The sequence below is a fragment of the Cryptomeria japonica genome, chromosome 10 (genome assembly GCF_030272615.1).
Source record: "Cryptomeria japonica chromosome 10, Sugi_1.0, whole genome shotgun sequence".
Lineage (NCBI taxonomy): Eukaryota > Viridiplantae > Streptophyta > Pinopsida > Cupressales > Cupressaceae > Cryptomeria > Cryptomeria japonica.
The window spans coordinates 359,025,136-359,169,314 of record NC_081414.1 but is presented as its reverse complement, the minus strand read 5'-3'; the positions used below and the strand labels follow the sequence as shown (position 1 = coordinate 359,169,314).

Genomic DNA, 144,179 nt, shown 5'->3' with positions numbered 1-144,179 from the left:
AGAACATCTCTTAGCTATGTAGTCTACAAAGGAAAATCCAAGCCATCCTTCAGTTTGTGGCGCAATTGGCTAATCGTACCCTTCCTTTTACGTGATTATTGAAGAAAGATACCCACTTCAAATGGAATGTGGAATGTCAAAAGGCATTTGATTCCATCAAGGATTACCTATCTAATCCTCCTAATCCTCCTATCCTAATGACGGCTATGTCTGATAGACCTTTCTTCCTATATATTTCAGCCTCATCTCATGCTTTAGTGGTATTATTAGCCCAACGTGATGATGAAGGTTGAGAAAGAGTAGTCTATTACAACAGCCGCATGTTGATAGATTATGAAACCCGATATTCTGTTGTGGAAAAATAGTGCTTACCTCTTGTCTTTACAACTCAAAAGCTAAGACACTATATCCTCCATGCAGAAATGCAGGTCATTGCTAAAGATGATATCCTTAACCACCCCTTTGTAAAGTTTGATCTCTCAAGAAGGTTGGCCAAGTGGGTGATGCTACTCTCTGAGTTTGACCTGCACTTCATAACTCAAAAGTCAATCAAAGGGAAGGTCATTGCTGATCAGTTGGTTGATGCTCCCTCAACCAAGTTTTATCCTACCTTAGACCTCTTCCCCGATGAGGATGTTTTGATCATTGAACAAGACTCCGTATGGGATGTATTTTGACAAATCGAGGTGTCAAACTGGCTTAGGTGTAGGTATGGTTTTTATCTCACTCGAAGGAAAGCCAATTCCTCTTTCTTTTTGTTTAGAATTTCATTGTACCAATAACATCGCCGAGTACAAGGCCCTAATTGTAGGACGCGGTGTTGGGATTACCATGGGAGTAAAGAACATCCACATCCATGGAGATTCTGAACTTATTGTAAACCAAGTGGTAGGTGCCTATTGTGTTGAGAAGTTTAAGTTGTCTTAGTATAAGGATTTAGTATTGACTATACTGAAGCAATTCGCTACTTACATGATTGATAGCATCTCATGGAGGGAAAATCGTCATGCAAATGCAATGGCAAGCACTGACTCCCTTGTAGGCCCCGATTTTGATCAGGACGAATACCGATTTATGGTACAAGTCCTCTACTCCATCTGTATCTAACCAAACTCAATTCGATAACCTCATGTGTGCTCATATCGATTTGAGAGAATGGTTCGCACACATTTTTAATTATTTAAAAACCAGAATTTTTCTTGATGACACTTGCAAAAGTTTGCGTGTGTGGATTCGAAAGCTGGCCAACCGTTTTAATCTCCTATCTAATGTTCTTTATAGGAGATCATACAATGGTCTTCTTTTGTGATGTTTAACAAATAGAGATCCCTCTTGCCCTTCAGGAAGCCCATTTAAGCTCTGGAGGTAGGCATTTTGGAGGAAAGTCTCTAGTACACAAATTGATCCACATGGGGTATTATTGGAAAATGATGTAACAAGATTCTTTTGCTTTTGTCAAAAAGTGTCCTCAATGTCAACAACATAGCAACTTGATTCAAGCCCTTGCACAAGAGCTTCGCAATCAAATCTCTCCATGGCCTTTCCAGACTTGGGGATTGGAAATCATCAGAAAGATATCTCCCCCTTTGTCGAAAGGTCATATCTTCATTATCACCGCTATAGATACTTCATGAAGTGGGTCGAGGTAGTCTGGTTAAGATCGACCACCACTGATGTGATTTGTGGCTTCATCATGGATAACATCATTTCTCGATTTGGCTTGCCTGCTACCCTTATTTCTAACTATGGTACGCCTTTTAAGAACAAGGAGGTTAAGCAGTTTCTTGAAAAATTTCACATTCAACACCATTTTTCTGCACCTTAATACCAACAATCTAACAGTCAAGCAAAAGCATCTAACAAAACCATTGAACAAATCTTACGCAAGACCGTCACTAAACATGGTAAAGATTGGCATTTGCAATTAATTTATGCATTATGGGCCTTTCACACAAGTGTTCACATGGCTATCAAAATGGTGCTCTACAACCTCATGTATGGTGTCAATGCTATTATGCCTCTTGAATTGGAGATTCCCTCTTTGTGGGTCTCCTTAAAGGGGGTTATCGATGATTATTCCTATCACACTCATAGCTTAAATAAACTTGAATTGTTGGATGAGCATCGCTTAATGGCCCTTCAACATCTTCAAGCTTATCAAAATTCTTTATCCAAAAAGTATAACCAAAGTGTGTTGTCTTGGACCTTTAAGAAAGGTGACCTTGTTCTTTATGAGAACCAGAAAAATGTTAATGAGTCTCCTGACCAAAAAGGGAAATTTAGCCTGAATTGGTTAGTCCATACATCATCACTTTTGTTTATGGTTCTGGTGCCTATAGTCTATCCTCCATGGATGGTACTCCTCTTAAAGAGCCAATCAATGCCGCACACCTACGTAGATACTATGCATAGAAGATGTGTAGTATGTGTTTTGTGCCTGATGCGTCGATGCCTATGGGGTGAGGGACCGCATCCTAATACATATCCTTCATCGACACAACATCCATTTTTGTGTGTTATGAAGTGACTATGTATTGTTACATCCACGTGTGTGTGTGTGCATGTACGTGTGTCATCTATATAGATCATCATAAGATTTAATCTTGCATATAAACATATATAAATTAAATCATGATAAGCATCTAAATCTAAATCATCCATCACATAAGCATGTAACATAACAACATCATCCATCAATGGAAACACAAAATAGAACCACAATATTGAATCTCATATGTGTGTGTGTGTGTGTGTGTCATATCAATGTACAAGTATCGCATCACTATAAAAATATGTGATGTTGTCATATGTGTCTTTGATATACATGAATACATCCGTGTATATATACCAAAAAATTCTCTACATGAAATGCATCAAAAATATGTTATGACTGATCTCACGGCCATGTCCCTGAGGTCGCTAGCACTAGAGGATCCTGATCATGGCATGGAGGCTGTCTAACTGAGGTCGATTGAAATCTCACGGTAGTAGTACTCTACGATCGCAAGCTCCTCATCTCTCCCCATAGATCTTCCACATTATTTCGCTATGTCATCATCTCCTCCCGCGCCGCCATCTCTCGCTGGCGTGATGCCTCGAGGTCTACCATCCGCTGGCGCACTCGAGGGTGGTCTAAGTGACCTACGATGCCCTGTTGTGCAGCATCCACCTGTCATTGGAGGTCATCGACCTAGCTCCATAGAGTGTCATGTGCACTCTCGACACTCTTAGCTCACATCCTCGCTTAGTCTCTCTCTTCGAGCACATTGCAGACCTCTTGTAGGGCCTGATCCTGTTGCCTCATCACAATAGTTAGTTGTGTTGCATCCTACACCAATTCCACTCGACCCTCCTTGTACATCATATGTATCTGTGCTACAGGCTCGAATAGTTGCATGTGTCTCACTGTTACTTGGAGGGGCCGGTAAGCGTCCAGTACAGGACCATCGGATCTACACATCAGGGACGATCACTGCAAGCACCTGGAAGATAAAGCTCAACCACTCCACTATGCCCTCTGCAAGCACAAAAAAATTCACATCAATATCTATCGTATCCAAAAATCCATACATCTATACATATGTAAAGAAAATACTAAAATGCATCAACTGAAATCACAAGTGCATACCAAGATCGCCCCTCTGCCAATTTGGATTCTACGGAGGCACCCTGCTGGAGGTTCCCTCCGCAGTCGTTGTTGCTGCTACTCGTCATGCTTGTGGCATGACTGGTGGTGCAGCTAGTGATGGCAGAAGATCCCTCATAGTCGGTGCATCTCGGTTTGGACTCGGTCTCCTCACCCATCGTCTATGTTGTGGCCTCTCGCTCTCATCGCTCAAGGAGGATTGGTCGTCGCTATCTCCCCCTAGAGCTCTGATGTCTCCTCCCTATGCATCTGGTGCAAAGATTGGTGTCAGACCTACCCTACCTCACCACCTTGTGACATCGGTGTGACTCTGACATCGTCTATATCCAGCTGTGGTACGATGTCATCATTGTCACTGCCTTGCAGACTGTCCTACACATCTCCAAGGGTGGGGCAGGGCCAGTCCTGTGGTCACAATGCACTCCTGGCTGATCGTGCATATGTAGGAGTTGCAAGTGGAATAATTTGTACCTTCCCGAACTGACGCATGCATCGCTGCCAGTGGTACAACATCACAATATGGTCCTAGCGACCGAGTAGAAAGTAGTCTCTCTACATCTGAGGCAGTTATGTGCGGTCTATGGTCCAGACCCCCATGTCTTTATAGGGTTGCCAGATCACATTATTGATCCCGAGCTGGTCAAATATGACCCTCCAGTATGTAAGGTCTCCTGTTCACCATCCTCTATGTCATAGTGGATATGCATGTGCCCGTGCCATGTCCAAGGGCATCAGTACTGGAAATCCTACTGGTCAATTGCAAGTAATGTGCTTGAAGGCCCAGACCTGTAGGAGTGTGCACGTTGTGAGGCTGTGGTACTCATGGTGCATGTATCAAGATAGCTCATAATATAAATGGGCTAGCATACTGCGACCCCATGCATAAACCATTTGTCTCTCCTCCATCTCTCATATCAATGGCACAGAACCTATTGTTAGCTCTAAGCCACGACCGTTTGTCAACACTCATGACCATGATACGTTGTACTAGGGGAATCAACACTCATCCTTGGCCCAACGCTCGAAGGTACATGTGTCTTGTGGCATCTACCCTCTGCCCCAGGGCCCACTCTTGATGTCTACCCAGCTCTGCAGCAGAAAGAATCATTGGTGACACTCACTCCCCCCGGATAGGAAGTCATAGGATGTGATGGACATCGATCATTGTCACCACCATCTCTCCTATGGGTAACTGAAAGGACATTGTGTCTACATCCCACCTCTCCATCAATAGCCATAGCATGGGGGCATCGAACTAGAACTTAGACAACATGTAAGTCCACTAGAATTTGACCCTACGAAGGAGTCATCTATCGGCGACTAGTAGCTCATCTGCCCAACCGCACAGTTTTTGCAATAGATGCCCCGACATGTGCTCCCGCATCTCGGGCAGTGTGTGCATGTAAACAATTTTCCATTAGTTTCACTTCCACTTTAAAAATAGACGACTGCGCGCCCAGAAGACGACATCGCATATTCTAGACGTCAGCGCCCTTTTGGGACATTAGCGCATCGCCTAAACTAACATGATCATCTAAGACACAGGTGTGCATACTAAATGATAGTGCGCCCCTAGGATGCCTGCGCAGTTGTCTGACTAAAATGCTCTAAAAAAGTGCTAAAATTGCAAAGCAAGGGATGTTTCAAATTGTACCTGGTCGGGATCGCTACCCTGCTCGACCGCGGTTTGCAAATCCTCGATCCTACTCACCCTAAGATCTCGTCTGCATGGCATTTTCACTCAGATTATGCAAATCTCAGCTTGAACGCCCGCAGTGAATAGTAACAATGCCCTTCTTGGGGCCCACTTTTGAGTATATAGCCTATTTTTTGCTCGAAATGGCTTTTCCTTATTTTTGGACAGTTTTTGGCTCGTTATCCTTCCTGTTTTTCCCCACCTTGCTGGGATAAAAATACAAGGGGGCATATACGTACTCACCTTCATCTAATTTTTCTCTTCTATTTGTACTAATGCTCCTTAAGCATTCTTCTCGCTAAAGTAGCTTCCTCCATTTTTTGTGCTGACAACTTTTCTAATCTTGCAATATGGAATTCGTCATACCAAACTGGATTTCCTCATGGATACTTGGTGGCATTTCTTGTGATCATTGACTCAACCTTTGCGGCTTCTACAGTATCCTTTTTGGCTAAGTATTTATTGCATCTATTGTACTTATTGCACTGCATGAGTCTGATGAACATATCTTTCCAAACTTATTTAGTGTGACTGATCCCTATAGTCGATTAGTCCACTAAAGTGCAGGCAAAATGTAGTGTCCTAAATTGCGGCCGATGCATTTATGATGAATCCATGATCAAAAGTATGTTATTTTAGCATCACGGGCTTGAAGGACGAAGTGCCTTGAAATGCCTTAAAAACCCCTTTGGGCCTACTTTTTAATGGATGTCAACACGACACGGGGACGTCCATGTGCCACGCTAACATCCCAAAAATCTAGCGACATCTTGAATCTAGCAGAGAGTGAGACGTTGGCCAACGTGTGTCCTTTGGCTCGTGTTTCGCTATAACAACTCTTCATGCCCCTTTTGGGTTTAAGAACCCTTCCTTGCTCATTTGGAAGGGTTCCCAACTTAGGTTCTTGGTTCTTGGCTCTTGGCTTTCATTGTGCTCTCAATATTTTGCATCTCTCTTTATTCTCTTGGACATACGTTCTGCCAATATCAAGTTACAACCATCTTATGGTGACTTCTTTCCAACAAAGCAATCAATTGAGCTTCGTCATGGTCACGATTCCAAATATGAGGGGTTTGGCTCCATGCTCATTCTCTCTCTCTTTTACCAATTTCTTTTACATGCAATGAGTCCTTTGCATTGTTAAATACTCATTTCCAACATTCTAATATTTCAATACTTTCCAATATTTATTGTATGCAATAGGAGTTAGCTTCTTTTAAACGAAACTTGGTTTCCATTGACATTTACTTTCCAATATACCAAGTTCAAATTTATTTTTCCAATCTATCTATCTAGATGTCCATGGCAGTGGAAACACCCAAACGAGTGTCTGACTGAGGTAGGCACCTATACAACCCCAACAATTTTCCTCGTTAGTGTGTGCAAGTGACGAGCAGGTTCCGCACGCAGGAGACCATTTGCAAGTTCTTTTCTAGATTTTCCCTGTCCACGGGTCGTATGAACTCCAGCGCACAACATTGGTGTCTGAGCCTCGTGTTGGCGTCCAAAACCTGAGATCTCCCCAGTTGGTAGGTATAATCTGCTTTTAACATTGCACCATTTTGTAAATTCAATTTTGTATATTCATTGTTTCTACACTACAATTCTGTTATTTATCTCTTGTGTAGTATAGTTAGTTTAATTGTTTATTATCCCCTGGCTCATCTTAGTGCCTATTGAAAGAGGTAGTGACAAATAGATTTGCCTTCTAATATTTATCATCTTGGAGGGGGAAAATCTCCTCCCCTACACTTTGGAACCCCAAAGTCCCAAAGTCTTGCGTTTTCTTCTTGGAGCCCTTGGATCCCGAACTTTCAGGATCTCGGGGTCTCTCTTCTTTTTGTTTGTTCCTTCTTCATAGTTTCAAGACTCTGAAGTTCTGAGGTCTTTCTCTTTTTGACCTCTTGAACCTTGAAATCCCGGAACCCTCGAGCGTTCCTGGGTTTCCCTATTGGTTGGTTTCTTTGCAGTGCACTTTGTGTCCCTTCTTTTTCCTTGTTCGGGTGAGTTCTCCTCTTCCCAACTTTGTGTTTGTCTTTCTTTTCTTTGTTTTCTTTTCTTTGTTTTCTTTTCATTTCATCTATTTTTTATGTTTGGTAGCTTAGGGTTTTTATGCAAATAAGACGATTTCTAAATCGGCAATTAGGGTTTTCATTTTCTTCGTTTCAAAATTTCAAGTTCCCGAAGTCTCAAAACTTCCCTTTTGGCTTGCTTCGAACACTGGAACCCCAGAATTCCAAAGTCATGGTCTTTCTCACCAAGTCCACCTCGAGATTCCAGGATCCCAGAACCCCAAAATTGGTCTCTTTGACAAGAGTTTCAAGCTTCAGGGTCCGAGAACTCTAGGATCCCAAAACCATGCGTAGGGGTTTCTTTTGACCTTGAAACCCCAGAACCTTGGGATTTCAAAGTCCATTCCTTTCTAATCAACCTGCTAAGGTACTGATTACGCATAATCTCTTGTGAAAATTGAAGAACTTATAGAAATATCATGCATCCCAAGGAAGAAAGTCAGGAATGAGATCAAGCTCAAAAGGAATCACATCATCCACTTCAATAAACTACTACATACGAAACTACCACGGTTATGAGGAGAACAGGCGGAAAAAGAAGAAGTTAACTCCCAGCTCATCCCTGTTACCACAAAGAGTGAAACCATAATATTGCTAATAACTACAGTTTTGAGGGAAGGCTTGGAGTACGCTTGTCATGCACAAGAAACACCACTAGGCAAACACACTCATTTGGAAGGTGGAGGCACAATCACTTCTAAAGAATTCTAAAGAAGACTCAAGGTTCACATGCAACAAGTGATAGTTAAGTGGAGTTGAAAAGCAGCGACTTGCATGTCGACTACAACTCCCACCATTTTGTAATTGATTCTTAGGCATAGTTTACTCCTAGAGTATAGGAGACAAGACACTATAAATGTAATGAATCGGGCCATTTCAAGGGTCTGAAAATTGAAGATTGGAGGTCATAGTTAGAATTAGAAGTATGTTAGGAGATGGAAATTTCCTGGAAATTGGTTGAAGGTCATTCTATATCTTTTTCATTGCATTTTCATGTTAGCATAGCTAGAAGCAACTTGATGTAATAAAATCAAACATTCAGTGTGACAAATATGTTGAATAATTGTCCTCATCTGAAGGCAAATATATGAACTTTCATTTAATTTCCTATTTACTTCAATTATTTTCTTACATGTGATGAATGTTTATTACTCTTTTGTCTGATTCAACTTCATGAATCTAGAGAGATCTACTTTGCATTGCTTCAATCTGCACATGTATATGGTGATTGATGTTAATGTCAATGTGATTTAGTCTTCCTTTCCATTGAATCTATCTTCGTTGATATGTTAAATTGTTGATGTGCTTGTTGATGTATGAATGCTCCAATTTCCTCCAGATTTAGTCGATATTATCATATGGAACAAATGTTGAATGTTTATCATCTCCTTGCATTCCCTTTCTCTTTTGTTCTTTCTTTCTTGTTGGTTAGTTTATTTTTAGTTTAGTTTCCTAACTTTTGCAAATAAATCAAAAAATTTCAGAACCAGCAAGCCCCTTCACAAGTATAATTACATCAACCACTGACTTACCCAACACCGTCATGACCCGACTACAGAGACCTTGGAGTCGTCAGTCTCTCGAGATTGATTACTTTTCAAGAGAGGTGGTATGTGCATTCATGTTCTACCTACCTATTGGTGAGTGTGTCAAAACACCCATCAACATATTACCTGTGGATATATCCAATATGTATTACCTTTGACAAAAATGCATTCCTTTAGAATCTGGCTAGAACATGCCAAACCTAGAAAGTCAACATAAAAACATGAACTTAGGAGTTTTCCTTGCTTTTCTAGACTTTGCCTCAGTGGCTAATGACTTTTTTTAATCTAAAATTGATGAAACAAAAAGGGTTTTTCATGGAGATTATAAGTTTTCCACCAATATAAATTATGATTTATTTTGACTTTAATAAATAAAATTTATTTCAATTTCTATTTGAATTACAACTAAAATCCTGATTGATAGGATAATTGAAAAACATATATAACTTTCAAACAATATCACAAATTTTGAATCTAACATGTGTCACATTCTATGCTTCACTACTATAGAATTAAAAAAAAAATCATAAAGTTTTGACCAAGCTATGGTGGTCAGACATATGATTTTTTGGCAAAAAAATTTAGTTTCGATAAAGGAGGGAGAGGATTTTGTGATGAAGAGGGCTTTGCAGCAAGGTCATAGTTTCTAAGTAAAGCAAATAAGATAAGAAGAGAACAAAAATAAAAATAGACAGAGGTAAAAAAGAAAAATTGCAAAACACTAAAGGAAATACTAAGTATGAACACAAAATTAAGCAAAAACTAACACTAAAAGATTAGAAATAAAAAGATAACAACATAATATATATTAAATAAAAATAAGAAGAAAACCACATAGCATAACTATAAAATAACCAATCAAAATATCAATCCAAATATTGAATGCATATATTTAATATATAACTATAATATATGAGAGACTACAACTATAATATGACATGAAAATAAATAAAGGGAACAAAATCAAAATGAGATAAGAAAAGGAAAGAAGAAAATTAAAAATGTGAACAACCAAAGAGAAATATGTATTTCTAAAGAAACAAATAGAATAAATTACACAAAAGAAAAGAAAAAAGGAAAACTAGCTAATTAGAAATGGATTAATAATAAATTATTTAAAAACAATTAAAATGTGTGTTTGTGTACACGACAAAAAAATGATAAAGCAAAAAAGAAAACAAAAAGCGATAGGAAAAAAGGGGGAACAAAAAGAGGAGCAAGGAAAGAAAACGAGAGGCACACCATGAAGAAAAAAAGAAATGAACAAGAAAGGAAATAAAAGGGACAAAAAAAAATAAGACTAGGGGAAAAGGAAAACCACCTGATTGTTAGGGGAGAAAGATAATGAGGGAGAGAAAGGGATGGGAACCCAAGGGTTAAGATTCCCTGAACCAAGGCACTAGAGTTGGAAGAGGAGAACAAGGAGGTTTAGGGGAGAGGGATAACTAAATAAGAGCAGAGGTCAAGGAAGAGATTGATGAAGGTTTCTTATGCTAGAAAGTAAAGGTTGCCAAGACATACGCAAACTCCGCCCTTCATCACAATTTAGGTTAGAGGGGTGGTTTTTGATATTTCATTGCCATGATCACTCACTGCCAATAGATCCATGCCTTCATCCAATAAGAACAATAATAATTCACACATAACTATCATAGCCTAGCAATCCCATTATCATAGCTAAGGCAAAAAGAATAACACCTCCAATAGAAGTAACTATTACAAGTTAGATTCGATGTAATGACCTTCAACAATGAAAACAACCACCAAACAAAGAACGAAACAATCTCCAAATACGTGTCTAAGTCTTAACTATCATGGCTGCTCAAGAAAGATAAAAACATGCCCTAAATGATGGAGATTTGACATATGTAGGAAGAGCAATGAATGCAACTAACTCAAATGCCTAGGGAAAATGTGAAATGCATACACAATAAAAAACACTATCATGTACAAGTACAAAAATGTAGACCCAACAACATACAAATTCAATGTGCATGGGAAAGATAACACATGTTTGTAATGTTAGAATAGATAAATTGATGTGATAAGGTCTATCAACACAAAATAGCCACCTCATGTAGGGCCACCGCCACCTACAACCACCTCACACCACTTACACCTGCTCCTCATTGATTCAAAATTAATTCTTCACTTATTGTTGATCACATTCTTTCCTTTGGGCAAGTCCATCAACCTCCAAGTTTTTTTTATATCGAAGAGTCATATTCATTCTACATAGCTTGTTCCCATTCATGATTTCCCTTAGCTTTTTTGTATGCTTGAGGATAATCAGTCTTCATTATAATGCTCATTAGAGCATAATAAAGGTGTTGACTTTTTGATAAATATCCTAGACTACCGATCTTTGGAGGATGACTAGATTCTTTAGCCTTTCCTTAGAACTTATGTTAGTTTCAAAGGCATCAAAAGATTATCCCCACCTGTGAATAGGATAGGATTGTATCATATCTTCAAAAACTTCATTAAAATTTGTATTTGTACTTGTGGACTCGTCCTCCACAATAGGATCATAAATTATGTATTCTTTCCTTCTATCATCATAGGCCATAAAGATGAACTTAACACTCTTCTTATCAAATTTATTTTCTCTAATCTCATCAGGCATGTGAGCAAATGCTTCAAATTCAAATACTCTAATTTACTTAACATTTGATTTATTTCCACTCCATGCTTCCTCATATGATTTTCTACAAGCGAATTATAGGAGATCTATTCAAGACATGAGATGTAGTATTGACAACCTCGACCTAAAGAAACAAATGAAGACCCTTGAATTGTACCATGGACCATGCCATTTCCACTACGATCATATTCTTCCTTTCAACAACACCATTTCTATTAAAACAAAGATATTATACTATAGAATAATAGAATAGCAGAAATAAAAGTAGAGAAAATAAGAACTCAATGTGTATTATTCATCAACAAAACTACATATAAATAGATAGACAAAACTCTATTATCTTCCTATCAATCTAGAAAAGACTTTAACAACACATATGAGTTATTGACAACAAACTATAACAATAAACAACGAAGTGAAGTTTTATTGACAACTATGATGGTGAACTAGGACTCTTTACAACTGTATGAACTTTGTTATTGACTTATTCAAACACTCCCCCTTAAGAAATAACAAAATTTGATGGGCTCCTAACATATTTTTACCTAGTACAAACTTATTTACAACATAAAACAAAACAATACATTATATAATAAGCTATTCTTTAAAAATATTTCATATAGTAGTAAGACTTCTTCAAGTTGCTCTCAACTACTGGTAAAGTCATGCAACTATCACCCAAGTTCCTAACATCACTAGACACCATTTGCAAATGAAATGTCTCATCAACCTCATAAAGGTATGATGTTGAACTTCCAATAAAACTAATCTCCCCTGGACTATTGGACACCAATCCTCACATGTATGTCTAATAACCTCAATGATGTATAGCTTCTCCAATCCATTAGCACCTCATACTATTGAGCATCTATTTAGCCTCTACTACACCCTTTCCTATCCTCAAAGCATAGGCCTCTTCAAAATAGAACAAGTTCTTCATCTTTAATGAAGTCATCATCACCGTCTAGTGGAACTTCAACATTCTCACTCTTATCTGACATTCTCTTTTAAAGTGTGAATAGGTTGGATGCCCAAATACCAGATCACAATCTTTCTTCTCTATAGTAAACAACGGTCAAAGCTACAAGCTATAGATTTGATAATCGTACAAGCAACATAGAGAGTTTCATGGCTTCCCAGTTCCACTTTTAATATAGGCTACAAATTGACACATTGCAAAATATATGTAACAATTACAATTGCTCAAACCTCACAACAAATGCTACCCCCTTTGTGAATACCCACCACAATGTAACACACCCAACATTCAAACTTTTCAAACAAAAAGACAATGGAGGAGCATGTTAGGCTCTAGTACCATATTAAAACAGCGATATTATACTACAGAAAAATAGAACAATAGAAATAAAAGCAGAAAAAATAAGAACTCAATTTGTATTACTCATCAACAAAATTACATATAAATATATAGATAGATAAAACTCTATTAGTCTTCCTATCAATCTGGAAATGACTTTGACAACACATACCAGTTATTAACAACAAACTATACAATAAGCAACTAATTGAAGTTTATTGATAGTTAACTATGATGGTGAACTAGGACTTTACAGTTGTACAAAATTTGTTATTGACTTATTCCAACACTCCCATTCAGGAATAACAAGATTTGAAGGACTACTAACATATTTTTACCTAGTGCAAACTTATTTACAACATAAAACAAAATAGTACATTATATAGAAGCTATTCTTTGAAAATATTCCATAGACCAATACGACTTCTTCAAGTTGCTCCCAATTGCTAGTATAGTCATGCAGCTATCATCCAAGTTCCTAACATCATTGAGCACCATTTGTGCATCAAATGTATCATCACCCCTGTAAAGGTACAATGTTGAACTTCTAGATTTTCAAATCTCCCCTAAACTATTGGGCACCAATCCTCACATGCATATCTCATAACCTCAATGAGGTATAGTTTCTCCGATCTGTTAGCACCTCAAACTATTAAGCATCTATCTAGCCTCTATTGCATCCTTTCCTATCTTCAAAGCATTCACCTCTTCAAAATAGAACAAGTTATTCATCTTTAATGAAGTCATCATCAATCTCACTCTTATCTAACATTCTCTTTTAGACTATGGATATGTTGAGTGCCCAAATATCATATCGCAATCTTATAGGTTACAAATTTGATGATTGTACAAGCAACACAGAGTTTTTCATGGCTTCCCACTTCCACTTTTAGTGCACGCTACAAATCAAACATTAAAAAATATATGGAACAATTACAATTGCTCAAACCTCACAATAGATGCTACCTCCTTTGTGAATACCCACCACAATGTAACATACCCAACATTCAAACTTTTCAAACAAAAAAACAATGGAGGAGCATGTTAGACTCTGATACCATATTAAAACAGTGATATTATACTACAGAAAAATAGAACATAAATAAAAGAAAAGAAAATAAGAACTCAATGTGTATTATTTATCAACAAAATTACATATCAATAGATAGATAAAGCTCTATTAGTCTTCCTATCAATTTGGAAAAGACTTTGGAAATACATACAATTTTTGATAACAAACTATAATAGTAAACAACTAACTAAAATTTTATTGACGATTAACTATGATGGTGAACCAAGACTCTTTACAATTGTACAATTCCAACAATTTTGCAGAGTGTATTTCATTTCTCTATTGATCCCATGATATTCACAAAAGGATTTGAACTTCTTGTTGACATATTCTCCACCATTATCTATTCTTATTTGCTTGATCTTATTCCCACTTTGATTTTCTACAAATGATTTAAACTTTTCATATTTGCTAAACACTTCATCTTTTTGCTCAAGGAAGTAGACCCAAACTTTCCTTGAAAAATCGTCAATGAATGTTAAGATGTACCAAGTTCCTCCCTTTGATTGAGGATTCATGGGTCCACATAAATCACTATGGACAAGTTCAAGAAATTCACTTGCCCTCCTGTAGACCTTTCAAACTTGCCTCTAAATTATTTACCAAACATCAACCATATTCATCTTTGCAAGCAGAGAAAAACTTTGATAATTTAAGTGACCAAATCTTTAATACCATAACTCACTTGTACTTTATACACCTCGTGATTTTATGCTTAAGACTATTTTGATTAATGGAAAGGATCTTTGAAGAAATGTTTTTCACCAATTATTCAACTATGAAATTGAACAATATTAAAAAAATGTCATCAATGTTATTAAGTGATTCTTCAAGACAACCATACAAATATGGTTTTGGTATGTCCTAAGGTTCGTGTATTATCCCATATTTGGACCAGGTTAGTGTTGTGACCATTTCACACATCGCCCCATTAAAATGGGGACCCCCTCTTTTTTGCTCGGTTTTGCCTGTTTCTCTCTCTGCTTTTAGGGTTTTGGGTTAGTGAGTCAGTCGTTTGGATTAAGGTCAAGCCTTAGGGTTTCCGTTTTGATCATTTTAAGCCAGAGTCCAGTCCAATTTTGAGAGATTGTTGAGCTTCCTCTCGTAGGATGCAATTTTGAAATGGGGTAAGTTCGTCGGAGGTCAAAAGAGTTTGTCTAGGTTCAATCAGTTTTTTTGGGTGCAAGTCTCAATTTTGCCTAAGTGTCGATGATGGAATTATGGAATTTTGTCTGATTGAATGATTTTGACCAAATTTTGAAAATTTTGATTATTGATTCCAGGCATTGGAAATGTCTTATTGTTGCCTTGTCAAGTGGTTAAAACTCTAAAAACTTGATATTTTGGCCTGTGGAAGCAAAATCGCTCCTGTCCCTCAGCCAGGGACCAGGGCAAAAATGATATTTTAGGCATCCTAGTTATTAATTTGTTTCATTTGTCTTGTGCAGGGTCACCAGGAGATGCGTTTGAACGCGAATTGAAACCTTTGAAGATTTTGAGATTTGAAAATGGCGAATTTTTTGGAGTTTTAGGACAAATCGCTCCTATCCCTCAGTCAGGGACCAGGGCGAAATGTCTTGTCTGAACCATTCTGACTTCATTTTGATCAAGTTAAAGTGTTAAGGACATGATGAAAGGTGAAATCAACAAGATGGAGCGTCCAGACTTAGTCATTTGCAACGAAAATTGAACATTTGCCCTCAGGGACAAAAATCGCTCCTGTCCCTCACTGAAGGACCAGAGCTTGAAATCCAAAATTGCCTTGTCCTTGAAAGATTTGAATGATTTCGCGATTTGAGGAAAACAAAAGAAGTACATCTTATCAGTTGAATATAACTTGAAAGTACCATAATGAGGAAAATTGGCCCTAGAAGCAAAATCGCTCCTGTCCCTCTCCCAGGGACCAGGGCAAATTTTAGTGATAGCTCCCGTCCCTCTCCAAGGGACCAGAGCGATTTTCCTTATAAGACAAGTTTTGGGCGAAGATCAAGTGAGTGTTAATTTTGAGGCAAGCAAAGGAGGCGTAACGAATCCATTGAAGATAATTTGAAGATTGCAAGACGCCACGTGAAGCTCATATTGTCCTAGACGCTCCTGTCCCTCTCCAAGGGACCAGAGCGATTTCTTCCTTAGATAAATTTCTCGCCAAGTTGAGACGAATTCCATGTCAAAGGTGAATGAAAGGAAGCATGACAAGTCCGTTGAAGATAGTTTTAAGCATTGGCAAAAAGTGATTGAGCCTACAAGTACAAGTTCGCTCCTGTCCCTCAGCCAGGGACCAGGGCGAAATCAAGGTTATTTAATATTCCCTCCAAGTTTAAATCACTCCAGACTAAGGTACAAGGGGGCAATGATGTTTGGAACGCCTCAAAGAGAAATGAAGTTGCAAAGACCGCAAAATGTGATGAAACTACCCAAGTTCGCTCCTGTCCCTCTCTAAGGGACCAGGGCGAAATAGTCAAATATGCTTAAACTTTGAAGGCCACTTTCGTTTCATACGTTCAAGAAGGAATAAAGGACATCATTTCATGCCTTGAAGACAATTTGATATCAATAGGATGAAGGATTTGCACCATAGACAAAAGTTCGCTCCTGTCCTTCAGTCAAGGACCTGGGCGATTTTCATTAAACTAGTCATTTCCTTCAAAAAACGATAGCAAGGCAAGGTCGCACAAGGTCGAAGATGTCTTTGAGAAGATGATAAGCAAGGAACCAAACATCAAAAGGTGACCAACTTGAGGAAAGAAGCAAGTTCACTCCTGTCCTTCAGTCAAGGACCAGGGCGATATTCATAAAATCAATCATTCTTTCCAAAGATCACATCAAAGCAAAGTTACACAAGGTTGAAAATGTCATTTGAAATGTGATGAACAAGGAATTAAGGTTAAAAGATGACAAATTTGAGCTAGAATGTCAAGATCACTCCTGTCCCTCACCAAGGAACCAGGGCGATATTCACTCAAAATATTAAATTTGCTTTGTAAAGGACAAGTGAGTATGCGTGGAATGAAAGAATAAAGTTGTTACTTGCCTTGTGATATAAATTAGTGATTAAGGAGGCAAAGACCAAGGAGTAAATGCAAGATCGCTCCTGTCCCTCAGTCAAGGACCAGGGCGATAATGATCTTAAAAGGCATTCATCTATAAAATTGAATAGATCAAGCTCGAGATTCCCAATGTAGATGCCAGTTTCAACGCAGAGGGAGTGATTTTAAACGTAAAGGATGAGAAATTCAAGAGCAAAATGCTAGATCGCTCCTGTCCCTCTCCCAGGGACCAGAGCGATATGGTTTGTACCCTTACTTCTCTCATGTTTTGGCGCCAATGAAGTTTGAATTATATTAAATGCTAAAATTCAATAAAATTTGAAATATCCAATTAAAATTAGCATTTAAAAAATTGCGCAAAACATTTAATTAATTATTTTTGCCTCTTAAAAAATTGAAATAATTAATTACAAGGCATTTAATTAATTAATTATTAATTTAAATAAAGAAAGAGCGCTTGGGTTTATTTTAAATGTTTTGCAAAGTCGGCCTCCTCTTTTTATTTAAAATTTGTTTTTATTTTGCCTTATTTCCAAAGTCGGCCTATGTGCAATTAGAGGGTGAGCGCCTATATAATGAAGATGTGATATCTCATTTCAAACCATCATTTTACCATCCTTTCATTTGCGATTTGGAAGACAAGGAGAAGTGCGAAATTCCATCCAAGGAGAGTGCGCATTTGGTTTGAAGTGAAGCGAATTTGCCATCATCACGTTGAAGATCCCTAAGGTTGGCGAAGTTACTAAGGAAGGTGTTCGCTTGAGGAAGATCACGTTGAAATCTTCAAAACTCCAATTTTTGTCTTGACAAATCGCCTTATTTTGCATTTTTAGAGTTAGCTCGCAAGAGAGGTATGGCGAAGATCCCTTGTCTCAATTTTGAATTTTGATCGTCATGGGTTTAAATTTTGAATTTTGAAAATTTGAATTTCCAGTAGCTCAATCGAATTTAGGAAATGATAACTCAAGATTTATCATGAAGTTTCCTAAATTCAATCTCTAATCTAATCTATGTTATGCATTGCAAAATCTATTACTTATTATGAAATGTTGTGTAGGTGTTACGATGGCGACCCCGAAGGCGGGAGCATCCACCAGTCGTCCAGCTCTTATGAAAGAAGATCAAAAGAGCAAAGAACTGGAGACCAAGATCGTGTCTAAATGGAGCAACATTGGAGATACCAATTTGGGCAACTTCAGTACGAAGAAGTTTCGAGAGGCCCCTTATATTGGCAAGCCATCACCTGTCGCTAGGAGGATAATTGAAAGCGGCATCATTAAGGCGGTCGGCTTCCCTCCAGCAGTCCAGTCCCATGAGTTGATGATCGAGTGTGCTCGCCATTATGATCCTCAGTCCAGAACGATTGTGTCCAAGGAAAGAGACACTTTTGCTTATCTTTCAGAGGAGGCTATAAGTGAAGCTCTTCACTTACCAGAACATAAAGATATGATTTATAAAAGCTTAGAAGGAGCCAAGTCCATGTACGAAGATGATCCAGATGCTTGCCTAAGCATCATCAACAAGAATTGGTTACTTAAGAGTCGTCCTCGCCTGAGCAAGATCCCGAACACACCACATAGGATCGATTTCCAGGAGGAGTACAGAGATTTGATAACAATGCTCAACCGAGTCACAGGAGCCCCTCAAGCCTTCTATTTTGAGAAGTGGATGTTCTACTTCATCCAAGTGATAGTTCAGGGAAAAGGAACAATTCATTGGGCTAGGATGATTAGCCATTGCTTGGACGTACAGTTAAGGAGACTGAAGGCTACCAAATCATTCCACATGAGTTCGTACGTCATATATGCCTTGATCAGGAGCTTTGAATATGCAGGACTACCTCACAGAGGAGTGATTGGAAGAGGACTCGGTGAGGTCAGAGTTTGTGATTCCTATGTCCACTTGCATCATCCACCAGGAAGTAACTACAAGTTAGTTAATGATACCTTCACGATGAACATCACCATGACGTTGCAAGGCGGGATTCACAATAGGCTATCACAGGATGCACAAGAGCTAGTAAAGAGGTACGGTGCTTGGTTTATCCAATTTCTGAAATTTACTTATATTAGAGTTCATGGATGTCCTTCACCTCCATACATGTTGCCGAGATATCCGACAGACAGAATAGTGTTACTTGAAGTAACTAGACAGTTGGCAGCTTATGCGAAGGCATTCAGACACAGACATGGAAATGGAGTTCCTGTACCTATCATATTAGGAAATTCAGTTGAGGTATGTCCTAATGCTCTAGCCATGGATGACGCAGAGAAGGAGATAGCTTTGTATTCATTTTCATTCTTTGCCTTGAGAGAGAGCTTTGATCCACATGGATATATAGAAGAGACAGTCGGTAGGAAATATAAGCATGAGTTTCAAATAGAAGATTTTATGATGAATCTCTTAGATAATCTTGAAGTGAAAAGGAAAATGCATTCCAGATTACCTTTGGACTTCATCAGGAAATGCAAAATTTACAGAGTGGCCGACCAAGCTCATGACAGTGGCAGACATCTTCAATCATCTTATGATCGAGAAAGCAAATCAGTGAGGCTAGATTGGAATGAACCCGAGGTTGTGGATCTAGATGCCTTGATGGCTCCAGTCTTGTCTTGTACTCGCAGATGGGTTGATGTGCAGCATCAAAAGTTGAGAGAGCAGGGCATAACTATGACTTTCACCTTGGAGGAGAGACCAGTTGAAGGTGGGGCAAGTGTAAGCGAAGGTAATCCTAATCCCAGAAATACAAGTGAAGGCAACCTTCGAAGCGCAAGTGAAGGCAATCTCCATCCTAGAGGCTCGAAGAAGAAAGAAAGACCTGAGAAAAGGGAATCCTCCAAGAAGAAGCAAGAGGCCAACCGAGATCGTTCATCCGGCACATCTTCTCGACAGGAGAAGAGGACATTTGAGATAGAGGAATCCATGGAATCAATGGTACAGAATGATAAAGAAGGACAGGCACCTCGAAGGTCACCAGGTGGATCTCTCCAAGATAATGAGTTGCATGAAGATAGGGAAGATAACGAAGTGACATCTCCTCCCAGAAAAGAAGAATTGCTTAAGGAGATTCAGGTTAAAGAAACAAGATCTTCCATCCCAGATTGGTTAAAGGAAAGATTAACGAAGGTAATTGTGGTCGAGGATGAGGACAATGTGATTGATTTGGAGAGTCTCGTTGGACATTCCCAGGAAGTGACAGAGAAGAGGAAGGCTACTAAGATGTCCAAGATGATTAGATGAGACTGGATCCAGGAAATTGCAAATAGCTACACCGGCCGTGGACAAGTATGAAGGTGAGATCCTTGCAGAGGAATATGATGTAGAGACATTTGAGCTTGGTCCACTCACAGCCGAGCAGACACTAGATGATGCCACTGATTCATTTGAGGCATTGAAAGATAAGCTTAGGGAAGAAATGGAGAAAAATAGAAAGCTTGAGAGAGAGGTCAGTGCATGGAGAACATACTTCAGCCATCTCAATCAACCTTTGGGACGTCAGGATCCAGCAAGATCACCCGTACAGGCACTTCCCCTTCAATCAATTGGTGAGGCAGAGAGAGTCAGGAGTTTGGTCCAGCTTATGAGCTCATGGATTGACAAATCTCATACAGTCACCATGGAATTTGCAACAAGGATGATGCAGACCATTCACCGAGCTATTCAAGTTCTTGAGATTATCCACAACTTGATGATAACGGTAGCCGCTTTTGCTCATACTAAAGATGTTATCATTCCTGTCTTGCAAGTAATCAGACAAACATCAAGGAAGGTCCTGGCACAGGAAAAGATAATGGATGGAGGACCTCATAGTTTGCTTCAGTGGTCAACCTTACTCCAAATGAAGGAAGTTCTCTTCGAGGACATCAGTACTAGGTGCAATCATGTTGAGGAGGTTATCCACCCGATCCAAGACAGAGTATTTGAGGTGCTACGTACTATTCTTGGCAGGAGGATCGAAGTTGAGACAGATGTGGATTTACAGGAATTGGAGGATAAAGTCAAAGTTATCTTTTGCAAGGATGCTAATGTTATCACAGATGAGCAATGGGACCGGATGTTTGCTACCATGCTCTTGATTGAGAGTACTAAGGAACTTGAACCTGGTTGGGACGCTGCTCTTCTCGAAGCATTTGATCAGGTCATCCACTTAGAAGAACGAATGAAGAATCTTCCCGAGATTCCCATTGCTGAGATCGAAGGAATCGTATCTAGATTCATTACATATGCTAAAAAGGAGCATTGGAAAGGGAATAAGATTCTAGATGAGAGGTTGCTATAGATGACATGGCACCTTAATTATCATTGGTTTGTCTCCTAGATTTTTGTGCCAAATTTAATATTTGGCTATGCATTTAATGTTGTGCAATAAAAGGGGAACTTTTGTAATAAAACCCTAATTAGGGTTTAGGTGTCATAATCTTGGCCATTGATCTTCTTTCGATCTGGACCGTTCATTGTAATTGAGGATGCTATATATACCCTCATTTCTTTTCATTTTAAAAACTAGAACTAAAAAAAAATTAGAGATTAAGGAGAAATTAGAGAGATTAGAAGCAAGTTGTTTTTGTAGCAAGATTGAGCTTTGAGGGAGGAATTGCAAACAATTGTTGTACATGATGGCTTTGAGATCAATAAAATATTGAAGTTATGGTGTTTTATTGCAATTCTCGTGGTTATCTTTATGGTTGTTCATTTTCTTGAATCATTCTCAATCAAAGTAGTGTGTTAATTCGAAGGACAAGTGTTGGACTTGATCTTTGGTAGGATTCGCTTTCCAAACCACTAACTTCTTGCTGATTGTAGGAACGCCTTGCGTGGTCGACTGGAGATATTTGAATCGCTTAAAACTTCAATCGTTGTTGTATCTTGAATATGTACCTTCGTGGTGGTGTCCTTGATACTTGATGTATTGAAAAATCATTTGTTACCTTAGAAAATCGCATCAATTTCAATTGAGTTGTTAATTTATGGCAATATTGAAGTTGGTAGAATCTTGCCAAGTCTCGTCTACATGGAGTCATTCTTAGGGTTAGACTAGATTAGATCTCTTGCAAACCCTGCCCTTTGATATTTTTTGAGAGCTTGTTTAGTTTAGAAAATTCTTCGGAAACGTAAGGCCCCTTGATGACACAACAATCACAACTGGTGCTTATCCACATGTAGAGACCCTACTTACAAGAACATTGGAGTCACCCTAACTGATCCTTCTTGCGATATCTTCAGCAGTTAGAGACTTTATTCAAGAGAGGATAAGATGCCTTTGGGTATTTTATTCTGTGTATGATTGTGTACAAAATACACGTCAACAAGTAGCAAAGTCATACCTATTTAAAAACCCAAACATAATTAAAACATTTAAAAAGAAAACTCTCTTATAAATTCCATTAAAAAAGCACGCATATTAACTATAAACATCTAGTGCAAGAGCCATGTAGTAAAATGAGGAGTGGCACACTCACCCAACATATTGCATTTGGCGCTAATGAATCAGTTGTTCAACTCGATAATATTGTTGAATAATATAATGATTTATTCACGTGGAATTTAGTTATGTCCACATAATATTTTCTTCATTCGAGAAAAAAAACCTTGCCCATATCATGTCATATAATACTCATTTTGATATTTTTGATAGGCCACTAAGTTGTGTTTTTTTATTCTCCTATTTATTTAATGGATAATGAACTGTAATTTTTATTAATTTGTTTATATTTTAATTGTTTGCGTATGTACACACCAAAGCCATAATGTACTTAAGCACCCAAATGATGGTTGATGATCCCCCATACCCATACCAATACCATTGCCCTCATATCTTAGCATGCCCTTAAAACAAGGGCACAAATTAACTCTTGTCCAACGAACATTACATGAAGCATTTCAAAATTTCTTGTGTTTCTTGTTATATATTCAAATATCAATAGCATGTGTATTGATGAACATCAATGTTCTATTTATGTTCTGTTCTACAGACATTGTTTACAATAATTCTCAACAAAGGCAATAGCCTCCTAACCCACAGGACACGCCAACTGCCCCATTAATCAGATCTTGATTTCATGATTACCATCCCACAACAACATTCAATGCTCTTTTTCCTCCATGCAGCTCAGCACCAGAATTAATGCTTTAAATCATTTTTAACTTATCCACATCAAAAAATCTGCCGACACTGTAAAATGTTCAATTGAACCCAGAAAGAAGATATTCTTCCTGTGTTGTGAAATCATTTGACAAATAAAGATTTGTCCATGCTCTTATACAGATTTTAGCATTGCCTTGATGATGATTGCATTCCTAAATGAATGGTCTGAAATTGCTCTTGTTTTCACTGTGCCATATCTCTGAGTAAAATTTGAAGTAGAAAAAAATGTGACCTTAATCATTTATCTGTAAGATCCTGAAATATCTATATGACACCAAATCAAAATAAGGCAACGGAACTCTTAAAATATAATTATTTTAATGGTGTATTAATTTTGAAGCTTCTTATGACATCCACAAACTGGTATAATTCTTTTACTCAATTAGAACAATCGAGCTTCCCCGACTCTAACTAGACAAAAATAACATTTTAGATAATCTTCATTCTAAGAACACAGATGACAGCATGTTGGCCAAAGAAATCTGCTTATGAATATTGTATTCTTCACGAATAACATAAAAATCCTTTATGACCAATCTCAATTGTTTTTAATGCTTCTCATTGATAAAGGTTCGTAATATTGCTCCCAAGAGAATCATACCCTAACATTTAGTACTCATCCCCTATATCAAAAGCATTTCCCCATCTTGGAGACTTGTGGGGACATCCCCAAGCATTAGGTGATTTCAGATGAAGTTATTTGCTTCTCTATACATCTCGAGGCATCCCTTGAAAATTGGGCAACTTCCTATAGAGATTTCTCTAATATGTCATATATACTAATTCGGGTTAACCATTCTCCTAAAGTGCAGAATTGTAGCTCCCAAATGCTAAAATAATTAAAAAATACATTAATAAACTTTTAATTTTCTATAGTTTGCATAAAAATTTACAAGTTTTTTTTTTGTTGAAAATTTTCTTATCAAATTCCAAAAAAGCAACAGTATGAAGAGAAATAATAATAGGGCTTAAGATGTGTGCATGCATTGAAGTTTTATCAATTTATTAAAGATATATTCGTCTGAGGACCCTCATACCATGTTTTTAAAATAATGGCATTCCCTTTCTAGTTTCTATCTGTCATTTCCAAGCGATTATGATTTAAAATTTATTTTGCTATATCTTGATGATGCTTATCCAATATCAATATAACTAATCTTTGTTTTTGTTAACATCTACTTCAATATTTTAGAACATTTGTTTTTAATTTTTAAGCATTTTTGTATTTTATGTCCTTTAAAGTTGCATATCCATTGTATGATTTATTTTTCTAGAAACGGATTATAAATAAATAGTTTTGTTTTTTTGGTCCTCGAAGTACCCATCTCCAGCTTTTTTTCTAAATGGTAAATGCCGTACTGGTACATGTCCCTGCCTCCCGGTAATTATGCTTCATCATCCATTTCTGCAGTTCCATAGCATTACGTAGATTGTATGTCATATTTCAACAAAATAATTTAGAGTTCCTGGAAGAAATTACCTAAACGTCAAGCATATAATCGAAACAAATTACAAGTTGACATGTTATGGGCTCATCACCCTACTTGAGAACCTTAGGTCATAGTTTAATTTTCTCACAGAAAACTCCTTAACACCTAAAAAGCGAGCACACAATAGAATCTCCTAAAACAAGGGAAAATATTAAATAAAATTCACAAAGAATAATGAATAATAAAGAATTATAATACACTAGCAATTCCCAGAACAAATTGCAGTTCTTAAAATAAAAAATTGAACCTGATCTTTCCAGATATTCATTCAGAATACCTGTGTTTTACAGCAAAGCAAGCCATTTCATGTGACACTACACTCTGCATGTACTGCTTCCTACTTAAAACATTTAATAATATAAACAAAGCTGTTTACAGATTTCCAGACCAGAAAACTTCTAATGTTGAATTATACAAGCCACCAAAAAACACTAAAGCATAATTGCTTTTAACAGGCCAGATCTCTACAGGACTTGGCGGTTGCCATTCTTATAGCAAAACTCAAGTGGAATGAGGCATTGTCACATTAATGACTTTTACACCACCATTGTCAGACTTTAAACCTCCACTTTTGTCAATACTGAAAAAACCCCAGAAAACATATATTATCTTTACTAAAAACGTGAGTATAAATCCACAAATTAAGAACATTGGACTATCTTTGTCAATCGATAATGAAAAAATAGTATAATCTTATTGACAGAAAAAATTATGCTTATTATCTCACCGCTGGTAACTTAGAGCTGACATTCTGTACAGGCTTGCAAAAACAAGGAGATGAAGGCCTATGGAGTAGAAAAAAATGAAAGTTCTGCCATACCTGGGTCAACGTAACCATGCCAAGACCATTTTGATGTCAGTATATCAGAAAAAAAAAATCTTAACAATTTACTGAAATAGCCAATATATGAAGTATTATCAGTCAACTGAAGTTGAATTGAAGATTCACATTTATTTATCAAGACCTATCTAGAATATTGCTTACAAAACATAGTTTTAAACAGCTATTAGCCAATCAGTAAGGGCTTACTTGTTCCCAAGAAGGAATCGTCCACTAGTAAGAGTAATTTTGTCTCTTATTCCAAGTTCCTTATATCTACGTTCCTTTTCCTGTAATAACCCAACTCTAAAATTTAACAGTAATGCAAATGCAAAAGGTTCCTCCCCAAAAAATAGGTCAACCAATATAGTATTCTAGTCAAAAAAATCTGCATCTTGTACTATGATTTTCAAATAATAAAAATAAGAAAAGAAAATCCATTGACAGGTTATTTAATGAGAAGTTCAACTTAACTTAGTCAAATAATATTCCTAAAGTTAACAACAAATATAGTTTAAGGGACGTTTCTGAATGTTAGTGAGACCAAGACATTTAGAATCAAATTCAAGGATTGTTGCGTACTTTGTGCAGAGTAACCAATCTCAATGATTGAATAAGTCAACTTGAAACAAATAAGCTATTTATTAATAAGGTAGGAGAAATTGCTTGATGATGTTGCCAAGGCTTTGAGAAACATGCCATGTTGAATCATCCAACAATCATGGCCAACAACTATTAACTGCTAGGCCTCTTGAACTTCAATTATGTGGTTTGGAAAGATGACAAGTGTCACATGTAGTCTATCAGCAAAGTTTGGAAATTCCTTTTCTGCATGGATCCTGCAATTTACTAAGGAGAATTGTTAATGGAAAAGAATGGTCCATGCAACCTTTAAAATCAAATAAGCTTGGAAATCCTTGCCAGGGGTCTAAAAAGTGTGCTTATATTTATTCTTGACTAAACAATAGAGGCACATGCAGGAGTGAAGCATGTAATAACCTATAACACACTGGAGTGTAAAATCTACTGTATATCATTTTGCAAAACCTGAAAGTGGAGTCATACCTCATCTCTCCTGTAAAGTTACAGATTTCAAATAATATGCCTTGCTGAGGATACAATAATATTCTAGACCAAAAGACAATTAACTCCCTCAAATCTATTTACTACAGTTGAGCATCCACTGCCCAACCAAGTTTGCTTCATATTCTGTCCAACTTAGACGTAACTCTATAAAGCATAGCAGTTTTCATTTTGTTATCCCCTAGGAGCATACATAATTAATCAGTAGAAATTTCTTCCTTTTAAAAGAGGAACAAGATATACCCATTGAATACCATTTCAATTACATCCCTGGCCACTTCCTGGCATAGTGCCATGTGTGTATCTATCGATTTCAGGTTATATTGCATCTGCAAATAGGCTGCATACATATTTGGCCCTTCATAATTAATCAAAGTCCTTGGTAGTGGGTTATTTATTAGAGTTGAGAACTACAACCAGATAGATGTTGGGTACAGGTAAATTTCCTTGGCTTTAACATTAAACTTAATAAATTGTCTCTTTTATGTAAGGTGGCATTTATAGGTCTTACCCATGTAACTATTAGCTTTCTATCCCTGTTGCTTGGCAGTTGTTTCTCCTTCAGCAGGGCACACTCACCAAATTCAGCACAGCACTCAGCTTTTTATCTTTGCTTATTTTTGGCTGGGCCCAGTTCTCTTCTGATCTTTTTTAGCATACTATATGCTTTTCTTGTTTTTAATTTGGGTCCTAGTTTTGTCAATTAGCTGATCTTACTTTCGAACAAAGCACTTTTCTGCTTTCGTTTTTCTAGAATTAGGTTAGAATTTATCATCTCCTAGCTATGCTCCCCCAAGATTCCTAGAAGGGGACGGAAGAAACATTGGGATGTGTTTCCAGTATGGGTGATATTTTTGGCCATTTTTTACAGAACAGCTATTAAAAAATAGGAAAAAATTTTAAAATATAAAGAAATCTAAAATATTCATATGATAATATTGACAAAGCATTCGTCATAGACATTATATAAGCTTAATATATAACATTAGACTTAAATTGAGATTTCATATGAGAATTGACAAACAAATTAACAAAATTGAAGTGCTTTCATTGTCAATGTGCATACATATTGTATAAGAATTATAACAAAATGCCAAAGGCTGCAAATTTCAACTTTCAATTATTAAATGACAAAAGCATAGAAAATATATTGCAGTTTGTAATCAGCAAATGTATATGGTAGGTTTATATCAAAATGGGAGCTCGAGTCTAAGTCACTGCCAATTTAAGGAGCTGCCTCAGGGAATGGAACCCCAACCAATCCCTCGTGTCTCCTCGTCATCAATCTACATAGCATCTTCAAGATCAAGATACCAATGTAAGGCTAGAGTCCAATAACATGGAGGGATCTATTGATTTTGTAACCGCAAGGCACCACCAACTTCTCTAGTTGTCTAGAGGTAAGGGTGTTCCTCTTGACTGATTGGATGAAGTTATATGTGGTCCAATTCCTCTCTGCGGTTGAGAAACACATCTCTAGCTCTAACATCACTACCTTCACCCAGTCTATCTTCCCAATGTCCTTCAAGGTATTGTTCAATGCATGAACAAATTATAGGGTCCAAAAAAAGTGCTTATAGGCATCCTCCACCATCAAGCCAACTAACTGACACATGGGCTGAATTGGTCAAAACCTATACAACATTAAAAGCTCCAACCTCTTCTAAGGCATCTTTCAAGATTTGAAATTGGAAGTATACATCCTTCCTTTTTCCTGAACAATCAAAAGATACAAGAAAATAAGAGCCAACTGAACTTATCACAATAATATTGATGAGGTTTATGTTTGATATCAATCCACCCATCCCTTATCCAAGTCTGTCTCATCTCTTTCATCAACACACTCACTTTGGAATATTCTCTATCAAGGTGGGTGTGTAGCTTATATTCTCCAGGTGATACAAAAGAGGGACCAGCAGATATCACATATTTGAACACTAGTTTAAAATATAGTGAACATGCCATATGAAATGGTATAGCATTAGCATAAAAAACTTAGCAATAGAGGAATTAGCCACATCTCATGATTGTATGTTAAACATATCTACACACTAGTAGTTGTCATATTTCCCCTAGTAGAAGTAGAGCCCTCTCCCTTTTGAATTTCAACATCCATGGATCCTGTAGGTAATGACACATTAGATTGTAAACTCTTCAATGTAATTCTTTTCTTTCTTGCCTCACCCTCCATATGCAATCTAGTTGCCTCCAGCTCGTCAGCTGGAGTTATTTTTCACAAACTTTCACTCTTTGACCACCTATCCACAAAAGATGACAATACTCTTGTATAGGTAAACCTATATTCTTTTTTGCACTAATGGGATAGTCATACTCTACTCCCTCAAATTTTTTTCTTATCCTTATCAATTAGAGATGCAAATTGTAAGAGAGGTTTCTTGGGCTTAAATGGGCCTTTAGCCTAGGTTTTGAGGAGTTCATAATAGCATTCAAATGGAATTGTACTAGCTGGCCTTGCTACACTCCTACTCCATGAAGAACCCCCAATGGCTGCCATACTTCTATGAGTTCTCGCTCTACTTCTTTCTTACATTTGAACTTCAACCTCCTCACTATCACTACTTGCACTACTAATAGTTTTTCAAATAAAAGAAAAAATAAAATCACAATGCCCTCCCTATGTGTTAAAATTTTTTAGAAAAGCCAAATTTATGATAAATAACTTACCACTAATGTAGTGAGTTTGATTCCCTAGTCTCCTCTTTCAATTGTTCTCTCCTCTTTTAACTGTTGCTCTTCTCTTGCTGTTAAAATGAGATAGTTTTATTCTTTTTTTGTTATTTTGGTGGGTGAATTAAGTTTAGTTGTTTAAAGGGGTGGGGGTTCCTTGGGGACCTGCCCGTCCTTTTTTTTCAATTTATAAAATATTTTTTTCTAAATTAACAATTTTTGGGCTGTAGGGGACGGACAAGGGATATTAAGTCATCCCCTAGCCATCCTAGGGATGGCTAGCCGTCACCTATATACCCTGCAAGTTTTAGTACATTTCTGAAACATGCCTACTTTTGGCATGAAAAGGGTACGAGGAAGGGGGGATGTTTTGTAAGTATCCACTTGTCCCGAAAACAACCGCTATAGGGGACAAGGGTACAAAGGTAGGGGATGCATCCCCAAGGAGCATTGTCTCCTAGCCTAGGTGCTTCACTAAGATAGGGATTCATCATCATAAACCCTAGAGTTATCTTGTTCTATAAAAAAGACCTAGGGCACACCACTCAAAAAGAGAGCTTTTTGAGTTTTGAGCTAGTGCAATCTAGTTCTTTTTTCAGATTTAATAGAAGATATATGTAGCATTTGAAGTTAGAATCTATGAATATTTGTTATTCATATTTTAAATAGTATGTGTTTCTAAATTAGCATGCCCAAATCTGTTTTTGATTAGGCAAGTAGGGTTTCGAAAGGGCCCAAAGCCTTGTACAATGAAAAAGATAAAGCATAAAGCACAGCCAAACACCAAAGAACAGCCAAGAGGAACAACTAAGATACTACAAAAGACAAAGCACAAAACCTTACAAAAACCAACCAACCAACCCAAAGTCAACATGGTTTAAAAAATTGTTCCAAAGATTTTTTCTTTATTGCAATACAATGATCCTTCTCCCTAAATCTAATTTACTTGAGGGGAGTAGAAGTCATAAGATCATTGGCAGATCCTTCTACCAACCCCGAAGCTTTAAAAGAGCTGTCCATAATCAAACAATCTATAAGGGATTTCCCTTTGATATCTTCTTTCTGAACCTCCTCAAAGGAAGTAAATGAATCCTCCATAGAAGCTACCATTTGATCCTTTTTCTTCCAAACAAAGGGATGTTTTGTATTCCTCAAGCAAGTAGTCGAGGCATGACCCACTTTACAACAAGAATGGAAAATAACCAGTCTTCATAATCAATTTGCAGCTCCCAATCTCCAAATTTTGAAGATAAGGTAATCTGAGTGGAGAGCACCTGTTTTTTCTTCACGAACACACAATCTAGCAAATAACAAATGCTTCATAAATTTGGTGATTTTATCAGTAGCACAATATTGCCCAAAAGAATTGCCATTAATCATAAAATCTTTTCATTCCAATACTCCAAGGACAGCCCTGGCAGACAAACCCAAATAGGAAACTTGAATATGTCTTCCATTGGATTGAAACCAGGAGACCAATTATGAAGACAAAGGCCAATCATTCATAGAAAACAGGGATCATCGAGAAGGATCCTAGAGCAGTCAGCCTGAAAAGAAAAAGAAAAAAAAAAATCATTCAACATTACAATTACCTCAACCTGCCTCTTAGTTTCCAAACCCAAAGAAAACCTCTTCTAACAGTAACAATATTGGGACAATTGCCATAAAATTTCCTCACATGTGAGCTCCTACACCAAGTAGACGACTCCGCAAGAAGGGAATCAAGAGCATCAATTTGGATCTAGCCCATCCTCCTTATCCTTAGTAGAATCACCCATAAGAAAACTTTAGCAATACAAAGTTCCTTCAAACCTTTAGGGGTTAAATTAGGAACAACAACAAGAGGAGAAGAAACAATAGCTACAAGAACACCAAAACTCACATCAATCACATCACACTCCGCAGAAGAAACAACATCCATAGGAGCACCAAAACTCTCAACCATAACTTCACAACCCAAACGTATCTGCAAGCTTGAAGCACCACAAAACCTCCAACTCACTGGGATCCTTTGAAACCCTAGGGATTAGAACAGGAACATGAGATGAAAAATGAGCTCCATCCTCCACAAACTCAAACTGAACAAAATCAATACCACATGTTGATTTAAAAAAACTCATGTCTTCCTAACAGAAGACAAGAGCTTAGACAGATCCACAATATTGTGATCCAACTTGGAGGACAAAACACCTGTAGAAGGGAAGAGAAACGCTTTTCGACAACCCAAAAACAGTTCTCCATCAGTGACCTCTGACACATACTCCCCAACAAGATTTTCCTCCTTCAAACAGGCTTCCATAAGGATATCCAAGAAAAGTTCATCCTCCTCTTCTTCTGAATCATCCACAAAAACAACAACACCATTCCCATCAAATGGCAAGTATCCAAAGGCAGATGAAGAAAAATGAAATTCATCTTCCTCCACCCTACTCTCCATGCTCTTAGTCTACATCAGAACCTTCATGGCCGTACCTAGGGTTTGCACAAGTGACTTTGTCTTTGATACAGGGAAGAAAAATCCTCATCGACCCATTCATGCTTCCTATCTACCACCACAAGAAGATTTGCACAAAAATCCCCATCTTCCTTGTCAGACTCTCCCTCATCAAAATCTGCAACATAGGAGTTAGCCACACTAGACTTGGCTAGGGTTTGCACAGAAACAGCAACAGTAGTCAGCATTCTTCTTAAGAGATGTCAAGACTATTTGACACGTGTCCAGCCTAGAGAGATCAGGTTCACTTAAAAAAAATTGTTTTGATTGGATTTTTTATTTTAAGCTACTGTGAGGTTACGTTTAATTTTCTTTGTGCAGAATCTGCTTACTGTAGCCTAAAAATTTAACATGGTATCAAAACACTTAATCGGAAATCTTCCAGGTATATGTATGGACTGGTATTGCTGACTGTAAGAGGGAGTTGTTAAAGGATTTCAGCAAGCGTGATTACCATTCTTCAATGATTGAAGTAATAATAGCTTGCTCATCTAAGCTATTCCCCAATTGGTCGGTTTTAGTGTATTTTAGAAGATACCAAGTATGTTTAGTCTTGGCCTCAATGAGTGTGGCCATCTAGATAGTGGATCCAACTTGCACCTTAGAAATGCAAATTGCAGATACTACTGAAGGAGGTTGACCTTTGGAGTTTTGTAGAGATGAAGGTTGCAACTCCCACAGACCCAATTCAATTGGCCAAACATAACAAAAAGTTAATCTGATTCCTCGCATTACAAAGATGACAAAGAAGGAGATACGCAATGCCTTGATCCCTCTATATGGTAGTGTGAATATTTCTCATAATATGCTGCAAAAGAACTAGCTTAGTGCCACATACACAAGCAATACTGACACAATGGCCAGTTAACTTATGAAGAGCACTAGTTTCAAAATCACTTCCTTGCAACTGGGATAAAGCCTCACATGATGAGTGGATGTCAATAAAAGGGTTATTTCCATCTTGGGATTTGTTTGTCCAAGGTGTCTCTGCTCATAAGAAGCTTCCCAATTTTGAGAAGCTAACTAGAGGCTACTTTAGCCAGAATGGAAGATAATCAAAATCTAGCACTTACTGGGAAGATGATGAAATGTGGTAAGAATGGAGGACCAAGAAAGGTTCAAATGGGTGAAGAAGATTCCAGTTGTTCTCACTCGGGGAAGATAAAATTGAACCATATCAAGTGTTTCAAATGCCACAAGAATGGTCATTATGCTTACAAATATCATGAGAAGGGGAAGGAAACCTACAATGACTATAGAATCAATCTGCAAGAAGTGCAAAAGCTTTAGCAATGGATGAGCTTTCATTCAAGCTTGAGACAACCTTCTCCATAGTATTGTGCCTTTCCACTAACATTGTTTTTAGTGTACGGTGGCGTGTTGATAGTAGAGCATCAAGTCACATGACCGGCACTAAGAAGGCTTTGAATAAAGTTCAAGATTAAAAAGCAAACACAGGCAGAACTTGGTGATGATACCACATATCCAATTATAGGGACAAGATATATTTCTTTTCACATTCCTTCCAGCGTGTTGATAGTAGAGCATCAAGTCACTATCAGAGATTGCAGCTACAATCCTAGTTGATTTTTGGCCCAAAGTTTGTGAGAGGGTAGTGTTGTGACGTTTCCACACATCGCCCCATTGAAAATGGGGACCCTCCTACTTTTTAGGCCCTCCCAGTCTTTTGGCTTTCATTTTTGGGCTCTTTTCATAGTAGTCGCGTCGGTCTCTCTTAACTTGCAAGTGAGTGGGGTCAATTTGATCAAGTCTGCTTTTCGTTTGAGCAAATTTGGCTAAGTCGAGGGCTCGGTTTGTCAATTTTAGGGTTTCTTCCCTTAGTCCTATATTTTAGGGGTTTCTTTTGGGGTTTTGGAAAAATTGAATGCAGAACTGGAGTCAGGACCCTTCAAGATACCTCCCAATAAAATTTGAGTGAATTCTGAGTACTTACTATTATTAGTATGTCTATTTTTAGTAAGTTTCACTGCCTCCCAGATTGATCTAATTTTGCCAAAAAATCAAACTTACTATTTTTAGTAAGTGCTTTCCTGACCTGTTTTGTCCAAACCCTAACATTTTGAAACACTTACAATTTGGGAAAATCTATTTTGGTAGGTTTATCCCTGAAGCTGTTGAAGACTGAATGCTCCTGAAGATCATTTCTAAATCTAGAAGAGTCAGAAGGCAGACAAGTTGGATCAAGAAAATGGTTTAGTATGGAACTCCTATTCCAGAAGAGGAAAGCATGCAAAATCATCTAGGTCTGGAAATTCACATCAATCCACCAATGTCATCCTGACTCGAAAATGGCCTGAAATTTGACTAAGTCTAAAAATTTAAAAGAACTTCTAAAACCTAGAATTTGCATTATACTTAAATGTTATATTTCATATATATATATATATGGAAATCCGCCCAGGCAAGAATGAGGGCGCCAAAGTCAAGAAGTCATGGAAGATAGTAAAATGTATGAATTCCTTGTACAACTCAAAATCCCGTCTAGGAAAGTCAAAGGGCGCCAAAGCATGGCCAACAAGGAGAATGGAAATAATTGTGAATTCCTTGACCTTAGTCAAATTCCGCCCTACTCCTCAGGAGGGCGCTAAATAGGAGGTCATGGAAAGAAGGACAAATAGAGAATTCCATGACAAGGTCAAAAATCCGCCCAAGAAGGTCATAGGGCGCCAAATCCAAGGGATGGTGGATAATTCAAACAAAGCATGAATTCCTCCTTTAGTGTGAAATTCCGCCCATGTACATGTACATGAAAGGGCGCCAAAATGCCTAGGCTTTCAAAAATGTGTAAAGGATGAATTCCTTCATCAAGCCAGTTCAGTGCCCAAGTTCAAAGATAGGAAAGGAAGGTTTAAATGATGATGAAATTTCTACAACAAGATGATTCCACACTCAAAAAATATCGAAAGACTCCCATAACCAAGGATGAAATGATGAATTCCACCATGCAAAATGAATTCCATGCTCAAGCCGAAAAACAAAGGAAATTTGTCTAAGACATGAAAATCCAAGGGTCAAGGAGGAAAGAAAAGCAAAAATCCCCTCGGGAAATTGTTCCATTTTTAGACACCAAATCTTATCGAAATCCGAAAATATTTACAGATTTGGAATCGTGAGATAATTCTCTCTCTCCTGGACCCAGTTCCTAAAAAATAGGAAATTTGGCAAATTGATGAAAAAGCTTCCTCAGGACAAGGTGAACTCAAAAAGCACAAAAAAAAATTCCTTCCTCAAGGAACAAATTTCCAATATTTCTTCTCCAATTCCGAAATGTGCCTAAGGTTGGAAGCAAAACGTGAAAATCAAGGTTCATAAAGGAAACTTCCAGAATTCAAAAAATTCCTTCCTTGAGGAAGAAATGCGCCCAAGGTGCAGAATTCTAGAAAGTGGAAAAGTTGACTGAGTGTTGGAAATTCCTTCAGGACAAAATTCCAGGAAAGTGAAAAATTGACTAAGTGTTGGAAATTCCTTCCTTCGGGACAGAATTCCAAGAAAGTGAAAAATTGACAAGTGTTGGAGATTCCTTCCTTCGGAACAAAATTCTTGGAAAATGTGAAATTTGGCTAATGCATGAAGGAATTCCTTCCTTAAGGGGTAAAGTAGAATCAAGGTTAAGGAGGAATTTTTCCTCCACATCAAAATTCCTTCACCATGGAGAAAATGCGCTCTAGGAAAGGAATGGGCACCAAATGAAGGTAAGGAAGGAATTTTCCTTCCAAGATGAAATTCCTCCATGACATGAAAATTCCGCCCAAGGAAAAAGATGAAAATTCTGCCCAAGGAAAAAGATGAAAATTCCAAGGCAAGGAAGGAATTGAAGATGAACAGAACAAGAAAATTCCCCTCGGGAAAATTTTTGAAAAATACCATTTTAGACATCAAAATTCATCCAAATTTCAAAAAAAATCAGATTTGGATTCGTGACAAAAGTTTCTCTCTCCTAGACCCTAGAACCCTATTTTAAAAAAGTTCCTAAAAAAAAGGAGATGGCAGAAAAACGTTGAAAATCTCTTCTAGAGCAAGGAAAGTTCGAAAAACTTCAAGAGAATTCTTCTTGAATAGAAGACGGCGGGGTCCTCTTGCATGGCGAGGATTTATTGAACGCATGGCAGTATGGTGGCACATTCATTACCAAAATATTTGACCAAATGGCGACCTGGTCATTGCATGTTGAATTTATGGCAGATTCGTTTTGCATGCAGTCGTCACATTCAGGAGATGCTAGTGCATTTATGGCATGATGGGGTGATTTGTGCATATAGAACATTTAGTGCATGTGGGCAAATTTGGTAAAAATGGTGCATTTAATGCACAAATGGATGCTATTTTGGGTATTTTGAATTAATTGTATAAGGGCATGATGGGTATTAATTGTTGATTCACACCTTGTTGCATGTTGAGTGGAGAATCTTTTAGGGAAAACCCTAATTAGGGTTTGCATGTTATCATGGCTTGAGACCTATATAAAGGGGTGACCCCCCTCATTTGTAACGGGAGGGAGACTTATATGAAATTGTTGCGATAAGTTTTGAGATAATAACAGTGAAACATTGTTCTCTGATGGTGTCCATTTAAGTTATTTTTTCAAGACTTGCATGGTTTCACCTTCCTCACTTAGAGTAGAATTTTATTTTCTCAATTGTTAGATAAAGTGCTTTGATTTCAATGGAGAATGTAATGGTGTCTCATGAATTTCCATGGTTCATACTTTTTGCATCTTGCTGATTAAACAATGCACTAAACTTGCAGTGTAAAGTTAGCCTGAGCCACTAAACTTGTACTAAGTTCGGTTATGGACAGTCGTTTGGATTGTGCCCTTTTGGGTATTCAAATGCACTTTCTCGATTTGAAAATCCTTCAACATCCTCAAAAGATTGCACCGATTCTTGCAGAGTTGTAGTTAAACTTGGCGAAGAAGATTTTGATTTATTTGGAATTTGTCCACCAAAGCATTAACAATTGATATCATTGCCCTTAGGAGTAGATTTAGGCCTCGCTAACCCTTTTCCCCTTTATTTTCAGTTCATTTTAGTTCGTTCGAAGCAGAAGCATCGCAAAGTTGCCATGTCTGATGATGGAATTCCAGCCACAACAAAAAGTGAAAGAACGCTCCAAGCGTAAGGCCCCTTGGATTACCAGCAATCACATCCGCCAATTGAGTCACGTCCGTTGCATGAAGGAACCTTGAAGTTAGCCGTTTGAATTTTCTGCAATCTTAGCATACAATTAAACTTTGATCAAGAGAGAGTGAAGTGACGGTCAGGCAACTTTATTCTGTGTTTGATGCTGTCATAAAAAACACGTCAACAGAATTGGTGCTAGGAGGAAGGATGAATACGTGAACTCTAGATTCTATCATTTCAAATTTGCGGAGGTTATCTCAAGCCATTTTTTTACCCTCCTCCACACAGCCAACAGAATTGGCGCTAGGAGGGTTGAACATCAAATCATTCATTTTCACAAGTGCAAAAAAAATTCAAGTTGGTTGGAACCAATATGAGCTTTCAAGTGCCAAATTAGAGATATGTTAGATCTCTTATATGTCAGAAAATCCAAAAAAAGTGAAAAATTCAAAAAAATCCAAAAAAATGAGAAAATTCAAAAAAGGAAAGATTTCTCAATGGAACAGCATCATCAAAATGAGCAGGAAGTTGATATCCTTCAACTTTGGTGGAGACTGAATCCACAGTTACATCCACAAAGTTTGTTTGAATTCGCATCAAGGAATAGTTGTAGAATTCAAAACATTGGCAAACACAATGAGATGCATTGTTCAACATTTCTGTCAAGGATGGAACTAGCCTTGCAAGGAAAAATTTCCTTTTCAAAGGTACATGAGCCCGTTGTACCGGTAAAAGTGGAACCCAAAGCTTCAATTGGTGAAAGTGAATTTTTCATGAGGTTCAAGGAGATGGTTGAGAAAGGATTAAGTATTGAGAAAGACTTGTGCGTAGAGGATATCTTGCTTCCATGTTGGTGTAGGACCCATAATACCACCCATTCTGAGATCACATGTTCATCATGCAAGGAAGCTATTTACCAAGCTAAGATGCAGGACAATCAACACAATTCAATCAAGAGCAAATTTCCATACCTTGTACCGAGGAAAGAAACACCCGCTGAGGTGGAGGCTGACAAAGCAACAAAAGATGCTCAAACAAATGCAAGCAATGATTTCACAATCAAGCAAGAAGAGGTGCACCATGATGAAGTCCTTTCACACATGCTAAAGATGGAAGAAATGATAGGCAACTTGAGGTAGGAAGGAATATGTGACAGTCAGTGGGCCACCGAGATGAAAGTAGAGTATGGAATGCAGTTCAGGTCGGTGCTTGAACCTGTACTCAAGATCCAAGAAGAATTCTTAAAATAAATTGAGATATGTGAGATGCCGATCGGGGAACAAGTTGTCGTGATAGAAGTAAAGAATGAAAAGAAATTCAGGTTGGGGCTCAACTCGTTATCAAATATTCAAAAGGAGTTAGCTGGAGAAATGTCCTCTATTTCCAAGTTCCCATTCAAATCCATCTCACACCACAGTTTGCTCGCCATTGAATGTAATCCCAATCTGCATATTTCAAATGCAAGTGGGATGATACATGATCAGCTCCGACCTCCTGGCGAAGCAGTGGATGATATGCAAGAATTCCTACCCGAAGACGAAAACCACCAAGTTGTCTCTTTCCTTGCTCCTGAGTTTGAAACTTGTGAATTTGATTACGGAAATTTAGGAGGAACAACTTGCTTATGGATTAATCATGGTCTCGGTGAGCTACCACAGCTGCTAATCTTTCATGAAGTTTTGTGTAAGTTTGAGATTTTTATTATGAAAGATTACTTTTCTGAGTTAAGGATAAATTTGCAAGGCTTCGAACCATGACTAATGCCCTGTTGCTCTTGCGCATCCTGAGAAACCATGTTAAGAGTTGTATATATTTAGGTCTTGTGAGTTTTGTCCGTCTGAAATTTTTGTTAGATTAGGTTTCCTTTTTGTTTGTTTGTTTGTCCCCCCTGTGGGTTTTGGCTTTCCTTTTGGTTTGTTTTCCTTTTGTTTTCTTTGGGTTCTGGTTTTCGTTTTTGGTTTTCAGCCTTTGGTGCTGGTTTCCCTTGAGCTTGTCCGCTCCTATGGTTTTGATTAGGTCTAGGGTTTTTGGAGTGGTCTGAATTGTTCGGAGTTCTTGTTTGCGAGTGGGGTGATGATGTTGTCCTTTACACTCATGTTTTTTCCACAACATCTAAACACTTGCTCATAGTCATTTAGATCTCTTAGGAGAGGTCATGGCTAGTGAAAATCTTACATCTTGCTACAACGCCACTGGAATTTCCAAACCCATAGTAGGCTTCACTGCTTACGAGCCAAAGGAATTGATGAAAATAAAATGTCACCTACACTATGGAATATTACCTCTCTTGAAGAACATGGCGCAAAAATAGTGAAATTTCAAGACAGAAAACACATAAGAGATCAAGGGCTTTGCACTCAAGAAGCATGCCAAGACTACTTTCCCTAGCAATGAAAACAAATCAAGACTCTCCCTATAATTCATTCAAATGTGTGTGGACCTACGTCAACAACTCCGTAATCAAATACATTTACTATTTTTCATTTATTGACAATTTCTCTAGAAAAACCTAGATTTACTTCATGAAGACCAAAGACGAGATCTATAGGAAGTTCCAATAGTTCAAAGCTTGAGGAAAATCAAACTAGATAGAATATTGAGGTTTTGAGGTCTAATAATTGAGGCAAGCATACCTCTAAGGACTTTGGCGCCTTTTGCAAAGATGTCAGGATCAAGAGGAAGCTGATTGTGCCTTGCAATCCTTCATAGAATGAGGTCGCAAAGAACAAGAACATGACAATTATAGAGACATCAAGGCCATAATCCATGACCTAGATTTGCCAATATTTTTTTGGGAAAAGGCATGCAATTGTGTAGTTTACATTCTAAATAAGTGTCCTTATAAGATGTTGCGGGACACGACTCTAGAGTAACCTTTTATAGCAAAGAAATTTGGTGTTCCTCATTTTGGGTTGTTTGCAAGTCTTGTCTATATTCATGTGTCAAGAAGAAGAGGACAAAGTTGGAACCCTCCAACTTGAAGGGTGTGTCTATGGGATATTCTATGAAGCTTACAAGTTCCACTTTTCATCACAAGGGAGGATAGAAGTGAACCAAGATGTGATATTTGATGAGAAAGTTTGGTTCGCTAAGTCTCAAAAGCCTTGTATAGAGGTTGAGGAGTTTGGACTTATTGTTGTCTCGGGTGTTGATTTGTAGAGTACAACAATAACAAATGAAATTTAACTAGGTTCTCGTGTAGGAGTATTGTTGATGTGTCTTTTGTACACATGCGAACACAGAATAAAATACCTAAAGGTACCTTATCCTCTCTTGAACAAAGTTTCCTGACTGCTGAAGATTTCGCCGAAGGATCAATCGAGGCAACCCCAAGGTTCTTGTATGTAGGTTCTCTACTCGTAGATAAGCTCTTTGTGGTACGATGTGATTTTGCTGGAATCACAAGGGGACTTACATTCAATGACCTGAACGTCTGATTTGCTGGAATCACAAGTCCTATTTACTAACTGGAAGACAAACAAATGGCAAAAGTTGTAGGGTTCAGGAAGTCTACTCTACTACCTAGAATGCAGGAAGATGGATGAATGACTAGGTGGAGTCCTACTGGGCTGGGTCTCACCACCAGGCTTGAACAATCCGACACCAACTCAGTGCGATCTTCTAAGGGATGCTTCCAATACGTTCAAATCGTACACCATCAGACACTAATCACCTTTCAAGATAATGCATGAACAATAGACGTGTAACGACTTAAGATTAAGCTCATTTTATGCCAGTTGACCACGCAAGGCACACTTACAATCAGTAAGAGGCTAATGGTATGGATTAGACGGATTCCACACAGGTGCATTCAACAACTTCTTTCATTCAATTTAATTATCTATCATCTAAAATGAAGATTCAACAAGAGACCATGCATATTGTAAAGAAACAACACACTTCACCATATAACTTCAATGAAAATGGAGTTTATTTACAATCAATGGCAACAATTTCTTGCCTTGCCCTCCTAATTTACTCTAATTGCTATTCTATCAGCTGACTATTCACTATTATCTAACTATTCACCCACTATCAACTATTGACTAAATATTAGCCTTTACAAATGAGGAGCCAGGGCTTATATAGTGCCCTCAATACAATTCAATGGCTTAGATCAATTTGAGATCAATGGCCGAGATTTTACAATGAAAACCCTAATTAGGGTTTGTTACAACAAACTCAATTCTAGCCAATGAAATAATTGCATTATTTGGACACATGTCTTCTCTGGAATATTTGACCAATGGATATCTGGGGTAGGTACATCGAAGTTTGTGTCATCTTTGATGAGTAAGGTACATTGAATCTAGACACGCTGAGTGGACCAATCCGACTGGAGTGATGACTGGGATGCCACCTTGCCTGACACTTGTAACTTGGTAGATGTTCAATTTGATGATGCTAAGAAGCTAACTTTAATTAACTCTTCTGAAACTATTGGCTTCTCCAATGGACCCTTGCTTTAACCTCCTTTGTCTTTGACGTGCAGGATGGATGGTGTACCTTTCCTTGAAATGTTGGACTGGAAGAGGTTGTCCTTGATGATGCTGGACTGGAGGAGGTCGTCCTTGATGATGCTGGACTGGAGGAGGTCGTCCTTGATCTGGCCTGGTCTTCTTTCATCTGCAAGACAAACCAAAAGATGATTAAGGTCATATAACGAATCCATTTCAACATAACATTTTCTACCTTAAATCATCAACACGAAGATATCAAAATGAAGTTTGCTCAGGATTCTTTCTAGGGACAGGTTCTATAAGAATTTCGCCCTGGACCCTTTGGAAGGGTCAGGAGTGAATTTTGCATTCCTAGCTCAAGTTCTTCTCACTTTGTGACCGTACTTGCTTAGATACATGCCCAAGGGTGTCCTCATTCTTAACCAACACCAAGCTTGATGTAAATTTGGGGCAAAAGAGAGGTTTTAAGAATTTCGCTCTAGACCCTTTGGAAGGGTCAGGAGTGAAATTCAAGTTTTAGGCTTGATCTGACACTTCCTTTACCTCAATTCATCCTACAAGGCAAGAATAACTTCCCTCCAGTCCTTTCATGCCTTAGGAATCAAAATCTTGTCTTGACACAAAGGGGAAATAGTGATTTTGATGAATTTCGCTTTGGACCCTTTGGAAGGGTCGGGAGCAAAATTCACTTTTTGCTTGCCTATTCACACCCAATTTCATTTTCTTCACTTCACTTCATCTGGACTCCCTCACATTGAATCCACTTCCCAACTTGGCATCATTGGTTTGATCTTCACAAGGCCTAAAAAGTCAAATTCGCTCAAAAACCTAGCCAGGGACAGGACCTATCCAGAATTTCGCTCTGGACCCTTTGGAAGGGTCAGGAGCGAAATTCCAATTTTAGCTCAAAATTTGCATCTTTGGTGGTCAAAAATCTTTCCAAGGAATTCCAAATAGCTTCTTTCACTCTAGTCTAGGCCTAACTTCACTCAAGTCTTGGAAAAAAAGGTGGTTTTTAGGATTTTCGCTCTAGACCCTTTGGAAGGGTCAGGAGCGAAAATCTTGTTTTAGGCTTATTCCTCCATCATTTTAACTTGAATCCACCTCACAAGGCAAGAAAACACTTCTCCTCTCTCATCCAACCCAAGTTTGACTTGATTTTGCAAGGAAAAATAGGTGATTGAAGAATTTTCGCCCTGGACCCTTTGGAAGGGTCAGGAGCGATTTTCATCATTTGGCTCAATTCCTTCAAACTTGATAATTATTGGCAATTTGAAGTCATTCCTAAGGCCTTCTTTGATCCTGATCCACACTAGATTTGGCATAAAATTAAGGGAAAAGATAGGTTTTGCACAATTTCGCCCTGGACCCTTTGGAAGGGTCAAGAGCGAAATCCTTGGTTTGAGCTTACTCCTCCATCTTTCAACCTCAATCAACTCCAAAAGGGTAAGAGCACCTCTCCTCACACTCATCCAAGCTATAAGAACTCAAAGTTGACTTGATTTTGCAAGGAAAACAAGTGATTGTAGAATTTTCACTCTGGACCCTTTGGAAGGGTCAGGAGCGAAATTCTTGATTTGGCTCAATTCCTTCAATTTCAATGATTTCTAGCAACTTGAAGTCTCTCTTAGGGACATCTCCTTCTTGATTTTACCTTAGCCCACACTTGATCTAGCACAAAGTTGAGAGCAAAGAGAGGTTTTGAGAAAATTCGCTCTGGACCCTTTGGAAGGGTCAGGAGCGAAAATCTCATTCTTGACTTGATATTTCATCTCTTCAACTCCAATCCTCTCTAGAAGGCAACTAAACATTCATTCTTCACCCAAGGGACAAGGTCTTAAGCCTAAACAAGGTCAAAAGAATAGGTTTGCAAGGAATTTCGCCCTGGACCCTTTGGAAGGGTCAGGAGTGAAATTTCCTTTCTTGGCTAAAACCCTCATTCTCCAACGCTTTCAAACATCCCTAAGGATTTCAATATGCCCATTCTCTCTTTCAACATGCCTTGGACATCAAAAATTGGTCAAATTAGGGAGGAAATGAGTCTTAGGTAGATTTTCGCTCTGGACCCTTTGGAAGGGTCAGGAGCGAAAATCTTGTTTTAGGCTTTGATTGCTCATTTTTCAAACTTCAATCTTCTCTGGAGGCAAACATAGATCATTTTCCACCTAAGGAACAAGGTTTCAAGCCCAAACAAGGTAGCAAATGAGGTTTATAGTGAATTTCGCTCTGGACCCTTTGGAAGGGTCAGGAGCGAAATTCATCTCCTAGGCAAAAACTTGATCTTCTAAAGCATCCCACTCCCTCTCAAGGCAAGAACATACTAATTCCTCCTTCACCATGCCAACGCCTAGCCAAAACAAGGAAGAAAACAAGAGATATAAGGATTTTCGCTCTGGACCCTTTGGAAGGGTCGGGAGCAAAAATCATGTTTTGACCTTGATTCTTGATTTTTCAAACTCTAATCTTCCTTGGGAGGCAAACATAGACTACTTTCCTTTCATTTCCACCTTGGTCCTGACTTTGGCTAAAGGAAAAATGAGTGTTTTCAAGAATTTCGCTCTGGACCCTTTGGAAGGGTCAGGAGCGAAATTCATCTTCTTGGCTAAAATCCTTCATCTCCTCCACCTCAAGTCACCCTCTAAGGCTTAGAACAAGTCAAAATACTTCCATACATGCCTTAGGACTCAAAACTTGGCCTTGATAAGTGAGAAATTGAGGTTTAAGGGGATTTTCGCTCTAGACCCTTTGGAAGGGTCAGGAGCGAAATTCCTAATCTTGGCCAAGATCCTTCACATTTTCACATTCCATCACCTCAAAATTAGAACATTGGTCTAAACAAGGGAGAAAATGAGGTGTTTTCAAGAATTTCGCTCTAGACCCTTTGGAACGGTCAGGAGCGAAATTCCTACTTTAGGCTAATTTCCATCATTTTGTCACCTCAAACCTCCTCTCAAAGACAAATGTGCATCAAAACCTTCCCATCACGCCCCAGAAGTCAACAAACTTGGTCGATTCAAAGAGTAAAGTGGAGAAAAATGAATTTCGCTCTAGACCCTTTGGAAAGGTCAGGAGCGAAAATCATCCTTGGGCACAAATCCTAACTTCATTTTCACATTTGCTCATTCAAACAAGCGTTTTTAACTTCATTCAAGCATGGGAATGCATTAGTTCTAGGTTTTGGTCAAAGTAGAATGTCTTATGGAGAATTTCGCTCTAGACCATTTGGAAGGGTCAGGAGCGAAATTCGCTTTGGACCCTTTGGAAGGGTCAGGAGCGAAATTTGACATTTTGGTCTCTCCGTCAGGATCATTTTATGGAATATAACATTTAAGTATAAGTCTTTTAAGTTATATTCCATATATACTGTCAGGATGTTTGAGAGTGGTTTCGGACCTCCAGGAGTTATATTGCAAAAGATAGTTTTTGGAGGATTCTTCAGTTTTCCAGACAGTCAAATTTCAGGATCAAGAAGACATTCCAAACTTACCCAAATTTCAGGGCTTTTGAAGATCGGGGTGACATTCCAAACTTCATCATTCACCAACTTGACCTAGCTCAGACCTTTAAGGATGATACTCACTTACCAAGCAAGACACAATTAGCAACAAGAGCAAAACCAGGCCCTAAGAAAGACTCTCAAAGAAACCCTAATTTTGGGGCCCCATGGACTCACCCTAGCTCAAGAAAAGCCTGCTATCTAGTGATCCCCCTGACAACACTCATCATGCAAAGGCTAATAGACAAAACCCTAAAAGACCTAGAAAGCAAACCCTAGAAGCCAAAAAAGCAGGGGTCCCCATTTGCAATAAGGCGATGTGTGAATACTTCACAACAAGTACATACCTCAATACCTTCAAGTACAGCCATGAAATCTAGATGTCTTACTCAACCATTGCAAAAAGCATAAGAACAAGTAGGAGCACCAAAGACTTCTTTTCAGGGAAGTCACCTCCCTAAGAAGTTTTAGAGCTATGTCACATTGATATATACCACCATCGATGCAAAGACTTCTAGACTTAAGGCAGATTTCAAGCAACCTTGGTGAGATGCAATGGCAGAGGAGTATCATTCCATTATGAAAAAAAATGTTTCGGAATTTGTGGCAAAACTAGAAGGGATGTCAGTGATTGATTCTATGTGGTTGTATTAGGCAAAGCATGTGATGAATGGGAGCATAGAGAAATACAAGGCTAAATTCATTGCACAAAGGTTCCCTTAAAGAAAAGGAATTGACTAAAACAAGAACTCTGTTTTACTTGTGGGATACCCTTCTATCAAAATAATTATGTCACTTGCAAAAGTTAATATCAATCAACCTTTTCAAGTGTATATGAATCAACCTAGGGGATTCGAAATGCATGGGTGAGAGACCCATGTATGCAGATTGAAGGAGGCCTCGTATGGGTTAAAGCAAGCACCATGTTCTTGGTACTTATAGATCGATGAATACTTGTTGAGTTCAAGCTTCACCAAAACTATTACAAATCCTAACCTTTACTTTCTTTGATAAATTTAATCCAATAGTTTTGGTCATGTAATTGGATGACCTTATCCTTACTATGTCAATGTGAAGCTCATAGGATGGTGCAAGGGGGAGTTGGCCTCTCAAGTTTGATATGGGCATTGGCCATATGCACTATTTAACGGTCTTGAGGTGTGGTAGGGTACAAGTGAGGTCTACCTTGATCGATGGAAGTACACAATAGAGATTCTACCGAATTCCAAATAAGGATTGTAATCCCCTTGCGACTCCCATGGTTTTAAAATCTAAAGTTAACTATAGATTCAAAATCAAATTTGGTGGATCCTTTGATGTACAAGCAATTGATACATTCCCTTATGTATTTGGTGAATATTTGGCCAAATATTTGCTTTGCAATGATTACATTGAGTTAGTTCATGGTTGAGCTAAGGCAAATTCATGAAAATACTGCAAAGTTTGTGCTCTACGATTTTAAGGATAAAATTTATTTTGGGTTAAAGTATGTTGGAGATGGAGAGTTGATGTTGCATGGCTTTGTGGATTCCAAGTAGGTAGGTGATGATAGTACTAGGAAGAACACTTACGGGTTTTCTCTGAGTTGGGGTCAGGTATATAAATGTGGTTCAATAAGAAGCATGCAATAGTGGCATTGAGTTCAACGAAGGCAGAGTGAATGGCTGAGGCTATCTAGCTTGGTAAGTTGATAAAAGAAGTTACCAACCAAATGTTGGAGCTGATAGTTGTGTACTATGACAATTAGAGTTGCATCAAGTTCTATGAGAATCTAGTGTTTTACAATCGTTCAAACCATGTAGACATTCAATACCATATCCTCAAATAGAGAGTTTAAAAGGGAGCAGCAGTTCTTGAGCGTGTTCCCTTGGATTCACAAGTTGGAGATGTTTTGACAAAGTCCATAGCAAAAAAAAAGTTTGAGATACTAAGAGAGACAACGAATTTAATAAAGAACACCTTCCTTGCAAAAAAGGAGTGTTAGTTTTCTGTACCTGATGCTTGGTAGTTGTTCTCCCTCAACAGGGCGCACTCACCAAATTTAGTGCAGCACTCAGCCTTTTACCTTTTCTTATTTGTAGATGGGCACAATTCTCTTCTGTTTTTTGGTGTCCTGGTTCCTTTTCTTATTATTAAATTGGGCTCTAATTTTGTCAGTTAGCTCCTGTTCTTATTTTAGAACAAGGTGCTCTTCTACTGAAGTTTTCTTAGAATTAGGTTAGGGTTTCTCTTCTAACCTAGGTGCCCCATCAAGATGGGGATTCATCAATGTAAACCCTGAAGCTCTCTTGTTCAATAAAAGAGGCTTGGAGTGCACCACTGAAAAAGTAGGCACCCTTTCTGATCTTTTACAGTTAAGAGGAAAAAGTAGAAAAATTTGCTACGTAGGGAAAATGTCCTATATATCTGAGATATTGGGTCATCCCTTGACTGAAAAATGTACCCTTGTTTTGGTAAGGCTAGCATATCCAGGCTAAAATTGCACACAATTCCTAATGTCCTGAGTCCTTGCAAAATTTTAAAACACACGGAACACATCTTAAATGAACATGTTCTCGGGTATTAATTCAAAGACATCAGCCATCCTAATTCTAAGACTCCAGCTATCCTGATTTGTAACGTTTGCATGACTCAAAATACCAATTTTTCCAAAAATTAATAATGATATATTGTTAGCCCACTTTAAAGAGGTACTCAAGGGGAGTTATACTTATTACAAAAGATATTCCACCCATCTATAAGGTGAGATCTTACGAGATAGCATATCCAGGCTAACAGGCTAAAATTGCACACAATTCCTAATGTCCTGAGTCCTTGCAAAATTTTAAAACACACGGAACACATCTTAAATGAACATGTTCTCGGGTATTAATTCAAAGACATCAGCCATCCTAATTCTAAGACTCCAGCTATCCTGATTTGTAACGTTTGCATGACTCAAAATACCAATTTTTCCAAAAATTAATAATGATATATTGTTAGCCCACTTTAAAGAGGTACTCAAGGGGAGTTATACTTATTACAAAAGATATTCCACCCATCTATAAGGTGAGATCTTACGAGATTTCATTTTGGATCTAGCAGGTTAAAAATCTTTGAAAACTGAATGAAAATGTAACTTATAGCTAGCAGCAATCATTGTTGGAATATGACATCAACTGTTAGTTTTTAGTTTAGATTAATAAGTAAATATGTTACTACTTAGGTTGGAGGGGAAGTTGCATTTCCATAAGTTAATTTAGTATGGGAAAGGACAGACTTTAGAAATCCATTTGTATCGAATTGAAAATTATCCTGATTGAAATCAAGAAATTAAAATCTATTGTTCTGTGATATTTGTGGTTGCAAAATAGTTTGATCCGTTTGGGTTCATGCTTGCTCTATCATTTTTAATATGTAATCAAAGCATCTTTGAGTTCTGTTCCTGTGTAAAGATGCCATGATATTTTGCCTAAGGCATTGGATTTTTTAGCAAGGACATCAATTTGGTTTTTGGTTATAATGAAGTGATTCAAAGGAGGGTTTTGAGCCAGCAGACTAATCTGTTTGGAGGCCATTAAAGTTTGTTTATTGGGTGGTTATCTGATTGTGAAAACCCGCTATTTGTCTTCCAATTGTCAATGGTGATGGCAGAGCTATGAAGAAGATTGATCAAATACTAAAGCATGTCTCCATCGCAGGGAAAGGTCAGTTGTCTAAGTGTCAAAACCATAATTTTTTCCAAGCATGTAAAGTGCAGATTGGATTTTCAACATTAGAAGGGGTCACACACCAGATTGCATCACTTTGTTGATGCATTGGGAGTCATTTCTACAAGTTTAAAGTGCATAGTAGCGATTGCCATGGAAAAGAGGATAAAACAAATTTTGTTTTGAAGATGAATCTTGCAGGAACACCCTAGAAGCAAAAGATTCATGAGATTTGAATAATATTTGTGTTCGAATTTTTTATCACTTCTATCTGTTGAGGTATGTTCTTGTATATGATGTATACCTGTTAATATATACCACAGTAAAGAAAGAACAGATTTTTTAAGCTATTGTTGAAAAAATGTTCGCTGATACAAGGCATATCAATCATAATCTGTGTTGAAAAGCACTTATTGGTGAATAAATGCAAGAACCCATGGAATTAGGCATAACAAGGGAAGGAGTTCATTTGAACTGTGCACAAGTGGCGTGCAGAAGACCTATTTGGGAATTCTCAAGAGAAGTGAGTATTTTTGCAATTGCTCTTGTTGACATATTGAAGAGGATGTAGAAGATTAGCCTTCTCGGCATATGATTGGTATGGTTTCCTCTCATGTTTTGTAATAAGAATTTTTTGCATATATAAGATTTATATATGGTGGTGATAAATATATAATTGTGTTCTGTTTGAAGATTTGTGGGATTTAATTTTTTGAGCTAATTTTAGTTGAGGGAGATAAAGTTTATAATGATATTTTTTTTTGGAACACATTGTAAAAGATATATGTTGAGCCCAACACTTTAAAATGAAGATTTTATCTTGTCACTTTATGCTTGTACTCTCAAGGTCATAGATGTTACACCTAACAAAAATTTTGATGTCTTTAAAAACTCACATGCTTGTGCTATTTGAGAATTTGATGGATAGAATGTAAATAAATATCATATTGGACATTGGAGGCATCAAAGGTAGGAGGATTTTTGTCACATCGAGCTAGCTTCTCACTCATAGCTGCTAAATTGCATGACAAGCACCATTGCACATTTGTGTACCTTCATGGAGCAATTGAGGGCTTAGTATTTCATGGAAGAGATGTCGGTGCATTTAATGTATCTACATCGGTTGAGGTTCTTTTGTACAGAAGAGGAGGGATTGGTTCCCACAGCAATGGAGGAGGTATATTGACACACTCGGAGATGTGGACTCTCAAAGGAGAGTTCTCTCATATGCAGCACTAAAGGAGGGGTTTTGAAGCACTCAAAGGAGACATGGACTTTCAGAGGAAAGTTGTTCTTTCATTGTGCAAGTTGGAAGGAGACATTTTATGTTCTCTAATGTTCTATAAATGTTTTGCAGGTTTGATAGTCAGGAGATCTGCTGATAGAGTAAGTTTGTTGTTTCCTAGATGAGCAAGGAGAATTGGTGGAGGTGCTTCATCAAAGTCTCCATGAGGATTGTGTTCGACTCTTGCAATGTTTTGTCTTTTCTTCGGATTACTGTAATAAGGTGGAGAATTTTGGAATATTACATCAATACTTAGTTTTTAGTTTAGATTAATATATAAATATGCATGTTTAATATGTTAGTAGTTACAATAGTTGGGAAGTTATATTCCCGTAAGTTAGTTTGGTATGGAAATCAAGCACTTTTAAGAAACCAGTTGTATTGTGTTGCGACATTTTCACACATCGCCCCATTGCAAATGGGGATCCCCCACTTTTTTTCTTCTTTTCTGGGTTAGTTGTAGCCTTTTTGGCTATTAACCTTGTGCTTGAGGAAGTGCAGTGTCTTAGATTGCCAGGAAACGATTAAGTCATGTCTATCTCTTTGGGTGGATTAAGGTTAGTTAGCTCTCAAGGACTTAGGAAATGAATGATTATCTGATGATCATTCCATTTGATCATCATCATTGGCTTGCAAGATCAGAGATGAAGTGTTGAGTTTGATTAAGGTGAATTATCAATATAGATTATAGAGTGAATACTTGGAAGGAGGGTACGCCAAGGCTTAAACAATCATGAAGCGGCTTAGGGTAGAGAAATAAAAAGGGCAAAGTTGAACATTGACAGTCACTTCCTTTGCCTGTCCATGGCATTGACAGTCACTTCCTTTGCCCTTTCGTGGCAGTGACAATCACTTCCTTATCCCTTCCTAGGCATTTACAGTCACTTCCTTTGCCCTTCCATGGCATTGACAATCACTTCCTTATCCCTTCCTAGGCAATGATAGTCACTTCCTTTGCCCTTCATAGGCATTGACAATTATTTCCTTTGCCCTTGCTAATCCCCCATCAAGCTTAAGACCTATTTCCTTTGCCCTTGCTAATCCCCCATGCCCTTGCTAATCCCCATCGAGCTTAAGACCTATTTCCTTTGCCCTCTCCAATCCCCCGCCTAGCCTAAGACCTATTTCCTTTGCCCTTAATAATCTCCCGCCAAGCTTAAGACCTATTTCCTTAGTCGTCTCCAATCCCCCGCCTAGCCTAAGACCTATTTCCTTTGCCCTTGCTAATCCCCCATCAAGCTTAATACCTATTTCCTTTGCCCTCTCCATTCCCCTGCCTAGCCTAAGACCTGTTTCCTTTGCCCTTGCTAATCCCCTACCGAGCTTAAGACCTATTTCCTTTGCCCTTGCTAATTCCCCGTCGAGCTTAAGACCTATTTCCTTTGCCCTCTCCAATCCCCCGCCTAGCCTAAGAGCTATTTCCTTTGCCCTTGCTAATCCCCCACCAAAATTAAGACCTATTTCCTTTGCCCTTGCTAACCCCCCGCCGAGCTTAAGACCTAATTTCTTTGCCCTTGCCAATCCCCCGCCTAGCCTAAGTGCTCACTTCCTTAGCTGGGTCAAATCCACAACCAGCTTATAAAGCACTGCCTTTGACCCCCAAAATCAGCAAGGAGTGAAAAGGTTGGAACTGCCATCGCCCATCTTAAAACCCGAGCTTCCTTTCAATCAGTTTCTTTGGGGTCCAAAATCCACAAACTGTCTTCGACCCTTCTGATCCATGATCAAGCTTGGGCCCATTTCCTTTGGCCTATCAAAATCGCGATCTATCTTTGATACATTTCCTTTGGCATGCTAAAAGCCTGACCTTTCACTTCCAGCAAGTGGACTGTCAAAGTCAAAACTGCTCCTAAGAACTGTCAATGACTCCTAAAAGCCTGACTCTGCATATGTTTAGATAGGAATCAGACCTGAAAACAAGTAAAATCAGACCTTAATCAGACCTGAGAAAGCAAAGTCTTAGACTGAACATGACAAATCAGACATAAGGACAGAAATCAGAACATCATTAGAAGGATATATAAGGTTAGAAAACTTGGAAATGCATATATCATAAGCGTTTGATGCTTGTATGCTTGTTGTTGCAGGTGATCAACTCGCTACGTCAGCATCAATATCATCAGCATGAGGGATGGAGGCAAATCCAGCATGCATATGTCACGGAAGTCTGCATCAAAAACATGGAAGGAAGACTTCATTATTCAAAGGAAACATCAAAGGAAGGCATTATAAGGCAAGAGTGGAGGTCACCGACATCTAGGATGAGATCATCCTCACGGAATGAAGGTCAACATCACGAAGGATCACCATAGAGGAGTTCAAAGAGATGAAGAAGCACAAAATTCACAAGAGCAAGCATAGAAATGCATGTGATAAAAGAGAAAATTCTTACACAATCTTGAATTTCCTCCAGAAATCAAAGAATCATTGTCACTATAGCTATACAGAAGCTCCAAAATGCAAGTGATCAAGACAAGAGATAGTTCCAGAAGAGCTAATCAAAATTCGAAAGTCAATTTGAGCAAAGCTGTCATCACATCAGGCATTTGGACATGTTGAGAATCAAGAGATATGTTTCAATCACCGACAATTCATGATGAGTTACAATAGAAGGAATTCACTAAGGTGGCATCCTACTCACCATTCCACCAATCAAGAAGCTCCACATCAACGTGTCTAGATGCAATGCACCTAACTCACCCATGGAGGCACAAACTTCAAGATACCTAACCTCGTCTTCTATTGGTTCACATTCAAAGTGGAACACATCAAATTAAATGTAATTTTCTCATTGGCCAGAAGGAGTTTGTTGTAAAAAACGCTAATTAGGGTTTTCATCTTGTAATCTTGGCCATTGATGCAGATTTGATCCTGGCCACTTATTGTAAAGAGAGCATTATATAAGGCTCACTCTCCTCATTTGTAAAGGTTAATAGCAGGTTAACAACAGTAGAAAAAATAGATAGATTAGAAGTTAGGAGTTAGAATAGACTAGGAAAGGAGGAAATTGTTGCTAAGACTTGTAAATGGAAGTACTCTTTTCATTGAAGATATGGTGAAATGTGTTGTTTCAACAAGTTGCATGATTTCTACTTCTCATTTGCTTCCATGTTGATTGGATGAATGAAAGGAATTGTGAATGATTGATGGTAAAATTCATTTATCCATACCACTAGCAATTTGTTGATTGTAAATTTGCCTTGTGTGGTCAACTGGAATCCTTTAATGAGCTTAACTTCAATTGCTACTTGCCTCATTGATATGCATCGTCTTGATGGTGTCTATGCTGTTGGGTGGTGATTTGAACGTCACTTTTCTCTTCTTAGAAGATCGCACTAGCTTTGTGGAGTTGTTCTTTGATGGCAAAGCAGAGCTTAGTTGAATTTCACTCAATTGTGCATTCTTAGGATTAGATTAGACTCCTCAAACCTTATGTCTTTTGCCATTTTATTTTCCAAGCAAGTAGTTAGAATTGAATTGAAAATTATCACATCAACATATTGAATTGAAAATTATCCCAATCAAAATCAAGATATTAACATATATTGTTCTGTGATATTTTGTGGTGTCAAAATGGTTTAATCTGGTTTTCTTCATGCTTTCTCTTACAATTTTAACAATCACATCATTATTGTTTGGATCTTCTCTTCTTCATATTACCTCCTGAATCTGACTCATTCCATATCCTTGTAATGTCCCCACTTTGGAATAGAATTTAATAATAAATAATAATAATAATAATAAAATAGACAAGCATTAAAAAAAAAATTAAAATATAGAACAATATAATTAAATATAATTAAAATTTAATTAAGCTAATGAATGGTCAAAAGACATAGAAGGAAAAGTTGTGACTCCCTCAAACATGGGATATAAAAGGGAAGAGAACCTCATTTTGAGAAGGGGATAATTTGGGAATCAGAAGTGCAAATCTGATTTAAATAAGAAGTGCAGATCTGATTGTGAAAGGTTGTGTCCCTTTCAAAGGGCAGAAGTAATGAAGAGTTGCACTCTTTCAAAGGGTGCTAATGGTGAAAGGGTGTGTCTCTTGCCAAAGGGCATCCATAGTGAAAAGGTGTGACCTCTCCCTCACATTGAGAGATATAAAGGAAAGGAATCAAAAGCACCAGTGACATGATCATCGATCAGATCAGATCAGAACTATTATTAAGTCACAGGAATTGGCAACCTCCTAGTAGGGGTCATGAGCAATGATCTTGCCATCCTGAAGGGTAAAGAATCTAAAGATGAATCAATGAATCATTCTAGTTAAGGAAAAGGAATCTAACAATATGTGTATTCAAATGTATGCTCCGTGTTTGCAGATATCCATGTATGCTTCATGTTTTCAAGTGTATGCTCTGTGTTTTATTCATATCTAATGTGTTTGTTTGCTCCATGAGTGTCTCTGATTACTATAGACATATTTATTTAGGAACATTGTATTTGAGGTCATAGATGTGTGTCATGCTTCTAATCATAAGTTCTTAACATCAAGTGATATCTATGATATTGTGCAAACCATTTAAGAAGTGATGCGAGACAAGGATGAGGAAAAACTTGCCTTAAAATTACATAATCATGAAATGTAAATGTAATTCATATTATTGTTTGTATGAAGAATACCCTATGATGCATATGTTGAGCGAACTACCATGGTAGTAATATAAGTAAGTACAAGAAGGGAGAACGGTGTTGAGGTCCTCCTCTAGATAACCTACCTCATGGTAGTTGACCAATGGTCCCATGAGGCCAAGGGGGTCGAGATAGAGTCCATCGCTCTTGGACTTAGAGGTTAAGGACATTTAAGACACCCTATTGTATCTTTCCAAACTCCATCATGGTTGATTATTGAGGGAATTTCAATCACAAGGATAAGGATGGAAGTCATGAAGGAGAGTGGTGATAGGATACCTCACTAGGTAGACCACCTCATGGTAGTTTGACCGGTGGTCCCATGAGGCCAAGAGGGCTCTGGCTTTCACTCTGCTCTTGGGCCTAGGATAGAGGATCTCTTGGACACCTTATCGTTCCTCCTTACTCCCACTCTCTTATGGTTGAGTTCCGATAAGGAATTAGATATAGCTATGGTTAAGTTAATGTTCTTGACCCTAGGTATAGAAAATTTATGTTTAAAAGATTTATATTATGGTTTATATGCATTTCAATGGTTTCCTACCAATGTTACCCGGGGATGCCTCCCTAGTATTTTTTTCAGGCGTCCCCGTCCCAAGGAATGTCCTCATAAATTCTGCATATTGACAATGAATTCTATAAGCAATTTGACTTTGACTCTCAATTTAACACAAATTTGGCATAAGAACTCTGCTCATTCTTATGTGTTAAGGTTTTATAATGTATATGTGCATGCTTTATCCATGTTTTCATATGAATATTTTAAATTTCCCTATATGTTTTAATTTTCCCTATTTGTATATAGTCGTCCCCTTTGCCATGCCCTAGCCATCCCCAAAATTGCCAAAAAAAATCACATACACATACGCCTATCCCCTACCATCCCCGTCCCGAAAACTCGGGGTAACATAGTTTCCTACCCTATTGCAGGATCCCAATCAAGTACACATCTTGTTCCATTTGTATTTTTACATAAAATGGTGATTTAGGCAAGAACTAGGGATTTTACAAAAAAAAATATCAGGATGTTTATTCTATGAGTGTTTCGAAAGCCATTTCATATTGGGAATCATTTTGAACATTCCATGATCATTGCTTGAGGACAAGCAATCTCGAGTGGGGCGGAATGTAATGTCCCCACTTTGGAATAGAATTTAATAATAAATAATAATAATATTAAAATAGAAAAGAATAAAAATAAAATTTAAATTAAAATATAAAATAATATAATTAAAATTTAATTAAGTTAATGAATGGAAAGACATGGAAGGAAAAGTTGTGAATCCCTCAAACATGGGATATAAAAGGGAGAAGAGAACCTAATTTTGAGAAGGGGATAATTTGGGAGTCAGAAGTGCAAATCTGATTTAAATAAGAAGTGCAGATCTGATTGTGAAAGGTTGTGTCCCTTTCAAAGGGCAGAAGTAATGAAGAGTTGCACTCTTTCAAAGCGTGCTAACGGTGAAAGGGTGTATCTCTTGCCAAAGGGCATCCATAATGAAGAGGTGTGACCTCTCCCTCACATTGAGAGATATAAAGGAAAGGAATCAAAAGCATCCAGTGACATGATCATCAATCAGATCAGATCAAAACTAATATTAAGTTACAGGAATTGGCAGCCTCCTAGTATGGGACATTACAATCCTTTTGTATTAAAATACTTTGTCTGCTCACTAATTCTTCAAATTATAGCAGTGTTGTACAGTTTTGGGCCTTGGTTTTCCTGCTATGCATACTACAGATGTTTGAAAGAACAAGCAATGCCCTTATTCATAATTCATAGCAGCCACACCCTTTACAGAGACTAAACTGATTAACAATCACCAATACTAACACACTTCTAAATTCTTATTTGGTACAGAAACAGTACAGAAGAAAAGAAGGGCTATTTCTATGATGTGCAATCTCAGAAACCAAATATAGATATGAAAACTGGTTAGAAGACGCAATATTCCATGGTAAGAAAGGAACAAAGGATGTTATATTAACCTTCTTTGAAAATGCAGCAAAAGGATTTATGTCATCTTCGTATATCTTCTTATACTTCGATTCTATATCTGAACTGAAACCGCTCTCTATGTCATCAGCACGCTGCAGGTGGGAGATGGCTTAAATTTTGGTGTAAGAAAATAATAAGAATCAAAATATGGAAATAAAATTTGCAGGAATGCATTCCGAGGATACCCTTTTCGCTCGAGAAATAGGCCAATCTTTTGTATAATCTTGTATGTAACGAATTTTTTCATACAGCTTGACATTATCTGCTTTACTCTTTTCCAATTCTGCTTCAAGGACCTTTATATTTTCTTGGGCTTGTCTCAGATCCTGCAAATTTTAAGTAACATCATTCTGCTATATTACATAGGTGGTAAAGTAAATATAAAGAAAACAAATGCATGGGTGTATCAAGATCAAACACAGCAACAACAACAGATCTTTACAATGGATTGTTTAATAACAAATTCCACAGAAATCAAGCCTTCATATTGATTTTAAGGTTACCTCTTCAGCTTCCCTTAGACGTTGCCTAAATCTGTCACGTTGACTGCAAATAACCTGTAGCATTGAATTCTGCTCCTCATCCACTTGAACTCTTTTATGTTCATTTTTCTGTGCAGTGATTACAAGTCAAGTTCATGTTATCTGTAAAGTTAAAAGTCAAAAAATAAAGAATGTTCGTGATCACAGGAGAGATATCCAAATTGGTGGGAAAAAAGTGATTTGATTTGTAGCCATGAAAGATCACTGAATAAAACTTTCTCAGACAAAATATTCCAAAGACATTCAAAAGTCTAATACTCTACTTGTGCATATGTTACTTGACAATAGAAATCTTTTAGATGGATGCACTGTGTCTATTAAGAAAGAGCTACAAATATAAAAGCATAAAAAACTCAGATGATTTTCTGGAATTCCTAGATATACTCCAAATGATATAGATGTTAATATTCCTGTGGACGTAACAGCTGGTTGTGTTGAAGATTACAAGTTATTGTGGAAGATGAAAATCTTTCATGTGATAGCCCTGATCCTCCTGTTGAAGAAGGCTCAGAGACCAGATTAAAATCAACTACGAAAGAATTGAGAAATTCTAACTAATCTAAGTTGCCAGTTCTGATTCCAATCTTGGTTTGAAATTAGGGATATATATATATATATATATATATATATATATATATATTTCAGTCCAGCTATTGAACTATCCCTCGGATGCTATTGAGTTGAGGCAGCTCTTGAGGATGACCAGCCAATCTTCTCCTCAAAGTTGAGGGACCCATGTTAACTTCTCTCCTTTCTCGTCGATGGTAACCTCGGCTTCACCTCTTGTTTGACAGATGGAATAGATAGGGCTCAACCCCAGATCTCATGCTGCTGGCATAAAGCTGAGCTGCCGTGGTGACTAACTATAAGCATATAATATAACATAAATTATTTATTAAAGATTAGATAAACTTTCATATTAGAAACTCTATTTATCTACCCCAAAACTTTGACCTATTATAAATATTAGAGTATAGCTACATGCTGCTTAACAAATGCAAAGAGAGAAAGGTGCAGGTGCGGTGATAAGAGCAGGCACAATAATAAAATGATGGAAAAATCCTAGAGGAATGAAGGTGAACACCATTCTACAGAGAAAGAAACTACAGAACAAGGAGAGACTGAAAAAGAAAGAATAAAGGGTAGAAAATTTACATAAATGAGCATCTCATTATGTCTTATAGAGACTGAAAGGGACAATGGCAGAAAGTCAAGGCTATGCAGAATAAAACACAGACAGATGAAAAGACAAGGATCTTATTACAAAAAGAAAAATCAATTAAAATTAAATTTTCATTAAAAAATGTTGGGTTCGTCCTTGGTTTGAAACAATCCTCCCAGGGTCTATCCAGGTTCATCTGGGACAAACCTGCAGACAAATAAACTCTCCTTGGTAGTATTTCTAACCAAACTGGTCCAAAATCCAAATCCAGTACAAACCAGATAGATCTGAGAGAAAACAACCCATGAACCTTGTAACATAGCTCCTTTTTAATAATCTCAATCTTACTACTGTCAACCTTGTGGTTGTATCCAAGCTAAAAATTGCTTACCTGATGCTTTTTTAGTTAGTTATGATTGTCCTGACAAAAAGTGAGCTGAGTCCAGACAGTCAAATCGAAATTTTGATATGTCTATATGGATAGGTTTGATCAGTTTGTATGCAAATGGTTAGATGTTGAAGATTACAGCCAAATAGTGTAGTTAGGCTGTCACAGAATTCTTGGTGATACAATATTTGTTTATGCTGATGTCATACCCTCAATATTTTGGGCATACAAATTTGTAAATTATATATCCAACATTTCAAAACTAATTTTGGCAGCACTGAAAACCATCCAGTCCCACAAAATGTTAAATTTACATTTAATTATTTTTTGTAAGGTAAGGACTGTTATGATGAATCAGAATCCATGTTTGACCTTGAAAGACTATTAGATCTAAAAACCCATGTTTTGGTTCAAATTTTCACACAGAATAAACATGTAAAGAAAGAATAAACGTAAATCCATAGGTAGCAGGTTTTATAGATGTTCCTGCTGTTATTAAGAGTTTTTTCCTACATCAATCAAGGGCAGAAAATCTGTCTCTTAATTTCTTCTTTAGCATATGGCATTTAATCAAGGGGCAAGTGTTCCACTTTCCTTTGATATGTAAAATTTTAGTATTTACTTCAAACCCACAGATTTGGCAAGTAAATTTTTTTGGGGTTAGAAAGAAGATGATTTTGGTTATCAGAAGTGGAATGTTTGTTACTGCTTGTAAAGTATATAAGATGACATATTAAATTGTATACATGAGTATAAAATACAAAATAATATATTGAATGGGTGGTAGATGATGATACAACCATGTCAATGTATGTACTTAAAAAGGTGTATTGAGAGGACAGAATCCTATAGATTACCGATTAATATTAGATTATGTACATGACACAAGATAATTATGTTATATTAAGCTATTATATATTGTTTTTTGTAAGGTTAGGTCTATTATGATGAATGAGAAGCCATGTTTGCCATTGAAAGCCAGCCGATGTGGACCACTAGATCTATAAACCCATGCTTTGGTTGAAACTTTTGCACAGAATGAACAAGTCATGAATAGAAATAATAATATTTTTCTATGGATAGCTGGTTTTAGAGATGTTCCTTGTCATGTCCACCCTTAATTTTCTTTGAAAATATTATCAACTTGAATTGAGATGCAAACAACTTACTTCCTACTATTTGATCACCCAGATCTTGGTATAGACAAGATAAGAGCATACGGTGTTCCAGATTACAGTCAACTGAGGTGCAGTGCTGAAAGGAAAGCACCAGATGGCAAGCTATCCAACACCACTTATTCAGTTGGGTGCATATGCATTACAAGTTACAACAAATGTAAATAAGCATCTTCCACTTAATTAGAGGTTGAGTGTAGAGGCACATCTGCTTATTCGGTGAGAAAGCTTATGGGCACATCCACTTACCCAATGGGAAAGCTTATACAATTCTGAAATGTAAAAACAAGCTTCTTCCACTTATCCGATGATAAGTGATAACAATAAACCACTTATTCAGTGAGATAAGTACATCAATAGTGACAAATTTAAACCTACTAGCAGTACTGTTTGCATCTGCAAATTTGACACATTTGTAGTGAATCATGATCTTCGGATTGTGAAGCGAATAAGCGTATAGGCCCCATTGCAACAAGAAAACCTATGGACTTCTGGATTTAATATCTCCTTTCCCAATAATCGTCATGAGATTCCCTACATTGTAAAGTTTCTATAGGCTACCAGGCATATGCATATTTGATTTCGAGCAATTTGGACTAGTTCTGAGGCAAGTTTTAATGTGTATGCAATCACAGGCGGGTCTGAAAAAATCAAAAATAAATAAAATCAAATTTTCATGTTCTGACTACAACCCAGTTGTCAAGTTGGCCTCATTTGCCTATAGTTTCAGTTTCATGACGATCAGAGGAGTTCTGGTGTAAAAAAAAATAGTTGGGCCTCCAGGGGGACCAATGGGCACAAGTGGTTCATAAAGTTTGACTCTTTGAGTTGGCAAAAAATTAAATAATGAGTATCAGTGTAACTCTTGTGCTCCTCTGCAAAGGTTCATAAGCTCTGACTTCAGTTTGCTCTTATAACAATGCTGTCACCGTTGGGCTTATATAAGGAGATTTAAAGGTTTCCATTGTCATTTGTCTTTGAGTTCAAGGTTATTTAAATCATTTTATTTTTTGATTTAACTAATGTAGTGTAGATTTTAACCAGCACGGAAATATGCTGAACAAGAAGCTAAAAAGTTATAAAGTTGCCCATTTAAATTGGTTTCTTGTGAAAGACTACTATAAGTGCCCATGGTGAGATATTGCAAAGGTTCTACTAATGCAAGAGTGACATCAAAATGTTAAAAGGCCACATGAAGATTTTGCAAGTTCACAGGTCAAAGTTGTGAAAAGTTCTTTTGGTGCAAAATACGTCCCACTGGCCATCATCAACTTATTATTGTAAAATGCTTGAAGGTGCTTTGATTTCCTTTTCAATGTTGTTGCAACTATTGTTTTATTTCTCTGATGTGGACTTTATGTTTCAGCAACAGGTTAGATATTTTGTGGGCCACTAAATATATGTTTTTTGGTACCGGAGAAAGCATATAGTTAGCCATTTCACAAGAAGTCATGGGCACGAGCAAAGTCTTCCCTAGTGGTCCACATCGGCTGGCTTTTTAATGCCCCAAAACGTGTTGCTCTTGTTAACAGTCCACAGTGGAAATGAAAGTGAGAGTGGCTTAAAAACCATATTAAAGCAAAACCAAGGTTTGGTTATTTGTCTTTCACTCCAACGCATGATGAGTTATGTAGGCACAACAGTAGGAGAAATGACGAGGGATATAAATGCTGTTGTTGTTAGCGCACTTATTCATTTGTCTCCGCTTAGTTTTGATGGGTCTCTCATGTGTGATACCTTGCATATATACTCCAAGTCAACTTGTAGTAAGTTGTATAAGACTTTTCAGTGCAAAAAAAATTAGTGGGCACCTCCTCCAATACTCTGTGTGCCCTTTTTTATTTTGTTTGCTATTGTAGTAAAGTGTGTATGGAACTTACAGGGCACCATTAAATAAGTGTTTTTTATACCATATGAGGTATTTTGCGCAATTTCACAGGTGTAAAGGCAAAGAGAAGGGAGTAACCTACACATGGTTCAGTTTGGGCAATTAGATCTTTGCCATCCACATGGCAGAGCAGTGCAGATTCGCATGAGGCAAAGGGAGAATTAAATTGAAATAGTGAAATATGGTGTAGGTGCAATATGCCCTCCCATTTGGCTGAGCCAACTTGTCTCATATAATGTTTGAAATCAACTATGCTTTGACTGCATTTAATTAGCAGAGTCATATTGCCATTTTGCTGAATAAATAGGCAAAGTGCAGCCAAGATGCGAAATGTTCCTTTAAAAGCTATGTGTTCTGATTGGCCCATGTTGGCTTGGCCTTAAATGGCTTGAGGAAGCTCTGTTCTTTTTGTCAGTGGAAATCAAAATGGAGATAACGTTGCAAGGTGTGGAATGTGATGCCTAGGTGACTATGTGAATATGCTCATCACCTATATCCAGTGGCAAAGAAAGGCAGTGCAAGGCATGGTAATGTAACTGTGTCGTTTGGTGTTTTGAAGTGGATTGATCTTTGTTGTGGTGCTATTTTGTGGGAAATACTCCATCATTTTGATATGCTTATGTCGGAGCGGATTGGGCACCAACATTGGCACACTTTTGAAAAAAATCTGAGTCATGATATATTATTACTTGCCTATTACAAGATAATTTCATGAGGCAGCGATTAGCTTTTATTCTGCCATTGAGGAAGAGTCAAAGACAGTAGGAAATGAGATGAGAGAGATCCTAAAGATTCCTGGAATGCAGCAATTTGTGTGGCAGATCGACTAGCATTGTGGTATGATGTAATATGATTTGTGTTCTTTGCCCATAAATTGGCGTGCAGACAAGGAATCAAGACACAAAGAAATCAACATACCTAAAATCGTTTTAGAACCTCCTACACCAGATAGTTCGGAGGAATGTTGCCCAAGTATTCACGACATCTAGGAAGAAACTGTAGAAGCAAATCAAATGAAGGAAGAGCTCAATATCTTTTATAATGTGCCAGTCATCTATGAGCGTGATGCCATTAAAGAGGATGAGAACAGTCCAACGGAATCTTCTGTGAAATCATCAGAGTAGCAAGAGTTGTGAAACAATTAAAGGGAAGCACTGTTTGGAATCCAAAGGATCTTCTAATGAGTGGAGCAGCTGGAATGTCATGGGAAACATTTTAGATGGCAGGTAAGGAGATAAAATGCTTCACAATGTTGTTAAATCTAGGGGATCATAGCAAGGATAACTTCTCGGCTTACAGAAGTGAAAGTTAGAGGAATTTTATCTCATGCCAAAAGTTCAACAAATTGTCAAATGTGGCAGGGTAATAATTTGAGATATTTTAAGAGTTAGAATGCCAAAAAGTGAACATTGTAGAGGGATTTTAATGCAAAGAGGATTAATATATGTGATAAATATGCATGCTTAAAGAGGATTCCTAATTGAAAATATGTGGGTTTTAGGAAAATATGTGGGTTTTTACTCGGGGACGATTGTTTTCACCCACAGATGGTAAAGTGCAATAGTAAGTTGATTTTTCCCTACGTAAAAATAATTCACGGGAACATCAAGCAATGGGAAACGAGCAGATTTCAGTTGCAAGTGAAACAAAGATGAGAGGAAGAATGGTGTGAAGAAGCATATTATAGATGCCTTTTTGTTGTAGATCAGTAATGGGTGAAGGCACCAGATGTCAACTATAAATTCATTTTAGGGCTCTTCATCTCTTTAAAATGTAATTGATGTTCCATTGGTAGAGGTTCTAAGGTCTAGGTTCTCGGATTGTAATTTCTTGTACAGGGAAGTTTGTCTCTGGTCTGGAGGTTCTTTGAAGTTCAGGAATATGTGTTGTAATCTCATGCCTAACAATGGCAAGCATATTCAGTTTGCAATTTAGATGGTATATGTCATATTGCTAACATCTCCTATATGTAATACAATGACTTTTTAATCAGAATAATCAAGGATAATTGTGATTTTCATTGCACATTTGTTGTCATGGGTGTTTGACTGATAGTTTCAATTCAACAAATAGATTAAATTTAACTTTTACTAAAATATTTAAGGCATTGTTATTGTGTAAGGATCTAAAAGTAGGTTAACAGTGTGTCCATAAGTGGTTTCATCATTGTAAGCCAGTGATGTTTTAGTGACCACTGAATTTGTGTTCATGTTATTATCAAGAAATTATTTAATTTTGACTCTATAATGGACAAGGCACCGATCTGGTTAATTCCTCATATGCAAGCCCTGGAGGGAATTGAACTTAAATCTATGACAAAACTCTAACTTTCCTGTTTGCCATTCTTTTCTTTTCATATCACATCCGGACTAAATAGGTTCTCTAAGGATTTGAAAGAAAATGTGCCTAAACTACTCAATCCTCATCATATTGTATGAAATCTTTATCTGTTGTTGCATCATTTGTGTAGTGTAATATCTGAAAATGATATCAAATTCTTGCAGAGCCTAAAGTGTAGGGAAGATGGGTGTACAACTAGTCTCCTGTTCATTGGCCAAATCCTGCATTGAATCTAAACATGATAAATGGCATACCTCTAGTATTTAGTGATCTGTTGATTTGGGAACCAACAAGTACTACCATCTAGTGCTTACACAAGTGCATATAATTTAAAGCTTATGGCAATATATCTGAAGCATCAAACAATGAGCACATATACATTATAATCACCAAAAAGAAGATTATTGCTGATGTAAAGAGCTGATGTAAGAACTTTTGTAACCCCTGAAACAGTACATCAGTAGTAACAAATTTAAACCCACTAGCAGTACAACCATCCAGTGCTTACAAAACAAGTGCATAGAATTTAAAGCTTTCGGCAGTATAACAATATGAAAAATTACAAACTTAGCACATATAAATTATAATCACCAAATAAGAAGATTATTACTAATGTAAAGAGCTGATGTAAAAAGAACCGTTGTATCCCCTCAAACAGTATCCCATCAAACAGTACCCTAAATCATAATTAAATCCACCCATCCTTTATTAGGTTTATCAGCAAACAAAATACCCCTGAAAACTCATCAAACTTGCTCTCTTCACACCACCAAGCATTCACAAGCTCAGAAATATCAATCTGATTAGAAAACATCAGACATCTACAAGTCTGAAAACAGTGAAATATTTGTTGAATTGCCAATGTCAACAGCAACAAAAGCATATATCTCGATATAAAGTATAAACTCATTTGTCCTCCATGGAATGATTTGAAAGAGATAAATAATATCATGGCAGCACCAAATGGTATGAAGGAAATTTTCAAACTACAACGCCTTTTTTTTATACTTCCAAAGCCTGCTCCCCAAAATTTACACCTTCCTTATTTGCTCTTCCATAAAATGGTAAGGCCTATCCAAACAAAACATCTGCCTTCCCAATACTTGTATGAATCACAAATAAAATATGAGGCAAACCCAAACAATAAATTAGATATTTCAAAACACCCTTAATCTTGCAATCCAAAATTATATGGCCTGGTATAAAGAAATGGTACGGCCATAGCAAACAAACCCCAAAGTTGCCACAAAAAATAATATCAATCCTAAAACTTGTTTGCAAACTCTTCCAAAATCTTCAACTCTAATATCATCAAAACTATTCAAATTTGCAACTAAAATCGGAACTCAATATATTCATAAGATCAATTTCATGAACACTTTAGAAAGTTTATACTCCATTTCATCCATCTAGAATTTTCTATCTTGGAAGATCTCATCTCAATGTTTGAAATCTTCTAATGGTTAGAAGGTGAACCATTTCATCTTCCCTACTAGTTTTCCTTCTCTTTGGTAATGGACAAAATTGTGAACATAAATGCTCAATTTAAGTTAGAGATAAAAGGTTTTTAGATTGTGAGATTTTGCAAATTGTAAAGGTGCATATTAAAATGGAGTGACTACAGCATGCCTGAGAGATAACCAAACAATGTCCACAAGTCGAGATAGTTGAGTGTGTTTGTAATTAGAGTTTGACAGTAGATTATGTGTTTATATGTTTCTTCCAAACACTTGATGTATTAAGTTTTTCTACAAAATAATGAAGAATGCCATATTTTCCATTATTAATGTAATCATGTCTTATCTTGCATATTGCATCTGTGAAATTTGATTATCTGAATAATTGGTGATTGTTCCCATAGGATTGAAATGCTTATTGTGGTCTACATATTCAAAGTTTTTTCTGAAACTGACTATTTCATTGGCTGATAAGTGCTACTAATAGTGACTCCAAAAACACCTCTTTCAGCTGTGTTTTCAAGTTTGCATCTACTCAGAAGGTTGCCTTGTTTTGAAGGATACAACATGGAAAAATAAACAATTGGCAGCATCTAGCTCTAGCAAACCACCATATTTTTCATTATTTGTGTGTTTTAAGAAAATTGAAGGGCCATAGGGAATGGCTTGCCATCCCCGAGATGGTTAGGGGACATCTAGGCATTCATTTTCAACAAAATCTAGAATGTCAGATGTTTCAGAAAAAAAAATGTTTTTTTGGGGAATGTGAATGATGTTTCTAGCCCGTCTCCATATCCTCGCAACATTTCCGAATGAGAACGGACCCATTTTGGCTTGGGACGCATCCCCAAGTAACATAACAAACTACAAATCAGATATTTCAAAACACCCTTAATCTTGCAATCCAAAGTTGTTTGACCTAGTATAAAGAAATGGTACGACCCTAGAAAAGAAACCCCAAAGCCACTACAAAGAAATAATATCAATCCTAAACCTTGCTTAAAATCTCTCCCAAAATCTGCAACTCTAATATCATCAAAATCATTCAAATTTGAAACCAAAACTTGAATTCAATATGAAGAACAACTGTAATCACTGGATGGAATTAAAAAGACCAGCTAGGGAGGCTCTTGTCCCCGAAACCAGTTACTCCAAGAGGGTTTCCATCCTCAAGAAGCTTTGGAAGAACTCAAGTTCATTACAACAGCATAACAATATCATATTCTCTAGTCTCTTCAAAATGAGCCCTCAACCTTCAATATCATTTTGAAGGGAAATATTCAATTTAAAAAAATAATAATTTCTCTTTTTGCCTCACAAAGACCTTTTAGAAAAAATATTATTACTTTTTATGAGAAAAGACCCCCAAGCCTAGGTGTCCAACTTAAAGTACAACTTAACACCTTTCCAACGAGCTATTACACGAAGTCATCCTTTTAATATTTCCCAACATTAGACAACTTAAGTGAATTAATTATAAAATAACTCAATAGCTTACCCAAGTTGCAGAAAGCATTAAAACTTCATCAGAATCAAACTCTGATCATACCAACATGATATTGAAAATTTGGAATGATAAATGGAGCCAATTAGGTGACTTACTAAAAATAGACAGCTTCTCTAAGAAGTTTTGACTTCACCCCAAGCGTCAAAAATCGCTTGAGAATGTCATACTAATCCATACTACTACGTGAGCTCATTGCCAAGAATCAAAGTTACTGCTAGCCAGCTCAGCACTCCAAGAAGTTTGTAGTTCCCCCCAATACACACCAAGCTATGTATGGGAAAACTTGAAAACTAGACAAATGCTGACAAATAAATATTGCTAAAAATGGGGCCATTAAATATTCCTATTGTTCATAAATATTTTCTTTTCCTACATTAAAGGCTATCTTCTGCTTTGTGAATGTTCTATTCTATTATCTTCAATCAAGAGCAAAAAATATTCTCGTAGATATGTCATTCAATCAAGGGGTGAATGTATCTACTTGCCTTTCATATGAGTATTTTAGTACTTCGCTTCAAACCCTCAGACTAGGCAAGTATTTTTTTGCCTTTCAAAGATGTTTTTGGTTATCAGAAGTGAAAGTTCTATTACTACTTGGAAAGCAAAGGAGTTGACATAGCAAATAATATCAATGATTAGATAACGCAAAATAATATGTTGAATGAATGGGGGATGATGATACAAAAGAGACTATGGATTAAAAAAGGCATAGTGAAAGAAGAGAACCCTATAGATTACCAATTACTAACAGTTATATTTAGATTAAACATATCCCACAAGATAATTATAAGTTACATAAGCTCCTGTACATGAATCCTATGCAAATAACAGAAACTACATAACTATTTTCAGGTATATCTTTCACATTTGCCCATCAAACAATTTGTTGTCCTCATTTTTGAACTTTCAAAAATTAGGCAACCCATACAAATTTTTGCTCAAAATGTGTCGTTTTTGTCTCTAAAGCATGTTTTACGAGGTGCAAAACTCATATTTGCTAATGTCCAATCATCAAAGGGTGTGTTTGCCAATGTTCTCCAAGTTCTAGTTCGTTTTGGCCTTCATTTTCCTATCACATTACAAGTAAATGCACTTACTTGTAATCAGGCCTCTGAGACCCGATTACAAGTTAGTGCATTGTTTTAATAGACAAGCTACTTGCAAAGTCGGATTTTTGAAGCGTCATTACAAGTTGTATTGTTACTTGCAATCAGGTCTTTAAGACCCAACTGCACCTACAGTTCATTTGGTTGTGCAGTTTTGTCAAGTTAGTCGGATTTTATGTCCAACATTGCAAGTATGAAGGTATTTTTATTTCATTTGCAAGTTGTCTTCACATGCAATCGGGTCTCTCAGGCCTGATTGCAAGCTTGTTCTTCCCTTAGCAATCTTATTCAGCACTTGCAATCGGGTCCTAGAGATCCAATCCAAGTAAGAGGTTTCAAGTTTTTCCCATAATCACTAGTTACTTGCACTTGGGCTTGTACAACCCGATTGCAAGTACTTATTGTTGTATTTCCCTCTTATTAATTATCCTTATTGTTTGTCAGGTTTCAAGAAAAGGTAAGCAAGTTCGTGGTTGCAAGTCTATTGTGACTATACTTGCAGTTGGGTCTTAAGGACCCAATAAGACCCAACTGCAAGTAGAATATGTTTCTTATTTATATATTGCGAGAGACATTTCGGGTCCTCATGATTCGATCTTAAACCTTTGGCTATCATATGAAGATTTGTCATGAGTTCTGAATCCAGCTTGTAATCGGATTCTCTTGATCCGATTTCAAAGGCAACTCATTAATTTATCTTTCCCATTTGCAAGCAAATCCTACTTGTAATTGGGTCCTTAGGACCCGACTGCAAGTAAAGGATTATCTCATTCCAAGTTGTTGCCTTTTCCACTTGCGCATCTCAAGTTCATTCCATTTGCGTTCATATCTCTCCACCAAGAAGTTATATTGCATATTAGTTACTTGAAATCGGGTCTACAAGACCCGACTACAAGCCTGCATTACCACTTGCTTTCAAACTATACATTCACACTTGCAGTCGGGTCTTGAAGATCCGATTACAAGTGCAAGTTGTGATGATGCCCTTGCTTGCAATCAATCCTCCAAAACCCGAAATTGGTCCAAAATGCACTCAAAAACACTTGAAAATGAGTCTCTACAATCCAGTTACAAGTGCAAACTTGTATTTTCCCATTACACATATGAAGTTGAATGTTCGTTCTCCACAATTGCAAGTCAATGCTCTTGTTTTTCCACGCATGTAATGCAGTCCTCAAAACCCGAAATTCACTTGTGAGCCCATTTTTGCATCAATTTATCTCTTACCTTGTCAGTCTTGTTTGCACACACGGTCTATCAAACCAACAAATCAAGGCATGGGCATTGTTTTATAACAATTTCATCTTGAATAAGGTGTTATGGGTTCTTCATCAATGAACAAAGGAAGAATAGATACAACACTAATTCATGGGGTAGCCCAAGGGTCAATAATCCTCATGAAGTCATCCAATGACAAAGTGAATCAAGCATGGAGAAAGAACACAAGAAAGAGAAGAATTTCCCTCCTGAAGAAATCGTACTACCCCAAGCATGTGATAAGGTTGAAATTCACTGACCAGGGACACAAAGACTATCAAGGGTACAAGTTCTTGTTACGGTTCAAGATGCCATTCCCGAACCCAAGTACTTCAATTACAGAGTGTCTTATAATAGCATGATGATCAAACAGAGGATGATGTAAATAGAGTCGTGTCTCTGGACACTTAGTTTCAATTATGCATTTGTAATTTCATTTTGACAAATTGCAAGAAATGTCAAAATTTTGTAATTGCAAGAGATCATATCACTTGCATTCTTGTAACCTGTAATTGCATGTAAACAAATTACAAGTCGAAAGACAATAGGACTTGTTGTGACCATTTCACACATCGCCCGATCAGGATGGGGACCCCCTTTGTTTTCTTGGGTTTTGCTTTCCCTTAACTTGGTTTTTTCTCTGCTTGCTAGGTGTTTTGAGTGAGTTAGTGGTCGCTTGGGCTGGGTAGATTAGGGTTTCCTTCGAAAATCTCATCCAAGGTTTCATTCAGAACTAAATTTAACCTGGGCTTGGGGAAGTCGTATGTTGTCTGCCTTGAACCCTATTGTTATCTTGGAAGGATCTTGCCTTTCAGGAGGTGGGAAATGGATAAATTGTGCAAAAAGGGATAAAGGTCGTAAGTCGAGATAGGTCAGGGTTGTTGGTTTTCGAGTCAAAGTCTTGTCTTCTGTCGAGTCGGAGTCGATTAAACAGAGCCACTGGCAAAGTGAAGATTCAGGAGGCGATTTTAAGAATTGTTGAGCGAATTGAGATTGGAAACGGATAGGTTATGTATAATACTATCAAGGGATGAGTCTAGAGGTAAAGTCAAGTCAATCTTGGAGGAAATCATGCCAAGACTAGGATTTCGCTCCTAACCCTTCCAAAGGGTCCAGAGCGAATTTCTCCACAAGACACTCCACCTTGACCCAGGCTCTGAGCTAACCCTTTCCTAGGCTTGAATGAAGGTAAAAGCACTTGTTTGAATGAGGAAATGAGAAAAATAAAGTCAGAATCCTGGCCTAAGGCTGGATTTCGCTCCTGACCCTTCCAAAGGGTCCAGAGCGAAATCCTCATTTGACCCTCAATTTTGGCCTAAGGCATTGAAAATGAAGACTTTGGAGGCAAGTGGATGGCAAATGGACTTGGATGTGGCGAGAGGAGAGCAAATTTGACCAAATTTTGAAGATGGATTGGATGAAAGAGGTAAGAAATCAAGAAAAACTAGGATTTCGCTCCTGACCCTTCCAAAGGGTCCAGAGCGAAATTCTTAGAAGAGACCTTTTTTCCTCTTTGTTTGCACTCAAACCTTGTTCCTTGGGCGTAGTTGGAAGGAGAATGATGTGTCTTTGCCTTTTGAGGTGATAGAATGTGAAAGAGTGAAGGATCTTTGACCAAGACAAGAATTTCGCTACTGACCCTTCCAAAGGGTCCAGAGCGAAATTCATTTTTTTTCCATTTTGCTCTTTAACTTGACCAAGTTTGGAGCTTCTAAGGAATGATTTGAAGGACTTGGATGCATATTTGCCTTGGAGAGAAGGTTTGAAGCAATAAAATGATGCAAATCAACCTGGAAGGAGAATTTCGCTCCTGACCCTTCCAAAGGGTCCAGAGCGAAATACTCCATTTGACCTTCTTTTTTGCCTTAAGCCCTAGGTTGGCCTTGTCTGGAGCTAGTTTGATGGTGGATTGCCTTGATTGGGATGGAAGGAAGTTGAATTGATTACGTTTGAGGAAGAATTGGAGGAATGAAGTAGAAAATCAAGCCAAGAATGAGGATTTCGCTCTTGACCCTTCCAAAGGGTCCAGAGCGAAAATCTCCATAACTCTCATTTTCTTCCTTATTTTGGCCAAGTGTTGGTTTCTAAGGCATGTGGGAAGGTGAATTGGTATGTTCTTGCCTTGGGAGGTGGTTGGACGCATTGAAAGATGAATATTTTGCCTAAAAGATGAATTTCGCTCCTGACCCTTCCAAAGGGTCCAAAGCGAAATTCTTTATTAACCTCATTTGCTTCCAGGCTTAGGCCACAAACCTTGTTCCTTGGGTGAAGAGTGATGTATTTTTGCCTTGCAAAGAAGATTGGAATTGAAACGATGAAGAGTCAAGCCTAGAATGGGAATTTTGCTCCTGACCCTTCCAAAGGGTCCAGAGCGAAATTCCCCAAAACCTCTCTTTTCTCTCAATTTTATGCCAAGACAAGTGTGGGTCAGGATGAATTGAGATTGGGGATATCCTTAGGCATGTCTTTGAGTTGCTAGGAATCAACAAATTTGGAGGAATTGAGCAAAAACTAGGATTTCGCTCTGTTGTGACCATTTCACACATCGCCCCATCGCAAATGGGGACCCCCTCTTTTTGCTTGTTTTTCGCTCGTTTTCGCTTTTGTTTTTAGGGTTTTGTTAGTTAGTTGGTCGTCTGGATTTAGGGCCAAGCCTTAGGGTTTTAAATTCTGCCTTTTCAAGCCAAAATCCAGTCGTTTTTGAGAGCTTTTGAGCTTCCTTTTCTAGAATGCAAATTTTGAATGCAATGATTTCACCAAAATGGTCTAATTTTCAATTGGAATGTTCATGCAGAGCTTAAATTTGTCTAAGTGTTGACCGTCAATGTGAATTTTTGTCCGATTGAATATTTTGACCAAATTTTGACTTTTTTGAATTTTGATCCTGGGCATTGGAATTGACTTGTTTTCGCCTCGTGAAGTGCTAAAATGTGAAAAATCTTGTTATTTTGGCCTGTAGGAGCAAAATCGCTCCTGTCCCTCAGTGAAGGACGGGAGCTCATTTTCAAATATCTCATCGTCCTTGCAGAGTCCAGACAAATTTCAAGTTGGAAGTGATGGAGAACGGCGAGATCTTTCCATTGAATATAAATTGAAGATTTTCATGAGCACAGAAATGCCTCCAGGAGGAAAAGCGCTCCTGTCCCTCAGTGAAGGACCGGAGCTACAATTCAAATTTCGCCTTGTCCTTGCAAGATTTTGAAAACTTAATAATTTGAAAGGGTCCGAAGGAAGATGCTTTGCCAAATGAATATAATTTGAGATGCAAAAACGAAGGATAATGACCTATATTGACTAAATCGCTCCTGTCCCTCTCCAAGGGACCAGGGCGAGGTACCTTGTAGCTCTCGTCCCTCTCCCAGGGACCAAAGCGATTTCCTTCATTATGCAAAATCCAGACAAGGGTCAAGGCAAGTTTACGTTCAAAAACAAGGGAAAACATGAGATGAACGCATTGAATATAAATTGAAGATTTTTGGGACGTCCATAACAGTGTTAAATGCCTAGTTCGCTCCTGTCCCTCAGGAAGGGACCAGAGCGATTTTTGATATAATTGCTTTTCTTGCAAGGTTACAGACAATGTCAAGGCATGAACGAATAGAGTGAAGAAGGACGAGTCCGTTGAATATAAACTTGGAACCTGGCAAAGTGAGATAGTGGCCACAAAGGGAGGATCGCTCCTGTCCCTCTCCAAGGGACCAGGGCGATACAATGGTGATGATACTTCCTACGCAAGTTCAAGGTCGTTCCTCCAAAGTTCAAGGTCGACACAAGTCAAGACAAGGTGGCGAGGGACATTTCAGGGCATTTTCAATCGAACGCAAGCATCAAGGTCGTCACGTTGGAAGGATTTGCACTTTAAGACCCAGGATCGCTCCTGTCCCTCAGGAAGGGACCAGAGCGATATTTCCATTAAGGCATCGATTTCAAAAGACAAGCAAGTGTTAAGCTACCAAGGGGATCGAATGGACGTCATTACACGCATTGAAGATAATTGCAAGTTGATGAAAACAAGAACAAGCTCACAATGTTGAACTTCGCTCCTGTCCCTCAGTCAGGGACCAGAGCGATATTGAGTGTATTGATCAATTCATGCAAAATTACGTTGAGTCAAAGTTTTTTTCAAGGTCACACGAGGTTCAAGACATCTTTTTAAAGTGACATGCAAGAGTTTTGAACGTGCAAACATTATCAATCAAGCTAAGGAGTCCATATCGCTCCTGTCCTTTGGACAAGGACCAAAGCGATTTCATCAAAAACACTCATACTCCTTCAAAGTCAAGGCAAGGCAAGGGTGGACGAGGTAAAGGACGTTATTTCGAAGGCAATAAACAATGAACCAAGGTTAAATGTTACCAACTTGAGCTCAAAACGGAGAAAAGACATGGATCGCTCCTGTCCCTCTCCAAGGGACAAGGGCGATGTTAGGCAAAACACATGATATTCTTTGAAAATCACGTTAAGACAAGGACGCACAAGGTTTTAAATGGCATTTGGAAGATGATACAAGGAAAGGATCGTATCAAAATGGAGAATTTCAAGCAAAAACCTTAGGATCGCTCCTGTCCCTCTCCAAGGGACAAGGGCGATGATCCTTATAGCATCAAAGGTACCTTGCAAAAGCAAGTGGGACGTGCGCGGAATGGACTAGCAATGATGTTATTCGCCTAGCAATGGAAGTTCGAAGATCAAAGATGCAAGATGAACGTGGAAACATGGAGATCGCTCCTGTCCCTCTCCAAGGGACAAGGGCGATGATACATCTAAAGACACTCATGCACACATGCAAGGCAATCTAATTCGAAGAACCCAACCAGATGATCGATTTAGAACGTGGAAATGAAGGAGTTGAACGTTGAAAACGCAAGAATCATGAGAAAAATGGTGAATCGCTCTTGTCCCTCTCCAAGGGACCAGGGCGATGAGGTACGTCCACTTCATTTTCAAATTTTTGGCGCCAAATAAACCTTTTTAAATTCATTTTAATGCCAAAATTCGATAAGATTTAAAGGCCTATTTAATTGGCATTTAATATGGCGTTTTGCATTGATTAATTATTTTGCCTTAAATTAAAAAAAAATCGAAATTTATTAATTAAAATAAAAGGCATTTAATTAATTAATGAATTAAATAATTAAAAGTCGAATAAGAACGCTCATGCATGTAAGTCGGCCTTGTTATTTTATTTAAAAATCGTTTGAAATTACTTTATTTTATCAAGTCGGCCTTGAGGGTGAAGTGTGATGTGAGCGCTATATAAAGGGGGGTAAAAACTATCATTTCTACATCATTATTTTACCTTTCTACATGCGAATTGAGGAAGACGAAGGGAAGTGCTGAGTGCGAATTGCGTTGAAGACCAAAGGTGGTGCGAGTTTCATTCATCCAAAGGTGGCGCTTAGTTATCAAAAGGTGGTGCGAATTTGAAGACCACACCAAAGGCAAACTTGGGGATCCATCTAAGACCACGTCGAAGGTGCGAAACTTGGAGATTTGTTTGTGCAAACTTGAAGATCCATTTGAGACCACGTCAAAGGCGATAATTGAAGATCACGTTCTCTCCAGGGGTGGCGAAGTCAATTTTGAGGAGATCATATTGAAGATTACTTTATACCTCAATTTTGCCTAGGCAAATTTTGTTTTTGCATTCTAGAGTTAGCTCTCTATCGAGGTATGGCGATTTAATTGTTATTGCTTTATTCATTCATCGTCATATTTCAAATTTTGAATTTTTTGAATCTCTTGGCTCAATCGTTGTTTTTTTTAGGAAATGATAACTCTAGAGACTTATCATGAGGTTTCCTAAAATTTTATCTCTCTTATTTACGTTATTTATTGCAAAATCTATTTCTTATAATGAAATGTTGTGTAGGTATGGCGACCCCAAAGGCGGGAGCATCCACCAGTCGCTCGGCTCTCATGAAAGAAGACCAGAAGACCGAAGAAGTGGAGACCAAGATCGTGTCTAAATGGAGCAACATTGGAGATACAAACTTGGGGAACTTTAGCACGAAGAAGTTCCGAGAGGTCCCTTACATCGGCAAGCCATCACCTGTCGCCCGGAGAATAATAGAGAGTGGCATCATCAAGGCGGCCGGTTTTCCTCCAGCTATTCAGTGCCACGAGTTGATGATCGAGTGTGCCCGTCATTACAATCCACAGTCTAGGACAATTGTGTCCAACGAAGGAAACACTTTGGCGTACCTTTCAGAGGAAGCCATAAGTGAAGCCTTCCATCTTCCAGAGCACAGGGACATGATATACAAGAGCATTGAAGGAGCCAGATCAGTGTACGATGATGATCCAGATGCTTGCCTAAGCATAATCAACAAGAACTGGCTACTCAAGAGTCGTCCCCGTCTGAGCAAAGTACCGAACACACCACACAGGATTGATTTCCAAGAGGAGTACAGAGATTTGATTACCATGCTCAACAGAGTTACAGGAGCACCTCAGGCCTTCTATTTTGAGAAGTGGATGTTTTACTTCATCCAGGTGATTGTTCAAGGAAAGGGTACGATACATTGGGCTAGGATAATTAGCCATTGCTTAGACGTACAGTTGAGAAGACTCAGGGCTACTAAGTCCTTCCACATGAGTTCATACGTCATCTATGCCTTGATCAGGAGCATTGAGTACGCAGGACTACCTCACAGAGGAGTGATTGGAAGAGGACCCGGCGAGGTCAGAGCTTGTGAATCCTATACCTACTTGCATCATCCACCAGGGAAGAACTACAAATTAGTCAATGATACTTTCACGATGAACATCACAAGGACGTTGCAAGGAGGGATTCACAACAGATTATCTCAGGATGCCCAGGAATTCATCAAGAGGTACGGTGCTTGGTTCATTCAGTTTCCCAAGTTCACTTACATTAGAGTGCATGGATGTCCTTTACCTCCATACATGTTGCCGAGGTACCCGACAGACAGAATTGTGTTACTTGAAGTAACAAGGCAGTTGGCAGCATATATGAAGGCATTCAGACACAGACATCAGAATGGAGTTCAGGTACCTATTATTTTGGGTAATTCAGTTGAGGTATGTCCTAATGTCTTAGCCATGGATGACGCAGAGAAGGAGTTAGCCTTGTATCCTTTTTCATCTTTTGCTTGGAGGAATAGTTTTGATCCACATGGACATTTAGAGGAGACGGTCGGTAGAAGATTTAGACATGAGTACCAAATTGAAGATTTTATGATGAATCTCCTAGATGATCTCGAAGTGAAACGAAAGATACATTCTAGATTGCCTTTGGATTTCATCAGGAAATGTAAGATTTACAGAGTGGCCGACCAAGCTCAGGACAACGGCAGGCACATCCAATCTTCATATGATAGAGAAAGTAAAACAATTAGTTTGAATTGGAATGAGCCCGAGGCCGTGGATTTAGATGATTTGATGGCACCAGTCTTGTCTTGTACTCGCAGATGGGTAGACGTTCAGCATCAGAAGTTGAGAGAACAAGGCATAGCTATGTCTTTTACTTTGGAAGAAAAACTAGCTGAAGGTGGAGCCAGTGTTAGTGAAGGCAATCCTAATCCTAGGAATTCAGGTGAAGGTAACCTTCGATGTGCCAGTGAGGGCAATCTCCATTCGAGAGGTTCAAAGAGAAAGGAAAGATCAGAAAAGAAAGAGTCTTCCAAGAAAAAGCAAGGTGCCAACAAAGATCAAACACCAGGTACTTCTTCCAGACCAGAAGATAGAACAGTTCGAGTGGAAGAGTCCATGGAATCGATGGTACAGAATGACAGACAGGAGGAAGGACAGGCACAGCATGTTTCATCCGATGGATCTCTCCAAGACTATGATTTAGAAGAGGATAACGAAGTAACATCTCCTCCCAGACAAGAAGAAATAGTACATAAAGAAATTCAAGTTCAAGAGACAAGATCGAATATCCCAGATTGGTTGAAGGAAAGATTAACCAAGGTGATCGTAATTGAGGACGAGGACAGTGCAATTGATTTAGAGAGCCTTGTGGGACGTTCACATATGACAACAGAGAAGAAGAAGGCTACAAAGATGTCCAAGATGATTCGAGATGAGACTGGATCTAGAAAACTGCAGATAGCTACACCAGCAGCAGACAAATATGAGGGTGAAATCCTAGCAGAAGACTATCATATACAGACTATTGAGTTAGGACCATCCACAGCAGAGCAGACTTTAGATGATGCCACCGACACATTTGAGGCATTGAAGGACAAGTTTAGAGAAGAAGTGGAAAAGAATAGAAAGCTTGAGAAAGAGGTCGGTGCATGGAGGACATATTTCAGTCACATCAATGAACCTTTGGGACGTCAGGATCCAGTTAGATCACCAGTGCAGGCATTGCCCCTTCAATCGATCAATGAAGCAGAAAGATTCAGGAACCTGGTCCAGCGTACATGTAGTTGGATGGATAGATCTCATACAATGGCCATAGAGTTTGTTACAAGGATGTCGAAGATCACCCATCAGGCTATCCAAGTTCTTGAGATAATCCACAGATTGATGGCAACAGTAGCTGCGTTTACCCATACCAAGGACGTTGTCATCCCTGTCTTGAAAGTTATAAGACACACATCCAGAAGAATTTTAGCGCAGGAGAGGATCTTAGAAGGTGATTCTCACAGTTTGTTTCAGTGGTCAACCTTACTCCATATAAAGAGTGTTCTCTTCGAGGACATCAGTGTTAGATGTGGTCAAGTTGAGGAGGTGATCAATCCGATCCAGGACAGAGTATTTGAGGTACTTCGTACCATTCTTGGCAGAAGGATCGAGGTCGAGACAGATGTGGATTTACAAGAATTTGAGGATAGAATCAAGATCATCTTTCGCAAGGACGCAGATGTTACAGATGAGCAGTATGATCAGATGTATGCCACCATGCTCCTGATTGATAGAACAAAGGAACTTGAACCTACTTGGGACACGGCTCTTCTAGATGCATTTGATCAGGTTATCCACTTAGAAGAGAGTATCAAGAATATTCCCGAGATTCCAAACACAGAAATCGAAGGAATCGTGACAAAATTCATTGCATATGCTAAGAAAGAGAATTGGAAAGGGAATAAGATTCTAGATGAAAGGTTGTTACAGATGACATGACATCTTATTTCTCATTGGTTGATACCTCCTAGATTTTTGTGCCAAATTTAATATTTGGCTATGTATTTAATGTTGTTCAGTAAAAAGGAGGTCATTTGTAACAAACCCTAATTAGGGTTTAGGTGTCATGATCTTGTCCATTGATTTATTTTCAATCTGGACCTTTCATTGTAACTGGGGATGCTATTTATACCCCCATTTTTCATTTCATTTGGTAATAGTGAATAGTGTAAGAGATAATAGTTGATGTAATAGAGAGATTAGAATTAGAAGCAATTTTATTTTGTAGCAAGATTGAGTCTTGAAGAGAGAAATTCAAGCAATTGTTGTATATGATGACTTGGAAATCAATAAAATATTGAAGTTATGGTGTTTTGTTGCAAATTTCTTAAGTTATCTTCATGGTTGTTGGATGTACTTGAATCACGCTCAATCAAAGTAGTTTGTTAATTTGAAAGGCTAAGTGTGAGATTTGATATTTGGTGGGATTCGCAATCCAAACCACTAGCTTCTTGCTGATTGTAGGAACGCCTTGCGTGGTCGACTGGAAAACACTTTGCGTCCTTAACCTTCAAGCATTTTTGTATCTAGGATATGTACCTTCATAGTAGTGTCCTTGGTCTTTGATGCATTGAACACCATTATTACCTTAGAAGATCGCACTAATTTCAATTGAGTTGTTATCTTATGGCAAAATTGAAGTTGGTTGAGTCTTGCCAAATCTCATTCATGCTAAGTCGTTCATAGGGTTAGGCTAGATTAGACTTCCTTAAACCCTATCCTTTTGCTATTTTTGAAAGTTCCTTTTTAGTTTAGTAAAATCTTCGAGCCTTTGGAATCCGTAAGACGCCTTGGAGGAAACAGCAAATCACATCATACCATTGAAAAGCTTGTCCACATGTGGAGACCCCACTAAAAGAACCTTGGAGTCCATCTAACTGATCCTTTTTGCAGATCTTCAGCAGTTAGAGACTATTTTCTCAAGAGAGGATAAGATACCTATTGGTATTTTATTCTGTGTATGATTGTGTATAAAATACACGTCAACACGCTCCTGACCCTTCCAAAGGGTCCAGAGCGAAATTCCTAAGATCACCTATTTCCCCTTCAAAACATGTCAAACTTTTGGTTTTTATGGCCTAGGAAGGAATGGAGTAGTGTTTCTTTGACCTTTGAGGTAAATTGAAGTGGTAGAATGAAGGAATGAGCCCAAGAACAAGGATTTCACTCCTGACCCTTCAAAAGGGTCCAGAGCGAAAATCCTAAAACCTATTCTATCCTCCAAAATTTGTGTCAAGTCAAGCCTAGACCAAGGTGAGAGAAGTTGGGAGAAGCGCCTAGGATTGTCCTGGAATGGGTTTTGGCCATCAAAAATGAAGATTTTAGGCTAGGACAAGGATTTCGCTCCTGACCCTTCCAAAGGGTCCAGGGCGAAATCCTAAATAGGTCTTGTCCCTGGCCATGGTTTTTTAGCGAAATTCTCCTTTCTAGTCATTTTGAGGCCAAGTAAGTGTAGTCATGTTGAGAGATGAATCCAAAGATGATGTATGGAAAGTGAAAGGGATAGACCTAGGTGAAGGAAAACAAGCAAGTCAGGAATTTCTCTCCTGACCCTACCAAAGGGTCCAGAGCGAAATTTTCAATTCCACCTAATTTGCTCATGATGAAGGTCAAGTTGAGGATTCCTAGGCTTTGGAGAAGAGAAGGCTAGCATATGCTCGTCTTGGAGGCATTTTGAAACAATAAAATGACGGAATTTGAGCTTAGTCAAGAATTTCGCTCCTGACCCTTCCAAAGGGTCCAGAGCGAAATTCTTCAAACCACCTATTTTCTCCTTGTGTGAAGCCAAGATGTTGTGACGTATTCACACATCGCCCCATTGCAAATGGGGACCCCTACTTTTTTTTTGCTTTCTGGGGTTTGTTTCTAGGTCTTTTAGGGTTTTGTCTATTAGCCTTTGCATGCTGAGTGTTGCCAGAGGGATCACTAAGATAGCAGGCTCTGCTTGAGCCAGGGGAGTCAGCAGGTGCTCTAGGTTAGGGTTTCTTTGAAAGTCTCCCTTAGGCCTAGTTTTGCTCTTGTTGCTAATAGTGTCTTGTTTGAGTTTCAGGAGGTCAATGAGGCTTGGTGAGTGAATATCATCTTTGAAGATCTGAGTTAGGTCAAATTGGTGAGTGATGAAGTCTGGAATGTCATCCTGATCTTCAAATGTCCTGAAATTTGGCTAAGTCTGGAATGTCATCCTGATCCTGAAATTTGAATAAGTCTGGAAAATTGAAGAATCCTCCAAAAACTAGATTTTGCATTATAACTCCTGGAGATCCAAAACCACTCTCAAACATCCTGACAGTATATATGGAATATAACTTAAAGTATAAGTGACATTTCCTCACTTATACTTAAATGTTATATTCCATATATGAATCCTGACGGAGAGACCAAAATGTCAAATTTCACTCCTGACCCTTCCAAAGGGTCCAAAGCGAATTCCAATTTCGCTCCTGACCCTTCTAGAGGGTCAAGAGCGAATTCCTCTATAGGACATTCTACTTTGATCCAAACTTAGAACTAACTCATTCCTAGGCATTATTGAGGGCAAAACACTTATTTGGAGTGAAGAAATATGAAAATGAAGTCAGGATTTGAGCATAAGGAGGATTTGAGCTCCTGACCCTTCCAAAGGGTCGATAGCGAAATTCATATGAGACCCTTTTTTCTTCACAAAACCTTGAAGTGAATGCTAACTTGGACTGAAGGATGATCAGGAGAGGCCTAATAAGTTATATCCAAGCCAAAGAAGGGAGGAAAAAGGTGAAAATGAGCCTAAAATGTAAATTTCACTCCTGACCCTGCCAAAGGGTCCAAAGCGAAATTCACTTTTCCTCTATTTTGCTCTTTGACTTGACCAAGTTTGGAACTTCTAAGGCATGGTTTGGAGGACTTGGATGCATATTTGCCTTGGAGAGGAGGTTTGAGGCGATGAAATGATGGAAATCAACCTAGAAGGAGAATTTCGCTCCTGACCCTTTCAAAGGGTCCAGAGCGAAAATCCCCATAGCTCTCATTTTCTTCCTTGTTTTGGCCAAGTTTTTGGTTTCTAAGGCATGTTGGAAGGTGGATTGATATGTTCTTGCCTTGGGAAGTGATTGAAAGCATTAAAAGGTGAAGATTTTGCCTAGAATATGAATTTTGCTCCTAACCCTTCCAAAGGGTCCAGAGCGAAATTCTTCATAAACCTCATTTACTTCCTTGCTTAGGCTACAAACCTTGTTCCTTGGGCGAAGAGTGATGTATTTTTGCCTTGCAAAGAAGATTGGAGTTGAAAAGATGAAGGATTTTAGCCTAAAATAGAAATTTCACTCCTGACCCTTCCAAAGGGTCCAAAGCGAAATTCTTGGAAACTCCTATTTTCTTCTTGGATGAGGTCAAGACAGTGGTTCCTATGGCGTAGGTGCAAGTAGAGTGGTGTATTTTTGCCTTGCAAGGAAGATTGGAGTTGAAAAGATGAAGATTTAAGCCTAGAATGTGAATTTCGCTCCTGACCCTTCAAAAGGGTCCAGAGCGAAATTCCTAAAATCCACCTTTTCCTTTCATTTTTGTGTCAAGCTAAGTGTGGATCAAGGTAGATTGAGCTTGGATGGACCCCTAGGATTGTCCTGGAATGGGTTTTGGCCATCAAAAATGAAGATTTTAGGCTAGGACAAGGATTTCGCTCCTGACCCTTCCAAAGGGTCCAGGGCAAAATCCTAAATAGGTCCTGTCCCTGGCCATGATTTTTAGCGAAATTCTCCTTTCTAGCCATTTTGAGGGTCAAGCAAGTGTTGCATGTATGGGAGAGGGATCCAAAGATGAGAGTCCAAGTATAGAGAGTGAAAAGGATAGACCTTGGTGAAGGAAAACAAGCAAGTCAATAATTTTGCTCCTGACCCTTCCAAAGGGTCTAGAGCGAAATTCTCAATTTCACCTAATTTGCTCATGATGAAGGTCAAGTTGTGGATTCCTAGGCTTTGGTGAAGAGAAGGATAGCGTATGCTTGCCTTGGAAGGCATTTTGGAGTAGAGACATGATAGAATTTGTCCTAAAATGCAAATTTCGCTCCTGACCCTTCCAAAGGGTCCAGAGCGAAATCCTTAAAAAAACTCCATTTTGCTCCAATTTTGCATCAAACTTGGTGTTGGTTGAGATTGAGGGCATCCAAAGACATGTATCTGAGCAAGTATGGTCACTAAGTGAGAAGAATTTGAGCCAAGAATGCAAATTTCGCTCCTGACCCTTCCAAAGGGTCCAGAGCGAAATTCTAAATAGGTCATGTCCTTGGCCTAGGTCCAAAGCGAAATCCTTTTTTTGGTCTTTTTGGGGGTCAAATCAATGATATCTTCAGGAGAAAGCAATTCAAAGGTCAAGAGAAGTTCAAGGCAAGGAGATGATGAAATTTGAGCTAAAATGCAAATTTCACTCCTGACCCTTCCAAAGGGTCCAGAGCGAAATTTTTATAGGGCCTGTCCTTGGAGAGGATATTGAGTGAAATTTTATTTTGATGTCTTCTCATTAATGATTTAAGGTGGAAAATGCTATGTTGAAATGAATGTCATATGTGCCTAATCATCCTTTGGTTTATTTTGCAGATAAAAGAAGATCAAGCCTAGACAAGGACGACCTATTCCAGTCCATCCTCATTAAGGACATTCCAAAAGCACAAAGATGGAATCAAGGTGTTTTGAAACGTTGGAAAACTACAAGTGTTCAAGAAGTTGCCAAAACCTTCACTTCGCCATGCTAAGGAACAACATGATGACAGAGAAAGGAGTTTCCAGCACTTCAGGGCGAGATATGCTACTAGAGAAGGAAGACTTGACAATAAGGAAGTCTCATCAAGCAAAGGAAGTACATCATTCATCACATCAGAGGCAGAAATGGATCAACCAAGTCACAAGCGTTATGAGGTGGCATCCCAGTCATCATTCCTTCAGTCAGATTGGTCCACCTCAGAATGACCAGATTCAATGTACCTAATTTATCAAAGGTGGCACAAACTTCGGTGTACCTACCCCTACTTCCTATTGGTCCTCACTCCGGGAATGTAATTTTCTAATTGGCTAAGGAAGTTTGTTGTAACAAACCCTAATTAGGGTTTCTATCCTGTAATCCTAGCCATTGATTCTAAGTCCATCAGAGTCGTCAATCTGTAAAGGGCTCTCTATATAAAGCCTTGGCTCCTCATTTGTAAAGGTTAATAGTTAATAGTCAGAGATTAGTTAATAATTAGGAATTAGCAAAAAGGGATGGAGATAGCATTTTAGAGTAGAGTAGATTTCAGTGAATTGCCAAGATGTTGTTGGAAAAGACATGTAAACTTCATTGAAGGAATGGTGAGTTCTATGTGTCGATTCTACAATTTGTATGGTCTCTATACTTCTCAAGTTTAATTTCATGTTATTAGATGAATGGAAGAATTTTGTATGATCAATGGTGAAATTTGTATATCCATACTACTAGCGGTTTGTTGATTGCAGACTGCCTTGCGTAGTCAACTAGAATCATTCAGCTTAAGCTTAACTTCAATTATCGCTTCTTCATTGATATGCATCAACCTGACGATGTCCATGCTTGTAGCGGTGATCTAAACATCATAAAGCTTTCCTCAGAAGATCGCACTAATCTTGTGGAGATGATCCTAGGATGTCGAAGCAAGACTTAGTTAGAATTTCATCAAAGGTCATTCATTGCTCTTACGATCTTAGTGTTAGAAATAGATCCCGTTCCAACCCTTATCCTTTTTCCTTTTTTCAAAATCAAGGGCCAGTGAAATTCCACGTTCCAATAATATCCAAAGCAAATCAGACATTCAGGTCGTCGAAAGTAAGTCCCCTTGTGATTCCAACAAAATCACATCGTACTGCAAAGAGCTTATCCACACATAGAGAACCTACATATCAAAACCTTGGAGTTACTCCGACTAATCCTTCGGCGAGATCTTCAATAGACGGGAAACTTTGTTCAAGAGAGGATAAGGTACCTTAGGTATTTTATTCTGTGTTTGGTCGTGTACAAAAGACACATCAACAGGACTATAATTTGAATAAGTCATAATTAGTTAGTTAGTTATGGAATAAGTCTTAGTTGGTTAGACTTCTCCCACATTTTGCTCTTAGACCCTCTCCCATACATAGACGAGGGTACTCTGTAATTTTGATCCTTTAGCAATGCAACAAAATTCTGCCAATTTGTATGTGCACTCTAAGACTTTGAGCTTAGATGTAAATCAAATTGCTTTCAATAAAAGAGGCAAGTTGTGTTGAGACTTCGTGCCAATTCAAGTTTGTGATTTTTGTTCAATTGTTAAAGAGGGATTTAAATTCAATCTTGCAAACTTTGAGCTGCTAATTGTATTTAGAGTAATAGGTTTGGTTTTTCAGACTTTGTGTTGCTTTTATTTTTAAGACTTGTGCATGTAAGGTGAAGTGCATCATATAGACAGACTTTGAGCTGTTGAGTGTTGTACATTGTTATCATTTTGAGAAGGTTGATAGGAAAGTAGGAGTGCGGAAGACTTTGTGCTTTCATTTCTATTTTCCCGTCCCAGGGAAGTGATGCAAGTCTGTGCTTTCATGGAAACTTTGCTTCCCTTTATGTTCTAAAAATCCTACACAAAGTTTCATTTCTGTATTTACTGTTGTTGCCATAACTTCTTTTCTGAAATAAGAGAAATAATAACTTTTGTTCTGAAGAAAGAGAATAAGATGTTATCCCACCCAAATTAGATTAGTGTTAGTAGTAGTACAAGGGGAGTCTTCCCTAAATTAGGAGAGTTTTATACTGACACACTGTGGCTGAAACCACAATTTTGCACCTTCCTAGGTGTACAAATTTTCAACCAACACAATCGAGAAGAAAATATGCTTAAGAGACAAATGCATTTAAGTTGCATTGGTTGTAGCGTAGAAAATTTCAAATACTATAGGTATGCATGGGGGTTAAAATGTTGCATATTTTGTCAGTGTTTAGAAAAAATGTTGGAAAACAAAAAAATATATACACTTAACATTTGATAAATTATGGCCCAAGCCACACCCTACAAGTATTTAAATACTGTAAGTACAAGTGATAAAATCATATTGTATATCTATTTTTCATCTTAAACAATGATACCATGAACATTGATTGAATGTGTTTCCAAGAATGATACTGTAGCAATTGTTTTGATGTTTTGTTCAAGCGATATCATATTGTATATCTATTTTTCATCTTAAACAATGATTCCATGAGCATCGATTAGATGTGTTTCCAAGAATGATATTGTGGCAATTGTTTTGATATTATGTTCAGGAGTGTTTTCCATTTTACCAAACATGTTTCAAAAGGAAGTGGAACAGTTTCCAGTACAATGATAAGGATAGTAGCACACCTCAACAAAAAGTTGTTAAAGGGAAATAACCCAAATCATTCAATTGATGTGCATGTCCTCACTAAAGAAAAAAACAAGTGCTGGAGATAATCTACATGGCTTCATAGCCTTGGACCACATATTGATAGGAAAATTATTGACTTAAAAAACATCTACAATAAGAGGAATTGAATTAGCTACTTAATGAGATAAAGTTTAAAAGGACACCTCTAGAATTTCAGAAATTCCAAGTTCTGGTAGATCCCAATCATCTGGCTTTACCAATCTTCGATCAGTAGAGCTATATCCCTGTAATGTATGAAACATATCATTCCCAAATCGCTTGCAAAATCAATTTCCAAACAAGTGAACAAATGATAGCATAATTAGTGCAACAACCAATAGTTATCAGGAAAAAGTTAATATTAGACTGAACCTTTAATATGTCTTCCTCTAACTTTGAAATTAATTTCTGTTGTTCATCAACCTTCATACCAAGCTCTTTCACTTTAGCTTCTGATGCTTCAGCTGCAACTGTTTTTTCAGATATTTTGACCTTCAAAAGAACACACAAGCTGGCTTTGAATCTCAACAGGAAAAACAAGATGCATATGCTAAATAGTAGTTAACTATCAACATCAGAAATGAAATAAGGCAGGAAATCCATTTATTCATCTCCCCTGAAAAGTTCAAACAAAAATAGCATGTAGAATTCTACTTCAATCTGGGTACTTGTATACCTTCAGTTGAGTTAGTTCATGTTCCATCTTCCGATTTTTATCGAGTAACAGAGTCTCCAATTTGCTCATATCCTCACCTCTAGTAGCCACTTCCCAATCTTCAGCCTCAATAGAATTATAACCCACAGCCTGTGCAAAACAACTCTTTAAATTAGAATGATACATTTGATATTCTGCTCAAAAAACACAAGATTTTCATTAATTTTTCATAAGCCCTGGAAATGAGAAACATGAAACATAGTGACAACATCTAGCCAGTTCAACATTTACATTAAAATAGATTCACTGAAATAAATAAAGAATTTCCTCTACAATTTAATTTTCAGACTGAAGACACTATGTTAGTGAAGGGAATAAGTCTAATGCCACAAAGTAAGCCAGAATATTTCAAGTGAGAAACATGAACCATACCAATATCTAGTGCAGTTCGAACATTTGCATTACAATAGATTCACTGAAATCAATCAAGAATTTCCTCGACAATTTGACAATAATTCAGCATTGGAAATTTATATAATGTGCCACAGTAAACCAGAACAGGAAAGTAGGATATGCATGCATTTAAATTTTAAAGTTTATAATTGGAGGGTTAGATTTTCAATTTTTGAAAGCTTTGAGTAACTTTTCATGCTACTTCTAAGTTTTTTCTGTACCCATCTCCTTGTAGATTGCTTTTTCCTCCTTCCTCAATATACTCATCTGTGCAAAAGAGTATTTAAAGAAAAAAACCATGAATGCCCCACAATCAAAAAGTCTGTACCGTTATTTCACACAAATGCAAGATTTACCAGTTGTGCATCTATGTTGGCCTTATATATGCATTATCCATTTGCAAAGATTAAAACTCTACTGAAATTGTACCTTGTCTTGTTCCTTGATTCTAAGCTTGAACTTATTATCCCCATGAGTCGCCAAATTGATTTGGTTGTGCTTAGGTAGTATTTTGGGGGGCCAACTTCAGGTACATTCTTTGCATACCTTCAGTTCCACAATTATAGGTTTTATCTTATGGTGTGGCACATTAAACCGGACCTGCCTTTGTATAATCAGAGGTCAGTGTGAGATAAAATGACCTGTTGTGACCTTTTCACACATCGCCCCATCGCAAACGAGGACACCCTCTTTCCTGCTTTCTGTGCTTTGTTAGTTTAGGGTTTTGGCGGTTAGGCAGCAATTTTGAGCTTTCAGGTGTCTGAGTCTCAGTTTTGAAATGATCATGCCCAAGTGCGTTATTGGGGTTCAAATTTTGAGGTCAATAGGATCAAGTGTTTAAAATGTCAGAATGTCAATACGATCCTAAAATTTTGCCCAAGTCTGAGATTGCAATAAGTTCTAAATTTGAGTGTAAAATATGTCTAAGTGTTGCAAATCAAGGTTATTTTTGTGTTAGAGCATCTAGAGACCCTATAGGAGTTATTTTCTTGCTCCTAGGAGGTAAAATTTGGTCAATTTACGCATAGTCCCAATGGAATTTTCCCCCACTCAAAATGATGAAAGCCCTGATGCCAAATGGTAAAATTTGACAAGTTCTAACTTTTACAGTGTGAAAAACACCATTGTCCTAATGGAAAACGTTTCTCCCCATGGAATTAGAGTCATAAAATCAAGGTGTCTCGATGGAGGACGTTTTTCCACCAAGTTTTGAAGGTAAATTGGACTTTAACCTGATGGAGGACGTTTTTCCACCAAGTTGCAGGAGTTTTGGGGAAAATCCTGATGCATCTATATTTTCCCCTGCAGTTGTCCAGATGGACCACGTTTTTCCACCAGAGGTAAAAATGACTAAGTCAGGTGCTATATTTTGTCCAAATGAGGTTCGAATTTCCACCGGGCTGGAAAATGAGCAATGTGAAGTTAAGTGTGGACAAATTTACATTGTCCCGATGAGGTGCGTTTTTCCACTGGACGTATTAATGAATTTTGATGAACTTCTATGTGTCCAAACTCCAGATGAAGTTCGAATTTCACTTGGAGAACATTTTAATGAATTTTGACAAGTTTTCCCCCTGGAGATATATTTGTGGACAAAGTGAACAAATTAATTGATTTTTGTTGTCCAAATGGGCATCAATTTTCCCCTTGGTGATATTTTTGGACGAATTGAGTGAATTAATGATGATTCTTGAGTCCAAATGAGGGTCAATTTTCCCCTCAACGCCAAAATGTGCAAGTTGGAATGAATTTAATGCAAAACATTTATCCAGATTGGGATCGATTTTCCCCAAGTGATTGAAATTAAATGCAAGTGAAGGTTTTTAATGACAAGTGACCCAGATAATTTAATTTTGCCTTGTCATAGACATTTAATGATTAAGTGTAATGCATTTAATCTCATATGTGTTAACCCAATGTGGGTCGATTTTCCACCAGGCTGTTATAAAGCAAATTTTTTATCCCACATTGCTTGTCTGGTGAACTCTCAAGGTAAAAACAAGAATAAATACACCCAGCCAGCATTATAATATTATTATATTGCCTTGATGTGACAGTTGAAGGAGCAGATTTGAAGGCCATTGCTGGGTGTTTTTTCTCTAAGTGTGTTTGGATGCCATTTTCGGAGAAGATCTCCAAACTTATGCAGAATCGAAGAGGGCGATTTTGCCCATTTACGTGTGACGCCACCATTGGAGAAGAAGGCAGCGATTTTGTATGTGGCTAATCACCCCACATTTGGGAGCGATTTGGAGTCGTTGCATAGGACACCATTGCTGATAGGGAAGCGACTTTGTCCATACTTGTGCTTGACGTCATTGATGGGCAAATTTTGACATCATTCAAGGGGGCGCCATTGCTAGTTCATACCTGTGACATTAAATTCCAGATTCGAAGTTTTGTTTCCAGTCACCATTTGTGGAGAACGATGTTGTTTTGAGCATCATTGTTGACTGATTGAGGACACTGTGTTTGAGCACCATGGTTAGCCTAGTCCGAAGCATCATTTTCTCAGTTATTTTAAGACTGATATATCATTCCCAGCCAATTGTTAGTGCCCAGGCTTCGCCATTTTGAAGAATTGAAGGACAAAACCATTTAAATGTGAAGGTGTGCCATGGTTGTAATCATTTCCAAATTCCAGCCACTAATGTGAAACGTTTTCTGAGTATATTCAGACTTGTGGAGGCCATTTTCAGACCTTTGGAGGACACTTTCAGACTCGGTCCTCAGAAAATCAGACTTTACTACAACTTTGTTATCAAAAAATCGGTCACTTTCTGAGTGTAGTCAGACCTCCAAGCATAGTTTTAAGACTCGTGGACTCACCACGGACTTGCAAGTCCATGGGAGCCACGAGTCGACTCGCCAAGGACTCTTTTGCAAGGACTCACACGAGTCTTTTGCACAGACTTGCGAGTCTTCCAGATGAACTCGCGACCCAAAAAAAACGTCATGCAAGCTTTAAAAGTGAGCTTTTTATTATTTTTTTGCCTTCATTTGGCATAATTGAGGGAGTGAAATATCTCTTGAAGGGTTGTTTGTCACAGTGTTCCACGGGGACACTTCCCCCCCCCCCCCCCTCCCCCTTTGACTTTTTTGGGGGTTAAGCAGTAACCCTAATTGGATGTTGGCCAATAGAAAAATAACACCCGACGCCTTTATAAAATAGTAAAAGTATTTTTGGCCTCGTGGGGCACTACCCCCAAACCCTCGTCGAAAAATATAGGGGGAAACTGCGCTGATGGAAGTAGGGAAAATTTAACCTCCGAGTCTGATTAGGTTCCATATAACAACATAATTAGCATTGAAGAAATCTTGGTATTTAGATTTAGTATTTCAAATTTCCTATAGTTTCATTTGAAAGGCAATTCTTATACTATTATACTATCATATATCTTTTCAAAACTAGTTTTTCAAGTACTATATGTATATGTATAACTATATCAGCACCACCACCCTGCCACCCCCCAAAAACTAGATTTTGCATTATAACTCCTGGAGGTCCGAAACCACTCTCAAACATATGTATAACTATATCTTTGAAAGGCAAGAAAGGAACAATTGAAGATCATACAAGAGGAGTCATTGCTATCATCCCAAGGGAAGAAGATCATGGATACAAACATGGAGTACCTGGGCGTGAAGCAGATGAGACAAAGAATGTTTGTAGTGAAGAATCATCTTCCTTCAACCCTATCGGCTAATATCATGAAGAGTGGAATCTACCAAGCAGCTTGCTTTCCACCATCTATCTAGTGCAGTGAGCTTGTTGTCAAGTGTGCCAAGTACTATGATCCAAGAACCAGAATGATCAGATCGCTTAACGGGGTAGTGCCTGCATACCTAGCCGAAGAATCAATCGTGGAAGTGTTTGGAATTCCCAGGAGTGCGGACATGCAAGAGATGACTAAGGATGATGCCTTAGCAAAATTTGTGAAGAGAGCAGACGCATGTATGACAGTTGTGAACAATGAGTGGGTCATTGAGCCAAGGCGTCACCACTCTAGATTGCCCAAGAGAATTCTATGTTCGGACTTCAAAGATGAGTACAACGACTTAGTATTTTTAGTCAACCGAGTGATGGGAGCAGCTCAAGGGGCATTGTTCGAGAATTGGATGTATCATTATATTGAAGAAATATCAAAGGGAACGGTGTTCAATTGGGCAAAAATAATAAGTGATAAGCTCGACTTCCAGTTGAGAGGTTTGGAGAAAACGCGGACATTCAGCATGGCCTCCTTCCTTGTGTATGCACTAGCCAGATTTGTTGTGTACAAAGGATTGGCATTCAAGGGCAAAGTCGGGAATGGGCCAAGCCAATACAAAGTTTATGAGCACTATCTACAACTCCATACGCATAAGATTGAACATTACAAAAGGGTGAACAATGATTTCATCATGTACATCACAAGACTGTTGCAAGGCAAGATCCACAAACGGTTGTCCAAGGAAGCAACAAAGCTTATGGAGAAGTACGGATCATGGCATATATAGTTTCCTACCTTCACATACCTACAGATTCAGGGATTTTGATCCAAACCATACAAGCTTCCTAATCCGATAGCTAAGATGATTTTACTTGAGGTAGTGAGACAACTTTTGGAGTATGATATCCTCTAGAAGGAAAAGAATAGAATAGGGATAACTCTCCCAATTGCACTTGGGAAGACATTGCAGGTATGCCACACCACAGACGCAGCAAATTCAGTTATTGAAGTACTAGAGTTCTATTGCCTTGGAACCTATAAGAGCAGGAATCGATTCAATACATTTAAGAATATTGTGAAGATCAAGGGAAGAAGATTTACACACAAAGTCAACATCAAGGACTAGAGCTAATCTCATGGATGACCACGCAATTAGGAAGAGGATGTGGTCTCGTATGTCAGTGGAGTTCATGAGGAAGTGTAATCTTTTCTTCATTCCACATCAGTTTCAAGATGATGGTGACCATGCCCACCCGCAATATGATGATATGACTAAAGGAACTTATTGAGTGCACTTCTTTGTTCATGTGAGTTCGGAGATTTATTCATGAGTTGCCTATTGTCTTGGATGCTTCCCGTGTTGCCAACAAACTTGGTTTTCTTTAATGCAATACCCAAAGATTGTGTTCAATTTATATCTTAGTGACAAGCCTACATATTTTGGTTGGTTGACAGATGGGCAGTCCTGATGGGATTTGATGATTTCTCAAACATCAAAAATCTTCAAGAGTTAATGGATGGAAAATGCTGAAAAACTTTGTGAGTTGACGGACGGAATATGTTGACAAGCTTAATTTTTGTATATTGGTTAATGCTCCTCTTCATGAGATATTCTTCAAATGATCTTGATGAGAATAAATAATTTATAAGCCTACATACGAATCTACATTCTTCTCCAAGTTTCATAAGCCAATGAATTTGGCTGGAAGCAAGATGATTGTGGCAATCCAAACTCTTGGCTTGAGGATGGATAGAGTTCATATAGGTGAGGATTCTGATTTCACATGATTTGGGAGATATTATGGTTGTTATTATACCATTGATAATGCAGGGGCCATCATTTTAAAGAAAGATAAATGTGCCAACTTCTGAGCTTTAGGCTCACAAGTGCAATCTTTTCTTAATTAGAATGATTGGGTTCAGCCTTTTCTTCAGGGGACTTGCAAAAGTGGACTACCTTAGAGGAGTTAGACAGTGCTACTATTGTTGCCTTACATGTTGAAGATTCAAACTTCCTTCAAAAACTTACAAGTGTAGTCTTCTTCATTGAAGACGATGTGGGAGCCATCTTCACTTTTCTTTGAGGTGGATGTGGGACCACTTCCAAGGTACCATCCGAGAATGGCTGGTGCAGACTTCTTCCTAGTCAAGTACTAAAGAAGGATTGTAATGCCCACTACAACGATCACATTATCTGACAGTCCATCATGACAACCTAATCAGCAAATGGAATTTCACCAAACATCGCATCGTCTACCTTCAGGAATGGGAACATAGAAGACGATATCTGATAGTAGTGTCCGATCGATAATATTGTGCAAGTGCCTAAATGTGTGATCGATAACCATAACCAGTTCAATGAGATAACACTGGTTAGCATTAGTTAAGGATGGATTAGTTATGGTGAAAGGATGCATTGAACCAAGGGTCATTACCATTACTAACAGGCACCATGTGGAAAAGACACCACTCTCCTCCACCGATGAAGAAGTATTAAAGGACAATTCCAAATAAGACAAGAAGGACATGGAAGGATCTGCATTTTCAGCAAGGGAAACAATCACCTACCCTTCAGAAAGAGATATACAAATCATTTTATCAGAAATCTGAGTATTTTTATTATTTTTGGTGGTATGATTTATATTAAGAATCAGTATGCTTTTAAATGTAAATATAGCTTATTGATCTTACAATGACAACTCTGTCGTATTAAGTCTGCATATATATTTCTAATCAGTATTAAGTCTGTATATATATTTCTAACCAGTATTAAGTTTGCATATATATTTCTAAATCAGTATTAAATCTGTTATACATTTCTAAAATTTGCATAAGATACAATGAGCAGAATCTGTAGAACTCCAACCAATCAGACATTCTATTATGGAGGGGATGATACGGTACATATAAGGATAAAGCAGCCAAAAAATCCATTCTAGGTTAAGCAGAGATTGATTGATGGATGTGCTTCTGTACCCCTGAACTCTAAAGAGTTAGCAGGAGGTAATGTAATGGTGGTACTTCCATACCCCTGAACCTGTTGGATAGGCTCAAAGGCACCTTGTATGATCTCCCACGGTACTTCACAATAGAAATGGGTTGATTGGATGGAGCTCCAAAGGCATTTATTGAATACCATAAGCATGAAAGTTCTATGTGTACATTGTTAAATATTATGTTTATTTATGTTACTAATCTGGTTGCAGGTTCAAGATTAAGGTTCTAATTCAATGATACACATTTCCAAGCATCCTCCAGACCCTAATTACGGCAATTTAGGGAAATTTGACTAAGGCTCCTGTAGGGGACATTACAAATGGTATCAGAGCATGATCCTGCCATCTTGCAAGGTAAATCCACGTTTATGCTCTGTGTTGCATATATCCAGGTGTATGCCTCGTGTTTTCATGTGTATGCTTCGTGTTTGGTACATACCTAATAATTTTCCAGCATGTCTGCTTCATGTGTGTCTATGACTACTTTATGCTTAACAATTATGAAAATACTGAGTACAAGTAGTTCTAGTACAATTGATTTAGACCTGATGTGTTTCCAGTATGTCTATTCCATGAAGAATCTATCACTACTATAAACATATTCTTATTTTTGGTTGACCCAAAATATGAGAATTACTAGAGTGAACCAAAAAAACAAATTCACTTTAGAAAAGAATATCACATTGAGGTCATAGATGAGTCAGTCCTGTTGGTGTTGGAAACAAGCCACACCCGGACCAACGATGGACTGGTCCAAGAGGGGCCAGTAGCTCAGTGATAGAGTACTCCGGCAGCGTATGGAAGGTCCTAGGTTCGAGTCCTAGCTGGTCCATGTCTCAACATGGTATCAGAGCCAGGTCCAGGCTAGGAGCCCCAAGCACACAAGGGGTGTGGCTTAAGGGGGGGTGTTGGTGTTGGAAATAAGCCACACCCGGACCAACAATGGACTTGTCCAAGAGAGGCCAGTAGCTCAGTGGTAGAGCACTCCAGCAGCGTATGGAAGGTCCTAGGTTCGAGTCCTAGCTGGTCCATGTCTCAACAAGTCCAAGGTAGCAAATCAAGTACAGTAAGTCTACAATGATCAAAAGACATCACATATTCTATGTTCTCATACAGATTCCTGGCATAAAAGATCCACAAACACTTGTTTTACTACTTATTGATAATAAAACCAGCAGTCAATACAAATAATAGTATTGAAATGCATAAACTAGCTAGAATGGTGGGTTTGCCACAAGTATTCATGCAGGTAGAGTGATAGCAAAACAACCATCTCTTAGACAATTGGGAGTCTTTTCATGCGCAAATAAGGGTAGAAGTTAGAACAATTTGAAAATTGAGGCCATGAGAGTCAACAAGCTAGTAGTGTATGGCACATGTGTCTGTTTAATTGTACATAGAATGAAAGTTTATGGAACAGATTTCAATCACAAAGAGGTCAACAAACTGATTGAATTCACATTGAAGCATCAATGTACAATTCTTCTAAGATGTTGAAGAAGGTTTCCTGCCAACTAGTGTTTAAGGAAGCCCTCATGTCAACCATGTTCCCATTACATGTAAAAACAATGTTGACTCTAAGAAAGCTCTCTATTTACACAGGGATCAAGACTGTATATAGCTTTTTCCAACAGCCTCAATGAGGCTAGGGTCCTCTGCCAACACTTCTAAGTCAAACTTTGGCATAATTATGTCATGTTTCATTCATATCTTCATTAACCTAGTGAATAAGCAATAGTTGATGTACAAGATTGATTCATCAATTGATTCATATTTGAATAAAAGTAATTCTTGGTTAAGTAAAACTCCGAATACACTATAACAACATGTATGATATCAAAAGAGAATAAGCAGAAATCATACTCAGAAAACTTAGGACTTGGAAACTTTCATTTACAATAAGAACACATGCAACATAAATGAATAATCTTTCTTCAGAGATAAAAATCTAATCTGGGATCATCATAGTAACAAAGATTCAATAAAAACTAACTTTGCTTGAGGACAAGCAAATTCAGGAAGGGTAGACTGTATGCCCCCTACAACAATCACATTATCTGACAGTCCCTCATGACAGCCTAATCAGCAAATGGAGTTTCATTGAACACTGCATTGTCAACCTTCAGGGATGGGAACATACAAGACAATATTTGACAGTAGTGTCTGATCGATAATATTGTGCAAGTGCCTAAATGTGTGATCTATAATCATATCCAGTTCAATGAGATAGCATTGGTTAGCATTAGTTGAGGACGGATTAGTTATGGTGAAAGGATGCGTTGAACCAAGGGTCATTACCATTACTAAAAGGCACCACGTGGAAAAGACACCACTCTCCTCCACCAATGAGGAAGTATTAAAGGACACTTCCAAGCAAGACAAGAAGGACTTGGAAGTATCTGCATTTTCAGCAAGGGAAACATTCACGTACCTTCAGACAGAGATGTACAAGTCATTTTATCAGCAATCTGAGTATTTTTATAATATTTGGTGGTATGATTTATACTTAGAATTAGTAGGCTTTATATGTAAATAATACTTATATGATCTTAGAATGACATTTCTGTTGTATAAAGTCTGCATATATATTTCTGATCAGTATTAAGTCTGTATATATATTTCTAACCAGAATTAAGTCTGCATATATATTTCTAAATCAGTGTTAAATCTGTTATACATCTATAAAATCTGCATAAGATAGAATGAAAGGAATCTGTAGAACTCCAACCAATCAGACATTCTGTTGTGGCGGGGATGATATGGTACATATAAGGAGGGCAAGCAGCCAAAAGGTCCATTCTAGGTTAAGCAGGGGTTGATTGATGGATATGCTTCCGTACCCCTGAACTCAAAAGAGTTAAGCAGGAGGTAATGTAACATTGGTAATTCCATACCCCTGAACCTGTTGGATAGGCTCAAAGGCGCCTTGTATGATCTACTACAGTACTTCACAATAACAATGGATTCTGATTGGATGGAGCCCCAAAGTCATTTATCGAATACCATAAGCATGAAAGTGCTATGTGTACATTGTTAAATATTATGTTTATTTGTGTAACTTATCTGGTTGCAGGTTCTAGGTCAATAATACACATTTCCAAGCATCCTCCAAACCCTAATTAGCGCAATTTAGGGCAAATCGAATAAGGTACCATGGGGGACATAACAAGGATATTAGAGCACATGCACATTTAATTGTAACTTGTTGGGTTCCTTCATTCTAGCCTTAAATTATCTATCCCCACAAACCTCCAATTTGTTTGGCCACATTTAGGTAATATTATAATACTAAGTGTACACATTTTAAGTCTACTCTTTATATACCCTAGGCTCTACAACTATATGTCCTATCTTATGGAATGGTGCATTGAAGGAAGCCTGCCTTTGTATCATAGCAGATCTGCAGGAGATAAACTCATCCTATTTGTAGGCATTCATATTGTATAATGGATGGGGATATTTCCCTACCTATCATTTAGTATCCATATAATAAAGTGATAACTAGTACACCTCTTAATCTATCATATCATGTTTCTCTATTTCTTCTATCATTATAAGTTATGGATGCATATGTGAATTCTATAAAGTGATAATGGAATAGAGTAGCCAAGGATTTTTCTCCAATAGCCCTAGAAAGGGTTAAGTAGATCTTATAACAATATATTGCCCATTTTAACACTAAAATGTAACAGAAAAGGTGCTTGTTGTAGTAGTTAGTAACCACTAATTTCAAACACCAAATGTATTATAGACTAAAGAGTTTGTTTATTGAAGATTAGGTAAAATAAACTTGAAGCATACACATTGAATTCATAACAACCAACTACATATTCCTGGACAAATAAGAATAAGAAATGTAGGGAAGGAAATTCTTGTATAACCTGTAGGATTTTGACTTGCTTACGAAGATCTTCCACTTGTTTCGCTGTTGGTCTTTCTTGCAGCTCTTTTTCCAGATTCTCAATAGCTATTACCTGTGAAACAAAAGATGCAGCAATGTTGATAAATCTACAAAAATGTCATGTATTAAGACAAAATTTTATATGCTTGTCTGAGATATTAACAGCATTTTCAATGATAATGAGAAAGGTGGAAAACACCAGAAAGACAAGGTTGTAAAATGGGCTTCCCCTTCAACAGGTTGACTCAAATTGAGCTTTGATGGTGCTCTCAAAAGAAAAACTGGCCAGGTAACTAGAGAAAAGTTCAAAATCATGGTGGTGTTGCCATCTGGCTACTGCTTTGGTTTTAGTTAACTACACCAATAATCGATCAGAACCATGAGCTTTGTTGGAAGATTCAAATCAGCCATGGCTGATAATTAAACAATTCTTGACATAAAAGGGCACACAAATTCAATTCCAAAGTACTGAAATTCCTGGTTTGCATGACTTTGGGATTGCTTCCCTTCCTAACTTTAGTTGGTATCAGAAATCCCAAGAGTTGTTGGTTTTATTTTTCTACCTGTAACTGAGATGCTGTCGTCCCTTTTCTCAATTTACCCACCAAAAGAAAGGTTATCATTTATCTGGGCATGGGCTGACATAAAAGGGGACTCAAATTCAATTCCAAAGTACTCAAATTCCTGGTTTACAATGTTTTGGGGTTGCTTCCTTCCTAACTTTAGCTGGTATCAGAAATCCCAAGAGTTGTTGGTTTTATTTTTCTACCTATAACTGGTATGCTGCCGTCCCTTTTCTCAATTTACCCACCAAAAGAAAGGTTGTTGTTTATCTGGACATGGGCTCTTAACATATAATTGGGTGCAATTACAAAGCCAGATGCATTGTGCACTACTTTTTGTGTCTCTTAGAAGCTCTGTCATGCCTTTTGATTTTGGTTTTCTAACCAGACTCCTCACATATAAGATACACATATGACAGTGGCCTCTATTTTAGTGGTGGACCGTGGTATATAATGTTATTTGCAGAAAAAAAAAAAATTAATTGTAGTATATATCATTAAATGCTCACATTCTCATTAATAAATTGGACATGGCCCATGTGAATCCAAATCTTTAATTCATTTAAATTAGAAACAAAACTACTTATATCTTATGTAGCACATCACTGCATATCCAGCCAATCGGCCAAATACATAAAATAGACAATATAGGTAATGCACATTGACACAATTAAAATAAGGCAGGTAAACACAAAGTTAATCTAACCAGAACATTACCAGCTTCTTGCGCCTTCCTGCATTTTAAGGGTTCCAATAAACTAGAGCAATATTGATTCAGACTAGGACAATTTGACTCATTGGATGCAAAACAAAAAAATAGTCACAGATGAAAGCATAAACCTTTTCGTGTAAAAGACTATTCAACTTCTTAGTCTCATCCAAGTATTGTTCTCGTTCATTTGACAATGTTGTTTCCAACTTATGAAGTTCTGCATGAAGCTCCGAAATTATCTTCTCCTTTGCACTTAAAGAAGCTTCGAGACTTTTGCTTGTATCTAGTTCTTCTCTGAACAGCAGAAAGTTGAAATTACAAGTATATCAGTCAGAAAAACAGGAAGACCCCCACCAACACCCACCACCAGCTACATTTTATATAGATAAGCTTCATTGACTAAGTGCCTCTCTACTTCGCAGTCCAATACACATCTATATAAGTTAAACAAATCCTAATGCATTAAAGCATTCCTGCAAATATAAACACCAACTGACAACCCAGATGCCAAAGATGACTTAATAACTAATTTTGTTTAACCATGACTTCCCTATGTTTGAAGACCATAAACAATGAAAGTGAGTTCAATGCCCTGACATTAAATCTATAGTTATGCAAGAGTGTACTTGCACTGCTTATAAATCCCTCTCAAACATTTAAAAGTCACCATCTAAAAAAAAAAATTTCAAATATTGCATTGATGCTACCTATTGATATTAAATTTCTCCTACTTTACAGCTTTCACCTTTCTTGACACCATTATTATAATACTTTAAGATTTTCTAGATAAGCTTATCATTCCAAGGTTCTTGTCATTTTATATGCAATGATGTTAGACATGCTTACTAATATAACATGAAAGAAAAAAAAATGTAATATAAAACCAACACAGTTACAACCCAACCCACTCATTACAATTATCTCACCTTTCCTTATCCTGAGTTTCCTGAGTGTTAACTGCCTGAAGTTGGGATCGCAATTGCTCCTGTATCAACCAAAATAAAAAACTTAAGCACTAGAAAATACTTTTCTGAAAAATCAGTTTTTGAAGCAAACAAACCAGATTTAAGTTTTTCTTCTTTTAAAGCATTTAGAGTTTCACATGGCACTAATTAGGAACTAGAGCAAAACTAAATGAATATTAAAAAAACACCATAATTGATGGCAAAAATAATGTATCTTGGTGGCATCTTTCACTATAACATATTTTCTGTGGAGTGCATCTCATAAGCACCCTCGAGAAGAGACTCTATATACAGACTGAAGCAATAAATGTTGGAGAAAATCCCACTATAGAGATACGCCACACATTAATTGCTAGAAACGATGTAATATTGGAGGTATCTTCACTGTTAGTCTAAGTTGCTGGTTCTGGTACAGGGTGGGGTACAGGTACAGCAAAAATATTCTCTTGGGTACAGTACATTTGGGTAAACTGTATACATACATACACATATATATACATTATATATATATATATATATACACACAGATTGATACATATTACAGATACATATATACATATATATATTCATACATATATATATAATGTAAACATATATACATATATATACATACACACACACACACACACACATATATATACATACATATATATATATATACAATATATAGTGTATACATATATATACATATACAGATACATATATAGATATATACGTATACATACATACATACATATATATATATATATATACACACATGTACATACATATATATGTATATAGTATATGCATGTGTGTGTGTTGTGTTGTGATCATTAGAGCTTTGTTGCAATTGTGTACTTGAACCATGGTTGAGTAATATTGCACCACCACTCTTGAAGATTTGATAAGAGCTTGAAGTCTTGTGGAGCTTGAAGAAGTTGATCCTGCTAGAATGTTGGTGAGGTTTTGGACTGTAGCATGGTTGAATCTAAGAAATTTTTGTGCCTATCTATCTGTGTCAAAGACTCCGGTCATAAGTAGAAGACTGGATGCATTTGTTAACTGTAATACCTAGTAATCATTATAAATGCAGATGGAACCCAAGATGGAAATAGCAATTTATATCATTGTTTCAATTTATCCTTATCAGTTAGGCATGATTAATGACTCATTGAGAGTGAAAAGGATCATTCAAGTCTAGTTTGTGATCAAAATCCTTGTATGACTCTAAGGTAAGGTTACAGGGTTTTGATCAAAACCATAGCGAGAGAGAAATGTTTAACTCTGAAGGAAGCATTGAATAAAGCCTTTCCAACAACTCTCAAACCAAATACAACCACAAGATTAATTTACAACTAACAACCCCACTAAGTTTTCATTTTCAACTAAAACAGAACAATCATTAGTAAGCAATACTTAACTACATTAACATCTCAAATCACCTTTCCAACCCACGATTCCATCACTAAGATTACAAGAACTATTCCACAAGAAGAGAATGGGTTGTGTAGGCTTATTCTTACAGAAAGAGTAAAGCATCATTAATACCATGAACACTAAACACAATACTAACAAGATAATCTTGACAGTCTTAATACTTTTACTGTCTCATCAAATTTAATATAGAGGAGAGCCTCTCACAATCACCCACAATAGGAATATGTCACATGCAAATCAATATCTTGTTAGTAAAAAGTACCAGAATGATAACAACAGCATAGCAAGGTGATCTGCAAAGGTGGTTGTGCTAAACATTGCCAGTATCGTAGAAAAGGTCACAAACATGACAACCTAAGGACTTGCATTCCAAATGTCAATCCTAGATTGCATAGCTTTTGGTGTGTGGAATCTGTTATAAATATTAAAGCTAATGCTATCGTTATTTACATGTTGACATAGAAAATAAAAGGAAGCATTATCCGTCCATATGCTCTTAAAGTTCAGTCCCTAGTTGACGCCCTTGGAAAATTTTATCTTGGCCTTTTCCTAGCAGCTTCACCCACCTCTTGCTATATATGCATGAATACTCATACTCAGGGAACGAGACTAAAATACTAGAAAAGTACTTGAATGGCTCATGTCTTAAGAAAAGCAGCAAAAATTTCAAAATAGCACTATATGCATTCAACTATAAGACAAAACTTCTCGAGAAAATAAGTACAGAAGAAGCATTCTTTTGATTTGACCTCTTAGTAGTTACATGATCTCATAACCATGTGAATGGTTACAAATTTCACCCCACCATGAATGCCATCCTGCAATTGTTTCCATCTGGACTATACAAACGGATGACTTTAACATCCTTATTTCCTTTGTTCTAATAATAAAAGCATGGCTGTAGGTGCATGTACAAAGTTACAAATTATAATATGCATCGTCATGTCTTTATGAACATTGGCCTTGACAATTTGTATATATCACAAGATAGAAATACAAGTATTCATACTCCCATGCTCATGTAGTTGACTTAGTACATGAGGTTGAAATCAAAAATGTTAATCCAAGTAGTTAAAAGACCTAAATGTGCAATATTGTTTCTTAAATAACAAATTAATGGTTCAGTTGGAATAATAATACAAAATATTGTCTCCTATTTAAGGGAAACACAAAACCTTGGATAGGAAGAGAAACTTCATGGTCTTCTCCTCCAAAAGGATTATTAGAAAATGAATTTCAATGATGCCCCTAGAGGCAACACCAACAAAACTGGGATTGGATGTTGAATTTGTAGCAAGGAGGGGAATTTTTTATGTGCCACAGCAACACATGTAGGCTTGTGCTCCAACAACAAGACACAAGCTTTAGCAATGATTGAAGGTCTTAGGCCAACATACTTTCATAATTCCAACAAGGAGGCAGAAGCTTTGGCACTAATTGAAGGCCTTAAGCTAACATACTTTCACAATATGTGGAATATTATTGTTGAACTTGAGGGTAACTCTTACTAATCCTCAAGGGAGTAATCAAAGAAGACAACGCGAGCTGGAAATTTAACATCCCTAAGGGGGCACAAAGATTGGCCTCTTCCTTCATCTCTATCTCCTTACTACATGGCATTCAGGAAACATGCCAATAACCAACCCTCAAATCTACTAGCCAATGCAGGAGTAGATTTGGAGCTTTTGCAAGTATTTCAAGCACCTTAACAAATGAATGGCTAGGCTTGAAGGATTTACTCATTCAAGAAAATCATCATGACAAAATTATAAAATTGATTTAGTCCCCAGCCTGTAGAAAAGGGCAATGCAATCGCTTCCTCTTTATAAAATCGGAAATGAGAGTATCATAATAATATTGACCAAAATCTAGGGCTTGTGTTGTGAACCTTCATGCATAGAAAACCAACCATCGTTCGCCACAAAGAAGTGAGGTTTTCAAAATGGAAGCTGCAAAGTATTACAAAGGAACAAAAGGAAAGACTCCTTTTGATAGCCAGTAACAGCAAAGTGGCCGCTCTCAATTTTCTCCACAGTGGGGAAATCAGACTTCAAGCTGGTGAAGGATTTAATTGAAGAGGATATATAAACCCTAGCAGAGGCATTAAGAGGACAAACTCCTTTATAGTGGATAACTTTGTTTTCAATCTAGCTAGCAAAATGAGATGGACCTCAATGTATTGGTTGTTTGTCCCAGATGATCTTGTCCTTGTGTGGGAACTTACTAAAAAGTGACAAACATATTACAGTCAGGTTGGATCTTGCAGAGAAACAAACCCTGACAATGCCTTTGATGGGTATAGGGAGCTGAGGGAATCAAAAGACCAATCTCTCATGGCTAGGTTTTTGGCCCTAGATAAGAACCTCAAGGTCCATTAGTGTTGCGGCAAGGTTACCAAGAGACGGGGGTACTTGGAGGCTTCAGAGAGTGATATGGCTAGTTTTAAAAAATAAGAGACTGGTAATCGGAGATGCCAATTTTTTTTAATATAATTTAATAATTTTCAGAAAATATCATGACAGAACTTTGAAAACAAGAACAATGGTAAAGTTTAACATTAACATTGAAATTGAACAAAAATTGAAATTAAAATTGCTTATACTATCGATACCATAGCTAGTCTAAATGGTTCAGTGAAAGGTAATATAGGTGTTGAGCACACTCAATATTGTCAGCTTAATAGTAAAGGCATTTTCTCTTTAGACCATTACAATGACAAGAATTCAGTCATACAACTGTTTATGTCCCTCTCAAAAAGTCTACACTGTCAATAGATCCAATCACTATAACTTTCCATGGATTTTTGTCTTCATGCGACGCGGTTTCCTTATTAGTTATTACTCATTTCCCAATGACTTTGCTGCAAGATTATTTTATTTATTTGCTTTAATTGTTCTACCTTTTACTGCATTTTACCCTAAGTCTTTTGGCAAGAGACGTCAATTTCTGGTAGGGAGACTTCAGAGACGGCAGGAGACAATGGCCAAAAACACCCTATGAGTCAAGCAGTTTCCGGAGACGCCTCCGGTACCAGAGATGCGTCTCCACCTCCAAGACGTGTCCCCAGGGGTAGGAGACAGATCTCCTGGTAGCTGTGTTGCAGGCATGTTTAAGATGCAATTATGAGATGTAGCTGATAGTTTTATTGCCAATCTTTCTCTACACACCATACCATTTCATGTGGCACACTCTCCATATTTTAAACAAATGTTCCATGATGCATTTGTTGTTGGTCCTTCATATGTTCCCTTGGAAACATAAGCTATGCACCTCCCTCCTTGATAAGGAATATTCCAAGGTGAGTATAATGATGAAGGAGTTGAGACAAGTTTGGATAAGGAATGGTTGCTATATCATTATGGATAGGTGAACTGATATTAGACATCGGATACTCATTAATGTTATTGTCCCATGTTCAGCAGGCTCTTATTTTCTTAGAGCTATTGATTGTTCAAGGAAGAGGAAGGATACAAGCTTCCAATATCAGATTTTGAAGGATGTCAATGAAGAGGTTGGACCGTCTAATGTTGTACAAGTAGTGACTAATTCGGTTCGTGCATGTGAGTTAGTTGGTTTGATGGTGGAGGGTGCTTACAAGTTACAAGCAAATTTTTTGGACCCCATGTTGTGCTCATGCATTGAATGAATTGAAAGACACTGGGAAAAGAGATCGGGTGAAGAAAGTGGTGTCAGAACCTAGAAGCATTCATATGCTCATTTGCAATCATCACACATCACTTGCTTTGTTTAGGACTTTTTTGAGGAAGGAATTCCTCAATCATGTGGATACCAAGTATGCTAGCTACTTAATTTTGTTGGAGAGGATGATTGAGATGCAGGAGCCTCTACAATAATGGTGCTTAATTCAAAGTGCACTAGATGAGCAGCGGCAAACTCAGCAAAAAATGTCAAACAAAAAACATCAATGATGACTAGTGGTCCACAATGAGGTAAGAGATTGTTGTTTTATATTTTTAATGAATTGTTGGTTTTATTATTAACAAGAAGATTTTATAATTTATGATTTTATTATTAACTAATACATGGCTGGTTTTATTATTAGATTTATGGTTTTAATTTTATATTGATATTAAATTAATAAATTTCTAATTTTCTAATTTTTATTGTTTCTAAGTTTCTAACTTGTAAATTTACTAAATTATTTTCGTTCTTTATCTCGCCTATTGTGGGGTCATAAGTATGCTGATACAAACTCTCCTAACCTTGGAGATATTTATGAGATATTTGACAGCATGCTTGTACAGATGAAGCAAGCAATTCATAGCAAAGACCCTAATTTGGGATTCTATGAAAAGCACATTAGGGTCATTGTGACGCAAGAGTGGGACACTATGAACACCCACTTCATATGACAACCTACGCTCTAAATCTCAAATGGTATGTGCAGCAATGCCAAAGAGAGTACCTCCATCTAATGATGAAGAGGTGAAAGAAGGCTTCACCAAAGGCAAGGATGGATAGAGCTACAGCTCAAACCAACCCCATGGAATAGTGGTCATGGCATGGCAACGATGCACCAAAGTTGAGGATGCTTGCCACTTGTCTCCTTTCACAGGTTGCTAGTTCCTTTGTTGCAAAGAGGAAATGGTCTACATATAGCTTCATCTAGTCAATCAAGAGGAATAGCTTACCTCTAGACAATCAAAGAAGCTGGTGGTTGTGCATAGTGCCTCACAACTTCAAGATCGACAGACACCTATGTATCATCAAACTCTACCTGCTTGTTGGGAAGTTGATCCCGAAGATACTACATATTGTTGATAAGTAGGCACATGATATATTGCTTAAGGTTCCACCGGATCAAGACGAGACAGCCTCTCATAGTGGCAGTGACCCAGACTCTCATTTTGATGCAATGTTAGGGGATGTTAATTAGGGACAATTGCATATTTCTATATTTTTGCCATTTTGTAGTTGAAACTTGCAGTCTTTGGGCCTTTCATGTAGATTTTAAATAATATATGTGCTCATTATCAATGAATGCAATTAAATTTTGTTAAAACAGAATATGTTTGTCGCTTTCTATGAAATGAAAATATCAATTGAACTCTAATATTATTTGTTAAGGTTTTAATATATGAATATTCAAAATTTACTATTATGTAAAATGTTCCCTATTATTTTAATAGTCAATCTTGATGTCCCCTAAAAAATGGCCTCCCTGCCATCCCCATCCTTGAAATGTGTACCCCTGTCCCCTACCGGCCCTATCCTGAAAACTTGGGGTAACATAGCTTCTAAAATAGGCCTGGGGTGGAAATCTTGATCTGACCTAAACAAAAACCCGTGGTCATCACCACTGCTTTTCTTTGTTTTATTTTCTCTTTGTACTTATGTCAATATTTACGTTGTAGCCTCTACAATACATTTTGGAAAGGATATCATCATGTTTTGTATAGTGTATTTTGGCATAACTGACTTTGGTGTAACTTCTCATTAGTTGTATTGCAGCTGAGCCATGTGTCCAAGATTTTATAGCCCATAGGGATAGTTATGGGCAAGGCTCCCAAATACAACTCCTCCCTTATCTATCAAAAATATAATATTGGTGACAAAGAAGATATGAAACAGAGAAAAATAAAGATGAGCGGCATTAATTCCAACTAAGAAGCAATACCCATTCTCTGAGGCTTCAAATCTTCAACAGACTATCGAATACCAATTTAAGCACTTACTAGGTCCACAAATCCAAAATCATCCTCCTCTAACTACCTTTAAAATTTCCATATTAAAAGTGGTATCTTTTAATTGAAAAAAAAAATAATAATATATCAAAAAGGCTAAAAGGCATTGGAAGGTACAAAGCTGACAAATATCAATCTGAGTCAATAGAAATGAACAACTAATATTTATGTTTGCTTGACCTAGGTTTATGTACTCAGGAAGTTTTATACAACCGGGAATCAAAAACTTAATGTTACAATGGCAATAAAGTTCTTGTTGATGTGTTACTTTATCCTTGCAAACATTAACATATTTGAAATTTCACATATTATTATAAACTCCTTGCACTTTAGATCTCTGGTCTCCCGTAGAAACATTTATACACTACTTGCTATTTATATTTTGACACCAACTGGGAGAGATCACACACACAAAACAGGTGTCTGTCATGAATTTTCTTCTAATGTCTGTGAACAATACCTTGAGGTGAGTGAAAGAAGATTAATAAGTTAAAGCACAAATATTGACCCAGATTGAAATGTGACATATAAAATAATAGTTGTACGACAAAAATCCAGAGAAATTTCAAACTGGCTCATATTTAGTAATCGTTTACAAAAGAGATTGTATCCCCACTTCTAAAATTAGATACATTACTTATTCTTTTTTAAAGTCTATTTCCCACACCTTTTCCCTTTCCAAGCTTGATAGCCTGGCCTGAGCTCGTTCAACTTCATCTGTAAGGAGATTGAGTTCAGATTGATTTGCTGCTCTATCTTCATCTGCAAATTGTTTGGAACAAAGTCAACCAATTCACCCTTCTATTTCCAACTGTTATTGAACTATGGCAAAAAATCATAAAACAACATCAATGAACTGCGTTCCATATATCTTGAGACACATAATCCAATTCTAAAATATTTTCAACATAGATGACTGTACCTGATTGTGCACGGAACTCAAACAATTGGCTCTGGCCAAATTCATGCAATCTCTGCATATTTGAAACGCTTTCCTTGGCTGTTCGCAACTGCTCTTGTAGTAGCATCTCCCTGTATTCCACCAGAAAGCTTGCATATTATTATCCGGTAAAAAGTGGATGCCAATATAGCCCCTGTAAGAAGTAGAGCATCCAACATTTCTGAACATTTGTACATCTAAAAAATCTGAAGCTTGCCAAATCAAATGTATGCGTATTCATTGTTTTTCCTTACAACCTTTCTTTCAACACCTCAAGAGTTTTCTGGTTCTCTTCAGCCAAAGTTCGTTGCTTGATATCAACAATTTCTTTCACCTTCTCTTCCATCTGGTACATACGACACATGAGTAACTACCATCCATTGCTTGCCTATCTTTAAAGTGTGAGATGGATTTTAGCAAATCCTTTGACAAGAGAAAGTTTTAATCTGATTCTTGGATATCCTATAAAAAGCATACATGCAATGAAGAAAGGTACTAAAAGAAAAGTATTCATAATGTAATTTAAGAAAAAAAACCATGCCTGAACTAAATGCTTGCTCATCAGTACTTTGATCTTTAATAAACATGTCAAATTGCATTAAAAAAATATTAGGAGACAACATAATTATTTTAGTTAAAACAATAATGTACTGATGGTATATACTCCACAAATGCTGGTGTATTATGTTTTTTCCTTTATTATATCTATCTGAATCCGCAATATACATTCTTTCCATATTACTATCTAAAACCCGGATTTCATAATCTACCAACATACCTAAACTTCAAACATGCTCATTGAAGATTTCTTTGCGTAAGGGCAGAGTCATTTAGGTAGGAACTATATATCCTCCTTTGTTGCAAAAATTTTGCAAGTGGAATTAAAACTAGGAATCAATCAGTGAAGATTCCCTGCTTAAGGCTTATTTAACAGAATTAAGTGTGCATGAAACAGAAATGTACATGGACTGCTATCTCACATTTGGGGACTATATTAGTCCCAATTAATCAAAAGAAACTACCTAAATAAGATATGATTTGAATGTGTACAATCTAGAGACTCTATGTCATGTCCCTTTTTTGGGGTTAAACTAAAATTAATAATATTATTTAAATTGGATCCAATAAATTCTAAGTTTAGGGCAACTTAAAATATTATTATAATTAAAGTAAAAGGTGTTTTTAAACACTATTATTAAAATAGAATTATTTTTAAATACTTCAAAAATAAAAATGAAAAGTAGTTTTAGATAACTACTTGGAAGGAAATCTAGCACCTGTTGTGACCTAATAACACATCACCACATTCCAAATGGGGACCCCCAACACTTCTGGTCCACTTGGTCTTTTGGTTGTGTTTTTTTGGGTTGTTTGGCAGCAGTTTCTTCAATCTCCAAAAGTCCCCAAGTATTTTGGCGAATTTTAATCAAGTTTGCAAGTGTTTTGAATAAATCTGACTAAGTTTGGAGCTTGTTTTGTCTATTTTAGGGGTTTTACCATTCAGACTTAAGTTAGAGGTCAGTAGCTTAGGGTTTTGAAAAATCTGAACGAAGCAATTAAGTAAGGACCCTTCAAAGAAGCTACCAGTGAAATTTGAGTGAATTCTAAGCACTTACTATTTTTAGTAATTCTATTTTTAGTAAGTTTCACTACATCTCGGATTGGCCTAATTTTGCACTTAAACAAACTTACTATTTTTAGCAGTGTCTATTTTTAGTGAGTGTCCCTGTCCCCCAATTTGCCCTAATTTGATGTTTGGAAGTACTTACTATTTTTAGTAAGTCTATTTTTGGCAATTGACAGGACATTGATGGCAGAGCATTCTTGAAAATCAAAGTTCTAAATCCAAAAAGTTGAAAAAAGCGGGCAGTTGATCAAAAATTTGGCTGTCTGGAATCCTTTCCTGAAATGGCAAAAGCATGGAAATCTATTCTAAGGCATGAAAGGGATTTCCTTCACTAAGGAATCTTCCTCTATCCCAAAGTGGCACTCAAAACTAGAAAGATGGCATATTGTGTAAGGCAAAAAGAATTTTCCAAAATTCATGAAATTCCTGCAACCCCCATCAAAGTGCGCTCAAGGAAGAAATTGGGTGCTAAAAGCATGTGAAGGAGGAATTTTCCTCTCTAGGAAATTCCTCCACCTCCTCCAAAAATGCACCCAGGTCAAAAGATGAGTGCCAAAATCAATGCAAGGAGGAAATTTCCAAACTTTTCCAAAATCAATGCAAGGAGGAAATTTCCAAACTTTTCCAAAATCATTCACCCCAATGGAAATGCGCCCAATCAAGAGGTAGGAGCACTAAAAACATGTGAAGACAGAATTTCCTCCCAACACCAAATTCCTCCACTATGGGCGAACTGTGCTCAAGGCTAGAGAGAGGGCACAAAACACAAGACAAGGAGGATTTTCCTCCCAACATCTAAATTCCTCCCCCATAGGCCAAATACGCCCAAGTCAAGCTCAAGGGCACAAAAACAAGGTCAACAAGGAAAATCCAATTTTTGCAGAATCCTCCTCTATGCCCAAAATGCGCCCAGGATAGGAGGAAAGTGTTTGGACTTCATGTCAAGGAGGAAAAGTTCAAATTTCAAAAAGTTCTTTCTCTTCACTCAAAATGCACTCAAGTCAGAGATAAAGTGTGGAAAACATGACAAGGAGGATTTTTCATCCTCAACAAAAAATTTCTTCCTTGGGGTAGAATTGCGCCCGGTTGAAGAATTCCTGGAGGTTGAAAATTTGCCCAAGTGTGAAAGATTTCTCTCTCCAAGACTCCGCACAAGATGAAATTCCTTAGACATGGAAAAAGTTATCAATTGTCAAAAAATCTCTCTCCAAGACAAGGTATGCGAGAACATCAAGAAAATTTCCTTCAGGACAAAAATCTCTCTAGAAAGATTTTCTCTCTCCAAGATTTCCAGAGGTTCAAGATTCCTTCAAAAGAGGAAAAGATTGTTAAAATTCTTCCAAGGCAAGAAAATCTTCCAAAGTATCTCTCGTATGCCTAGGATAGAAAGATTTTCGTAAGAGATGAGTTGGAGACCTGCAAAGAGAATATTCCATATTTATGACGCATAACTTGGAAGATTATAGAAGTTTCCATTTTTCGAACTCAAGATGATGGCGAGGTCCACTTGCATGGCGAATTGTCTAAACAAACATGACACACAATTGAAAGAGAATTAATGCCACTGCAAATTTTATCCCCTTGCCAACTTAGCAGCTTAGTGGGTGACTTCTATTTAAACAATGATTTGGAATTCATTCTTCACAACGATTTTTGGAGAAACTAGAAGCAAGAGAGAAGTGAAGAAAGTCAGCACAAAGTTTTTATTATTTTCCAGAAGTTCTCATTTTTGGAGGTTTTTATTTATTCCAAATTTGGAATTACCAACCTGGAATTCCTTCCTCAATGGATTTATAGAATTCTTTTATCAGGAATTTAATGTTAATTATTTTATTTTGCAAGAATGGCGAAATCCAACAAGACTACAAACACCTCCTAGCAAGCGCAAATCAAGAATGAACAAAGAGGATTTCTCCCGGAGTCAAAATCATTTTGAAATGGAGATAAGTCAACGACACCAACCTAGGAACCTTCAGACTGGGAAAGTCCAGAAAAAGAGTATATTGAACGATTGGACGCCCTCCGTCAGCCATTGCCACTAAGATAGTCAAAAGTGGGATTGTTGCAGTTGTCAGCTTCCCTCATGCCATCCAGTGCTTGAAGTTGATTATGGAATGTGCAAAGTATTGCAATGCTGAAAGAAGGGCGATTTTGGCACCTAATGGCAAACTCTTGGACAACCTTACATCTAAAGCGATTGGGGAAGCTTTTGGAATTCCTGCATTCCAGTCTATGACATACAAGAGCAAGGAAAGAGAAACGTCGATTTATGATGCTAGCTTTGAGAGATGTGCTGGATTAAACAATAAGGTGTGGATGCAGAAGCCAAAGGCCTCGTATTTCAAAGTTACCATGCAGATCACCAACATGGATTTCAAACAAGAGTATGTCGATCTTGTGCTGATGATGAGCAGAGTCATGGGATGTCCGCAAGCCTTCATGTTTGAACCTTGGATGTTTTACTTCATTAGCAAAGTAATGGAAGGCAAAAGGGTGATAGATTGGGCAAAAATAATCAGCAACAACAAGCACGAGCAGCTAAGGAATCTAAGGCAAACTCAAATATTTTTACATGAGCTCATATGTTGTCTACCTGTTGGCTAGAATGGGCAAATTCAACTTCTTGCTAGGCAAAGGACACATGGGATGTGGACCAAGACAGCTGAAAGTTCATGAGTGTTATCCACAATTGCAACTGTGTGATACTACTTCTTTCAAGAAAACGAGTGACACCTTCACACTGCATATCACCAAATATTTGCGAGGACTTCGTACAAGGTTGTCGCAGGAAGCAAGAAACTTAGTAAAGAAGTATGGAGCACGGTACATTCAATTTCCAAAATTCACTTATATCCAAGTCCAAGGATTCTCAAACCAGCCATATAAACTTCCAAGATATCCAACAAACAAGATGGTGATGTTGGAGGTTTCCAGACAGTTGACCGCCTATGACAAAGTTCAGAAAAAGAAGAAGAAATTGGGACTTGAATTCCCAATTGTCGTAGGAGATTACGAGGAAATGTGTCCAACATTGGCGGCAGCAGAAAAGTCAGTAGATGAATTATTGTTCTATCATCTAGCATCTCATACTACAAGGAAATTCTTTGATCCATATGATAAAATCAGGATGGTTGCTAGTGTAAGGCATAAGCATAAGTTTCAGCTGGAAGATTATTGGACCAATGCCAAAGATGACTTTGAAATCAAGAGGAGGATGTTTTCCAGGTTACCACTCGAGCTAATAAGACTTTGTGAAGTTATGCAGGTGTCGGATCAAGTTGAAGAAGATGAAAATACTATTTAGCCAGAGTATGAAAAGGAGAAGGAAAGGCCTATTCAGTTGATGATTTAGATGTCCTAAGTAGGCCAATCCCGAAGTTCACTAGGCACTAGGTTGAATGGTACATAGCAAAAATGAAAGCAAAGAATGCCTACCTAACTTACCAGCTAATGGGAGACTTGGAATCCCCTGATGGGGGAACAGAGGGGTCATCAGGAGCCCAAGCCAAGGAAGAGGAAATTTCGTAGGAAAGAGTAGAACATAGGAAGGAGAAGAGTATTCCTAGGAATTCATAGGCAAAGAAGAGAAAGGAAGTTCAGCAGGAAGAGCCGCAGCAGAAGAGGCGAATGATAGAAGAAGAACAATCACCTGCTACCTCTTCCAGCGTGCATGAAGTTGAGATGTTCACAGAAGAAGTTACAAAAAACTAGCCGCAAGGGTGATCATGACATTGCGCAAGCACGAGATATCCTCCGTGTTAGTGCCTCCTAGAGACCTATTCAACAAAGGATCCAAAGACAGGAACTTCCTCCTAATCCAAAACAACAGGATCAGGATTGTTTCATGGAAACAAGCCTTGGAGACTTAGGAACTTTTGAGGAGGTTTCACAGGAACAGGTACAGGTACAACTGGAAGTGCAAGAGCAATAGGAAGCCGCTCCAAATTGGCTAAGGGAAAGAATGAGAAAAGAGTCAGAGGAAGAAATGGATCCTGAGCTAGAACTTGAAGAACTTCTAAACAAGATAGACAGGCCAACAGAGTAGAAGGCGGCAAGGAAATTCTCCAAAGATACAAGGGATGAGTCAAGATCTAGGACATTGCACCTAGCTATTCCCAGAGTTGACAAAGATAGGAATGAGATTACTCCTGATGAATATGAGATTACAGCGGTCAACTTAGGGTGTGCCTCCAAGGCACAAGTCGAGGAAGAATTTGATGAGTCTTCCTTAGCACTAAAAGAGCAAATGAAAAGAATAGAAGAGAAAAATAGGAAGTTGAAGAGCGAGAAGTTTCTAATAGATAAGGAGGTTGTTGCATCTCCTTCAAAGAAATTGGTGTCCAATTGTAGGAGATTCATGCCTCTTATGGGTTGGTGCCTACAATTATTGTAAAAAAGATTTCATTTTACTGAATTGGATTTGGACGGTAGAGCAGCTATTCACCGTGGTTTTCTCCCAAAAGGATTTCCACGTAAAATCTTGTCTCTTATTTGTGTGGATGCTTTTAATTATTTCATTGTGGCTGCTAAAGTGTTAAATAAACGAAAAGTTGGTCTTATACTGATTCAACCACGCTCACCCCTCCTTCTCAGTATTCGTATATGTGTTTCTTCAATCAGATCACAGCCTTTCAGCAGCACACTGACATTCCAAAGTCTGATTCAGCCATACCATTAGCATTTATAATCATTCACAACCCAGCCCTCACCCACTACTTCATATCTGCTGTTTGTTACTTTGTAAGTAGGGCAATCACCATTGTAACTCTAAAATTTGTGTTTCGAGTTGGCATATCAGCTTGTAATTGATTCCAGCAGTTGCAATTAAATTTATAAAATAAATTTCAGAGGCTCCCTATTGCTGTTTGATCAGATCTGAATATCTTTTGAGATCCTTGGGTTTATATCTGCAATTACACTTGATGTAATTGACATATATTATTTAGTACTGCTGTTTGAAAGATACTTGTCAAGGACAAAGCCTTGTGTGAATGTGCGTGGCGCTTGAGGTGTCCATTTAGAGAGGAAGATCAGTCCTTTGTTCCTCCCTCTTCTCTTCCGAAGGAATCCATTCATGGGATTGAAGAAATAAGAAGGGCTCAATGCTCTAAGGCGTGGGTAAAGGACGTCTTCACTTCAGCCAGTAAATTTATTGAAGACTTGGCTCACTTCTACTGGAGAATCCTATCTATCCTTAACAAGCTAGAGATTATGGACAATTCATGGGAAGATACACATATCTATCAGGACTTAGAATTCCATGCCTGAAAGCACTAATGGGGATTATCAGGTAAACATTGATTGATGGGTATGTCATCAAGGAAAACAAGATATATGATTTCCCTTGATGGTTTTATGCAATCTGCACTGGGAAGGAGTTCTTTGAGAGGTTCAGTAACGTAATTTCCCCTTCTGGTGATACTTAGAATTTGTCTTCAAAAGGATAACTATAGCTTGCAACCAATACTATGAAGTCAACTTCAATTTGCTTAAGTAAGCAATATTACCTTAGTAATGGTTCTGATGCTTGGTTACATATGTATATTTTAATAGAAGGAATGAAATTAGTAATGGTATAACATTCTGATTTGAATTACTGTCAATGGAATCCAATATAATGATTATCTTTAATAGGAATGAAATACCTGTTGTTTCTATATGATCAGGCAATGAAGATATGAGGACTAGTTCTTATTCAAATAGTTGTGCCCGTTTATCATCTCTTCAAGCGGTCATGATTAAAGAGTTGTATTCCAAAAGACATGTCTATTTATCATTGCCTCCTCTCCTTAATACTAATCGCACCATATTATGACAAATATTGTTGTCAGTTTAGACCTCCCTAATCGCTACCCTTATAATCGATATCTAATCCCTATATATCAACACATCCCTTAGCCTTCAATCGATTAGTGGTAAGTTTCACGTAATCACCAATTCAGTCCATATTAGAATCGTTGTCATTTCGCAACTAAATTCTGCATAAAATTGATAAGTCTTTCTTTCTACTTTATTGATTAAATATGCCTGATTATACTTGACGATACATTAAGGAATGTTGATCATTATTACTATACAATTCTTTAATGATCGCTTGACTAATCTCATGATTAGTTTCTTTTAAATTGATCTACTGATCTTTATTCCTAATCGATGCTTGTTAGAATGCCATAGTCTATCATCTCTATCCATCCTTGATGTAATTGCTGTTCCTTATCAACCCTTGATGCCTTCGCAAACTTAATACACTAAATCAATACTCACCTCAGTTGATATGTAGGATCACTGATTCAAATATGGTTGATATAAATATCGTAAAGATTGTTTGGTCTCTTTCCAAAACTTATTTACAAATTTGTCTCCATGGGAGACTCCTTGAAATTGAATGATTTAAGTGGGTAATGTTTATGGGACATTACAAGTAAGGAGTCAGCATCATTGAGGGAATCAATCAGAAAGGTTTAGGAAGAAATCCTCAATCCACTAGAGGCATCGTTTGCAAGAAAGTTGATTGATGAAGAGCTGACAATGGATCATCTGAAGGATAGGCTGCATGAATTCTTCTTCGTGGAATCCTTCTCGAAGGAACATTTGGAAAATGTCTCCTTGTTCTCCAGCACAATGCGCAGGACTCAAGAAGCAGCATCAAGATGGGAGAAGTTTTTCTCCAAGTGTGAAGAGGACACTTCAATGCTGGAATTCAAAATGGAACTGTGCCAAGTGTCTTCGTAGGATAGCTGGAAGCTGTCGTGACCAGATTCGTCACATTCACCATCAATGAAAGAGATAATGGTCATCCTATTTTGGACAAGAATCTATTGATTGCATGACGGCATGATGGGTCATTTATTTTTGTGGGACGTTTGGACTAAGTGGTGGCTCATTCATCACATGACAGCTACCATGTTTAAGGAGTAACAAGTTAGTGGATCATTAATGCATAGTGGGAAATTTGAAAATGTGAAGGGTCATTTAATGCAAAGTGGGTGTGATGCCTTATTTATTACAAGATCCACTACTTGGTGCCACAAAGGGTTCATTTTTGGTCAAACCCTAATTAGGGTTTTGCATCTTGTAATCTCAGCCCTTGATTTCAAATCAATCTCATTTGTGGGAGGATCTCTATAAAATGCCCTACCTTCTCAATTGTAACTCATTATATAGATAGCTCATTAGTTCAAGTAGAGAGCTCTTGCTCCTTAGAGAAGTAGAGTAGGAGAAAGAGAAGAGATTGTTGTAAGACTTAGAGAAATAAAATTTAATTTCATTGAAGATATGGTGGATTCATGTTTATTTCAGCTTGTTGCATGGTGTTCATTCAATTTCTCAGTTGTTAGATGAAGTGCTTTGATTTCAATGGAGAATGCGATGGTGTTTGATGAATTTCCATGGCTCATACTTTTTGCATCTTATTGATTATAAGTTGCAGTGTAAAGTTAGCCTGAGTCTTTTATATGGATTCTTAACTTCAATCATTGAATGTGCATTGTTTCTTACAATGGTGTTCATTATGATATGAAATTTTTTTACATAACCCTTGGAAGATTGCAACAGTTCTTGTGGAGTTGTAGTTGATCTTGGCGAAGTATAACTTGGTTTATTTGGAATTCGTCCATTAGAGCCCTATCCATTGATATCACTATCCTTAGGATTAGAATTAGGTTTCTCACCCTTTCCCCTTTTAATTTCAGTTCATTCCAGTTCAGTTCATTCAAAACAAAAGCATCATAGAATTGCTATATCCAATGATGAAGTTCCAGCCACAGCAAAGAAGTGAAAGAATTATCCAAACGTAAGTCCCTTTGTGTTACCAGCATATCACAATGACCATTGAGCCTATCCACACGTCAAGACCTAACTAGAGAAGAACCTTGGAGTCACCTGTATGATCATTCGCAATCTTAGAACACATGGGATTTTGCTCAAGAGAGGATAAGATACCTTGGTATTTTATTCTGTGTTGGTGTGGTTATAAAACACCCGTCAACGGGACCCAAAGGCCAAACTTGAGAAGGTATATCAAAGAGTGCATTTCTTCATTTGGAGATCATTCAAGTTATTATTTGCATACTACTTTCAGAATTGAGCAGTTGTTCAATCTAGGGCATCCAAGGATGAAAACCTTTGGTGTGTTTGAAATTTTGAATTATAGAGGATGAAAACCCTCTTCAAATTCATCATATTGGATCAAGGACAAAAACCCTTGTTTCCCATTTTGGGTGGTTCCATCTGAGGATCCCAATTTGCCAATTTATTGAGGATTTGAAGATATTTTACCACCTGCTACAGTGCCACTACAATAGCACTACAGTGTTTGTTGCTGATTTTTGGAGATTTCATGCAAGATTTCATCCTTAAATCTTTAGTCTTTAAGGGGTTTAGACTGTTTAGTCCTCTGTTGGTTGAACCATGTTTCGCATTCCACAAGGGATGAAAATCAGATATAAAATATATTTTTTCCATGATCAATGGATGCCCTCCTTTCCTTGTTTGGACTCCCTTAAACATATTATTTCTCCAACAGTCATAAATCTTCAAAATATCCCTTGACTGTTCTTTATTTTTTATTATAATGGTAATTAATTATTCCTTCAGCCAGCTGTTGTTTCTTTCATTTTCCTTAATTGAAATTCTCTTTTAAATGGCAAATGCAAAAGGTCTTGTGATTTCCTTTTCGGCAACTCCTACTCAAGGCTGAAGCAGTGATGATTTCCTTTACACTTCTTGTGATTTCTCCTCACATAAGGGATAGCAGGCCAAGGAATATTCTGTCAAAGTTTGTCCCCTTCATAAAATGAGGCTTATATGATTAAATGCCCCTCATTACACCAAAATAATCTTCTGCAAATCTAGGCTTACTTACCAGATTATGTTTATTTTTGGTATAGCAATTAAGATTTGTATGACTGTAACTACTTGGAAACTTATGCAACAAACTTAGGATGAATTGGTGATTATGTATTAATTTCTAGGCTGCCGCATAAGAAATACTCACACTTGCGGGATCAGTGAGATGTTTGATGTTGGAAGATGGTAAGAAAAATAGATTTCATTTTGATATTCAATATTTTCTAATTATGTATAGTGTGGAGTTTTTGGAGTCAACCTATAGAGAGGCTTGCCACCCTTGGATGTACAAAGGAGAATTTGCTGAGAACAAGAAACCACAAGATGGTTTCACCATCCCTTGCAACAAGACAGCATGACTTGTCATCACATTGAATAGACAAGTTGTGCAATGATTTGCAAAGTAGTATGTCATTGGTCTAGGAGAGACCAACATAGGGTTGGGCATGCAGTGATTACATTCTATTGGAGAGATCACTATGGAGTTGAAATTCAAGGTAAAATGCGTATTGCTTTGAGGCAATTAAGATGAAACCCCAAGAATCATCATAGGTAAGAGGATAGAACAAGTAGCTTGGACCACACATCAATTGGTGACAACGACAACTTCATTTATAAGAAAAACATTTTATCACGATGACATTTAATCTAGTTTGGATCAGCATAGTATGGTGTTCAATGTTACACTTCAAAGGTTACCACCATGTAAAGAAATTCATCAAGAAATAGGGAAGAAACACATTGGATATATCTTTCCTATTAAAGAAGTAAAAATTGGCACCATGAAAAGAATTCAAGAAGGTATGCATGGTAATGCCAATGTAGTGCAGCAGAAGCTCGGTGGAATAGCTTCAAAATTAGAAATTCTTGCAAATGATTACAAACAAGATATAATGGGAGAGACTAATGATAGTATATTACAGTAAGGAAACTTATCAAGGCCTGTTGTCATAGTGATTTTAAGCTTTAGCACTCTTGTCATCATCACTTTCAACTACTACAATTCTACATTTGCAGCCATACAAGTATTTTCAGTCATTGGGTTGTTGATTTTTAGGAGTTTCAAAAGTGAGCTGCCATTTGTTGAAGGATTTTCAATCATTGTTTGATCATTTCCAGCCTCTTTCTGATTTTTGCCAAGGATTTTCAGTATTGTTGTCATTTTACCATCTTCATATTGCCAATTTTCAGGATTCCAAGCATTGGTATGCTGTTATCAGTCATCTACATCAATGGGGTTATAGGTTTTAAAAAGTCTTTCTTGTATTGTGTTGGTTGTGAAAAGTTTCAGTCTTCAGAGTATTTATAACTACTGCCTGACTTGCACCATTTTATGAGGGCCTCAGCCTGCAATATGGTTGAAAGTTTTGTGGAAATTCAAGAAATTTATTATGGTACTCATTTGCAGGTTTCAGATTTCTGTTCATAGTTATAACAGAATACACAGCAGAAACATGGTGGTAAGTTCAAAAAGCAATCCCTAGCCTTGCAAGAGATCTAGGATATCCTCAAGCATCAGGGACAATGCATTATTTGTCATCAAATCAAAGAGGAACATATTGAGAGTCGGTTGCACTCCTTGCCTAAGCCTTGTCAAGTGTGGAAAAGTACAACCATGAAGCTCCTCATGGGCCTCTCCATGACTTACATTCTTGTTGTTGTGAATAAGCTAACTAGCTATCTGCACTTCTTTGTCATTTCCTTTCAAGTAGCTAAATTGTTTTTCAAAGAAGTGATTAAGTTACATAGATTGCTTCACAATATTGTGAGTGACGGGAATAGTAGATTCCTTAGTGTGTGGTTGCAAGAACTATTTCAATTGGTAGGCATTAAAATAGTCCCTAGCACAGTTCACACCATCACACCAATGGAAAAACAAAAAGGGTAAATGCATGGATTGAAGAGCATTTGAGGAGATACAACACTTCCTATCACATGTCCACAAGTATGTATTCATTTATTGTACCATATGGCTATTATGCTCTAACTTTTGTCATTTTGGTATTTGCTAATAGTAAGGTATTGGCTGCTAGTGACTTGTTTGAGCATCACCAAGACACATTGAGAGCATTCAAGGATCATCTTCAACAAGCTCAAGACAAGCAAGATATGCCATCATCCGCATCGATGAGAAAAAGTTGAGGAACAGAAGTATCATGAAGCTCTCAATGTGTTCGAAGAACCTCCCCATAAAAGGTGCTACATGGGTTGGCATGATGATACTCAAGCATTTGAGTATGCATAGTGTTTTCTGGCAGGAGTGACTTCACTTGAGAAGAACAAGATCCAACCTCTATGGACATTACAACATGACTCATACTGTTGGCACAATAACACTTGAGCATCTGGGTTTGCATTTGCTTGGAGGCAAGCAATTTTGGGAAGGACAAACTATCATGTCCCCTTTTCAAAATTAGATCCATGAAGAAGACCTCTAGCCTATCCCCTTTTTCTCATAGGCTAAAGGATAGAGCAAGGGAAATAAAAATTATAATATTTTAGATGGGCCCAATCACTTCATTTTCAAAAAAGGCCATTTAAATATTATTCTAGATCCTATGTAATGTTTAAAAAACGTTTTTAAGACATTATTCCAAATGTACTTCAAAAAGGGACATTTGAATGTAATTTAAAAGTGCTTTTAAATACTTGGGGATAAAAGTAAAATATATAAAATAGAGAGTCCCAAGTAAAACACCTATATAAAAGAAGTCAAGGCTCACATGAAAGAATCCATGATCATCATTTCAAATTTGAATAAATAGAGTTCTCAAGGACAAAAACCCATGGTTAGCAATTTCTGAAAACCCTTGGTTGGCAATTTTTGAAAACCCTTAGTTGGAAATTTCTGAAGGACGAAAAACCCCTTGGAGTCTCTTCAGATTTGAGAATGAAAATTCTCATCTCCAATTAGGCAATTCTACACAAGGATTGCAGTTGTGCTTCAGCTGGAGAACAATTTATATTTGCAAACAAATTTTGTTGTAATATCAAATCAGCATACTTTGTAAATTTCAGTTGTTATGGTTGAAGAATTCAAAATTTATATGTCACAGATCTGCAATTGGAGTGCCTTCACAGCACTGTACACTATCTTATGTGTTGCCTGGTATAATTGGGGTATTGTCTTGCACTATATATTATTTTATGGATCACAGCATTTTAGATGAGGCTGCCAACATTAGATGGATATACTGCTATTTATTATAAATAAGCTTGGATTTATTTATCGCTATTTGATGATTAATTTATGTGTTGGCAGAAAATTTGTGGATTAAAGATACTTGATAATTTGAATATTATATTAATTTAATGTGCATCATCAGAAGGTTTAATCTAATTACTTTCAGATTTAATTTAATGTTTTATATTCAGTATGAGCTAACATTTAGTCTAAAAATATACATATTATAGTTTAGTAATAGCCTAGGGTTTGAATTTCATCAATTAGTATCCATTAATGTTTTTTATAAATTAAAAAATCTCATACTTCCTTAAATTACAAAAGGGAACATTAAACTCTACAGTTTCGCTATTTCTATTATCATAATCTATATAGTAGGTCTTTCACTACATCAAAATAAAGTTAGTATACAATGTACCCTATTAAATCAATTGAGGGCATGCAATGATAAGAAAAATTTTGCCTTGTTTGGCCAAAGAAAACTCCCATAGAGATATTCCTCCAAAGATAAGCATCCAATAACAAACAACACACCTAAAGATATGTCCAACTCTCATATGAATCCACCTCATAACCAAATGGCTAAAGCAACAAATAAGCAGGTCATCTTCAAATCAATAATGCTAGATCTATTGGACCATACTTTGAATCAACAATAGGATTATGAAATTGTTCCTCTCAAATGCACAATCTAAGAAAGACAACTTAGACAAGATTAATCCAAAGAGGCAGGAAACTTTGAAGGGACTTGAAGTCAGTAGCAAAGAACAAGAATCAACAAAAAAGAAGGCAACGATAGAGGCAATATTGTGGGAAAAGTAGAAAGATAAATCATAAAGGGTCAATTCAAACTCAAAAGAACCATACTTAGACAAAGGATCAAGTTCACTGCACTAACTCCTTACAAATTTCGGAAGATAATCAACAAGGAAAGAATTCACTACAAACATGAACAATATGTCAAGTTCCCAAAAAGAGTCCTCTACAAAACCTGCTTGTGATAGCAAACAGAGAACTCTTTCCAAGGAGCATAGAGATAAAACAGAAGTACTAATCAACCCCCAAGGAGCATTACCCATGAAAGAGAGTGTAATCAAACAACGAGGTAGCATGATAATCCTTAAAAAGAATCTAAGAAAATAATTTTTTATACGAAGTTCTTTTTACAAGAAGCAAGGAAGGCATGTCTTAAAATCTATTTTCTTGTGCCTCTATCAAAGAATGCACATAACAATCAGAAATTCAATGAAAAACTTTCTGAAGAAAGTTAGGTATACAAACCTGAACAATCAGTTCCACCAAAAATTACAAAAGGATACTTGAATCCCATGGAAATAGATTAATATGACTGGGAAGGACATAAAAGAATCTAATTTAACTATCTCTTGGTACATGTAACTTCTACCTGTTGTTCCAATTGGCGATTACGCTCTTCAAGCCTACGAACAGTGGACTGCTGGTTTTTTAGATGGGCAGCTTCAGCTCTAAACTCCTCAAGCTCATGTTTCATCTTACGATTTTCAGATTCCAATTCAGCAACCTTTGAAGCAAGTTCCTGTAGCAAACAACAAGAAACATTAACCTTTTCTTTAGTTTGAATATATTATATTTTTCTCAAATCCTCAAAACAAAAATGAATCATCTTTATTATGTAATGTTAGGCAACAATACCAAAAACCAAAATATCATCTTTGCACCAGCAAAATAAAGCAAAAAGAAAAGTTGAGCGGGGGATCAATTTCTATCCTAAACAAACATTCAAAACAACTATCCTAAACAAAAGTTCAAAACAACCACACATACAGTCACATATTACAGTATTAACACCCCAAGAAGCCATTCCAATTGGAAATGAAAATCGCAGACCATTGTGTGTTTCTTACGTATGTATAATAATGTCTTTCTATAATAGAAATTTTATTCATAAACATGAAAATAAGTTTCAACATTGTAAAGAGTCTATATCGCAAGGAGGAAAAATATTTAATAACCCTATAAAACAGGAGTAGAGCATCAATAGAACCTGTCTAACCAAAGCATCAAGAGTTTTGGCAATGGAATTGCTTACAGTAGTGGACCCAAGAGCAGGGCATGGGTCAGGAGCTTCATATAATTTCTGGTAAATATTCAGAAAGGCATTTTCTCCAAACTTTGCTCGCTTTGTAAGATTATCAACCTCTTCTTGATATCCTTTAAGTAAAGAATTGAAAAGGTTTAACTTTTCCTCATTTGAAGCTTTCTTGAAATCTGAGTATCAAAGGACAACAAGTAACTTCAAGTTTCAGATAAAATGATACAGTTCAGTTGAAAAATATATAACGCTTTTGCACCTCTGGAACTATCTTGGACATTAATATGTTCTTGTAAACAAGATGAAGAAACTAAAGCTACCAAAACATGATTAGAAGGTGGAAGAGAATACAATAACCATGAGGATGGAGATCTTAATAACAGGAATTTTCATTGTTATTTGAGTTAAAACATTTTAAGACAGACCAAGCTATTTACCCGAATCTCAGCAGAACCATTTGCAAATATCTATTTATAAATTTACCTCGTGTACTTTCAGCAAGTTTCCGCCTATTCTTCAGACTAGTTTCTTGATTCTCAGCAATTTTTAACCCCTGGTCATCAAGCTTAGTTCTCTCATTCTCAAGATCAAACTCTGCAAAGCAAAAAGCAAGTTAACCAAATTTGAAAGATTTAAAGATCAACAAAGGCATAAATAATAGAAAGAATCTGAAGCAAATAAGCTTCACACTTTAGCATATGATATGCTACAGTAAGCACTAGAAGCATGCTGAAACCTTCAAATATTTTTTAATATGTTTTTCATTTCAGATGTGCAACAAACTAAAAATCAAAGAAACGTGTAATCAAACAAACAAGGAGAGCATAAAACTTGATTGGGTAAATATTGTATATTAGTTTATGACAAAGCACTATACACAATTAATAAGCAGCATAAGTAAAACTGGTGAATAACACAGGTCATATTATAACAAAACTAAGGCAATAGGCAAAATCCCTTCTATGGTTACACTAACACTTACAAATGTGTTGGACAAATGACAAATGAAAAGCTCATTTAACATGAATCCTAGTCAGCCATGAGTTGTTTGCCTGGACGGTAGAGTTAAACTTCTAAGTACTAAACCACTCAAGAGTCAAAAAATGAGTTCTTAAAATTAAAAATTAAATCCCATTAGACCAAAGTTGCCAGATACTTCCCCTGCCCTGCCCAGATATGTGTATCTATGTATCAGATCCAGATATGGATACAATACTACCTGATGTAGCATGGATGCCGTATCCAAATATATCCTTATATGAGCCCATATTTAGGCCATGTTCAATATGTTTGGATATGGCACCAGACCATCCAGTGATGTAACCAATCAGGGTTTCAAAAAAAAAATTGTAAATTGTAGAGAAAAATTAAAAGTAAATACACATACCTATACACATAAACATATATAGTATATACACACACATACGTGTAATATACATATTATATGTGAAACATGTTTACATATGTACATATACACATAAAATTGTAACATGTATATACATAAATCCATATATTATTTGTGAAACATGTATATGTGTATACATGTAAATGTGTATATGTGTGTGTATATCACTAAAGACATAAATATAATGCAACAAAATAAGTATTATAGACTAACAAAAAAATTTGAATCTCCCATTAATGGGATAAGAAATAAAAATTGTTACCAGTTTGTTCCTAGGAAGAACCCAATCCAGTTCAAACCAAGTTTGGGGTCTAGATCCAGTCCTTTGTGGGTTTGGCCAAAGTCCTACCCACACTTTGTCGTTCGGCCTAGATGAACCCAAGCCAAATTTCACCTCCAGATGCACCCAACCAGCAAATTTGGGTGATTTTTACTTTCTTTATTGTAAAGTATATTAAAATAATATTGCAATGCGTAGTTATAATGGTCAAATAAGTTGTTAGGATAGGCTTTAGGAATATTATTTATTCTTTTAGTTGTCATATGCTTTTCTTAGTTGTTGATCTTATCCTTATCCAATAAATTGTTTGTAAATCTCTTTTGGTACCAGACAACCCAAGTCACGGTGACCACGTTGATTTGAATGGAGAGATTTCTTCAAAGAGACCTAAATGATGGGAAAAACTCATTGGTGATGTTCAAGATGTTGAGATGATCAAGAGCAGATCATCCAGAGGCAAGAGCAAGCAAAACACAGTTAACTTTGCTCTTATGGCTAACATTTAGAGTATTTATGAACCCTAGGATTTTGCAGAGGCAAAAGGTAAATGTGAATGGGAAAAGATCATGAAAGCTGAAAAATCAAAATCTTATGAAGAATAAAACTAGAGTTCTTTCAGATCTTCCACTAGGGATGAAACCCATTGGCTGCAAATGTGTGTACAAATTCAAGTACAAATTTGATGGTACACTTGAAAAGTACAAAGCACGGTTGGTGGCTAAAGGATTCTTGTAGAGAGAAGGTATTGATTATGAGGAGACTTTTTCTCCTACATCAAAGATAAGCACCATTCACTTGTTTCTAACCATGGCAACACAATTTGGATGGAAAGTCCATCAAGTCGATGTCAAGAGTGCCTTCCTCAATGGTGACTTAGAAGAAGTGTCCATGACTTAGCCTTAGGGATTTCAAGTTGAAAGAAAGGTGTATCAAGTATGTAGACTGATAAAGACTCTATGTGGCATGAAACAAGCACCTAGAGCATGGTACATAAAGATTGATAGGTATTTGGATGAACAGGGGTTTCAAAGAAGTCCTTCAAATCCTAACTTGTACGTCAAAAGCATAGGCAATGCCATCATCCTTCTAGTAATTTATGTGGATGATATCATCATAACAAGTAATGAGGCATGTTTGATTGAGCAAATCAAATGAAATTTAAGCAGGGGTCTTGACATGACAGACTTAGGCCTCCTCCATTATTGCCTAGGTGTAGAGGTTTGGCAAACGAGTGGTGGTATTTTCATAACCCAATGTAAATATATCAGGAGTTTGCTAGACAAGTTCAAAATGACAAATTACAAGATCTCGTCTACACCTATGGAGAAAGAGCTGCAGCTTTTAGCCAAAACAGACTCAAAGGTAATCAATGAGTCAACATTCAAGCAAATAGTGGGCAGCCTTATCTATCTTAGAATCACTAGACCTAAATTGAGCAATGTTGCGAGTTACATTTCCAGATTCATGACAGCACCTAAAGCAAAGCATTGGGTTGCAGCGAAGAGGGTACTAAGATATGTGAAAATGGCACTCGACTTTGGCATCTTGTATAGAAAAAACAATCCTCAGCTGGTTGGGTTCACAAATTCACATTGGGCAAGAACTGTTGATGACAAGAAGTCCACTTCTAAGTATATTTTCAGTCTTGGTACAAGTGCAATCACATGGACCAATAAGAAGCAGCAAGCAGTAGCTCTTTCCTCAATAGAAGCAGAGTTTTCAGGAACAGCCAAAGCAGCATGTGAGGCAATATGGCTACATAGGATGCTTTCAAACATGCAAATGTCTCAAGCAAGGCCTTCACCCTTGTAGTGTAACAACCAAAGGATACTATAGCTGGCCAAGAATACAGCCTTCCACAAGCATACAAAACATGTTGAGCTTCACTGACATTTCATACGGCAACTTGTAGAAGATGGATCAATGATGTTGTAGCATGTTCCAATAGAGGACCAAATTGTAAACATTCTGAGTCCAGACAAATTTGTAAAATTTTGGGATAAGCTTAGTGCAGTTGACAAATTGACCGTTAAGGAAGGGTATTAAAATAATATTGTAATATTTAGTTCTAATGGTCAAATAAGTTGTCATGATAGGCTTTAGGAATATTATTTATTCTTTTAGTCGTCAATCTTATCCTTATCAAATAAATCATTTGTAACTCTTATTTAAGGAGACCTTCACTCCTTTGTTAATATTGAATATCTTGGTAATCATTTAGTGTCATTACTTAATAAGGTATCCATGTATAGCAATAATAAATAAATTGTCAAAACCATGGCATCAAGGAGTAATCATTGGGTTACCATGCTAGAAAGAAAATGGAAGGTCTAATATAAAGCACAAACCCTTGAAAATTCAATTCTCAATCTCTAATGGTATCAAATTTATAACAATGCATGAATCATGTTTATCATTGTTGAAGACGGTGGATTCTATCTTCAAGAGTATCAAATGACTACCTTCAGCACTCTATTAAGTGTGTAGGAGCAGTACACCGTAGATAATAGTGAGCAAGGATTAGAACTATGTAAAAACCTTATGGCCATTTCATTACTTAAGGAAAACTTAAGCCTTATCCAAATTCGTGACACACTTCAAGGTCCTATAAACTCAAAAAGAAGCAGTCTTAATATGCGTAAAGACCTTGTGATACAGCGCTAGACAAAGATAGCGTACAAGGAAGCCATCATGAGAGTGATAGTAAACTTCAACTGCTAGTGGTATCAAAAGAGAGATCATAGTGTTCTATGCAGGGTATCTTATGTATCACAATGTTCTATGAAGGGCCATGGATATGATAGTCATCAAGTTGTTATCTATGAAATGTCATTTGTAGCCTATTGAGACTACAATCTATAGAGCTCATAATTACAAATGATTGTCATGTCAAGTAAACCCAAGTCAAATAACCTATAGGAAGATAGTCAACTAATATGGACGGTGATGATGATATTTTTGATGACCCATATCATATTTGGTCAATGATGGCTGATTGTTGACACTTGACATTATTATTTTTAACTTTATACTTTAATATATATCATGAAATTTGAGTTTGACCAATATTTGAATATTAATATGGTAGCGTATTTTGCTATGTTATTTGACTATTGATATGGTGGTATATTTTGAACCTAATTGCTGCTGCAAATATGTATATATTTCTGTTTTTTTTTTATGTTTTTGTATCAACGAATCCACCCCTCAAAAACATTTTGACTAAACCCGTGAACCAAACCATTGAACCCAAACCCAAACTGGTAACTTAGGATAAAAAGGTTGCTTGCTACTGTAATGTCCCTAATTTGAAATATAATTTAATAATAATAAAATTAAAATACAAAAGAATACAAATAAATAATTTAATTAAAATTTAAAAGAATATAATTAAATATAATTAATTAAATTTAATTAAGTTGATGAATGGTCAAAAGACATGGAAGGAAAAGTTGTGACTCCTTCAACAATAAGACATAAAAGGGAGAAGAGAACCTCATTTGAGAGGGGGACAATTTGAAAATCAGAAGTGCAAATCTGATTTTGTTAGGTTTACTTTCAGATTAACAGTAAACTCAGAAAACAGATTTAGTAACTAGAATTAGATTATTTTCTGTTAGAGTTTTCAACTTAGTGAATGACAGAAAGCAAACAAAATAGATAAAAATGAGACAAAACAACATTACCCAGGGAAAACCTCCTAAGAGGAAAAACCCAGCAAGAAAAGATCCTCAGATCTGATTATGAATTATACACAATATTTTGATTACAACACTTATCTCTTTAAGAGGTCTGATATGACCACACTTAGGGCTGATGTAGATGGCTAATCATTATCAGGTCTGCACCTCAGATCTGCACTTTTGTTTTCATCAACCAGCAACCTGGTCTGCACTTTTGACACCTTATTCTTGACAGCAGTTCGCACCTTTTGACGGAGATAACTGACTAAATTCGCCCCTTTTTTTTACTGGAAATTCGCATTCAACTTCAGAGCTAATTCGCATTTGTGAAGGAAGATATGAGATGATTAATGAGGTCAAGTTGTTCTTTATTTGTATGTGGCAAGGGACCTATTTGAGGTCGGCTTGGACTAATTCTTTTTATTTATTTTTATCCCTTTTGTGAGATATATCCTTTGGGTTAAAGGGTCGGCCCTATTAGAGGGAACACGTTTCCCTGAGAGTGGCGTGTGAGAGGGGAGAGAAGGGCCCAGCCCTTGGCGGATTCCAATGTTTCCTTAAGGCAATTGGAATCCGCATCCTACCTAGTTACAATCAACACTCCCTCTTTACTAGGGAGGAAATAATTACATAATCAGAATATCATAATCTTCCATCTTGCACACAAGCAAAGAATGGATTACATAATCAGAATGTTGTAGTCTTCCATCTTGCACACAAGCATAGATTGGAATTACATAACATAATCTTCCATCTTGCACACAAGCATAGAATGGATCCACCTTACATTGCCCGCAGAGGGTGGAGAGGATCTTTTCCACCATCTTACATTGCCCGCAGAGGATGGTTACATTTGCTCTTCTCCCTAAGAAGAATACAATACCACCTTGCATTGCCCGCAGAGGGTGGTTGATACAACACAATGTATCACTGAGGTTGAGACTCCTTCTCAACCAATGTTTCATTTTCCACAACACCAAGTCTATCTTTGAAGTACACAAACTTTACTCTCGACACGGGCTTGGTAAGAATATCTGCAATCTAATCATCAGCACTGACATACTTCAGTTGAATGGTGCCTCTTTGCACCATATCTCGAATGAAGTGATAATGAGTCTCCACATGTTTTGACCTGTCATGAAACACCGGATTGACAGACATCTTTATACAACTCTGATTATCACAATGAATAACTGTAGGTTCCCAAGGTTGTCCAAACAACCCAGCAAGGAGCTTACGAAGCCACACCGCTTCTCTAGAAACAACACTTGCTGCAATGTACTCAGCTTCAGCTGTACTTAGTGCTACTGAGGACTGTTTTCTACAAGCCCAAGAGATCACTGTGGATCCTAAGCTGAAACAAATGCTAGAAGTGTTTTTCTTGTCCTTGACACTTCCTACCCAATCTGCATCTGAGTAACCTTCCAGGGTTATTGGAGTGTTAAGTGGATACTTCAACCCATAACCAACTATGCCTTGCAAGTATCTTAGGATGTGCTTGGCTGCAACAAGATGAACATGTTTAAGCATGCTCATGAACTGGCTGAGAGCATTCACTGCATAGCATATATCTGGTCTAGTGTTAACTAGATACATTAGGGATCCAATCAATTGTCTGTACTCAGATGGATCTGCAAAATCGGAGTTAACTGCAGAAACACTCAACTTCTTAAAGTTAGATTCCATAGGAGTAGACATCGGTTTACAATCCATCATTCTAAATCTTTTCAAAATATCAATAGAATACTTTCCTTGACTTAAGAAAATTTCGTTAGATCTTTGCCATACTTCTAGACCTAGAAAATAATGCATTAGACCTAAATCTTTCATTTCAAATTCTGAAGCTAATTATTTCTTACATCTAATGATAAGCTCATCTTTACCAGTAAGAAATAAATCATCCACATATAAAACCAAAATTAGCATTTCATCATTGGATATTTTGAAGTAAATGTTAAAATCAGCATCATTCTTACAAAATCTTAAACTTAACAAGTATTTATCAATTCTTTCATACCAAGCACGAGGGGCCTGTTTGAGGCCATATAGAGTTTTCTTCAATCTGCACACATGAGTATCCCTTTCATGAATCTCATAACCTCAAGTTGTTCAATATAGACTTCTTCCTAAATGACACCATTAAAGAAAGCAGTCTTAACATCCATTTGATATAGCTTCCAACCTCTAACTGCAGCAATAGCTATTATAGTTCTAATACAGGTATATCTAGCAACAGGAGCAAATGTTTCTTCATAATCTATACCTTCCTTTTGGGAAAAACCACGAGCTACAAATCTAGCTTTATATTTCTCAATACTACCATCAGCATTATGTTTAATTTTGAATAACCATTTTGAAGAAACAACAGACTTACCTTTAGGTCTAGGCACAATGTCCCAAAAATCATTCTTGATGATTGACTATGATTGACTCATTCTTCATCCATGGCTAACTTCCAGGCATGCTGATTCAGAGCTTCTTCAAAATTGCATGGCTCAGACTCAATGAGATTGTTCATTAATGCAATGTAGTTGGAGAATACTTAGGGTCTCTTGCTTTCTCTGAAGGTGCCACTGGGAGCTGCAAATCTTTCAACTTCTTGAATGGTGTTTCTCACCCAAAGCGGCCTCTTTTTGCTAACAACAATGTCACCAAGTACATCCGTAGGATCCATAGGCTCAGGTGAATCATTATGCTCTTCTTGAGGTGGAGGCTCAACAGACTCCCTCTGAATCTCAAGGTTAGTATTAATATTCATATCTTGATTATTATTAACCTCATCAACAACAAGTGAACCTTTTGATTTTTTAAAAGCAATATCTTCTTCAAATGTAACATCCCTACTTACCTCAACATACCTTTGACTTGGAATGTAGATCCTAAAGGCTTTGGAGGATTCACTGTATCCAACTAGCATCCCCTTCTTTCCGAAAGGCTCCAACTTAGTTCGTTTTTCTTTAGGCACATGAACATATACAAGACTTCCAAAAATTCTCAAGTGGTTGATGTCAGGTTTGGATCCTGTGAAGGCTTCTTCAGGAGTCATTTTCTTTAGAACACGGTGGGGACATCTATTCTGAATATATATTGTTGTTCTAGAAACCTCAGTCCAAAGAAAAGTCTGCAAGTCTTGATCATGGATCATAGCCTTTGCAGCCTCAACAATAGTCCTATTCTTTCTTTCAGCAACTACATTTTGCTGAAGATTGTAGGGAACACAGAACTCCCTCTTAATTCCTGACTCAACACAAAAGTCATAAAAACTGTCAGAGGTATACTCACCTCCATTGTCAGACCTTAAACATTTAATTCTTTTACCAGAAATGTTTTCAACCAATGCCTTAAATTCTTTAAATCTACTTAAGACTTCATCAGATTCTTTAGTCTTTAAGAAATAAATCCAAGTTTTCCTAGAGAAATCATCTATGAAGATTACATAGTAGAGAAATCCAGAAGCTACAGACATAGGTCCACATAAATCAGAATGAACAAGTTCTAATTTTTCTTTAGCTCTACTTTCACTTCTATGAAAAGAACTTTTAACATTTTTACCCATAGCACAACCTTTACAAGTATCATCATGAAATTGACTAAGTTTAGGCATACCTTTAACTATCCTTCCGAGGGAAGAAAGAGCTTGAAAGTGTAAGTGTCCAAGCCTTCGATGCCATAGCTCACAGGATTTAGGGGCCTCATTAATGAGGGCTTGAACAGGGTTAGTGGAGAGCTTATACAAACTATCATATCTATTTCCAACAACTCGAGCAAATTTAAAACTAGATTTCTTAGGCTAAGCAAGTACTTTACCCTCAGAAAATGCTACTTGATAACCTTTATCTTCTAGAGCAGAAATAGAAATTAAGTTTATTTTAATTCCAGGAACAAATAAGATATCACTAAGGTGAAATGAAATACCAGAATTTAAATTTAAAAAGGTAGTGCCAGAACCTCTTACCGAATATCAAGCATCATCACCAATTACCACATGTAAACTGGTATCCTTTTCTACTAGGTCTGAAAGATGCTCACGATAGCTTGTGATGTGTCTGGAAGCACCACTGTCAATCAGCCATGTGTTACTATCTGTGGGTATGGTGCTTGACAAGGCAGAAATGAATAAGAAGTCTTCCTTTTGTTTTGAGACCTCATTTAGATTGGCTTCCCTTTGCGAGGGTTCATTCTGACATTCTTTAGCATAGTGACCAAATTTGTCACATCTAAAACATCGAACGAGAGAGATCTCTTGGTTTCTTCCAAGAATTCTGAGAACTTGGTGGTCTAAATTCTCTATTCCTCTTAGGATTATTCTTTTTCCAATTACCACCTTTCTTGCATTGGGTTGCAAGCATATGTTGATCATCCACTTGAGGACTCTTGAGTTTTCTTCTTGTGGCAAGGTGAGATTCCTCATGAAGGCAATCGTTCCGAAGATGATCAAAGGTTGGGAATTCAGATCTCCCACTTATGGATTGAATGAAGGAATCCCATGAGTCTGGGAGACCATTCAATGAGATCATGACAATGTCCTTGTCTTCTATGTCATGACCTATTGTGCCTAGTTGATCCTTTAGTTCAGAGATCTTCATGAAGTAAGACATAACTGAATCTTCCTTTGCCATTTTAATGTGAAGTAATTGTTGCCTTAATGCAATTGCTCAACTGAGGTTATTGATCTCATAAATACCTTCTAGATGTTTGAATATCTCTCTGGCTGTAGTGAACTTGGAGATAGAGGTGACAAGGTGATCTCTGACTGAGTCAATGATGAGCTTTCTGGCTTTGAGGGCATTCCTTTTAAACTGCTTTAGTTCTTCTTGATCTGTGGGCACAGTCAGCTCTTTGTCTTGCACAAATTGAAGGAGATCATCTTCCTCAAGAGCAAGTAAAATGCAAACCTTCCAGGCAGCAAAGTTAAGTGCCCCTTTAAGCCTATCTTCAACTTTCAGTCCTGTCATTGTCCTGACAGAAAATGAAACAGCAACTGGAATAAAAGACTACTGAAATCTGAAAGTTAATATATATAACCTAGGGCTCTGATACCATGTTAGTTTTACTTTCAGATTAACAGTAAACTCAGAAAACAGATTTAGTAACTAGAATTAGATTATTTTTTGTTAGAGTTTTCAACTTAGTGAATGACAAAAAGCAAACAAAATAGATAAAAATGAGACAAGACAACATTACCCTAGGAAAACCTCCTAGGAGGAAAAACCCAACAAGAAAAGATCCTCAGATCTGATTATGATTTATACACAATATTCTGATCACAACACTTATCTCTTTAAGAGGTCTGATATGACCACACTTAGGGCTGATGTAGATGGCTAATCAGTATCAGGTTTGCACCTCAGATCTGCACTTTTGTTTTCATCAACCAGCAACCTGCTCTGCACTTTTGACACCTTATTCTTGACAGCAGTTCGCACCTTTCAATGGAGATATCCACACCTAATGTTTACACCTTGGCAGCAGATGTAGTTCGCATTCATGCACAGCAGATAACTGACTAAATTCGCCCCTTTTTTTTTTGTGGAAATTCGCATTCAACTTCAGAGCTAATTCGCATTTGTGAAGGAAGATATGAGATGATTAATGAGGTCAAGTTGTTCTTTATTTGTATGTGGCAAGGGACCTATTTGAGGTCGGCTTGGACTAGTTCTTTTTATTTATTTTTATCGCTTTTGTGAGATATATCCTTTGGGTTATAGGGTCGGCCCTATTAGAGGAAACACGTTTCCCTTAGAGTGGCGTGTGAGAGGGGAGAGAAGAGCCCAGCCCTTGGCGGATTCCAATGTTGCCTTAAGGCAATTGGAATCCGCATCCTACCTAGTTACAATCAACAGATTTAAATAAGAACTGCAGATCTGATTACGAAAGGTTGTGTCCCTTTCAAATGGCAGAAATAATGAAGAGTTGCACTCTTTCAAAGGGTGATAATGGTGAAAGGGTGTGTCTCTTGCCAAAGGGCATACATGATGAAGAGGTATGACCTCTCCCCCCACATTGAGAGATACAAAAGAAAGGAATCAAAAGGATCCAGGAGATCACCATCGATTAGATCAGATCAAATCAGATCTGAACTGTTTATAAGTCACAGGCAGTAACATCCTTGCTCTTGATGGTATGCATGAGGATGTACTTAATATGTATGCTGCCTAATAATGTTCTTATGCAGAATTTAATATTATTATTAATATAGACTGCAATATGTATGACAGTCATACTTAATTTTACATATATTCATAATACACGAGAAGTTAGCATACTTATAGTCTAAATCATGTTATTACTGTCAGTATTTAAGATGGGAATGAGATGTTTCCAAGAGGGGCAGTCTAAATCCAGACAATAGGGTGATTCCCAAGAGAGGGTGGGGATTAGCGTCCCGAGAACCTTGAGGGACAGGGTCCCAAGATAGGGTAAGGGCTTGGATCTGTAAACTTTGAGGGAACCTATTGTAATTGGTATCTAAGCGCTTGGGTAACATTCACATCCTCTTCTTCCTTAAAACTGAAGTAGTAACAAAGATTGACACTTGCATTAAGAATTATGGATGTATGATAGATGAGCAAGTTACTTATTGATAGATGAGCAAGTTACTTATTGATAAGTTTATGGAATGTCACTGATTTGATTCATATTAAGATAGAATTGTCTCCTAATCAATTTAGTTTAAGTCATAAGTACATTAGAATAGGTTAATTATGGTTAAAACAGGCCTAAACCTAGAAGGGGGGATTACAGCTACATAGAGCTAAATGGGTTAGGATTACAAAAGGATTTTGGAAGCTAAACTTTGGTGGTACCTCTCAAGGCAACCAAGGGCTGGCTAGAGCAGATGTTGTTCTTTACAATAGCCAAGGAGCATTTATTCATGGTGGTTACTTCTTTTTGAGTCCTTTAACTAATAATAAATTGGAATAAAGAGTGGAAATTAAAGTTATTGCTTTGGTGGTTTCCTAAAGTTGCCAAAGATTGATTGTGGAAGTTGATTCCTTGAGTGTTATATTGGGTTTGCATACACAATCCTACCGTAATAGGAAATTTAATAGTTTGGTTGAAGAAGCGATTGCCTTATGTGTCTCCTTTGAAGAGGTCTTTTTCACACTTGTCGCTATTTGTTAGAGGAGCCAATAAGATCGCAAATTTTTTAGCCAACCAAGGTATTGACCAATACCCTTTCACAGCTTTGATAAGTGATAGGGTCACATCATGGAACGGGTTAGCTATTTTTTTCTTTTGAAAATTTGGGCCCCTAGCTGCTCCCCCTTTCTCCTCGTATGGTAGTGAACTCATGGACTTTAAGGGGAGATTCTTTTGATGGAGCTTCCTTGGTCACCCCATCCTACCTACTCAAGTAAGGTATCATATTTCTTTCATGACAAGCATGATTTATTCCCTTGCTTCCCTCATACAGCTTTAAGTTTTTGGCCATGTATTCCTGTGTTTTCATGGTTACAAAGATGACCCCTCCCATGTGTGGAGCCTTCGGATGGTTATTTTCTCCATTGCTGATGCTTGGCATTAAGCATTGCTTGGCTGTTTGTGAAGGCTTCTCTTTTCAGTTATTGCTGCTTGGGCGTTTGCTGTGGTTTTTGGTTGGTGTTATGGCTCGTAGGGTTGTTGTTGTTGGGAGGGATCCATATTTTAAGGGATTTGTCTTCATTCAGTGTCTAAAATGCATTTGTATTGTTCATCTACGGGTGATATTCCTTTAATTAAATATCTTGGGTTCAGAGGAGGTTGAAGACACTAGGGTTGGAGGAGGTTGAAGACACTAATATTGCTCATTCACGGGCCTCTATTCTAGAAGAGTTTTGTTGCAGGTTGGAGGCTAAGGTTCCTCATCTGGTAGTTCATGCTTCGCTGTCTCAACTTTTGGTTCATTAGGACAGTGATACCACATTTGCAGAAGAAGAGGAGCATAGTGCTTCTACAGCTGCGTCTCTGGTGGCTGTGGTTGGAGATGAATTGTGTGCCTTGATTCAGGGGCTGAAGGAAGAGTCTCAGGGGTTTTCTGAATTAACAAATTTTCAACTAATACTAATTTGATGGTTTCACATTCAAATGTTCTTCCTGAAGTCAAAAATCTGAATGTGCCTCCAACTTTAGAAGGTTCTGTGAGTCGCAAGGCAGCTAAATGCAAGGAATTGATTCATGATATCCAATTTTCCAAGTTGAAGAATTGTGGTTTCCCAGGCTATTAGATTAAAGATGCATGGTCGATGATCATATAGGCTACCTTGCCCCTTCTTTTTTGGCCCGGGACATGTTTGGCTCTTTTATGTTGTTTGAGGTTTTGGTTTTAGTTTCATCATGTGTATGGCTACACAATCTTCTGTATGTGTGTGTGTGTGTGGTTTTATAATTTTCATATCTAGCGGTATATAAATTACGAAGTCTTGAAAATTTTCCATTTCCATATCTGATACATATCCGTTTCCATGCCACTCTACATCAGATGGATACCAAGAGTAGAAATAAGAAAGCTGCATTGTTCATCCTGAGAGAAATCTAGACACAGAAAAAACAGATTTTGTGATTTCCAATTTCTTACAATTTGGATTGTAGCATTGTTTTATTCCTTAAAATTTCAAGGTCGGTTAAATTAAAAATAAAAGAAGACAATAACTATTTTACAGTTTGCTCAACCCCAGCGAAAATGTAGTGAGGTTGTGATGCAATGATTATGGAGTACAATCAAGTGTGACCCACATTTGCAAATCTTGAGAACATGGCCCAAGTTGGAAAAAAAAAGCAGAATCAATTGTATGATTGGTCCATTTCCAGTCGGTGTGAGTAATTAATGTACAGAAAGCAATGCAGGCCAACCGAGGCAAAGAGATGTTTGGGTTTTCAACATCTAAGACACAGCCTATGGTAATATTTAGGTCCCTGTAATTTCTGTAGGAAAATGTAAGTAACGGAAGATGGTGGCCCTTACTGTCACTGTGGCTCTGAGCAGCATTGTTAGCACACTACTCTCTCTCCTATAAACAGAAAGCTTCATCATTTTTTCTTAGGATCTTCTCATATTGCATTCCAAATAAAATTGAACATTACAATTTTCTCCAGCACATATTGAGAAACTAGTAGTTCAATATAAAGCATTCAGAACCTAAAGATTTAAACTGGGACGGATTCTGTTCAATTATAATAAACCAAAAAAAAAATCTGAAAACCAAGTTCATAAGCTAATCTAACTATAGAGGCAATCAGAATTCAGCGTAGATAAACTCCATAATTCTCCCAAATCCAAATATAGAAACTAATTATTCGATATAAGCTTCCAAGCCCTTAAATTTCAAGTTAGCCTGGGTTTTGTGCTGGATTTACAATTCAAAGCAGATCTTCAAGCAATTCATCTTGAGTAAAGGAATGATTGAATGTGATTACAAAAAAAAATAAAAAATTCCTTGATCCCAAATTTCCCAAAATATAAAATTTAAGACCAAAGAAACTATTGCAAGACACCATACCTTTCCAGAAGCTCAAAACGACGGCAATGGGAGATGCTGAAGAATAAGATGAACCTCTGTTTTTAACTTTCTCTGCAAGCCCATCATTGGTCTCCTCGTGGGTTTCCATTTTCGCTCCACTGAATTCCGCTCCAGAAACTTTTTATTAATGCAGATCTCGCTCTATCATTTCTTTCTGTAAATAAAACGATGCAGACAGAGAATTTATAGCGATGGCTATATATATGTCCGGTTTTGTTTGTATAAATATTGTTCTGTCATCCAGATCTGAGATATATAAGTTGGAAGGATATCTTTGTCTGCTCGGTGAACGAAAAATTTAGCGTCTTCTTAATATTGTTGAATAAATCGTGATTCTTTCTTTCAATTACATATATTATTTATGTTTTTTTTATATTTAAATTGTTTTTATTTTATTTTATTTTATTCTATTTAAAGTAGCATTTGCTCCCAGGTGTTCAAGGGGAGGAAGATAGGCGAGCATGGAAATAAGTAAAATAGAAAATGGGTTAAAAAGGTATTTTATATATTAAAATAGAGTACATATTTCAATTTATGTTGATGGGATAAAATACTAGTATTTCTAGTTTGATGAGGTGAAAGGATGTGTGGATAGAAAATTCAATGGAATGGGAGTATTTTTTCATGTTCATATCTAATCATTATTACTTGTCTTTAATTTGTCATAAGTTTAAGTATTTTTTATATTTAAAAAATAAGTACATACAATTACAAAGTAGTTACATTTCTATTAAGATAAGAGCATAGTTAAATTATTACAAAATATCATTCAATATAATTTTACAATGAAATACCAAGTCATATCAATATACACAAGCATTACTCACTTATAAAACTTGAAACAATTATACCTACATCTAGAAAATATGAAAATGTCCATTAGTATTTTGACGAGTCATTTCAAGCCACAAATGTTTAGATTAACATCATACTTTTGACTAGTAACATGATAGAACACAAAGCTAACTAAAAAAAATAGTTAGATAAGCTTTTTAAAAATCAACCTTTACATGAACCCTTCAATTGCTCTATTGAACTTGGCACATAAAGATCAAATACCATTGGAAAAGGATTTGGCATTTAAACTAAGTCACCTCACCACACAAAGTTCTATATACATCTTGAATTTTTCGTTGAACTAAAATCCAACCTAAAAGTTCCTAAATATCATAAGAAGAAATATAACTATCTCAACAACTTAGAGATCACTAATGCACTATAAACTAGATCTACTTCAAACATGTTATTGGAATTATCTTAATTCTAGTAAGTTTTGGAAATAGTAAGAGATTTAAAATAATTGGCAGCACTTATAGCCACTTCAAATCTATTTCTAAATTTCAAGAGTAATCAATTATGGTCCTCCTTTTTCCTTATCAAAGATAACCTTACTTTTTTTTTTTCTTATACGCACTCATAGTTACTAACTTTCAAGGATAAATTGGACTTTCGAATTGAATTGAAAATGGATCACAAGTGAAACTTGAAAAATCACATAATAAAGTAGTTAAATCTAGAAAAATGATAAATGCCCAATCAACATAACAAGATATGTTGATAAAGAAGCTTAAGCCTTGTGGTCCTGAAGAATACATATAACAATTTTATGTGTAAGTTAATAAATACACTTATATTTTATAAATAAATAAACAAATTAACTTATCTGAAATTGTTGCAAACTCTTGGAATACCACCACTAGCTTGGGCTAGGATTACTCTTCCTAATCAACCACTACTCCATATTTTTTTATTTTGAATCTCATTGTCAATTTATTTGTAGTTTTAAAATGTAATGGATTACATGGGATGACATGCAACACTAGTAAAGACAAATCCATGAGCTCAAATATTGGACAACCATACCAAGCATCAATTTTTGGTCAAAATATTGGCTCGACATAGCAAATCTAAATGAAATTTAATAACTAAATACAAATTGTATATGGTGAAAATGGATAACAATAATAACAGTATTGAAAGACTAACTGAATCCAACCACTAAACCCTAGCCTAACAATCAACAAAGATCCACCATAACATATGAAGATTACCTAAGACAATGCAAATCAACTGAAATCACAAAGATTATACCATCACATGTCCAATAGGGTTTTGATCTCCATTCTTCCTATCTCCATTGATCTTGCTTGATATATTTGCTCTCAGATTTTTGTATGCACAAGAGCTCAACAAAGAACGAAATGTGGTTGCAAGTAGGATCGTAGTGTAGTAAGTTGCATGAAAGATCATTAGCATGAGTGATTAGGGGTTTGACAATGAAGAAAGCATCTTCTTAAATAGAAGACACAATATGAAATGGAGGGTTAAGATTGAGAGGTGTAAAAAGAGAGGTCGGCTAGGATTAGAGGGTAGGTAAAAGAAATACCAAAATAATGAAAGAGGTAGGTAGTGTAGGAATTAAGAGATGAATGACATGTGTCATGTGTAGAAAAAGCTAATGAATTAATTAAATAAATAAAGATTTATTTAATTAACAGTAGAAGTGGGATAATTAAATAAATAAAATATTTATTTAATTTAGGAAGAGGATAATTTAAATAAATAAATGTATTTATTTAAATGAGAAATAAGGCTAGAAGAGGATAAATGAATTAATTAAATAAATAAAGATTTATTTAATTAATAGAAGAATTAGGCTTAGATAATTAAATAAATAAAATATTTATTTAATTAGACTGGACAATTTTGGGTGTCTACATTTTGCCCCTCTTTGAGACAATGCGGCTTGTCGCATTGTTTCAAAGAAGATAAGATGAACTGATACAGAGTTGCCCCAGAATGGAATGATATGCCCCCTCGAGAGATTGGATGAAAAAGTCTGGAAAGATTGCAGACAATCTCTCGATAAGAAAGGCTAGAATGGAATGGTTGGATAAAGTGACAGAGTCACGGGATAATGAAGACTGACTCGGGAAATGAAGGCGAGGGCTAGGGTAGGCTATAAGATAGACCACGGGCCAAAGACATCCTCATTGTCATCTACACCCTCACAAGATCACAGTGCAGAGCGAAAAAAGAGCAGCAGCAGTCAGCAGCGATGGCTTTCGTACATAGATTCGACCGTGTTCGCCGATTTCAGAGGCCAGCAGAGGCAGGAGAGTCGGTAAGTACCACCAAACCTCCTCGTACTTTGACGCATTTCAATTTTGTCATTAATGCATGGTAGTTTAGCAATAAATGCGCTTAGGAATAGGGCACAAAAAAGTGCAAAAACGTGCAACCGTGTCTGTGTCGGTGCCAGGCGCGTCTGTGTCCGGCAGGCGCGTCTGTGTCGGTGCCAGGCGCGTCTGCGTCTGGAACCGCGTTTGTGCTTGATGCGGGCGCGTTTATGTCCTGTAGGGGCGTTTATGTTCCAAAGTCGCGTCTGTGAGTAAATTAGGCACGTTTATGTCAAACAGGCGCGTCTGCGTTGTACAGGCACGTCTATGCAGTCTTCAGGCGCGTTTGTGAGGCAGAAACGCGTCTGTGAGGTAAAAGCGCGTATATGTCAAAAAAATGCACGGTTTTAGTCTTCTAGGTCAAATCGGCAGTTCTGTGATGAACATACGCTGTCGATTGGATAAGCTGCTGAGAGGATACACTCAAGCAGGTCCTCTAGGAAGACTAGGATAGATCAAGGCACTTTGTGATGAACAGGGAGCACCAAGATAGAGTACTTTGTGATGAACAGGGAGTACCCAAAGTGTGAGCAGCACTTTGTGATGAACAGGGAGTGCTAAATGTGAGTAACACTTTGTGATGAACAGGGAATGTCACACACGTAGTACTTTGTGATGAACAGGGAGCACTACTAGGATAGATAGCAACACTTTGTGATGAACAGTGAGTGTCACTAGAATAGATAACCATATGCATTTAGATAGCGAGTAGCATTTTGTGATGAACAGGGAATGCCACGATAACTGACATGATTGATTGTTTGACTGCAGGAGTATCTGCCTATGCTAGAGTCACGGGAGAGATTCCCGTCCACACAGAGGTTGCGACCAGAGTTGTCGTTTCAGGATAGAGCTGCCATTGAGGAGATGGGATTGAGACACGTATTATATGTGCCTGAGTTTCGGGCAAACATGGGTTTGCTGACTGCGCTGGCGGAGAGATGGCACTCCGAGACATGCACATTTCATTTGCCGATGGGTGAGATGACAGTCACCCTTGAGGATGTCTACAAGATATTGCATATACCGATCGATGGAGAGTTGATCCCATACGATCGTGACGGAGACAGGGAGGCTTTGAGACGGGTGTTCCAAGATCCCGGGCTAGAGATGAGAGCAGGGCACGTGGCATGGGATACCATGACTGCGACAGGGTTAGCTTTGCCAGCTGTGATTGGAGGAGTTATCAGTGGTTTCCTGTGTCTGGACAGGGCGACACGGGGGTTGGCAGTGGGCTGGGGAGGAGCACTGGAGACATTGGTTACACATCACACCAGATATGCATGGGGTCCATGTGTTTTGGCACATCTGTATTATGAGCTTCACCAGTTTGTCTACCATGGATCAGTGGGACTGGGTTGTGGAGTGACACTGCTACAGGTGTGGGCATACGAGCATCTGCCTATCACACGGTCGATACACTTCAGGGGCAGAGGTCAGGGGCGGAGCTTTGTGCATCTTTATGATATGATTACTTCGCAGCCTCGGATTGGCAGGTTAGAGCACTGGAGGCGTGTGATAGATGACATTGATGTAGTCATCTGGAGGCCGTACCTGGGGTGCGAGGAGTGGGAGGATGACGCAGTGGAGCTGCCTTATACCTTCAGGAGCAGATATTTGATTGGGCGGACGCCCTATATATTGGAGAGACAGCTGGTGGATAGGGTTGGCAGACAGTTTGGCAGGATCCAGAGGATGCCACGAGGCTCGGGTATGTATGCCCGTACAGTGAGGGATCAGGCGCAGTTTGGGCCGTTATTGTCGTATGATCAGGCAGTTACACAGCTGACAAAGATGATACCCCTTCCCTGGGACATGTGGCCTGAGATTGAGAATGCAGGTATGGATGCAGAGTATACAGCTTACTGGGCAGAGCATCCATTCCCTCGACTGACAGATCTAGGGGAGCTACTGGATGGAGATGGAGGAGGAGATGACGATGATGATGGTGGGGGTGATGGGGGTAGAGGCCGACGGCGGCGGAGGGGAGTAGTTGGGGAGAGGAGGGTGGCACCTCGGAGAGAGGGTGGACAAGAGGGACAGGCCCAGGTGGTGAGGGGTCGCGGTGGAGTGCCCCTGCAGGTACCAACAGCATAGGGTCCTAGAGCACAGGGACAGAGACAGGGACAGGTGCAGGGACAGGTGCCAGTACAGGCACCGGGACAGAGACAAGTACAGGGACCTAGGCATGTACCGAGACAGGTACCCGTTCAGGCACCAGGATAGGTACAGGGAGAGGTACAGGGGCAGGCACTCGCAGAGGGAGAGCCACGGGCAGAGGCAGAGGCAGAGGGGGTTGACCCAGTGGAGGCTGAGCTGCTGGATCTGAGGGAGATCTGCCAAGGCCAGGCAGATGAGATTCAGGATCTAGAGAGGGAGAGGGATCGGCTCAGGACCCGGCTCAGGGATACTGAGCGAGAGAGGGATCAGGCGATTCAGCGCTACGCTGAGGCTGAGATAGCGCTGAGGGCAGGGAGGCAGGCGGCGGAGGACACAGGAGTAGGCTACGCATATGTGCTGCGAGCTGGAGAGGAGATCGCCTACTGGAGGG

General features: G+C 37.5%; 1 protein-coding gene across 1 annotated transcript; it reads right to left on the bottom strand.

Annotated features, from left to right (window-relative positions):
* Positions 1-24,811: 24,811 nt before the first annotated feature.
* Positions 24,812-138,776, bottom strand: LOC131042792 (protein CASP). The gene is made up of 19 exons (XM_057976114.2): positions 138,429-138,776; positions 124,065-124,175; positions 123,579-123,757; positions 122,916-123,065; positions 108,110-108,198; positions 107,835-107,944; positions 107,580-107,674; positions 99,750-99,808; positions 98,952-99,117; positions 97,529-97,621; positions 86,510-86,638; positions 86,206-86,325; positions 85,998-86,078; positions 56,971-57,078; positions 56,653-56,793; positions 56,458-56,559; positions 25,708-25,787; positions 25,405-25,497; positions 24,812-25,257 (listed from the first exon to the last, which is right to left on the bottom strand). The coding sequence occupies exons 1-19, from the start codon at positions 138,535-138,537 to the stop codon at positions 25,179-25,181; spliced, it is 2,094 nt and encodes a 697-aa protein (XP_057832097.1). The 5' UTR covers positions 138,538-138,776; the 3' UTR covers positions 24,812-25,178.
* Between the last annotated feature and the right edge of the window lie 5,403 nt (positions 138,777-144,179).

What these genes read in the sequence shown, in the direction of transcription:
- LOC131042792 (XM_057976114.2), bottom strand. Translation starts at nt 138,537, where the DNA reads ATGGAAACCCACGAGGAGACCAATGATGGGCTTGCAGAGAAAGTTAAA. An exon ending in CTGCTCTTGGGTCCACTACT is followed by an intron (nt 123,066 to 123,578) that starts GTAAGCAATTCC and finishes TGTTTGCTACAG; the next exon opens with GAACTTGCTTCAAAGGTTGC. An exon ending in TCAGCTCTAAGTTACCAGCG is followed by an intron (nt 25,258 to 25,404) that starts GTGAGATAATAA and finishes GGGTTTTTTCAG; the next exon opens with TATTGACAAAAGTGGAGGTT.